At 50.0% G+C, this 126,719-nt stretch overlaps 6 protein-coding genes and 1 non-coding gene across 14 annotated transcripts; 3 read left to right on the top strand and 4 right to left on the bottom strand.

The window, feature by feature from the left end:
• The first annotated feature begins 5,911 nt into the window (after positions 1 to 5,911).
• On the top strand, positions 5,912 to 16,176 carry TBX21 (T-box transcription factor 21). Its single transcript, XM_011000733.3, has 6 exons — positions 5,912 to 6,492; positions 12,923 to 13,077; positions 13,469 to 13,590; positions 14,180 to 14,338; positions 14,483 to 14,544; positions 14,781 to 16,176. Exons 1-6 carry the CDS (start codon positions 6,002 to 6,004, stop codon positions 15,397 to 15,399), a joined length of 1,608 nt encoding a protein of 535 aa, XP_010999035.2. The 5' UTR covers positions 5,912 to 6,001; the 3' UTR covers positions 15,400 to 16,176.
• A 44,990-nt stretch (positions 16,177 to 61,166) lies between these two features.
• Positions 61,167 to 73,519, bottom strand: OSBPL7 (oxysterol binding protein like 7). Of its 6 annotated transcripts, none has more exons than XM_011000736.3 (24): positions 73,373 to 73,519; positions 73,092 to 73,220; positions 71,913 to 72,067; positions 71,687 to 71,812; positions 71,465 to 71,518; positions 70,740 to 70,853; positions 70,281 to 70,391; positions 70,069 to 70,186; positions 69,291 to 69,394; positions 68,846 to 68,938; positions 68,635 to 68,767; positions 68,450 to 68,544; positions 68,194 to 68,289; positions 67,382 to 67,519; positions 66,743 to 66,836; positions 65,827 to 66,059; positions 65,518 to 65,655; positions 64,400 to 64,463; positions 64,223 to 64,301; positions 63,162 to 63,306; positions 62,915 to 63,059; positions 62,702 to 62,828; positions 62,370 to 62,492; positions 61,167 to 62,196 (listed from the first exon to the last, which is right to left on the bottom strand). In XM_011000736.3, the coding sequence occupies exons 3-24, from the start codon at positions 71,985 to 71,987 to the stop codon at positions 62,088 to 62,090; spliced, it is 2,514 nt and encodes an 837-aa protein (XP_010999038.2). In that variant the 5' UTR covers positions 71,988 to 72,067; positions 73,092 to 73,220; positions 73,373 to 73,519; the 3' UTR covers positions 61,167 to 62,087. The 6 variants fall into 6 exon arrangements, 5 of the variants coding, with proteins under 5 accessions (XP_010999038.2, XP_064352065.1, XP_010999037.2 ...); XM_064495995.1 differs by lacking the exon at positions 73,092 to 73,220 and adding an exon at positions 72,591 to 72,754 and having other exon boundaries at positions 73,373 to 73,505; XM_011000735.3 differs by lacking the exon at positions 73,092 to 73,220 and having other exon boundaries at positions 73,373 to 73,506.
• Positions 73,520 to 74,365: 846 nt separating this feature from the next.
• MRPL10 (mitochondrial ribosomal protein L10) lies at positions 74,366 to 80,468 on the bottom strand. 2 transcript variants are annotated; one of them, XM_064495997.1, is made up of 6 exons: positions 80,370 to 80,440; positions 79,796 to 79,852; positions 77,916 to 78,085; positions 76,902 to 77,066; positions 76,506 to 76,650; positions 74,366 to 76,161 (listed from the first exon to the last, which is right to left on the bottom strand). In XM_064495997.1, the coding sequence occupies exons 3-6, from the start codon at positions 78,018 to 78,020 to the stop codon at positions 75,905 to 75,907; spliced, it is 672 nt and encodes a 223-aa protein (XP_064352067.1). In that variant the 5' UTR covers positions 78,021 to 78,085; positions 79,796 to 79,852; positions 80,370 to 80,440; the 3' UTR covers positions 74,366 to 75,904. The 2 variants fall into 2 exon arrangements, with proteins under 2 accessions (XP_064352067.1, XP_010999042.2); XM_011000740.3 differs by lacking the exon at positions 79,796 to 79,852 and having other exon boundaries at positions 80,370 to 80,468.
• A 153-nt stretch (positions 80,469 to 80,621) lies between these two features.
• On the top strand, positions 80,622 to 85,414 carry LRRC46 (leucine rich repeat containing 46). The gene is made up of 8 exons (XM_011000742.3): positions 80,622 to 80,912; positions 81,013 to 81,118; positions 82,597 to 82,705; positions 83,549 to 83,595; positions 83,879 to 83,988; positions 84,133 to 84,202; positions 84,504 to 84,652; positions 84,926 to 85,414. The coding sequence occupies exons 1-8, from the start codon at positions 80,903 to 80,905 to the stop codon at positions 85,294 to 85,296; spliced, it is 972 nt and encodes a 323-aa protein (XP_010999044.1). The 5' UTR covers positions 80,622 to 80,902; the 3' UTR covers positions 85,297 to 85,414.
• Positions 85,415 to 85,941: 527 nt separating this feature from the next.
• SCRN2 (secernin 2) lies at positions 85,942 to 89,616 on the bottom strand. Of its 2 annotated transcripts, none has more exons than XM_011000744.3 (8): positions 89,531 to 89,616; positions 88,965 to 89,138; positions 88,525 to 88,706; positions 87,733 to 87,932; positions 87,070 to 87,285; positions 86,784 to 86,949; positions 86,510 to 86,690; positions 85,942 to 86,249 (listed from the first exon to the last, which is right to left on the bottom strand). In XM_011000744.3, exons 2-8 carry the CDS (start codon positions 89,136 to 89,138, stop codon positions 86,091 to 86,093), a joined length of 1,278 nt encoding a protein of 425 aa, XP_010999046.1. In that variant the 5' UTR covers positions 89,531 to 89,616; the 3' UTR covers positions 85,942 to 86,090. The 2 variants fall into 2 exon arrangements, with proteins under 2 accessions (XP_010999046.1, XP_010999047.1); XM_011000745.3 differs by having other exon boundaries at positions 89,487 to 89,574.
• A 5,834-nt stretch (positions 89,617 to 95,450) lies between these two features.
• SP6 (Sp6 transcription factor) lies at positions 95,451 to 99,040 on the bottom strand. The gene is made up of 2 exons (XM_031468237.2): positions 98,906 to 99,040; positions 95,451 to 96,743 (listed from the first exon to the last, which is right to left on the bottom strand). The coding sequence occupies exon 2, from the start codon at positions 96,688 to 96,690 to the stop codon at positions 95,560 to 95,562; it is 1,131 nt and encodes a 376-aa protein (XP_031324097.1). The 5' UTR covers positions 96,691 to 96,743; positions 98,906 to 99,040; the 3' UTR covers positions 95,451 to 95,559.
• Positions 99,041 to 109,250: 10,210 nt separating this feature from the next.
• TRNAS-AGA (transfer RNA serine (anticodon AGA)) lies at positions 109,251 to 109,324 on the top strand. Its single transcript has one exon. It is a non-coding gene; the product is annotated as a tRNA-Ser (tRNA).
• The last annotated feature ends 17,395 nt before the right edge of the window (positions 109,325 to 126,719 follow it).

Below are 126,719 nucleotides of genomic sequence, written 5' to 3'. Positions count from 1 at the left end.
TATTTGGCATCTGTTTCAGTTTCTGTGCAACTTTACCTTCAACCCTGGCCAGACATGTTCCCTGCCATGTCCCTCTCTCCCTTGCCCACTGGCCTGGAAGGGCTTCATCCTGCTTTTTAGGGGCTGTCCAGCTTGCTTCAGGCAATAATTTAGGAATGAGATTCGTCCCTTTACCTCCTCCCTCTACTTCTGCCTATGTCCCCCATTTCCCCTCCCACTTTGGTCCATCCCTGGCCCAGCCTATAAGCCTGCCTGCCCCATCTCATCCCCCATTGTAACAACCCCACTGTGTTAACCAGATGGTTGAGCCCAAGGGCCTCAGGCCAGAGACAGGCCCAGAGCAGACTCAGATAGAGGCCCAGAGAGAGGAGGCTGAGCAGGGGCTGTTTGGCTGTCTTGCGGCCAGAGGCCCAGGGGAGTGGCCTTCCACGGGAGGCCTGACCTGGCATAGCCTGACTGTGCCAGGGAATTATGTGGGCTCCAAGAACACTGGATGGGGAGCAGAGCCTCCAGGAGCCTGGCTGTGGTGGGGTTAAACCCTCGGCCTCCTTCCAGCTCCTCTCCCCACCTCATCCCAGCTCCTTTTACCTAAAGCCCTGGGTATCCCCCCCACCCCCCCTCTTGGTAACCGGACCCTGCTTCCTGCCTGAGATTAAGGGCCTGTTTGCTGAGATTCCCCAGGAAGGGGAGGGACACAGTCTCTCCCTGGGGCCTCCCTGAAGCTCAGGCTTGCCCACCCATAACCCGGCATGCCCCCAAGACGACAGGTTGTTCAAGTACCCAACATCTTAAGGTCTTTTCAGGAGGGGGCAGGAACCCCAGTTCCCGGGGCACAGTGGAGGTAGGGTGCTGTGCGGGTGTGTGTGGGCATGGGGCTAGTGTGCAGAGCAGGGGCTGGGGTGAGAGAGGTTAGAGGCAGAGAGAAGAGCTGATCCAGGATGCCCATGGAGTGAGGACTGAAACGCAGAAGGACCCGAATGTGGCCTGGAGCCAAATGGTAAGGCTGCCCAGCCTTGAAGGGTGTATGGAGTGGGGAAGAGGAACCAGCCTAGGGGCCTTGAGCCCAGAGCCCTTGACCTTGAGATGAGCCCACACTGACCACCTGGTGGTGGGTGCTGGGGACTCTGAACTCCTGCAGCTGTCACGGGGGGAGGGGCTTCTACAGGTGCTTGTCACTCTGCTCCTGGCCTCCCTGGCTGTTAATCCGATGGTTCCGGCCATGCTGCTCTCTGAAGGACTGGCAGTCTGGGCCCAGAGCTGGAGGGGGTTCAGGGTGGGTGGGGGTGAGCAGAGCAGATGCCCAAGGACCTCAGGGAGGCCACATGTGGGACAAGAGAAGGGGGTGCGGCTGCAGGAACTGGATCACAGGGACTTGTGTGGCATCGCTCTGTGGGCCGTGTGTGTGTGTGCACACGTGGATGCTGTTGTCCGTGCACAGGCTGGTGTGTTTCAAGTCCGCATCTGAGGGGCTCAAAGCCTCTGACTCCAAGGTCACCTTGCTAGGAGTTCTTTGGGGGCAGAAGCTAAGCTTAGTTTATCTCTGTGACCCCAGAGTCCCCCAGGTATGGCCTATCCCAGTCGCCAAGGAATGGTGTATGGGTGTCGGGGGGAAGCCCAGCTTTCTGAGATGGGGTTCTACAAACAGAGAAGTTCTTTTTTGGCCTAAGGCCCTTGTGGAGGCGGGAATCTGGATTTCAAGGACCGTTTGTAGGGAACCAGTGGATGCCAGAGGAAGGAAAGGGAAGATGCAGGCAGCTTGGAGGAGAGGAAAGGGGAGGCAAATTAACCCAGCCTGAGCCTGTGCTGGTTCCTGCCTTTACACTACCTTACACCTCACTTGAGACCCATTTGTCCTGGCAGGATGTCTGTTCACTCCATTTACTGACAAGGAAACCAGAGAGGTGAAGATACTTGACCCAGGCCACAAGGCCAGCTGGAATTGGGCTTCCAAGCCAGTTACCCCATTTCCCTCTGCCGCAGCCTCCAGTACCCACAGGCGTCTCTGTCTCTGCAGACCTCCCTCTCCCTGGCCCATCTCCCTCCCTTCTTTCTTATATCCTCCTCTTGCCTGGCCTGAGACTGAGTCACTCTCTGGGTTTCTGACTTTGTGGTCCCTGTCCCTCTCCATCTCTGAATCTGTCAGAAACTCTGCTCAGGCCTTGCACTGTGCTGTCTCTTTCCTTTCCTGTCTCCTCCCCAGCACAGTGCGCCCCACTCCCACCCCACTCATCCACCCTCTCACAGCCTCTTGGGCTTTACCCAGCAGAGTGGAGGGCAGAAGCCCTGGGTCCTGGAGCCCCTGTGCACTGGGGCTCCACAAACAGCCACCCCCTCCCCAACACCCCCACGGGCCACTCAGCCCTCCCTGCACCTTGCAATATGAGACTTCCGGGTCCCAGGAGGGCTCAGCACCCACACATTTTAAGGAGAGGACCCAGATGGCTGTTAGATTCTGAGGTGAGGAATCGTCTGGTCCTGGAGCTTCGATAAGAAAATCTTCTCAATGCCCGTCGCAGCCCTCCTCAGGTATTACACAGGCTGCCAGGCACCAAGGGGCACACAGCAAGCAAGGTCAGAGCACAGACTTTCTCAGGCAGGGACATGACTTGGAGATGGAAGAGTGAAGTGGGAGGGGGCCTGAGAGTGGGATGGGTGGACTCTGTGGGGTCCAGCGTCACCTGGAGTTCTTTTAAACGCACAGATTCTGAGAACCTGCCACAGGCCTGGGAATCAGACTCTCTAAAGGCCAAGTCCCAAGAATCCACAATAACAGCCTCTTGGCACAATCTGCGACCCACAGGTTGGCAGGTGCTGTGTGACATCAAGGGAGCTAAGCTCATTTTGAGTCTTGATAAGAAATGGCTTGAAAAGAAGCCTTGGATACAGGCGGAGATGCACAGATAACAGGGTGGAGAAAGCCCCTGTCCAGACTGGTGGGTTAGGGGCAATTTCCTTTTCTGTTTTTCAAATCTTTTCTGATGCAATCGTATGACTTTACTATCGTTCCCCCTCAAAATGGGAGAGCAAACACTCTTGTAGGAAAAACACTGGATCAGGAGTCTAGAGACTGGGGTTCCAGCTCTGGCTCTGCCACGAAAGGGGAGTGAGAAATTGGTAAGTCATTCAGTTTCCCATATTTACCATCCAGCCTGTCTCACAACATCTGATGTTTGTTGGAGACTGTGTCCCTCTCATCCTGGACACACACCCTGTGTATCTTTGCTCCCACCCCACAGGGCTAGCCTTCTGGATGATGCTTAGTGGGCTGATCCATGAGAGAGGGGCTGGGACAGGCAGAGACAGGAAATGAGGGGATCCCAGGGGGCCTTGTCTCCCGCTCCACCTTCCCCACCTCTCCAGCCCCAGGGGCCTGGGAAGAGGGTGAGGTGGCAGCAGGAGGAGGTGACACTGCCAGGGTTCTTCTTCTCACCCAAGCTGGCAGAGGGGCGGGACTGGCAGTGGTGACACCAGGGCCACTCAGCCCCCGCTTCTCACAAACACTTTCTTTTTTGGGTGGAAGGAATCGGAGAGAGAGGGTGAGGAATCTGGGGTTGATGAACCAGGCTGTAAGACCCTCTAACAGCCCATCAGGTTACAGAAAGACTGATCCCAGCCACCCTCTTCCTCCAGGGACTTGTCCCCAAGTCCACCTGATTCCAAAATTCATAATCCTTCCCACCCCAGAAAGCTAGGTGGGAGCCCAGGTCTCTCTGCTCAGAAGTAGGATGGATCACTTGACCTGAGGATTAAGATGGAGAAGAGGAGTGGGAGAGAGAAGGAGGAACAAGGCTCCATTTGGCCCTCCAGAGCCAAGCACTCAGCAAAAGTGTCTCCCCAAAGAAATATCAGTCTTCAACTGTCTCATATCTCCTGGGGAAATCAGTCATTCAGGGAAGACACTAAAATCTTTCACATTTCTCAAAAAGTAGCCAAGGGTCCCAAGTTCACCCTGTTTTTCAGGCCATGGTGCCCACTTGGAACAACAGGCAGAAACTTCTCCATTCTTTAAGGATGGGGAGTAGTGATAAAGGACCAGGAGGAGGCCAGTCCCTGGTTCTGGTACTGTTGCGCATCTGGACTCCGTGCTCAGGGGATGCATAGATTCTCTCTCCCTCCACCCTCCCTGGGTCCTGCCCGCCTCCTGAGGTCCCCAGCTTCCCCTTCACCTGCCAGCCTGCCTCTCAGTTCAGCTCTAGTTGGGAGCAGAGAGTCCCCATGGGCCCCTAAGAGTGAAGCTCTGTTGGGCTGGGACAGAGATGTAGAGATGGGGTCAGTCCCCAGGGGAGAAGTGAGGAAGGCTGGGGTGGAAGAGGGGAAGAGTAGAGGTTAATCTTTAACGTGATGAAAATGTTAAAGTATTTTTCAAAACATTCTTACAAATGTAAACCTTTATCTAGATATTGGTATGCAAAAAATTCCATGACACCTTGTTGAGTGAAAAAAATATACTACAAAGAGGTCCATGTGGTGTTTATATAAAATTTTATATATATATATATATAGTGTGTGTGTGTGCATGTGCAAAAGACAGAGATGGGGTGCGTGGGGAGTGAAGGGTGTTCATGAAAATCTTAATCCTGTTTGCCTCTGAGGGATGGAATTGGGGGTGATTTATACAGTCCTATTTTTACTGTTTTGTACTGCTTACATTTTCTACATTTTCTATATAAGTATGCTTTATCTTCATACACAGGAAAACTCCCAATCATGATATTTTCAATTGGGGGAAAAAGGATTGTTTTCATCATAAAAGGAATATAACTACATTAGTCAACAGAAAAGGAAAAGAGAGAAAGAAAAGCCCCCGTAGTCCTATAACCGAGGCGGCCCTTCAGAACATGTGGTGGGTTTCCTTCCTGTCAGCCGGCTCTGAATCTGTTCAGAGCAGCCTTTCCATCCAGGTATAATAATAGACTGTAAAGTGCCACACAGATGTCCCCTCTCATGTAAGACTCACAGCCCCTCTGAAAAATACATAAGTACATTTGTTTTCCTTAGCCTAGGACTTGAAGCACTCGAGGCTGACTTTCAGGTAAGGAAAGTGACTTGCCCAGCTTACAGATACTGGGATTCTGAGCACTGGCAGCCCAGTGCTACTTCCAGTGCCGGTGGCTGCCAGGCCCAGGTAGGGGAGCTTTTGTGGGCCTGGACCAGCCCAGGGCCCTGCAAACCCACAGCTGCTGGGGTGCAAGCTCCTCCAAGGATCTCTTCCCTCTGCGCATAGGTCCCAGGTCTGCCCTGGGGCTGAAGGAACAAGACGCATCTGACACTGCCACTTGGGCCTTTGGCAATGAGAAAGAGCGCAAACACGTCACACAAAGCCAGTTAGCACTCAGCCTGGGCACACACTGGGCATCAGTGAATATCTGTTGCATGTTCCTGGGTGAAGCGGCTCCGAGCCTGCAAGTACTGATAGAAGGCTTTGTGAGTCCCATCTGGGCCATCACCAAAGGCTTCCCGTAGGAGGGGGCCTTTGAGCTGAGGCTTCAAGTGTGGGTTGAATTTCCACGAGGGTCCAGAGGAGAGAAACAGGCTGGCGTTTCAGGTGGAGGCGTTGACTCTCCCAGAAGGCAAAGTCTTTGAGCGAGAACTACGAGGCTCCCGGTGTCTCGCTGGTCTACATAGAAGGGGCCCTTCAGTCCTCACCGACCGAGTAGAGTTTGCCCAGTACTAGCCACGAGGGGCGGGGTGAGGCGGGGCGGGGCCGAGGTGGCGGGGGTGGGGTGGGGAGGAACCGGAGAGCTTCATAAGGTCACAGCAAAGGCGCCGCGACGCTAGTGACAGCGGCCCGCTGGAGAGGGAGCCCGGGAGCTGCCGCGCGCCCGCCAAACGCGGGCGCAGGACCCAGGCGTCCGAGCCCGGGCTCCGGTGGGGCCCCGCCCCCGCCCCAACCCCCTGGGCCCCGCCCCCGCCCACCTCGGCCCCGCCGACCCCCGCGCCCGCCCCCGCGCGGAGAGGTGCCGGTCATCGACGGCCGCGGGAAGGTGCCAGCCAGCCCCGGATGGGCATCGTGGAGCCGGGCTGCGGAGACATGCTGACGGGCACCGAGCCAATGCCAGCGAGCGACGAGGGCCGGGCGCCAGGCGCCGACCCGCAGAACCGCTACTTCTACCCGGAGCCGAGCGCTCAGGATGCGGCCGACCGTCGCGGGGGCGCCAGCCTGGGGGCGCCCTACGCCGGGGGCGCCCTAGTGCCCGCCCCGCCGGGCCGCTTCCTCGGAGCCTACACCTACCCGCCCCGGCCGCAGGCCTCCGGCTTCCCCGGGGCGGGCGAGCCTTTCCCGCCGACGCCGGGCGCCGAGGGCTACCAGCCGGGGGACGGCTACGCGGCCCCGGACCCGCGCGCCGCCCTCTACCCGGGGCCTCGCGAGGACTATGCGCTCCCGGCGGGTCTGGAGGTGTCCGGGAAGCTGAGAGTGGCGCTCAACAACCACCTGTTGTGGTCCAAGTTCAATCAGCACCAGACGGAGATGATCATCACCAAGCAGGGACGGTGAGTGAGGCGCGCGCCGGGAGCGCAGAGCCGTGGGAGTCTCTGTCTTTCCAGCCCAGACAGGGACGCGTTTTTCTTTCTTTTTTTTCTCCTGTCTTAATCTTTGCCAGTGTCTCCTTGTCCCTCACAGTTTTGGCTCAGGCTTTGTGGAGAAGGAGGGAGTTGTAGTGGGGTTAGGAAAGTTCTGGGGTTGTTTACTCTCAGGACGTTACACCAACAGGCAGAACTCAAAAAGGAGGTGGAGGAGAAGGGCACGATGAGCCGGCGTCCTGGTTTAGGAGGAAGGTGCCCATGATTTCACCCAGCATTGGGGTGCGCTCTCTGAGTAGGGGGCGCCGTGGGCACAGAAGGAGCGTGTGCTGTGGGTTTGACAGAACAGGGCACCTCTTAGCCCCTACGTGTGGGCAAACGGAGGGGAGGGCAGAGTCTTGCAGTGGGGCCGGCAACAATTCAACCTCATCTCTGGGGCCTCCTGTGCCCACCTCTCCCAGCCCCCTTGCTGCTGCTGGGTACAGGTCAGCTCTGGTCGGGGGGAGGACAGTAAGACTGGGATTTGGTGACATGGAGAAGCGGTCGCCAAGTTTCCTTTCCGGTAGTACTTTGAGATCATATGTCTGGTGTGTGTGTGTGTTGGGGTTGGTGTGTGGGGTGGGTGGTGGTAAAGTGGGAGGGGGCACAGATTCCTTCTAGGCATAGTCCCCTGCCCCAGGGCACAAATGACCATGAGCCTGAGCAGGTGAAGCTGATTTGTGGGTCCCAGCTGGCAGCTCGTCCCACACTCTACCCTTCAAAGCCTGTTCCCTGAAAGCCTGCCCCACCCTTAGCCAGATAGTCACCAGTCCATCCTGGGGAACCCATGGCTCCATGGCTCAGGGTTTCCTGAGCCCAGTGCATGCAGGGTAAGTTCTGGGGCCAAGGGTGCTGCTTCCGGAGAGAGCCTCCGTCATGGGGAAAGAAAGAGAAACTTTTGACTTAGTGTGTTATTTGTTTAGTAAGCAACACTCTGAGTGGGCCCTGCCTGTGTCTGGTGCGAGTGTGCACACACCTGGCCCAGTGGGGGCCGGCATGGGCAGGGGACCAGTGAGGACCTATGTGTGGAGGGGCTGTAACATCAGTGGACCTAGGAAGTGTTGAAGAGCAGATACCGAATGTGGGACTTGGGGAGGGAGAGGGGAGAGGCCATGCTGGGCCCCGGGATTGACATTTAGTCTGGACATTGCTGGAACATTCTTACTTCCCCAAGATTTCTATGGTGTGGCTTGGGATTGAGGGACCTGTCCACCAACCACAACTAGCTTCAGATTGCTGAGCTCTTCCTCTTTCTCTGGGATGAACCCAGGAACGTTAGCATTTTCTTTTTTGGCAAGGCCTTCATCTTCTAAGCCTTGTGATAATTCCTCTCTGCTCCCTCCAACCCTAGCCCCCTCTGGGTACACCCAGACACAGCCCCGACTTCAGTCCTATCGAGTCTGAATTGGAGGGGACCCAGAAGACCCTGTCCTGTCTCTACCCTGGACAGACAGGGACACTGGCCCAGAAACAGTAAGAGACTCTTCTGAAGTTACACAGCGCACCCATCTCTGGCAGAACTGGCCTCGGTTTCTTTCTCTGATCCCCCCATGGCTGGGAGTAAAAACAGTCGCCCACGCTGGCCGAAGGCCTTCATGCATTCAGAGTGTTTTCACTTCCATTATTTCGCTGTGCGCTAGGTAGGCCCAGCGGCCTCCCTAGTTACAGCTGAGGGCACTGAGGCGCAGGGGGGCTGGTGGCTTGCGCTTGTTCACACAGCAGACTCGGACTCAAGCCTCCACTCTGCTGGGGAGTCCTGAAGCTTCCCATCCTGGGGCCTGGCTAGGGTCTCCCCACAGCCTTGCTGCCAGGCCCTTGCCCCTCCAGTCTTGAGGGACAGGATGGACAGAGCTTCAGCCAGAACTTCAGGGCTCTGGGTGCTGGGCTAGCCGTGGCTCTGCCCTCAGGCTGTTTCAGGAGGTATCTCAGGGCGATGTGGCTCCCGGTCCGGGTCGCCATCTCTACACCTACAGTTTCCTTCTGTTCTTTATGTTCCTGCTGAGTAATTCTCTCTTGACAAATTTTGTTGTCTGTTTGGATCCACACACTTAATTTCCTTTATTATGAAAAATTCCAGTATATACAGCAGTGAAGAGAAAAATGTAACAGATCTCCATCTAACATTACTCAGCTTTGACAATTGCCCAGTACTGGTCCAGCCTTGTTTCTTTATCCTCGCTCACTTAACTTCCATCCTCTGGTCTGAAACCATGTTCAGTGACAGTATAAGTAATTAGTAAATCCTAGACACTTTATTACTTCATCCTTAAGTAGTTCTCTGTGCACCTTTAAAAATGGCTTTTTAAAAATAAATACAATACCATTAGCAAACCTGAGAAGAAGTTCCTAAATGTCATCAAATTTCCCTAAATGTTTTGTGTGTGTGTGCACGCGTGCATGTGTGTGTGTGTGTTTTACAATCCTCACACTTTCAATCCATCCTGAGGGACCGCTTCGGACACTGCAGCGTGTCGGACACTGTTGGAAGGGGACAGTGGCCCCTTCACCCCTTCCTTTGATGCCTCCTTGCGGATCAAGCCTCTGGGGTCAGCACCCCGTATCTGAGCTTGGGCTCCAGTGATCTGGGAAGTTGGCAGCCATTTCCTTCTGCTATCGACTTCTGAAAAGTAAGACTTGGACTCAGAGAACAGCTCCCTTTCCGTTCTTCTCTTTTGATGGGCTGGCCTGTCCTTCCGTGGGTGCCAGTGACCCACCAGTCACTACCACATCACCCACGGCCTTCTTCCTTTTTGAAAAATCCTGCCAGCCCAGGCCCACTCACAGCCCCGTAGCCTTTTGCCTTGGGCTGACTCACTCCCTCCCAGATCCTTCCCTCACACCCACCCTAGCCCCATCCTCAGGGTGGACAAGCGAAACACTCTCCTGCATGGGCAGAAATGGGGCGGGGAGCCGGGAGTGATTCCGGGGTCCAGAGACGGAGCCAGGCAGCTCAGATGGAGCTGGGAGGGGAAACAGGACAAAAAGATTGTCTGGCCAACTGGAGACTTTGGAGTTCAAGTTTATGTGTTTGTGGAGCTTTGGGGCCTTATAGTGCCTCCTGGGTTTGCTGGGCCTCATGTCATCTCTGCGAGGTAGTCTGTGTGCTGTGCCCGAGTTGGCTGGCATGGAATAGTCGAAGGCAGACCTTCTCAGTAGAGGAAGAGAGAGGCGGCTGTCTCCGGGTGTGTGGATGTGTGGGTGTGTGGATGTGCAGTAATTGCTGGCAATCCCCACTTTTCTGGGTGTGATTAGTTGATTATTATAATTAAGATAACTTTGGGTAGCTCTGTTGTTAAGCATCCCAATTTGCACTCGTGTGTGTATGTGTGAAGTTAGGGCTCGATAAAACAATTTCAGTCCTGCATCATCTTCGATCGCTGGCCTCAGGCATTTTGGTTTTCTCTTTTCTACATTCCTACTCCGAGAACGCTTTAGCTCTTTAAAAACAAAAAAAATTTTTTTTATCTTTCAGCCAGCTTTATTTCTCTGGGTGCAGGTGAAAACGGCTTTGCTTGCTGTTCGGCCATTTGCTGGTGGCCGTCGGATTTCTATTAAGTGGGTCCAAGGTTGGTGGGAGGAGGCGATCTCTTGATGCCAAGTGCTTTTCGCATTTGAATAGGCAGATGCCAGAAGACACTCCTAAAAAAAAAAAAAAAAAAAGTAAATAACAAAGAGGGAATAAAACCAGAATACACTCCTAAAAGGTGGTACCAGTTTACACCCCCACCAATAGTGAACGAGAGGACCCACTTTCCCACAGGCTCATCGACATTGGATATTACCAAATTTGAAACATTTTGCCGACATGACTGATAAAAACCATCTCCTTTTAATTTGTACTTAATGACAGTGAATTGGAGCATTGTCAGAGGTGTTCAGGATGGGGAAGGCATACAGACCCTGTGGATCATTTCAAGGCGGGATGGTCCTGAGGGGCAGCAGAGGAATTTGGGGGTCTTGGACCCTATCCTCTGAGGGCAGAACGGTAAGTGGTCTTTTGTAGGGGGCTCATTTTGGCACCAGACCTATCTTCACTCCCTGTTCCCTCCCAGCAAAGTGTCATGTAAATCAGGGGCTATTTTGGGAATCCCAGCTGGTGGTGATTCTAAACTTTTAGGATGAAGTTGAGATCTCCTTTCTCTTCTCCCTCTTCCTCACGGTCCTCCTGTGTCACCTGCCTTTCCTCCTGCTAGGGAGAAGCAGGATGGAGGTATGGAGGCTGCAGGAGACCCCAGCTCTGCTCTCCTATCAGGGAGCCATCGGCAAACCTCTTTGAGCCTTGTTTTCTTCAAGTAACATTTGAATGGAAATAACATTTGCTGTCTCAAAGGACTGGTTCAATGAACTGACTGCTGCATAGGGGCTCAATGAATTTGTTTTCTTCTCTCATTTTATTCCTACAAGTTTGGATAGGAACAGGTTACAATATAGGTTGCAGAATGAGTCATTGGTAGAAACGCGTTGAAAATATTCTCCCACCCTCAAATGCTCAGAGCCTCACACCTCACCTCTGATTTTTCAAGTCAACTGGTGGGCCGAGCGCCTGGGACCAAAGGTCTAGAACTGGAACTCTGGATTCTTGCTCAGGGTCTTTTTGCAAGGCCAGAGTGCTTTGACGGCTCTGGGCCTGGGAGGAGGTGGGATGGGGGTGGGACGGGAGAGACGGTGAGCTGAGTTTCACATCTTTCAAACTTCTTAACATCTCTCAGAGGAAAGGGGGACAGGAGTTATTATCTCCATTTATAGGTGAAGAAACTGAGGTTTGGTTTGGGAATTAACTTATCCAAGGTCATAGGGCCAGTGGTCTCTTTTGCTCAGCCCAGGAGAATCTGGGGAAGATGGGACTGTGACTGCCCTCCAGGGAGATCTTTCAAGGTTATTAGGGATGTTGCTCTGGGACCCTCTGGGAACTAGAATCTACCCCAAAGTGTTCCTAGACCCCTTGAACTCTCCCTCCCCCAGGTTTCCTGACTCACGGACCAGTACCTTTCATCCCATCCTGAGGGGCTTTTTGTCAGAGGAGGGGAGAAGTGTGTGAGAATGAAAAGTAATTCTGATGAGAGTTTGACTCTGCCATCTTAAAAACTCTGTCTTTCCTGCTTGGGTTAGAAGAGCAAGGGTTTAAGCCGTTAGAGCTGGTGGTGGTAGAGGTGGTGGTTGTAGTGATGGTGGGGATAATGGAGGGAGTAATTGTAGTGATGGTAATAGTGTAGGTAATAGTTGTGGTGATGGGTGTGGTGATGGCTGTAATGGTGGAGGTGCTGGTTACAGTGATGATGGTGGTGGGGGTGGTGACGGTGGAGATGATGGTTGTAGTGGTGGTGGTGTTAGGGGTAGTGATAGTGGAGGTGTTGGTTTAGTGATGGTGGTGGTGGTGGAGATGTTGGTTGTAGTGATGTGTTGGGAGTGGGACTGGTGGAGCTGGTGGAAGATGGTTGTGGTATAGGAGTGCTGCTTTCTCTGAATCGAATATTCTGGCACAATAACACAGCACACCAAATCCAAATTCCTTTTCCCGGGAACCAGGACTTTGAACATAAGGACTGTGCTCTAGAGTCCTCTTTCAGGTGGATGGGAAGTTCCAGCTAGGACTTTGAAGACTCAGGCCTGGAGCAGACCACACTGCAGACATCTGGCCCACGACGATGGGGTGGGGAGGGCCTGTGGATGGGCGCTGTGGGGCTAGGCATGTGCTAGCACCATGAGAACTACAGTGGAGAGGATGGATGACGGACTGAGGCCACACCAGGGTTCAGGGAAGTGAGGCATGAGGACCTACTAGGAACATCCTGTGTGGGGCTGGCTTGTGGCTTTGCTCCCCGCTAGGAAGCAAACGAAGAGTACGGACAGTGGTGTGCAGCTAATGTCTAGCAACTGACCCTCTGAAAGAAAAACATTTTAAAAAGCTGATTCGTAGTGTTTGCTGATTTCTGTGGTAAATACCCTTGCAATGCTGCTTTTAAGCTACCCACGTGATATCACGGAACGCAGAGTCGGGAAGAGACGAGTGGTAGCGCACATTATCTAGTATCTCCACCATACGGGCAGAGGAGACGTAAACAACCTCAAGAGCAGAGATGAAAGTAAAATGGACTGAAAGAACTGGGAAGTGATGATTTTGGAGTATTTCTTACCTTGGCTTCTAATGTAATATATTTAATTGTAAGTTTATATAATTTAATTTTTAACCGTGGCTGTTTTAACAACTGGCTGGCAGGCTTTCTGGACCTCTCCATCTGGCTTTGGTGTGGGGCGGGAGCCAGCTCCAGCACACCACTGACGGGATGGCCTTTGCACAAGGGACGGCTGTCCCGGGGCTGGGGGTCTGATGGATATTAGTGGGTCTCTCTGTTCTCCCCAGGCGGATGTTCCCATTCCTGTCATTTACTGTGGCTGGGCTGGAGCCCACCAGTCATTACCGGATGTTTGTGGACGTGGTCTTGGTGGACCAGCACCACTGGCGGTATCAGAGCGGCAAGTGGGTGCAGTGTGGAAAGGCTGAGGGCAGCATGCCAGGTATAAGCCTCCTTGGGAGCGGTGGGCACACTTTTTCTCTAAGACTGGGCGCCCCCTGGTGGATCCAGGAGGAACCTCCAAGCCCTTGCCCGTGACTCCTAGTATTTAATTCTCCGTTCCATCCTTCCCATCCCACCCCACCCCACCCCATCCCATTCCATTCCATCTCACCCCATCCTCTCCCACTTCTCACTTCCGTTCTGTTTATCATCTCCTACTTTGCTGTAGCCTATCTTCAGCTCAGTCCTCTGCCCACACCTCCCCCTGCCCTGCCCCGTCTGTCTCCTCCCTGCTTCTTTCTTGCCATCCCCCTCAGAACAGGCAAAGAAGTCCCACATCACCAGGGGCCTGGTCCCAGGGGCTGTATGCCAAAGAGATTAACTGTCCACAGGAAACCGCCTGTACATCCACCCCGATTCCCCCAACACTGGAGCCCACTGGATGCGCCAGGAAGTTTCATTTGGGAAACTAAAGCTCACCAACAACAAGGGGGCCTCCAACAATGTGACCCAGGTGGGACTCCTCCCCATGGGCGAGCCCCACCCCCGTCCCCATCCCTGAGGCCACAGTAGGTCCTGTAGGCTGATTCTGTTCTGTAGGAATGACTTTTCTTCCTCTCTGACTCTGGTTCTTTTCTACCCACCTTGGGAGGGAACTGAATCTCAGGGCAGGCAGGGATCACATTCAGGCCAACATGGGACTAACCAGCCTGGGGATTTCTTCACTGAATCCCGGCTGCCATGGCTCGTGTACTGTATTGGGTATAAAGCTGGTACCGGTGGTCCCAGGAAATGGACACAGAGTTTCTTTGAGTTGAGTAGTCCTATTAAAATGCCCTTATCCCTGAAAAGCCCTGTTTGTACTAATAGCTTGGTCACAGTGGACATCTGGGGATAGGGAAGGGGGCAGGAAGATAGAATTGGTGCCCTAAAGAGGCTGGGGACTAGGGTTGGAAGGCCTGGGAGAAGTTACATGGTGGCAGGGCAGGGGAATGGCCACCATGACCTCAGGGTCCTTTTGAGCCTGGCCACAGGGCCAGCCATGGAGGTGGGGTCCTTTGAACTCCTCCTCCCACCCTCACAGCCGTCTCACTGCCTCTCAGATGATCGTGCTGCAGTCCCTCCATAAGTACCAGCCCCGGCTGCACATCGTTGAAGTGAACGATGGAGAGCCAGAGGCAGCCTGCAACGCTTCCAATGCGCACATCTTTACTTTCCAAGAAACCCAGTTCATTGCCGTGACTGCCTACCAGAATGCGGAGGTGGGGGCTGCCTGGGCAAGGGTGGGCTGAGCCTGGGAGGGGGATTAGGGGGAGAGCAGGCCCCTAGTATCCCCTAGGAAGGATTTTGTAAGCTCCCCAGCCACAGACTCAGGATTCAGGTGACTCTGTTTCCCCTCTCTCTAGATTACTCAGCTGAAAATTGATAACAACCCTTTTGCCAAAGGATTCCGGGAGAACTTTGAGTCGTAAGTACCACTGGGTTCAGCTCACCTTTGCAGAGGCCTCCTCTTGTTCCTCTGAGACTGGGACTCCAGCACGTCCCCTCTCTGCCTCTGAGCATCGGGAAGCATGGGGTGGGTGCTCCTGGAGGGCCAGCAGGTCTAGGGAGGGACATGCAATGGGCAGGTTCATAAGTGATGGTTCTGCTCTTGACCCCTGTCTTCTTGCTTCCTGTTTTTTTCCTCTTTTTTTTTTTTTTTAGAATGTATGCATCTGTTGACACCAGCGTCCCCTCTCCACCTGGACCGAACTGTCAATTGCTTGGGGGAGATCACTACTCATCTCTCCTCCCCAACCAGTATCCCGTTCCCAGCCGTTTCTACCCCGACCTTACTGGCCAGGCCAAGGATGTGGTGCCTCAGCCTTACTGGCTGGGGCCCCCCCGGGACCACAGCTACGAGGCCGAGTTTCGAGCAGTCAGCATGAAGCCTGCGTTCCTGCCCTCCGCCCCTGGGCCCACCATGTCCTACTACCGAAGCCAGGAGGTCCTGGCGCCTGGAGCTGGCTGGGCTGTGGCCCCCCAATACCCTCCCAAGATGGGCCCAGCCAGCTGGTTCCGCTCCATGCGGACTCTGCCCATGGAACCTGGCCCTGGAGCCTCAGAGGGGCGGGGGCCAGAGGACCAAGGCTCCCCCTCCTTGTGGACTGACATCACCCCCATCCGGCCGGAGTCCAGTGACTCGGGACTGGGTGAAGGAGACTCTAAGAGGAGGCGTGTGTCCCCCTATCCTTCCAGTGGTGACAGTTCCTCCCCTGCGGGGGCTCCTTCTCCTTTTGATAAGGAAACCGAAGGCCAGTTTTATAACTATTTTCCCAATTGAGCAGGTGATGTGGTGAACGGAAGAGAAAGAGTGCTATTAGGTTGGGAGACACCAACTACTGTAGACCACAGACTCAGGACTGAGTGGTCTCTAACTCCCTCTGTCCCTTCCCCTTTTGTAATTGGTTGAGGAAGAGGGGGGCCAAGAAGGATTCTGGGGTTCACTTGCTTCCTGGCCCACAATGAAACCTGAAAAGAGTGTCCTCTGCCCCTTCCTCGGCCCTAACTACAGCCATTTACCTGGTGCTGCTTCTGGCTGTGGGTTCCCAGCCAGATAACAGAAGGTCTGGGATGCAAAAGAGCTTCCTCTTCTGTGGGGTGGGGGTGGGGTGAGGGTCTGGGTCAGGTGGATGGCTGGACTGGATAATCAAGATCTCTTTCTCTGTAGAGTAACTTTCAACGTTTTTGTTTGTGTGTGTGTTAATCCCTGATCTGGAAATAACGGCACATGAATTTTATAACAACCAGCCAGCCAGGGTCAGGGAGATGACCCAGGTGACTTTGAGCAGCCAGCCTGGGCCCTGCCAGCTCGGAGACAGTGGGGTCCTGAGGAAGGGGATGGGATGGGGGGATGGTGCACGCCTCAGGGGATGGGATGGGGAGATGGTGCACGCCTCAGGATGGGGTGGTGGTTGTGTATCAGGGAGCATTTTTCTTTTCTTTTTCTTTTTAATTTTTATTTTTGGAACAGGGGAGGCTATTTATTGTACAGAGAGTGGTGTTTGAATATATATCTTTTGTCTTCATCACTTTCTGAAAATAAACACGAAACTGTCAAGTGTGTCCTGCTTCTGTGCCCGGGTGGGGGACATGGATGGGGGCACCACTGGGAATTGCAAATGTACCAAAGCTGTTCTGTCTGCTCTCAAACAGAAATTGAAGTTCAGAAGACCCTGTAGCTCCTAGAAACCAGAGGTGGCTTCATTTAGGGAATAACTTGAGCTAGAGCAAGGCCACTTGTCCTGCCTTTGGAGCTCAGGTTGATGACTGATGCTGCCTCTTAAGGTGTTTTGGGACACACTAACCTGTGGAGCAGGGTGTGAGTGCAAGGCTAGAGGATGAGGGCTGGGGCAAGGGTGGGGGGCGTCTGGAGAAGGATGGCACTTGATTTCTCTTTGTGTTTCTGGCAGCTTTGGATCTCCATCTTCATCTTAGGGTTGTTTAAGGATTAAAGGAGTAAATATAAGTTTGGACCACATGAAATTGCTGTTTTTGTAGGTCATGAACAATCAAATACTGGCAATTTCTTATGATTCAACCTCATACATGTAAAGAGTTTAGAACAGTGCCAGATAGACAGAACCCAGGGTGTAAACTATTGTTGTTGTCATTATTACAATTCTCTAACTCTGTTTCTCTCTCTCCTTATACACACACTGAATTGTGTTTATAAAATGATGCATGATTCTTTTAAAGAATTGAAGCAATGCAGAAAAGTATAAAGACAACAATAAGTTATCTCAAATCTTATCACCCAGCAACAATTGTCACTAACGTTAGATGGATTAGAGAGACAGGAGTATTTTTATAATATTGGAATCATACTGAATATGCTTTTCCTTAATGAAAACTATTGAATTTTAGTTAACAGAAGGTAATAATAATAATAATAAACCACCAAACAAACAATCAACACCCCCAAAACTCTCAAGTGAATGAAGAGAATTGCTGAATTAAAAAATACATCTTCCTTCATAATAAAAAATATTTCCTGAAAGCGCATTCTAAGGTTAAAAAAGGAGCTTACAGGAAACGTTAAGAGGTTGGAGTTGCTAGGTTTGCCTCACCCGAGTCCAGGGTACACCCCGTTCATCATTATAGGCTTTGGGGTGTTCTTCCAGTTCTGTTTGTGGCCTGGAAATTTCACTTCTGCCACACAGTTCACAGCCCCTCCTTTACTGGTCTCTTCCCAGAGGTCATTTTCATCACCATCTAATCAAAAGAAGGAAAAGATAAGGAGACACACGTATTTGGTTCCATCCTTTTTGGATTTGGAAGCTCATTTTTAAAATGACATTAGGAGTTCAGCCATATTGCTCTGTGAATGCAGATTATTCCTCCCCGTACCCCACCCCTTGGCTGTCACTCTTTGGAGTGAATGATACTGAGTTTAGTCTATTTCCTTTCTTGGGGAACTGTTGTGGGTAATTACAATACTCTTCCCTTACACTGTTATTCAATGGTTTTTGTTCACTTCATTAAATATGAAGTGAAGGGAGTTGTGATTGGGTCATACGCCACTATTTTTTTCCAGAAGTCTGGCTGTGGATATTTTGATGCTTTGTTATTTGACTCACAAAGGCACATTTCTATTACTTCTTCACTATTAAATGTACCTTTTACTGAAAAAAAAAATCTGAATAAATAAATATTTTACTGAATATATATAAATACACATACACAGAGTCTTTAGTTAATGTAGTGCATTTTACCTTAAAATTACATAGTCTGGTATTAATATGCTAATTTGTCCTTTGTTTTTATTTGAATTCATCTGATAAATTTTCTCATTTTTAGTTGGTAATGTCTTAGTTTTAGTTTGTTGTAGTTATGTCTGTGTTCAAACACGTCGTTAAGACTCTTAAAATATTTTCTACTTATTTATAAATATAATGATCACTTATTAACCCACTGCACAACTTAAGAACTAAAACATTAATAACATCATAGCTATATATTCCCCCATCCCATCTCTTGCCTTTCCCTTGTGGATAACTAGTATATTGAATTTTGTGTTTAACATTTTCTTGCTTTTTAAAATTATGTGTTAACACTTTATATATTTAATTCTTATGTTATTTAGTCTTTGTTGTTTTGATCTTTATCTTTCTATGCATGAACATGGAATATTACTTCATTTATTTAGGTCATCCTTAAGGTGTCTCAGTAAAGTTTTATAATTTCTAAGTATAGATCTTGTACATCTTGTAATAGATTTAGTCTTAGGTATTAAGTTTTTTCTCTATAAAAGTTATCTTTTAAAAATATATATTTCCTAATTGCTGCTGGTATATAGAATTACAATTAATTTTTCTATGCTGATCATAAGATCCAGCCACCTTGCTAAACACTATTATTTTTTAGTGGTTTGCTGTAAATTCATTACTTTCTATATGACAGTCAGGTGATTTCAAATCATGAGAGTTCTGTTTCCTCTTTTCGAATCATTATGCTTCTAATTTCTTCTTCTTATCTTACTGTATTGGCCAGAACTTAAAATGCTAGTTTCTTGCCTTTGCGGTGATGATTTCCCCCCTATTTATTTCACTTTTCCTCTTACGCTGGTTTGGTATTTCTGTAACCTATTTATCTTATTTTAGTGGTATCTCTATATATTTTAATATGCGCATTTAATGAATTAATGTCAAACGATATTTTGCCCTTCATCCTGGTCAATAAAATAGCTTTTAGATCACTTTAACTCTGCTCTAACCCTCCTCCTAACTCACTATTGCTTTTCCCCCAATTTACTGATTTTGGACATTTCAGTTCTGTCTTTTCTTAATCCCCACAGATTGGATTCCTGTATTACTTTACTGAGACAGTAGTTGTTTGGGCTTATTTTTATTTAACCGTTCTTTTTGCTCACTTTCCTTTTTGCATTGCTACCTTCCTACTTCTTGAACTAAATCCTTTGTATATTCTTTTAGATAAGATCTCTTTGTAAACTCCTCATGTGATTGTTTCTTATACAGATTATTATTTTTTCCCCTCATAAATGAATGAGATTTGCTGAGAACACAATTTATAGTGCTTAATAATTTTTTCTTATCATTTAATGGAAGTTAGTCTGCTGTCTTCGGGCTTCTGCCATTGTTTGTGAAATCTGCTGCTACTCTAATTGCCATTCTTTTGGAGATCATCCGTCTTTTTCTTTCTGCTTTGCAGATCTTCTATTTATATTTGATGTCCAACAGATTCACTATGATGTGACAAGGTATGAATTTATTTTTCTTGCTCATATTTGAGATATTTTGTGCTTCCTGGATCTGTGTATTCATGGTTTTCATCAGTTCTGTTGGAAATAACTTTCTCTCAAAATTTTCAAGGCATTTTCCATTGTCTTTGTTTTCAGTTTTGCTCTTAAGAAGTCTGATGCCATTTTGATCCACGATCCTTTGTGTTACGTTTTTGGATCCTGTCTTTATTTCTAATGTTTTGAACATTCTAGATTTTATGCCTTGGTTTGAAGTCCTTTTTTTTTTTTTTTTCTGTTCATATTTCTGGGGCACTCAGTGAGACCTACCAATTCAGAGGCTCTATTCTTCATTCTTAGAAAGTTTCCCTTTTATCCATTCTTACTCTTTTTTGTTTGTGTGCTTCTCACTTTCTCTTAATCATATGATAGCTATCCGAGGCGATTCTTTAATTTTATTTCCTAACTTTAATCCTTTTTCTTTCTATTATTATTTTAAGAGAGTTTCTAGACTTTATATTCTGGTTCTGTTTACTTTAAAATTTCACCTATCTTATTTTTCATTCTACAAACTCTTTCTTGTCCTCCAAATGTTTTTATAGCACTCTATGCTTGTTTTATGGATGAAATATCTTCATATCATATCTCTATATTAATCAGAAGAGGGAGTTTTTATTTTACTTTTTGCAACATCTGTTTTTTAAGTTCCTTTTTTCTGCTTGTTTATTTTAGACTCTTTCATTTTGAAGGTTTTGCTCAAATATTTGGTGATCCTTGACTGTGTTTAAGAACAAAACACTATAAAATAATAATAATTGAAAAAAGAGCAAGGCACTAAAAGCTTACACAAAAGCTCTTGTGTGTTCATGGGGAAGGGGTTAAGCAATCAGTGGGCTTCATTTCAGGGTGATACGGAAGGATGATTAAGTTGGGGATCTGGCAATGGTGTGCCGGAGCTGGCTTACCCCAGCTTGCAAAAGCTGAATGGGTACACATACCTCAACTCTGCACTTAGCGACATCATATTGGCAGCTTGAAATTGTCCATGGGAATATTGACACCAGGGAAATCAACAAATGCTACGAACAATGGCACACTTCCTCCCAGATTGTTGGTTGCTAAACATTTACTGCCACATCCCTGTGAGCTGGTTCATTAGGTTGGGAACCTCATATTAAACCCTGAGAGAAGTATATAGAAGACTTTTCTCCTATTATTCAGTTGTCCTAAGGAGACTTCCAGAATTTTCCCTGGTTGACAGCATTCTAGGAGTGGAATATAAGAAGAGAAATTGGGGGTCCAGTTTCAAATTTTAAACTTTCATTTAAACTTTATGCTTTCAGCTTTGCCTTACCCTCTTAGCTACTAACTTTGGTATCCCCAAGTCCTATGTCTGTTCTTCTCACTCTCTTCAGAGAATAACGCTCTGTTCTTTTAGGTAGTGGTGGACATCTTGATACCCATGATTTCAAACTTTTAATCCATCCACCAATTTTCAGCACATGCCTCAAGTCTACCTGCCACTGTGCCTGATACTCCCTAGTCCTGAGCCCCTTAAGGGTTCTCTGATGGTAAATCAGTTCACTTATTGTTGATCCTGTCTGCAGGCATTTCAGGTGTGGCTGCATTTTAGTTTGTTGCTCCATCTTGGTTAATCAGGTACTACTCCTCCATCTGCTTTCTATATTCCAAAAATCTGTTGAAATTTATTGTCTGTTTCCTTTAGTTCTGTTATCCTCTTTGCTTCTGTAGTTCTATACATTAAGAAAATTCTTGTATTATCATTTTTGTAACCAATGTACAATTTTAATTGGAATAGAGTTGATGTATAATATTATGTTAATTTTGGGTGTACTACATGATGATTTGACTTTTGCATACATTATGAAATGATCACCATAATAAGTCTAGTAACCATCAGTCCCCAAAGTTATTACAATATAATGTATTACATCTCTGTGACCTGTTTACTATATATCTGGAGGTTTGTACCTCTTAATCCTCTTTACTCATTTTTCTCCACTCCTCACCCTTCTCCTTTCTGGCAACCATCTGTTTTATCTGAGCCTGCTTTTGCTTTGCTTAGTTTTGTGCGTTTGTTTGTTTTGTTTTTTAGTTTCCACATATAAGTAAGATATGCAGTATTTGTCTTTCTCTGTCTGACTTATTTCATTTCACATAATGCCCTCTAGATCTATGTAAGTTGTCAGAAATGGAAAGATTTCATTTTTAATGGCTGAGTAATATATATATATATATATATATATATATATATATATATATATATATATATATATATATATCTTGCATCTTCTTTATCCATTAATTTATCGATGGACACCTAGGTTGCTTTCATATCTTGGCTATTGTAAATAAAGCTGCAATGAACATTGGAATGCATATATCTTCTCAAATTTGTGTTTTTGTTTTCTTTGAGTAAATACACAGAAGTGAAATTGCTAAATCATATGGAAGTTCTATTTTTAATTTTTTGAGGAACCTCCATACTGATTTCCGTAGTGGCTGCACAAATGAACATCACCAACAGTGCACAGGGTTCTTTTTTCTCCATATCCTCACCAACATTTGTTGTTTGTTGTCTTTTTGATGAAAGCCATTCTGATAGGTGTGAGATAATATCTCACTGTGGTTTCGATTTGCATTTCTCTGATGATTAGTGATGTTGAGCATCTTTTTATGTCTGTTGGCTATTTGTATGTCTTCTTTGGAAAATTGTCTATTCAAATCCTCTGCCCACTTTAAAATTTGGTTGTTTTATTGATGTTGAGTTTTATGAGTTCTTGGTATATTTGGGGTATTAACCCCTTATCCAATATATCATTTGCAAATATCTTCTATTCAGTAGTTTTCCTTTTTTGTTGATAGTTTCCTTTGCTGTGCAAAAGCTTTTTAGTTTGATGTAGTACCATTTGTTTATTTTTTGCTTTTGTTTCTCTTGCCTGAGGAGACATATCCAAAAAAAAAAAAAAAATATTGCTAGGGCAGATGTCAAAGAGCATACTGCCTGTTTTCTTCTAGGAGTTTTATGGTTTCATGTGTTACATTTAAGTTTTTAATTCATTTTAAGTTTATTTTTGTATATGGTGTGAGAATGTAGTCCAGTTTGATTCTTTTGCATATAGCTGTCCAGTTTCCCCAATACGATTATTGAGGAGGCTGTCTTTTCCCCATTGTATATTCTTGCCTCCTTTGTTGTATATTAACTGACCATGTAAGTGTGAGTTTATTTCTGGGCTCTCAAGTCTGTTCCCTTCATCTATGTGTCTGTTTTCTGCCAGTACCATACTGTTTTGATTATTGGAGCTTTGCAATATAGTTAGCAATCAGGGAGCATGATACCTCCAGCTTTTTTCTTCTTTCTCAAGATTGTTTTGGCTATCCAGGATCTTTTGTATTTCCATACAAATTTTAGAATTACTTGTTCTACTTCTGTGAAAACTACCATTGGTATTTTGATAGGAATTGCCCTGAATCTGTAGATTGCCTTGGGGAATGTGTTCATTTTAACAATATTAATTCTTCCAATCCATGAGCATGGTATATCTTTCCATTTGTTTCATCAATTTCTTTCATTAATGTCTTATAGTTTTCTGAGTATGAGTCTTTTACATCCTTGATTATATTTATTCCTAGGTATTTTATTATTTTTATTACAATTGTAAATAAGATTTCCTTAGCCAGGAGGGTACAGCTCAGTGGTAGAGTGCATACTTAGCGTGCACAGGGTCCTGAATTCAATACCCAGTAACTTCATTAAAAAAAATAATTAGTTTTAAAAAAGATTTTCTTAATTTCTTTCTGATAATTCATTGTTAGTGTGTAGAAATGCAACAGATTTCTGTATGTTAATTTTGTATGCTACAACTTTACTAAAATTGTTTATCAGTTCTAAAAGTTTTTCAGTGGAGTCTTGAGGATTTTCTCTGTATGATATCATATTATCTGCAAACAGTGACAATTTCACTTCTTCCTTTCCAATTTGGATTCCTTTTATTACCTTATCTTGTCTAACTGCTGTGGCTAGGACTTCCAATACTATGTTGAATGAAAGTGGCAAGTATGAGCATTCTTGTCTTGTTCCTGATCTTAAAGGAAATGCTTTCAGTTTTTTACCATTGAGTATGATGTTGGTTGTCACGTATGGACTTTTTGTGTTAAGGTATGTTCCCTCTATACCCACTCTTTTGAGAGTTTTTATCATAAACTGATGCTGAATTTTGTGAAAAGCTTTTCCTGCATCTATTAAGATGATCTTAGGAGGTAGGGTATAGCTTAGTGGTAGAGTGCATGCCTAGCATGCATGAGGTCCTGGGCTCAATCCCCACTACCTCCATTTAAATAAATAAGTAAATAAATCCAATTACCACCCCTCCAAAAAAGCCAAAACAAAACAAAACAAAAAAATGATCTTATGATTTTTATTCTTTAAGTTTTAGTGTGGTATACCACATCGATTGATTTGCAGATACTGAACCATCCTTGTGTTCCTCGGATAATCCCACTTGACCAAAGTGCATGATCCTTTTAACATATTATTGAATTCAGGTTGCTAATACTTGGTTGAGGATTTTTGTATCTGTGTTCATCAGTGATATTGGCCTGTAACTTTTCTTTTTTGTGTGTGGTATCTTTGTCTGATTATAGTATCAGGGTGATGTTGGCCTTGTAGAATGAATTTAGAAGCATTCTTTTCTCTTCAAATTTTTGTCATGAAAATGACATGTTTGAAAAGAATAGGTGTTAATTTTTCTTTAAATGTTTGGTAGAGTTCACCTATGAAGTTTTCTGGTCATGGACTTTTGTTTGTTGAGTGTTTTCTGGTTTGGGGTTTTTTTTGTTTTTGTTTTCATTTTTGTTTTTATTTTTAATACTGATAGCATTTCATAACTGGTAATTGGTCTGTTCATATTTTCTATTTCTTCCTAATTCAGTCTTGGGAGATTGTTCATTTCTAGGAATTTATCCATTTCTTCTAGGTTGTCCATTTTGGGGGAGTATAATTGTTTGTAGTAATCTCTTTTGATTCTTTATATTTCTGTGGTGTTGGTTGTAACTTCTCCTCTTTCACTTCTGATTTTATTTATTCGGGGTCTCTCTATTCATTTCTTAATAAACCTAGGTAAAGGTTTGTCAGTTTTGTTTATCTTTTCAAAGAATCTGCTCTTAGTTTCATTAATCTTTTCTACCATTTTTTGTCTCTATTTCATTTATTTCTGCTCTGATCTTTATGATTTCTTTCCTTCTACTAACTTTGGGTTTTGTTTGTTCTTCTTTTTCCAGCTCCTTTAGGTGTAAGCTTAGATTGTTTGAGTCTTTTTCTTATTTCCTGAGGTAGGCTTGTATCACTATGACTCTCCCTCTTAGAACTGCTTTTGCTATGTCACATAGATTTTGTATTGTTGTGTTTCCATTTTCATTTGTCTACAGGTATTTTAAAATTTCTTCTTTGATTTCTCCAGTGCCCCATTGATTATTTAGTAGCATATTGTTTAGCCTCCATGTATTTGTGTTTTTTTAATAGATTTTTTCTTGTTGATTTCTAGTCTCAAGCCATTGTGGTCAGCAAAGATGCTTGATATGATATGATTTTAATCTTCTTAAATTATTGAGAATTGTTTTGTGGCCTATGATATATATATATTATTATATATATTATATATATATAATTATTTTAAGTTGATGATCTCTTAAGTTCAAATGCATTCTAACAACCCTGCATTTTTACCACACCCCACCATGTTTAATGTTTTTGAAATTTTTTTAATATGTTGTATCATTGGTCTCTTAAACTGTCCTCATTTTAAAAAATTATTTCTTTTTTCTGTTCAACTTGGGTGACTCCCATTACTCTCTTCCAGTTAGCTGATCTATTCCTCTGTATCATCTAATCTACTGTCAATTCCTTCTAGTTCAGTTTTTTATTTCAATTATTGTATTCTTCAGCTCTGTTTGGTTCTTCTTTATATTTTCCACATCTTTGTTAAAATTCTCACTGAGTTTATCCATTCTTCTCCTGAGTTTGTTGAGCGTCTTTATAATCATTACCTTGAACTCTTTATTGGGTAGATTGCTTATCTCCACTTCACTTAGTTCTTTTTCTCAGGTTTTGTCTTGTTTCTTTGTTTAAAACATATTCCTCTGTCTCATCATTTTGCCTAATTCTCTGTGTTTATTTCTATATATTAGGTAGATTGGTTACATTTCCAGGATTTGGAGAAGCGGCCTTACGTAGAAGACATCCTGTGGGGCCCAGCAGCACACTCCCCTCTAGTCACCTGAAGTATAGGTTTCAGGGGCACCCTCTATATGGGCTGTGTGGGCCTTCTTTTGCGGTGGGACTGACTACTGTGGGCATGCTGGTAGGCGGGGCTGTGTCCTGGTGCAACTGACTGTGCATCCTAGGGGTCTTGGAGCTGGTGCCAGCCCACTGGTGGATGGGCTTATGTCCTAGGGTGGCTGGCTGTGGGCTTGGGGGTCCCAGAGTTAATATAAAAAATTTAAACTAAATATTCTTCATTGATTTTGAATGGAAACTTGTAAATCTTTCAGTATTCATAAATGGGGGGCCTTTTATCCCCCCATTTTACTAAGTTTTATTTAATTTTGTCTCTGATTATCTCTCATTCAGTTAGTATTTATTTTTCAGTCACATCTGTAATTCTTTGACTTGATCTCTTTCCTCTGTTCCTTTCAGTATTACTTTGTTTCCATTTTTTTTCCTTTTTTTTTTTTTCCTGAGGGGGAGGTAATTGTTTTTTTATTTATTTATATTTGGAGGAAGTACTGGGGACTGAACCCCGGACCTCATGCATGCTAAGCATGTGCTCTACCTCTCGAGCTATACCCTCCCCCCATCTTTTAAAACTTGTATTCTGTACTCTGAGAAAGAGATTTCCAAATTTATCTCAGCAATGGAATATTAACTTGGGGATGATGGGAGGTTAAGCTCTAAGGGGAGAGTGACCCAAAATGTTAATACCTATACTTACACTTTGCATGAATGCTTTTGTAAATGTTTATGGTTATAGCGGTCTTAATATGTTGTTTTAGAAGAGTTAATAATGGCCATATTTCCAAATAGCTGGATATAAGAGTAACTATTGAGCTCAAGATGGGAAACTAGATTAAACACTAGTCTAATATTTTCTCAGACATAGTAAAATCTAGCCTGTTTGGGTTACTTATATGTAAATTATTAATGGTTCCTCCAAGTAGGGAAAAGGGACACAGGAATTACTTCAGGAAATGTCTGAGAAAACATAACTGCCTATTCTTATGTCTTTATATGGCAAGTATCCTTCTGTGATGAAGGCGAAATTGTGGCATAGATATATGGCTGAATCATGTCCAAACACGAAATCAGAACGGTCTTGCACTACGCAGTTTTCCCTCAGTTCAATTGTGCTCTTTAGAGCTTTCATTCAGAGTTTAAATTCCACTATTGGATTTTAGTTGCCTTTTTAATTTTGTCTTACCTATCTCCCCTTCATCCTGGCCTGTTTATCCTTGGATCACAATTCTCTCCTAACGGATTTCTTTTATTTAATTGAGGATGTTGAATAGTTCCCTGGAATTTTCTTTTCAGTCTTGAAATGGCAAGATAATGGAGTAAGACAACTTATTAATAGGGTTATTATCTACAAATCAGCTAAATGAATAGTTGAATAGTAGTGCTTTTGGTGCAATGTAATGGATATACTCCTCCTTTATGACAACTCTACCTATACCCTCTTCCCTCCTAGGGTAAGACATTGAAGGTCATGTTTATATAGTGTAACCCTGCCCTGCCTCATACTCTATCATAGCTGGTTGGAAGAGGATTGCATGAAAGAATTGGGGTTGAGAGTCATTAGTTAGTTTGATATAGTTGATGTAAACTGTGGTGCAACAGGACAGCCAAGTATATAAAAATGCAGAGAATACAGTTTGTGGATACAGGAGCAGAAAAGATGTGCAAAGAGATACAGGAATAAAGTGTGAGAGAGGGAGTGAGTGATAGCAAGACCAAGAGCAAGAGCAAGAGTGAGAAAGAACTTCCTGGTCACCAGTTCCTCTTAAGATCCTACTGAACTTCCTCTCTTTGTCCTGAGCCATATCCATGTGCTAACAACAAGTTCTCTTTAGTTTGGAGTGGGAGTCTGAGACTACTAAGAGAACATTGATTAAGACATCGCTTCCCAGTCATAATAAGCAAATCATATCACTGTGAGTAAGAGGATGAAAAAGATGTTGCACATTCTTTTCCTATAGTGGGAGGATGTATAACCAGCTCATCCCAAAGTAATATCAGATGATTAGGAAACAAGGTGAAAACTGTGGGGATGGACTAGGACTGGGGGGGACAGAACACACATCCTCATTTTACCCCTGTGGAAATTATTTTCTGATCCATCAAGAGGTGGAGCCCCCTTTTCCTAGGTCTTGGGGAAGTATTGACATACAGATTCCAAAGGAGTATCAAAAGCTTATGAAGCTGGGGGGATGGTATAGCTCGAGTGGTAGCGCTAATGCTTTGCATGCATGAGGTCCTGGGTTCAATTCCCAGTATGTCCTTTAAGAGTAAATAACTATTAAATAATCCTAGTTACCTCCCCTCACCCAAAAATTAATTAAATAAATAAAGTTTTTTTTTAAAAAGCTTATGAAACTTAGCCAATAACCAATTTCTTTTCTTTAAAAAAATTTTTTTTATTGAAGTATAGTTGATTTACAATGTTGTGTTAGCTTCTGGTGTACAGCCCCAGAGCCAATTCCTGATCGTGGAGTTAAGGGTGAGAAAGAGCAATGAAAGCTTTTAGCTTGGTGATGAGGACTCCAACCACAGGCTGAAATGGAGGGTCATATCCAAGGCTCTCCTACTCCTCATGTTCAACACCAACCAGAGAAACCCAAGGCTGCAGGTCAGTGAAAAAACAGTGGACATGCATTTTGGATAGATGCTGTGACTGGAGGAACAGCAGGTTGCCTTTTAAAAAGAAGAGAAGAGTAAGTGATATTCATCTAGATGGGAATCAAGCCTGTGGGGCTGACAGGGGTTGGCAGGGATTGAGGGCATTCTCCAAGGTGGCTCTTGAACATCACCAGGGCCAGGGAGTTTTCTTGGTTGCTGTCCTCAGTGACAACCTTTTTCTTTTGAAACCTTATATTATGAAAATTTTCAAGCATACAAAAAAATCCCTCAGATTTAACAATTGTTGACATTTTCCCGTATCGTTTCGTTTGTTTTTTCAGGTGTATTTAAAATTATGAACATTATGATATTTTACCGCCAAATATTTTGGTCTACATCTCTTAAAACATAAGGACACTTTCTTACATAATCACAATGCCATTATCATACTGGCAAAATCATCAACAATTCCTGATATGTTCCCATACTAAGTCCTTATTCACATGTATATAACTGTCCCCCAAATGTATTCCATGATTGATTTGTTTGCACGGCTCCCAAAGTCCACATCTTTCTTTTGATCGTTGTTCTCCTTGAAGATCTTTTAATATGGAACATCCCCCCACCTTTTCTTTCATGCTGTTGACTTTCTAGATCAGCTGCTCTGTAGAGGAGTATCCCACTCTCTGGATCTGACCAATTGCTTTTTTCATGTTAGCATTTAATCTGTTCTTCTTTCCCCTTCATTTCCTACAAATTACATATATGAATAAATATATATGCTATATATCATATCATATAAATGAATAATATACAAGAGTATATAGTATAGTGAATATTTGATATACATGCATATATATAGGTGCATATATGTTCTTAATTGTTAAACCTTTTATCAATATATAATCTCCTTTGTCTCTGGTAACCTTTAAAAAAATTAAAATCTGCTTTGTCTGAAAGTAATATAGGCACCCCAGCTTTCATCTAGTTACTATTTGTGTGGAATATCTTTTTTATCCTTTCACCTCAACCTCTTCATGCCCTTGTATCTAAAGTGAAACTCTTGTTCAGTGAGCATATAGACTCCCTCTGCCAGTCTCTGTCTTCTAATTGGTGTAATTAGGTCATTTAGACCATTTCTTCTTTTCTATAAACTTTTCTCTCAAGCACTGCTTAACCTGTACATTTTGATACAGTTCAATGCATTTTTTAAAACTTCCTTTGAGACTTTCTTTTTGCTGCATGGATATGTTGTTTAGTTTCCAAGTGTTTTGGAGATTTTCTTGTTATCTTTCTGTTATTGTTTTCTGGTTTGATTCCACTGTGGTTGGAGAACACAGTTTATATGACTTCAATTCTTCAAAAAATTTTAACTTTGTTCTATGACCCAGGATGTGGTCTATCTTGGTATATGTTTTGTGGGCACTTGAAAAGAATGTGTATCCTGCTGTTGTCAAGTACAGTGTTCTATAAATGTCAATTAGATTAGGTTGATGATATTGTTAAGTTCTTCTGTATATACTTGCCGATTTTCTGTCTAGTTATTCTATCAATTGTAGAAAGAGTCATTTTGAAGTCTCCAATTTAACTGTGGATTTGTCTATTCCTTCTTTCGATTACATCAAGTTTTTTTCCCAGTCTGTTTTTTTCTTCCAGTTTTATTGAGATATGAGTGATATACAGCACTGTATAAGTTTAAGGCGTACAGCATAATGATCTGACTTGCATATGTCATGAAATGATTACTACACTAAGTTTAGTGAACAACCATCATCTCATACAGATGCAAAATTTTAAAAGTAGCAAAAATTTTCTTTCCTTGTGATGAAAACTCTTAGGATTTTACTTTTTAAATAAGTTTCATATATAGCATACAGAAGTGTGTTAATTATATGTATCATGTTGTACATTATATCCCTAGTACTTATTTATCTTATAACTGAAAATTTGTACTTTTTGACTACCTTCATCCAGTTCCCCCATCCCCCAACAGCCCACCTCTGGTAACCACAAATCTGATCTTTTTCTATGACTTTGTTTTTTGAAGTGTAATTGACTTACATTATATAATTGACTTACAATTATATAATTGACCTGTAATTGACCCATATTAGTTCCTGGTATACAACATACTGATTTGCTATTTCTATACATTTCAAAATAATCACCAAGGTAAATCTAGTTATCATCTGTCACCATACAAAGACTTTACATAGCTATTGACTATATTCTCCACACTGTACATTTCATACCCTTGACTCATTTATTTTGTAACTGGAAGTTTGTACCTCTTAATATCCCTCACCTGTTTCTTTCCTCCCCCTACTCCCCTCCCCACTGGCAAACATCTGTTTTTTTCTCTGTATTGTGACCCATTATGTTTTGTTATGTTTGTTCATTTGTTTTGTTTTTTAGATTCCACATATAAGTGAAATCATACTGCATTTGTCTTTCCCTGTCTGCTTATTTTACTTAACATAATACCCTCTAGGTCCATCCAAGTTGTTGCAAATGGCAAGCTTTCATTCTTTTTTATGGCTAATATTACATTGTATATGTATACCATATCTTCTTTATACATACATCTACTGATGGGCACTTAGGTTACTTCCCCATATCTTGGCTATTGTAAATAATGCTGCAATGAACATAGAGGTGCATATATTTTTTCAAATTTGTGTTTTTATATTGGTTTTTGATTCACACATCTTGTAACTCTGTTCTTTGGTACATACACACTTAGAATTATGTCTTCTTGGTCAACTGACCCTTTAATCATTTCTGTGTCTGGTAATTTTCTTTGCTTTGGAGTCTACTTTATATGATATTAATATAGCCACCTCTACTTTCTTTTGATGTTTGCATGATGTACCTTTTCCATCCTTTTACTTTTCAGTCTGTCTATAGGGTTATATTTGAAGTGAATTTCTTGTAGAAAGTATATACAGTTGACCCTTGAATAATATGGGCTTGAACTGTGTAGGTATAATTATACATGGATTTTTTTCAATAAATACTATAATTGGTTGAATCAATGGGTGTGGAACTGCAGATCCATATCATGGAGGGCCTATTATGGGACTTCAGCATTCATGGATTTTGGTATCAGTGGCAAGTCCTAGGACCAATCTTCTATGTTGTTCAAGGGTCAATTGTAGTTAGGTCATATTTTTTTCATTCACTCTGCCAATCTCTGTCTTTTAATTGGTGTATTTATACCATTGACACTTAATGTAATTACTGATATGGTATGGATTAGGTCTGCCTTTTTGTTTGTTTGTTTTAAGATTGTTCTCTCTGTGTTTGATTGCTTTTTTTCCCCTGCCTTCCTCTAGGTTTCTTGAACATGTTTTAGAATTCTATTTTGATTTATCTATAGTGTCTTGAGTATAGTATATTTTAGTAGATGCTAGTTGTTGCATTATACACACACATACACACACATATATATCTCTTGTCACAGTCTATTAGTGTTGCCATTTTGCCAGTTAGAATGAAATATATAAATCTTACCTCCCTTTATGTCCCTTTATCCTCCCCATACTTAATATAATCATCTTAAATATTTCCTCTGTATACATTTAGTGCCACATCAGTGTTATAATTTTTGCCTCAGCCATCAAACATAATTTAGGTAACTCAAGAAGAGAAAGCAAGCCTGTTGAATTTACTTGTATATTTTTGTTTATCATATTTTTAATTCCTTCCTGATGTTCCAAGTTTCTTTTCTTTTCTTTTGTAGTTTTATTCATGTTGAGAATATCCTTTAGTCATTTTTAAAGGTTAGATCTGCTGGTAATGAATTCTCTTAGTTTTTCTTTATTAGAGAATGTCTTGATTTCTCCCTCATTCCTGAAGGACATTTATACTAGATATAGGATTCTGGGCTGACAGTGATTTTCTTTCAGCACTTGGAAAATATGCCACTTCTTTCTGGCCTCCGTGGTTCCTGACAAGAAATCTACTGCCATTCGGGTTGTTTTTCCCCTATTGAAAAGATGTCATTTCTCTTTCACTGCTCTTGAATACATCCGCTGAATTCTTAAATTTCTGTTATTATTTTTGTCAGTTCTAAAATTTCCATTTGGTTCTTTTTTATGTCTTCTATATCTTTACTGAAACTTTCTGTTTCTTTGATGAGGCTTCCTATTTTTCCATTTGTTTCAGGCGTGTTTGTTGAAGCATTTTTATCATGGCTGCTTTACAATCTTTGTCATATAGTGTTAACATGCCTGTCATCTGTGTTGGAATCTATTGATTTTCTTTTTTCATTCAGTTTGAGAACTTCCTGGTTCTTGATGTAAGTGACTTTCTACTGAAATATGTACATTTTGAGTATTATGTTATGATACTCTAGATCTTATTTAAACCTCCTGTTTTAGCTGTCTTCCTCTGACACTTCAGGCAAGGAAAAAGTTGGCATCCCTTCCTTTGCTAAGTAGGAAGTCCAGGTTCTCCATGTGATCTCCACTAACACTGGAGTAGGAGACTGCCCTGAGTGGGGATGTAAGTCTTGACTCCTTATTTAGCCTTTCCTCATTCAGTGAGTTGTTGAGGGGAAGGGTCAGTTGCCTCCTAACAGCCTGGGAAGCTTGGATCTTAACTCCCCACTTGGTCTCATATATGCAGATTAGGCCACAGTTTTTTGTTTCGTCTTGTTTAGGGGGATTTTTTGGTAGTGTTTGGCTGTAGTAAGTAAAGTGGCTACTGTTCAAAAGTTTTCTGTATTGCTAAGCTGCCCTTTTCCTGATCCTTTAGTTAGAGAGAGCAGGGTTTCACAGAGTTTGGGGTTTTTTATTCCCTTGTACCTATTGGTGTTTCTAGATTGGTGGCTCCTCTAGCACCTAGTCTGGGATATATGGGACAAAAAAAAAAAAACAAACCCTTAGATCTCACTAGATTAAACCTCTTGACTGAGGATGGGAGAGGGAAAAATGGTTCTCCAAAGAAAATTCAAGGTCTCAGTCACAGAAAGAATGCTGGGCTGTGAACCCTGGATGTCCATCTATCAAGGAAGAATCTTAACCTAAGGCCTAGAGGGATAGTCAGAGGCCCCAAGCCTGTTGCTAAGAGATAAACCACAAGAAGTGGGTTCAGAATCAAGTTTCATGACTGGGCAAGATTTCTGGCATTGGTTACTTGCATGTGGCATCCCTAGGAATGGAGATGACAGCCAGCCAGCTAGGATTTAAGGGAACTGTGTCACCAGAGAAATCCCAAACTCGGAAAACAGAGGCCTCTGATTGCTCAGCCCTGAGATAATTCCAACTCTAACTATGCCAGTAGGGAGTGGAGCACTTGAGCAGGACACCTCCCAAGAGGGGATTTCTCTCTAAACCCCTCTCAGGTCTGGCCACAGAGAACAATGGACGAGATAAAGCCAGGCAGCAGCCAAAATTGGGGCAATTGGACTTGATAAAAGAAACCAAATTTCACTGCCAAGGAAGTGAGTCCTTACAGATCTTGTCCTTCTGTCTATGGTATTTTCCAGACTGCGGACCTCTGTCTGTTATCTCCCCCACCTCCTGCCTTTCTTTAAAAAAAAAAAAACATAAAATTTTTTTTACAAAACCAATAAGTGCTCATTTTTATAACACCAAATAACATAGAAGGTTATAACGCAAAACTTTAGTCTGTCCCTAGACCCTCCTCCACTGGGACTGCCTACTCACTGAGATTTACATCGTTAAGAGTCAGGTACGTACCCTTCAGAGGTTTTCTACATATGTCTACACTGTGCAAGAGAGTAAAATTGAAAGATTAAAGTCTTTCTCCATCAATTCTGAGGCCCGTTCCCCAGAAGTAATCATCTTCAACCACGTCTCCTTTTAACTTTCCTGATAGTACTTCCTTGATGCCAGAAAATATGCTAACATCTCTGTACCCAATTCATCAAGTTTAAACAGTGTATCTCCTGACTCCTTGCCATGGAAGATGGTGAATTTTGCTTGCTTTCCCTGTTTCCCGTCTTTCCCTAATCCCTGCCAGTCACCCCTTTACTTACTTCTTCTATTATTTAATTTTATTTAATTTTAGGACTTCAAATAATATGAACATCTATTTCCTGACTTCTCTTTGGATTGTTGCCTATACAAAAATAACTTTATTTGATTCCTGTACTTGATTGATATTTTGGCTGGGTATAATCTTCCCTCAGTATCAGTTAGAATTAGGTTTAGTATAAATAAGAGACCCAAAATGGCAGTAGCTCAAACAAGTTGAAGTTTATTTTTTCTGTCATGTAAGAGACTGCAGAGGACTAGGCTCCTCCCAGTTTTCTGCCACGTATAAGATGTGGTCCTTGTCCTCATGGTCCAAGATGATGGCATCCTATGGGCTTTCCAGGCAGCAGGATGGATGGAGGAAGGTGCAAAGAAAGAAAGGACAGCTGGAACTTACTCACATGGCCACACAGCTTCAAGGGAGGCTGGAATGTAACCTTGACTGGATGGCTACATGCACAGCTGAACACTCAAGGGTCTATCACTAAGGAAGAATGAGGAACAGACGCTGGGACAAGTAGCAATCTTGCACACTCCCCCCCACCCCACACTTTGCAGGCTTTTGCTCCACCTTCTTGCATCAGAGGTTGCCAATGAGATGTCTGATGACAACCTGATTTTCATTCCTTCATAGGTAATCTGTTCTTTTCCCTGGAAGCTTTCAAGTGGGAGAGAATTACACCTGCAGAGGCCTGGGGACCTGAGAGCACAACTCATGTCCTCACCACGTGCTGCTGACCTGCTGCTCATCCTTTCCTCAGATGCCTTCTGCCCTGTGTCTGCTGTGTCCACCCACTCGACCGACGTGGGCGCACTCAGCTTTCCTCTCGCTCTCCCCGAGTGACAGCATCCTCCCATGGCTTTCACTGCCACCCACTGGGATGAATCCCAAATTTATTTCCACAGCTTAAGCCTTTTTCTCAAACTCTAGATCAAAAAAAAAAAAAAATCCAACTATTTACTGGTCTCTCCACCTGACTGATCCACGGGCCCCCAGACTCCTGATTGCAACACTGAACTCCCTAGGTCCTCTCACCCCGCACTGCAAACCCTCCGTGCCACTCTCTTGAGGAAGCGCACAACAATTTGCCCTTTTGCCCGCGCCAGGAACCTGCTGTTTTATAGTCTACCTTCCTATATGCTGCTCCCTCTCCCTGGACTTCCTTCTACCTTTCTTCCCTTGGCTAGTTCTTCTTCATCTTTAATTTTTAAAATTTAAAAATCTTATTTATTATTATTATTATTTCAAATGGAGGTACTGGGGATTGAACCCAGGACTTTGTATGTGCTAGGCATGCGCTCTACCGCTGAGCCATACCCACACCCCTTCTTCATCTTTTATAACTCAGTTGAGGGGCAACTTTTGGAGGAACGTTCTTCCTGGTTTCTTTCTGTCTCAGTCTGGGTTGGGTGCCCCTCTCTTGGGTTTCCAAAGTGTCTGGAGAATCCCCATATCTCATCATCATCATGACAATTTCTAATCATCCAAACCCTCCTCTAGACTATAGTATTTGACGGTAGAGAAGGGATCTTATCTCTGAATCCATAGCATCTTAGGAGAGCGTTTGGCACACAAGAGTGGAAGCATTCTTTTTTTTTTTTTTTCTGGCTGGCTCATTTTGTACACAGCTCCTGATCACTGAACCCCTGTTTCTTTGGGGGACTCCTACCTTCACTCCACACGGTCCTGAGGAGCTTGGAGTTGGGATGCTCCCTCCACTTTTGCCTTCTCTAGAGAGATGAATATGTGACCCAGAATGGATTAATCACAGTCTCAGCAACAGTGATTAGACCAACGAGTATCACTGACCCAGTCGGACCAATCAGATCCTTCCAGCCATGGGAAGGAGGTCCTCTTCATACTGGGACTGCTGGTTGAGATGATACAGGCAGAGGGCTGGGCGGTGGGTGGCCGCTTTCCCTCCATGTGAGGGAGTCTCTCTGCAGAACAGAGCCAAGCAGAGCTGGAGATGAGCCATCAGCAGGGGTGGAGCTCTGGTGGCTCCTGTGGTCCTTCCTTCACTCTTTTAGGCTCTCACAGTACCCTTCCCAGAAAAAATTCCCTTTTGTTGAAGGTGGTTTTGAGTGGGTTTCTACCACTGGCACAGAAAGAGTTCTGATTAATAGAGAACTCCACACAAGTTTAATGAAAAACATTAATAAACCAAGTGAATCATCCCTAGTGCCTCTGTCCTCCATTTGCTCCTTCTGAGCATGGAGAGATGCTTCCTTATCTGTGCTCTTTGGAGAGGATGATACCACCCCTCGCCTGCACTTACGGTGTCAAGTTTGAATTCCTCAGCCTGGCGAGTGAGACCTTTGCGATCTGACCCCACCTCCCCGGCCAGTCTCCTGTCCTCATCCCAGGCAGCCTCCGTGCCAGCCAGATAAACGCTCACAGTTCTGCACTTACACAGTTGTTTCTGAAGTTGCCTCTTTGCCTGAGCCTCAGCCTGGAATGCTCCCCCTGCTCACGAATCTGGATCCATCCTCTAATACCAATCTCAAGGGGCACCTCCTTCAAAACCTTCCTGTCCCACCCAAGCAGCCCCCTTTCCTGCAGCATTTGCCTCCGTTGTCCACTTGTCATACTGAATTGTAATTGTCCTTTCCTCATCTGTCCTTCCTCTCCTAGACAGAATTCCTTACGGGCAGAGAGCTGCTCTTTAGCCACATCTGTGTCCCCATCTCCCAACACCCACAGCAGATTGTCATCTAACATGTGGTGAGTGAGGGCGGGTCTTAGGAAGAGGCTTCATTTCCTTATCTGTTAAATGAGAGAAAGACAGTTCTGACCCCACACGCCCCCAGGTTTCAGGTTTCAGAAGAGGTGAGTCTTGTGATCCCTCCCCAGGTCCTCCTCCATGCCAAGAGGGTGGAGAGGGGGAAGGCAGTGTGGATGCCATCTGACTGGCCTGTCTACACCGGCTTATGGTTCAGTTAGTGACAGGATCATATTGCCTTAGAGAATCTCCTGAGACTCTCCCTGAGTTTCTCAGAACTTTGAGTAGCCCTGCCTCCCCACTCACTTTCCACTTCCCAGAACCAACAAGGTCAGAGAAGGGAGGTTCTTGGAAATCTTCTGACCTTCTATTCATGAGGCAAGACAGGTTCATCTCTGGGAGGTGTGCGGTGAGCTTCAGGGGAGTCAGAGAATAGGCCTGGGGAGACTCTCTGTTGAAGCACACACATCCTCTGGCTGCGCCTGTGTTGCTGTAGGAGGCTGTGTGACCTTAGGCAAGGCACTTAGTTTCTCTGTGCCACAATTTCCACATCTGTAAAACAGGAATAATAGTACTTACTCATCAGTAGCTGTGAGGGATACATGAGTTGATATTTGTAAAGCACGTAGTAAGTACTATGTAAATGCTTGTTTAGACTATATTAGGGTTTTATGTGTTGAAATCCAATCTTGGGATCCCAAAACCCTCTTCATCCTTAATGAAGGGACCCCTCAATGGCCTGTGAGTGGAGTAGAGGTAGGGGGTGAAAATGGTCATGGAAGTACTCTGAGAATGGAAAAGATACAGTGAATTTCCTCAAGGATCCAGAAGAGGGCACCCAATTTCCCAAAAGAGCCCACTTCATGATGGAGCGCCTTATCTGACTTCATTTACTTCCTCTTGGGTGTCTGTACCAAAGCAGGTCAATCAGAACCAGATCACAAATAATGGCTGAAGGTGCTGCCCAGTGATAACAAGTGACTCACTCATAAAGAAGTGTCTCCAAACTCAGGCTGTGTGCACTGCAGTACACACCACCTATTACTTCTCAGAGACCCGAATAGCCCCAACCTTTAACACTGCCCCTGAACCTGCTGCCTTGAGGGCTGCCTGGATGTTTAGGAAAGGGAGTGTCAGGTACTTCCAAGCCTGGATATGCTGGTTCCCTCACCCCCACTCCCACAGGGAGTCAGACCCCTCCCATTAGCCTCACCCATCCCACTCTCAAAATGTTTCTGACCCTTATTCCATCACAGACCCCTCACCCACCATCCTGCCCCCACAGCTACCCGAGCCTGACCAGAGTCTGAGCTGTGGGTCCAGCTCCGGTCCTCATCTCGTTTCCAGAGCTAGCTGGAGTGGAGGGGGAGTGAGGTAGTGAGACCACTTTCCTTATCCAGCCTCACAGAGATGGTGAGAGTTGGGGTGGGGAGACTGCCTAATTCAGCAGAGAACTCATGACCAACGTAGGACACCACTGCTCCTGAGTCTCTCTAGTAAGAGGTAAAGGAGGTGGAAGGTAGAGAAGGGAAGTCCCACAGATTCTTCCTCTCTGCCTCTCCCTTCCTCCCCACAGCCCAGGCCCAGGACCACCTTTCCACAGCCAGCTTTGTGGCAATGCAGCTCTTGGGGGCCCAGATAGGGTAGAATCAGGCTGGACCCCCTCTTTGCTTCACAACTCCCCCACAACAGAGTCTGGGCAGAGGAAAGTCACTGGATTCTATAGGAGACCTGTGTTCTATGCCTGTCATCAACTGTTGTCACCTCCCTTACGTTACCGAGTCCAAACTCCTTCTGCTTGCTGCACGACAAGCCAATTAAATTGGGGGACGAGGTATTGGGGCAAGGAATAGCGACTTTATTTGGAAAGCCCACAGACTGAGAGAACGGCACACTAATGTCCTGGAGAATCACCCTGCTCCAGTCAAAATACAGGCTCCTTTTATACAAAAAAAAAAACAGGGTAGGGGGTGTGTTTTATTGTTGCAAACTTCTTGGTGTAGGAAGTCTTTGTTTTTGCAGCCATCCATGTGGGTCAGGCCATGGTGTCCTGGTAAATCTCCAACAAAACAAAGGTTATTCTCTATTTTGCAACTTGCCATCTCTACATAAGTGCAGAAGTGCTAACATCCTTAAAGGTCAGAGCCCTGAGAATAGGCTCTCCTGTATATTTCAGGCTAAAGGCAACATTGTTTCACACAAGGTGCAGAGCTAGCAAAACTAAGCCTAAAAAGCAGGGCACAGTGGTTAAAACTAAAGGAATAGATCCATTATGGAGTCAGAATTGTTCTCCTCTATTACACTCATTTCCGAGGTAGGGATAAGGACGCCACCCAGCTCTGGCAATGGGGAGACAGATTGGCTCCTGCAGGAGATGGAATCCCAGCTAGGAAGTCTGGGAGGCATAGGGGTCCCATCAACTGAAGATGGGAACTAAAAACAGTTCCTAAAATTACCTGTTTAGTTGAGGCTGCAACAAAGCAGATAGTGACCTGGGATCTCTCTCAAAAGATGGGGTCCCTTATCTTTGTGGTTCCCCTTCACCATCAGTTCCTGAAACAGAACATGACATCCCTACGTCTGTTGACCGACTCCCTCCGCAGTTAAGGAGACTCGGTTTGTGGGGCAGCTTCTGTCCCACCCACATCAGACACAGAAGAGAAATTCCGTGCTAAAGGGGGTTCCAGGCTGACAAACATGAGGGTTGAGGAGGCAGGAATGGGGACCCGTCCCAGGCATCACTTCACCTTCACTTCTGGCACCAACACAGGGTGGCCGGGGTGGTAGGTGACCGGGCACATGTAGACACCCAGGGGTAGAGCCGCACCGCCCAGCAGGTCTGCTCGGGTGCAGCTGAGCCGGTGGCCGCGGGGCGGAGCCCAAGGACCGGAGACTGAGACGCTGGAGCGCGGGCTCCCTCTGGGCCCTCGCCTTTGCAGGAGTGGGGTTGGAGGTGGGGGGCCCTGGAGGGGCCCCTGGTTTCCCCCGGGCTGCCAGCTCGTGGTGCGGGGTAGGCGCGGCGTCCACGGGGCTGGCAGGAGTCTCCGCGCCCAAGCACGCGGGTCTGTCTCCCACCACGAGCACCGGGCACTGTGGTGCCGGACCCGGACCTGGACCTGGACCTCCCGCCTGCAGCCCTCCCCCTGCAGAGAGGGTAAGCCCAGGACCCCAGTCCTGGCGACCCTCTACCACTCTTAGTGACCAAGGGGGTGCGGAGGCTGCAGGGTATTGAGGGAAAGACACCTCACATCCTCCATGAATTAAAGTTGTACATTGTATACCATAGGGAAACAGCAGATCACACAACCCTTTCATCTTTAAAAATATATATAATAAATCATTTAAAGAAAAATGCACATTTATTGTAAAACAATTACAACTAATCAAATAACATTAGGAAAGAAAGTAGAGTTGGGAAAGATGGGGACCAAGTGCCTGTCCCTGGCTCTCAGGTCAGCTTTGGTGGTCCCATGATAAAGGCCTGGCCCCCTTCCCTGTGAGGGCCAAGAGGAGAGGCCATCAGACCCCTGAAGCTGGGGTGCTGGAGGGGAGACCCCAGAGTGGTCCAGTGCAGATTGGGTGGAAGCTGTTATCCCAGTGTCATTACTATCTGAGATTCTGGGAGGACAGTGGCCCTGAGTAAAGACATGGGGGCCTGGCCTTCAAGCCAAGCAAACTGAGAGCCCTTCCAGCCCAGACATGGCCACCCCTGACCCGACCAGTTCTGCTGGGCTAGACTGTTCTCCCACACCCTCCCCAGTAGTCTGAGAGCCCAAAGTCCTCCCCCACCCTCCTCAGGCAGAAGACACTCTTCTACCTACACCAGCCCTCAGAGCTGAGGAAATTCCTGCGACCTGAGAACCCCCAGGGCTTGGTGTGTGTGGGCAAAGAAAGGTTACAGATCATTCAAGATGACTCAGTAGCTTGAAAGAGAGATCATGTGGCAGGGTCGTTCCCCCTCCTCACCGAGGAAGATGGTCCACCAGTGAAGGGGTACCCCAGGCTATACCCCATTGAACCATCCTCTAGAAGCCTCCATTGAACTACGTTATCCATCATGTTCCAGGTCCCCTGGCCTGGGCCTAGCTCAGAGTAGAGGTCCTATAAGACTTCTGTCACTTGGAATCACAGCTAGGTCTGTGGCCTCCAGGATGGCAGGGCCCTGCCACCCAGGGTTTGTATTCTGGTGAAGAGGCAAGATAGGTAACAATACAGAAAGATGAAGTGGTCCTGGATGTGGGAAGAACTTCGACCTGGAAGTCAGGTGTCTTGATTTCTACTTTTCTGTAAAATGGGGCAATAGTGTTCACCATGTAGGCTGTTACAAAAATGAAAAACAAATTTTTATCTGGGCAGAGCTGACATCCCCCAATGAACCCCTAGGTCAGGGGCCCACTCAGTCAGGGCAGGAGAACAGGCCAGTGACTGCACGTCTCAGCTGAGTCGGCTGTTCTGTCCTATGTACCTGCAGTTAGAGTTTAATCAAGGACTTGAGGGGTAGGTTCATCACTGTAACAATTATTTTCATTTTTTTCTTAATTTATTTAATTGTTGTTGTTTTTATAATGAATGTATATTTTTCTTACAGTGATCTATTTTATTTTTTAAACCATTAAAAAATTAAAAGGTCATAAATTTGATGTTTGGTTTTGTGCCCCTACATACAGAGACATGTATCTTGGTGTATGTTTAGCTCTCAATGCATATGGAAAATCTTGAAACTTTACTACAAAAACGTGACCAGTGTCACCTCTGGGGAATTAGACAAAGACCGAGGGCAGATCTTTAATGTTCTCTTTTGCTTATACATTTTACAAGTACTGCTTTTAGAATTAAAATAAATTTGAGAAAAGTATTCATAGTATTTCACTCAATGATTCTACTCTTAGTTCTTATACTAAAAGAATGAGCATGTGTTGGCACAGATTCATGTGTCAGGATGTTGGCTGCAGCATGAGTTAGAGAATATTTAGAAACTGACAGCCTACTCTTCCATCAATAAGAACTGGCTAAATAAGTCGTCTTCTATTTTCCCATAGAATATGATACAACTTCAAAAGTCACACTTTTATTAATTATTTGATGATATGGGAAAACGCTCTCGATATTAAGTTTTAAAAGCAGGATACAAATTTAAATAGAGTTTGGTTATATAAATGATTGCCTCTGGGTCATTAGATTAGAAGCAAGTTATTCTCTTAATTTTGTTGTAAATTTTCAAATTTTCTAAAATAGATTTGCATCACTTTTATCTGCCAGAAAAAAATGCTTTAATAAAATGAATGCAAAAAACACTTAAGCCTGAAAAGTGTTAATCCCTCCATTAAATGATGTCTTTGGCGGCTTATGCCTCCACCACCCCTCCTCTACCCTCCTGCCACCCCCGCATTTTCCTCCAAACTTCCCTTCCCTTAATCCAACCACCTCTTGACCCTCAGTCCTTTAATTTCCGGCACCTGAGATGCGTTTTGTGTCGTCTCCCTGCAGCCTCCCCACCCCCTTGGTCACTAAGAGTAGCAGAAGGTGGCCAGGACTGGGGCCCTGGGCCGGCCCTTTCTGCCGGTGAAGGGCTGCAGGCGGGGGCGCAGTCAGGGTCCGGCAGCAACGGGTGCGAGTGTTGGGCGAGGGGACTCGGGTTCGCGTGCACGGAGAGAGGATGCGGAGACTCCAGCCGCCCCGCGGACCCCGTGCTTCCCCGGCGCCCGGAGCCCCGCCGCCCAGGGGGAGCCAGGCCTCCGCGCGGCTCCCGCAGAGGCAACCGAGGACGTGGTGAGCCGTTCCCTCCCGCCGGGCCGGGGCTCCGCGCTCGGGCGTTTCCAGTCCTCGGGCTCCGCCCCGCGGCCACCGGGTCAGCTGCACCCGAGCGGCCGGGCTGGGCGGCGCGGCTCTGCCCCGGGTGCTCCTGAGAAGCTGGGTGTCCACACGCTCCCAGTCACTTCCCACCTCGGCCACCCGGTGTCGGGGCCAGAGGTGAAGGTGATGCCTGGGGCAGGTGCCCATCTCTGCCCCCTCCACCCTCATCTTTGTCAGCCTGGGACTTGCTGCCCTTCCAGGACTTTCTGGCCCTTTTTAGCCCGGAGGGTCTCTCCTGTGTCTGACGTGGGGGAGAACAAGAACTCCCGGCAGCCTGAGGCTCCATATTGAGAAAGGGATCAGATATAGGGTGTTAGGTATACCGATGAGACTGGGTATGGTTCGAGGAGCACACTCGATGGAGCCAGGGTTTGGGGCTCCTGCCTGAGCACCAGAGGGAACAGGACAGGGAGCCCCAGGTGTGGCAGGCAGCACAGTCAAACGCAGTACAGTAGTTTAAAGAACTAAATTGCTCTGCAATCCTTGGTATAAAAAACTTTAGCTTCCCACCCCCTCCCTCATTATTTGTTCCTCGGCAGCAACTCCCTTCGACTCCCTTAGCTCAATATAACATGTTTATATAGCTACTTGTTTGTTCTGCAGTTTTAAGACATTATCTATTTACTTCTTAGGATGGAAAATTAGGATTTCCCTGCCTCACCTCCAATCTCCATCTTATACATGCTCACTTCCCCACACAGTCTCGATGTAATTATATCGTTAAGTATGGCTGAAAACCTGATATGGCTAGGTCAATACCCCATGTTCACGTTACTGGAACTCGTACAGAGTACTACGAGTACTTTTCCTTTTCTGAACAACTTTTTCCTCTCTCAAGTTAGTAATTGTTTTTGCTTGCCTGTTTTTCTATGGCTATATCACCACTCCAACCCCAAACTCTTCACCTACTGTCCAGATTGCTTCTCAGTATTTTCAGATACATCAGGTAATTTGATCCGTTTCACCTTATGGACGACTCTCTCCCTCACAGAATCTTGCCTTCCTGCTCCAGTCTGGGCTGATCACTCTCCATCGTCATCCTTTGGCTTCTCTCTTGGGCTGGATTCCTGATTCCTGTGCTCCATGACTTTTTCTTTCTTGACTTCTGCCCTCATGTTGGTAGAGCATATCACCCTAGTAGCTTCCTAGGAAGGGATACGTGGCATGTATGTATTTTCAGAATTTGCACATCTTGAATTTCTTGTTTCAGTTCACATTAAATTGTTAATTTTCATGGGTACAAAATTCTAAGAATTAACTTTCTCTCAGATAAGCAATGATTCATTGTCTTCTAACTTCTGATGTTATTCTTGGGGTATAAAGCCTTTCTGGTTTTTTTATTTTTCATATGTGTACTTTTCTTTTTTCTTTCTCAGGAAGCTTGTAGGATCTCTTCTGGGTCCTTGATATTTGGAAGTTTTGTGATGGTGTGCTTTGAAGTGAATCTATTTTAGATTTTTCTGTCAGTTTTATCTTGTTTGAAGAACTCTCTTCTGAAAGCTTCTGGTCACAACCTACACTTGGTGATGGGCTTTGTCATCAGGCTTTCAGAGAGGGAGTTACCCTTTTGTCTGCTTATATTTGAGAATGGGATGCTAAAAACTTACTGGAATAGCTGAATTAATGAGTGGCTTTATCTACAATGGACTCATGTAGTGATCTGGCTGGACTTTTTGACGGGGGGACCCTTTTTGCATCTTTACTTACGAACTGATAGGATTCTCTAAAAAGGCCTCCTTGATCCCTTGCCTATGGGGTTTAAGCCTCGCGGCTATCGTCTTGGCGCTGAATGGAAGGAGAGGTTTGGGAACGGGGTCTCAAAATTTAACACATAAACATTACTTTATCCTTCTGTTTCCTGAACAGTAGTCCCACCTTCAGCTACATCTTGCATCTCATGGTTCTTGTTCACAGTAGTGCAGAGACTAATTATTTACTTGTTTATTTAGGGTGGGGGTTTGGGGAAGTAATTAGGTTTATTCCTTTTTTAGAGGAGGTGCTGGGGATTGAACCCAGGACCTCATGCATGCTAAGCATTCGCTCTACCACTTGAGCTATACCCTCCTCCCAGAGAATACTTTAATCTCACCACCCAATAAACTTCCACTCTTCTTTTGGGAACTGGAAAGGGAAATTGTTCATCTGTGTTTAGTTGGAGAGAATCTGAGGTTCACTGTTTCTTAAACAGGCTTTTAAACAATCTTCCTTTTTTCTTTTTCCAACCTTACCTTCTCTCCCACTTCCGGAAACTTCTATCCCAGAACCTTTAGGGAATTATGTAAAAATCAGGGTCCTTTCAAGACTTTTCCCACTGCTAACTGCATGGTCATTTTCCCCCAGGTCTGTTATCATTCACCATTTGTTTCCAGTTTCCAAAATTTTGTTGATAGTCTCTCCTATCTAAATTGCTATTTTTTAAAAAAAATCTGCTTACTGTCCTGTTAAAATAACCCTGTGAATGTGATAAGCATACTGAGTTTGGCTCCACTAAAGAAATAAAGAGTGGTGGAAATGGTAAAAAGTAAAGTAACAACAATAAGATTATTTTTTATGATTTTTTGATCGCATTGAAAGAGAATTAAAACAAAAAACCCTCAAAATAGATCACAGACCTCAACGTAAAACTATAAAACTTCTAGAAGAAAACATGGAGGAGATATTTTTGACATTAGGTTAGGCAAAAATATACTAAATACCACCCCAAAAGCATGATCCATAAGAGAAAAAAATGATAAAACTGGACTTCACCAAAATTAAGAACTTATGCTCTTCAAATGACACTGTTAAGAGAGTAAAAAGACAAGCCATTGGCAGGGAGAAAATATTTGCAAAACATATATATGATAAAGGACTGGGAACTAGAATACAGAAAGAACTCTAAAAATGCAATAAGAAGAAAACAATCCAATGATAAATATGCAAAAGATTCAAACAGATGCTTCAGCAAAGGAGATACATTAATGACAAATAAGCACATGAAAAGATTCTAAGATGATTACTCTTTAGAGAAATGCAAATTAAAACCACAATGAGATACCACTACACATCTATTAGCATAGCTCAAAACGAAAAACAAATTTAAAAATCCCTGATAATACAAGTAGGGTTGAGGCTGTGGAGCTCATAGGGATCACATGCTTTCTCAGTGGGACTGCAAAATGGCACAGCGACTTTGGGAAGCAGTTTGCCGTCTCTAATAAAGTTAAAGATACACTTAACAATTTTTATAAAGTTAAACATACATCTAGCATAAGTCTCAGCAATTCCACACCTCTATATTTATCCAAGTGTAAAGAAAACAAGTTCACACAAAAATCTGTACATGGATGGTTATAGTTGCTTTATTCGTAATTGCCAAGAACTAGAAATAACCCAAATGTCCTTCAACTGGTGAACAGACACACTCATACAATGGAAAACTACTCAGCAATTAAAAGAAATGAACTATTGATACACACAACCACATGAATCTCAAATGCATTATGGTAAGTGAAAGAAGCCAGATTCAAAAGGCTACATATTCTATTATTCCATTTATATGACATCCTGGAATAGGCAAAATCATAAGGATGGAAAACAGGTCAGTGGTTGTCAGGGATAGGGGTGGGGGAAGGACTTGACAACACAAAGGCACAAAAGAATTTGGAAGGGTAGTGACTGCGGTGGTGTTTCACAACGATATGCCTTTGTCCAAAATGCACAGAAAAAACTAAGATGCATAGAAAAATAAAAATGGAACTGTACTCTAAAAAAGGTGACTTTTGCTGTATGGTAATTATTCTTCAATTAAATATTGCTAAAATAAATCCATTTAATTTCATTTAGTGGTGATTTGGCAGGGAGAAAAAGTATGTGCAAGTGTTCAATCTATAGTCTTCACCTGAAAATCATTACAAATACATTTTTAAAGTAGCTTTATAATTTCTGTGTTGTTATTTTTTAATTCATTTGTTCCCATGTGAGGCACTGTTTTTTGCTGTCAAAACCAATGCTGAAATAAGTATCTGTTCCTCATTTATGCTTTTATTATATGGGATACAACCTTGAAATTAAGATGCCAGAATCAAAAGGAGCTTCTCTCTAAGGGTCTGTGAAAGCAGAGAGTGAAGCTTCTAAGCTGAAGGGACCTGGGGGGAGTCCTGGGAGGGACCTGACAGCAGCAGAGCCATCCGTGTCACCACCCACCCCACTTGGAGGAAATCAAGCCTCATTCCCATTGCCTGCCAGCCCTCCCCTACTCAACCTCAGAAGTTTTAGTAACAGCTGACTAATGTGCATTGCTGCAACTAAACTGATGTTCATAAGTTTTAATAACACCTGAAAGTACCTAAGTGGTATAGTAAAAATGTACATTAATGTGACCACAGCAAGGAAAAAATGAATGCACTGCATGGAAACAAATGGTCTAAAAAGCAGCATTTATCATTGACTTTGTAGGCAAGAACATGAGTGATTATTTTCTCCTCTATTTCTGCATTTTTCTGTATATTAAGGGGATTGCTTTATTTTTTAAATCCTGGCATAATCTTGGTTGATGAGCAACTTTACAGTAGAGGCTTCAAGTTGTTACCTACTGAAGCCACAGATCAATATTGGTGTCATGAAAACTGAGACAACCTGACATTATGTGCCTTCTGGGGACATGCAATGTGAAGGACTTAGCACCACCTTCTTATCCAAGAGAAAAGTTAAACCTGAATAGAATCAAGCTTTTAGATCTGACTTCGAGTTAAAGAGAAATACAACAGATAAAGGAACAAGTCAAATGCCATCCCAAAGGGACAGACAAATCTTGAATATGGGATATTCTACAAGGTAACTGGCCTGGTTTCTTCAACAACATAATAGTAGAAAAAGGGTGAGGAGAGTGTGAACTACTCTAGATTAACAGAGATTTCAGAGACATCATCAAATGCAGTGTGTGGACCTTGACTGCATTCAGATTCAAACCAACCAACTGCAAAAAGGTTTTCTTGAAATACTTGGAAAATTCAAAAATGGACTAGAAAATAGATGACACCAAAGGATTATTATTTTTTAAGGCATGATAGTGGGACTGCGGTTTTGAAGAAAACATCTATATATTAAAGATGCATACTGAAATCTGTAGGGTTGAAAAGATGTGAGGTGGAGTTTATAATAATAATAACAGAAAGAATAGATTAGGCAAGTGTGTGAAAATTTGATAATTGCTAATTCTGGAGGATGAGAATATGGGGGTTCATTATATGTTCCTTCTACGTTGTCTGTTTTATAATATTTTAATAATAAAAATTAAAAATGTATGTAATAGGTGGTTACATAGTGAAGATCATGGATAGTGGATGGGTATCTTCGGATAATATTTCCAGGGACACCATCATATAATGAGAAAATCGCTTATCCTTAAGAAGCTCAGATGGAAGTGCTCAAGCAGTCCCAGTAGTGACAACAAGGATAATGATACCAAAGAAGCAATTTGGATCAAAAAGTTTTATAAAATAGGAGAGTGACAAAGCAATATTTCTAAACTTGTCCATAATACATTGCATTATTTTATATACTGACATTTTCAATATGAAAGTGTAAAATTGACAATTTTAATGTTTTAAATAGTTACAAACAATGTCAGAAATGAAAAAAAAAAAAGCTGTCATTTCTTTGGGTGGCCCAATTCTTTTGGCACCAGGTAAACACATCCCTAGGCTTAATTTTTTTTCGAGATTCTTTTAAGGAATATTCTTAATTTTCATTATCTTTTATATTGCATTTTTTAGATCATGTATAAAAGTACATGTGGCATATACCTAGAACTTAAAGTGTAATATTAAAATAAATGCCTATGAATCAAAGACTCAAATTAAGCACCAAAACAATACCAATAACTTTGTGTCTGTCTGTGTCCTCCTTTCTTGTCTGGCTGCCTTGGTCTCCCCTAGTTTACTATTATCCTGAGTTGTGAGTTTATTACTTTTTTGTTTAAAAAATTTTAATCCAATATTCATATATTCTTAAACAAGGTATTTTTTAGTTGTACTTCTTTTTGAGCTTTGTGGCTCTTTTCAAGTCTCCTTGGGATTCTAGTTTATTGGGTTCAAGACAGGATGTCTCTGACAATTTTTTCCAGGGAGTGTGAAGGGGGAGGAGCCTGGACTTTCAGTTAGTTTTCCTTGAGACTGGAAGCTGTAAAGCTGCTGGAGCTAACTTCGTAATTAGCATCAACTCTTTCCAAGCTGTTTGGCAGGATGGCTTGCTAGTTGTCAGCACCCTGGACAGATCAGGGACATCTCAAGTGTTCTGCTGTCTTCCCCTAAGACAAAAATGACTTCTTTCACCCATCAGGATTTTGCAACACTGTCCTAAATCCTCAGTGTTCTCAACTCTGAACCGGGGGCCTGTTGATTCTTCTGGTTCTGGGTTTTGCCCAAGGTGGGAGCCAAAGGATTTGTGCTGGATCCAGGCTTGGAGTTAAGATGCTTAAGGCTTCCATCTCCTCCATCTGATATTTTTCTCATAATTAAAAATATATAAAACATGTTTTTATTTTCTTTTAATGTTGACAATATGGCTTTCTAGAGTCTGAAAACATACTTTTTCTCCCATGTAACATTCACGTAATATTTCAGGCAACAACTTACTTCTTCAAAATCTTATCAAATCACAAAGAGTAAAATTAACCACTTCAAAAATACTGCTATTTGCTGACCTCACAGCTATTAAAATGGCTATTAGAAAAAAACAAAACTTAACAGAAAATAACAAGTGTTGGGGAGAACGTGGAGAAAGTGGAATCCTTGCGCTGTTGATCGGAATATAAAATTGTGCAGCCTCTATAGGAACAGTAATTCCTCAAAAATTAAAAATAGAATTGCCATATGATCCAGCAATTCCACTTCTGGGTATATACTCAAAAGAATTGAAAGCAAAATCTAAGAGAGAGATTTGTAGACTCTTTTTCATAGCAGCATTATTCACAATAGACAAAAAAAGTGGAAGCAACTTAGGCAACCATTGATGGATGAATGGATAAACAAAATATAGTATGTACATAAAACAGAATATTATTCAAGACTAAAAAGGAAAGGAATTCTGACACATGCTACAATATGGATAAACTTTGAGGACATTATGCTAAGTGAAACTGGCCAGTCAAAAAGGACAAATAGTGTATGATTCCACTTATACAAGTACTCACTCGAATTTATACACACAAAATAGAATGGTGGTTGCCAGAGAGGGAAGGGGAGAATGGGGAGTTATTGTTCAGTGGGTATAGAGTTTTAGTTTAGGAAGATGAAAAAAGTTCTGAGAATGGATGGTAGTGATGGTTACACAATAATGTGAAAGTATTTAATGCCACTGAACTGTACACTTAAAAATGGTTAACATGGTAAATTCTGTTATTTTACCACATTTTACCACAATTAAAATGTTATTTTACATTTTACCACAATTAAAAATAATATAATGGAACTACTATTTGTATTTTTAAAACTTAATTAGAGGAAAGGTTCATACAACTCTCAAGTAATGATTTAGAAAACCTTAGGAAAAGCTAGCCATGACAATTCTGGGCACATAGCATGTGTGTTATTTAATCATGCTCACTCTAGAAATAATAAACTTTAAAAAATAACCTAATGGTACCCATTAATAAAGTCTGAAATGAAAAGAAGGAAATGAACAGCTCCCAACAGAAGAAATTCACATTTGGGGAAAATACTACAAAATAGAAGTACTTTTTCCTTTTACTTTTTTACTTTGTATTACATGAAGTCAAGAGCACAGATCTTAAATGTATAGCTTGGTGAATTTAGAATATTTCTAGTACCCTAGAAGGCTCCACTGGAACCCTTCTCAGCCAATCCTCTCTTTCTAAAGGTCATCACTAATTGGTTTTGAACACCATAGTACTTCCCATAAATGATGTCATTCAGTACACAGTGTGGCCTCTTTTGCTCAATCTGTCTATGATAATTCATTCACGTTGTTGTAAGTAGCGGTACTTTCTTTTTTCATTGCTCTCTTGTTTTGTTTTCCACTGTATAACGTGTCACAGTTTATTTATCCATTCTCCTCTTGATGGACTTTTGGAATTTATCTAGTACTTTGGTAATAATGAATAATTCATGTTAGGAACATTCTTGTACATGTCTTTTGGGGAACACATGCATTCATTTCTGTAGGGAATATGGCTAGGAGTGGAATTGTTGGTCCTACAGTACAAATATGCCTTTTTTAGATTTAGTAGATATTAATAGTTTCCTTAATGGTCATACCAATTTACACTCCCACCATGTATGAGACATCTACTGTCCTATATCTTTTCCAACACTTTATATTATCAGTCTTTTAAACTTTAGCTTTCAGACAGAAATAAATTGGAGAATTAAGAAGGGGATATGGTAAGTTATTGGGTTAATGAAAATAATTATGAGTGAATAATACATACTGATATATTTGGAAATGTGGACCACATGAGCAATTTTCTCAGAATACAAATGACTGAAATCCACTAGAGAGAAAGAAAAACCATTATTATTTGGTTAATGTTGAAGAAATAAAAATTATTCCCAAGTATGTCAGAAGGTAGATATTTGATTGAGCATGTTTTGGTTAGGAGAGTCTGGAAGTAAGTGGCGAGGGCTGGTAATGACTGGAGAGGAGAAAAGATAAGGCCATTGTCCAGGTGCAAATGGACTCTGAACTATTGCCAAGAACTTTGATGTGATCTCATACTAAAGGCCGTGTATCTATGACAGTCCTTGTCCATCCATAGCTGGGGAATATGCCCTGGCAGGGCTATGCTGCGCATGTGTAGGAGCAGACTTTGGGAGGAACCAAGGTTGGAGGCCAGCAGGAAGGAGAGAGATAGTAGCAAGCAGGCGGTTCCATGGAGAGGCCGGTCCAGTCGGTGACCTTGAAGTCCAGTGGTGGTGAGGGAAGCAAGATGTGGTTGGGGCTGGTGGACCAGCGAGCTCTCTAACAGCAGTGCCAGCAGCCCAACCGAGTGCTTATAAACAGAAATTTATTTCTCACAGTTCTAGAGGCTGGGAAATCCAAGTTCAAGGCTCTGGCAGATTCAGTGTCTGGTGAGGGCCACTTCCTGGTTCATAGATGACTGCCTTCTGAGTCCCCACATGGTGGAAAGGGTGAGGGAAATTTCTGGGGTCTCTTTATAATGGTATGAATCTCATTTATGGAGGGCGACTCCCTCATGACCTAATCACCTCCCAAAGGCCCCACCTCCTAATGTCATCACATTGGTGATTAGGTTTCTACAGATGAATTCTGGGGGGGCACAAACATTCAGGCCACAGCACTAGTCAAGTGAGTGCTGTCTTTTGCCTGAACTAGTGCAGTTTGCTCTTTGCTGCTCTGCCCATAACATCTGTGGCTCCCTTCCATTCCATTCTCCTCACAAAACTCACAGTATTCAAAATGCAGTTCCGATCAGCCTCAATGATACGGGCTTAGGTTTCCAGCTGCCCGGGATATCCTCTTTTGGGGTATATACTCGTGTGTTGCTCAATTTGTTTTTATAACAAGTATGTATTTATTTTATCCGTCTATTTGCTGTTATTTGCTTGATATGCCTTTGCCCATCATATACACATCTCCATGTTTCAACATATATATGCAGTTTTACACATACACTCACACTGAAAAAGGCAGGGCCACTAACACCAAACAGCTAATGGAGGGGCTCCTGGGAGTGGGAGGGAATGTGGGGGCAGGATGTTTATTGTCTCATATCATTTATACCTTCCTTTCTGTTTGAATATTTTTCTAGGAGTATGTGTTACTTTCAGAATAAAAATAAATTGAGACAAAATGTCCCTACCCTTAAACCAGTGGTAAACCTAGGCTGCACGTGAAGCATTTTCAAAACAGCGAGGCTCAGGCCCCACCCGGACCACTCTGGCCGTGGTCTTTTGCAAAACTTCTCGGAGTAACAGAATATGCAACCAGGCTTGAAACCTGCTGCGTTAGATTTAAATAATTCCTTGTTTAGTAATTTAGCGTAAAAAAATCAGATGTGGATAAAGCTTCAAGGATTTTCTTTGCTATTATTCTGATTGATTTTATTTTATTTTTCAGAGGTTTCCAACACATTTTATTTTGCAATTTTTTTTTCTGATATATTTTAAAGGTTGTAAATCTAAAACTCCTATGCTTCAATGGAACATTATGTATACTTTAAAAATCATGTTTTTGAAGACAGTAACATGGGAATGTGGTCCTGGTGTAGGACACAAAACTACAGATGGTGTGATCATGTGACACTTATGGAAGAAAGTGCTAAGGATTGAAAGACAGTCCTTGGGATGTGGAAATGTGGGCTTTTTTTTAACTTATTTTTTTAGGACTTTTTAAAATTAAAGTATGGTTTATTTACAATATCATGTAATTTTCAGGTGTACAACATAGTGATTGACAATTTTTAAAGATTATACCCCATTTATAGTTATTATAAAATATTGGCTATATTTCCTGTGCTGTACAATGTATCCTTGCACCTTATTTATTTTACACATAGCAGTTTGTACCTCTTAATCCTTTATCCCTGTCTTGCCCTTCCTTGCTTCCCTCTCCCCGCTGGTAACCACTAGTTTGTTTATATATCTGTGAGTCTGTTTCTTTTTTGTTATATTCACTAGTTTGTTTAATTTTTAGATTCCATGTATGTGATAACATATAGTATGTGTCCTTCTCTGTCTAACTTATTTCACTAAACATAATACCCTACAAGTCCATCTGTGTCGTGGCAAATGGCAAAATTTCTTTTTTTTCCCATAAAAAATAGCTAATTTATTCTTTGATCCTAAAATTTGTTTTAGACCAACAGATAACCATAACAAGAACCTGGTGCTACCCATGAAGGCCCACTCACTCCAAACACTTGCTTTATCTCTTAATTTCATTCATTTTTTTATGGCTGAACAGTATTCAGTTGTGTGTGTGTGTGTGTGTGTGTGTATACGTTCTTTATCCATTCATCTGTTGATGGACACTTAGATTGTTTCCATATCTTTGCTATTGTAAATAATGGTGCTATAAACATTGAGGTGCATGTATCTTTTTGAACTATTGTTTTCATTTTCTTTGGCTATATACCCAGGAGTGAAATTGCTGGATCATATGGTAACTTTTAGTTTTTTGAGGAAACTCCCCACTGTTTTCCACAGTGGCTGAACCAATTTACATTCCCACCAACAGTGCACAAGTGTTCCCTTTTGTTCACATCCTTGCCAGCATTTGTTATTTGTGGTCTTTTTGATGATAGCCATTCTGACAGGTGTGAGTGATACCTTAGTGTGGTTTTGCACTGCATTTCTCTGTTGATGAGCAACTTTGAGCATCTTTTCATGTGCCTACTGGCCATTTGTATGTCTTCTTTGGAAAAATGTCTATTCAGGTCTTCTGCCCATTTTTCAATCGGGTTGCTTGTTTTTCAATATTGAGTTGTATGAGCTGTTTACATATTTTGAATATTAACCCCTTATCAGTCATATCATTTGCAAATATTTTCTCCTATTCCATAGGTTGTCTTTTGGTTTTATTTATGGTTTCCTTTGCTGTGCAAAAGCTTTTAAGTTTAATTAGGTTCCATCTGTTTATTTTTGCTTTTGTTTCCTTTGCCTTTGGAGACAGGTCTTTATTCTTTTCTGTGTTTTCTAATTGTCCAACAATGAACGTGCATTCTTTTTAACAGGGGTGGAGGGATGGTTAAAAAAAAACACTTGCACTATATTGTTGTCAGTTTAAAGAAATACAGGGAGAAACTGACAATCTAGACAGGAAACTTGGCCACTACCTCCTCTCCATAACACAGGGCTCTAAATTATTCTGCCTTCAGACGTCCCTGTCTCTTGTCCTCACCCTTGCGGCTCTCCGAGTCCATGCTGTCCCTTCTCGGTCTTTCCCTTGGTCAGGACTTCCTTTTCCAGATGGTCATCCCCAGGACACATTTTACATCCTTTGAGATGGAGAGGATGAGTAGTTGAGGTTGTTGCGGGAGGCTGTCCAGGTCTGGGGCCCTGGGCCGGCCCTCTCTGCAGGTGAAGGGCTGCAGGCGGGGGCGCGGTCCCGGTCCCGCAGTGCCTGAGGCGCGTGTTGGGCGAGGAGACCCGCGTTAGTGTGCGCGGAGGAGATAGGTGGCCAGAGACCCCAGGCGCCCCCGCGGACCCCGCGGCCCAAGTCCCGCAGCCCCGCGGGTGGGTGGGTGGGCGGGGACGGGGTCCCCGCGAGGCTCCCGCAGAAGCGACCGAGGACGCGGCGAGCCGCTGCCACCCGCCGGGCCAGGCCCCGCGCTCCAGCGTCGCCGGTCCTCGGGCTCCGCCCGGCGGCCACCGGGCCAGCTGCACCAGAGCGGCCGGGCTGGGCGGTGCGGCTCTGCCCCGGGTGCTCCTGCGAAGTTGAGTGTCCACACGCACCCGGCCACCTCCCACCTTGGCCACCCCGTATTGGTGCCAGAGGTGAAGGCCAAAGTGATGCCTGGGGCAGGTGCCCATTTCTGACCTCGCAACCCTCATCTTTGCCAACCTGGGACTTGCTGCCCTTCCACGACTTTCTGGCCAAGAGTGTCTCTCCTGTGACTGATGTGGGTGGGACAGGAGCTTTCCGCAGCCCGAGGCTCTTTAACTGGGGTGGGGGTAAGTTAGCTAACATATGTGTTCTGTTTCGGGGCCTGATGGTGAGGGGGACTATAGAGGAGAGGGGTGCTGCCCCCTCCCCCTTGACCGAGGCCTGAGCCTCCCCATCTTTTGGGAGAGATGCTTTGTATCCTTTCCTTGGCAAAAGTATTGGGAACTTTAGGGCACCAACTTGTGTCTGCACACCCACATTTGAACTCTGCTTCCTTCTGTCTCAGGGAGGACTTGTACTGCACTGGGAGCCCCGGGTGTTGGGGTAGCAGAGCTGGTGGTGACTCTGGTCCAAATCATCTGAAGTCACCCTTGTCTGGTGCTCCACAGCTTAGATAATGCCACGTCCCACAATCTCCTTTGACAAAAGAGAGAGACCTGAGGGAGTGGGGCCTTATCATTAAACCTACCCTACAGAGGGAGAAATGAAGGAAGGGATTAAATGGCAGGGCCAGGCAAGGAACTCAGATCTCCTGGCTTTTAGTCCCACCCTGCCTTGCAGGTGGTGGAAGGGGAGTGTGCTGGCCTCTGATGGCCTGGCTTGAGGAGAGAGGCTGCCCTGGGCCTGGAGTATCTTGCTAAGTGGTGGAGAAGGGAGGGAGGGCTAATGGGACCCACCCTTCCCACTTCTTTTCTGGTTCTTTCCACGGGTCCTAGGTGAGATGGCTTCTCTCAGCAGCCAAGACATCTCTACTAAACTGGCACTGACCTAGCTTCTTTCTCACCCCTAGTCTCACCCCTCCCAGGAGGGCACAGTGGGTGCCCCCACCACATGCATACATCCTTGAGAAGCACAACACAAGAAATCTTTCCAGGCCCACCCCTAGCATTCTATCCTGGGTGATAGAAGTACAAACACAGGCTCATATATCACATGGTAAATACTTAAAGGTTATAAACCAAGCTGACAAATATGTTCTATCTTCCAGACTTGACAAAATAAAACTTTATTATGACCTGAAAGGTCAGGTTTGAATTTAGAATTTTCAAACTCCTCTGAGTTCCTCATCAGTGTAGGGAGACCTGGCCCAAGGCCAGCTGCTAACCTCCACATGTCTGTCATGGCTTGGGAGGGGATGCCCGCACAGGCAGGCACAGTCAAACCTCAACAGGGTGTGCCTGGGAAAGGTACCTGCTCTGTGATCTAGAAGCCAATTGTTCAGGAATTCCAGGGCCCTAAGTACCTGGGATGTTGTCTGTGATGGGTCAGATACCACATTCCCTCCACTCCACAGATCCCAGCCCTGTGGGAGGGGTGCTGTCAGAGAAAAGCCAGAAACAGACCTTTTCAGATCTGAGGACCCTGGCAGGGGCATCGCTTGTCTGGACTTTAGGATGGCTCTCTAGCTACCATACGCTCTACCTGCCTTTCTCTTTGGAATTTCAAAGTTAGGGTACCAGACTAATTTTGAGTTTCCTTCCCATGTGTGATGGGTCTGGAGACTACAGAAGCGAGAGAGGTGATAGTGGAAACTTAGCGGAAAGTTCTCTCATGAAGTTGGGGTTGGGGGGGTGTCTTGAAACAGCCCCTGGAGGGTGCTGTTACCTGGGAGTGAGAAGGCACCAGCAAAGGAGGCCTGGCCACCCACCCCCCAGGCCACCTGGGCGGTTTCTGGGAGAGTGGAGACCCCTGGGTCGCTCAGAAAGGGGTGTTTCCTGCCCCAGTGAGTGTTCTCTGAAGATGAAGGTGGTCAGTGGTTGAGTGCACTGCTGACAAATGGTGTCTGTGCTATCATTTATCATTGCCGAGCTGGGCCCCAGCCACTGCAGATTCCTGGGGGCCTGATACTCTGAGCAGATATGGTGGGTGCAGCCACCAGCCACATGGGTTCAGGATGGGCCTGAGTTGATCCTTCCAAGAGACCCAGGCGCCCTCTTGAGGAAACTTAAAGAATCTCACCACCTCCATCCTGGATATACTGACTCTGAAGCCAACTCATCCCCATTCTCTCTCTCTCCAGCTCCTGTCCAGACCCTTCCAATTTCTTCTTCCACCCACAACCTCCCCATAGTCCAGCCCACCCATCATTTTTAGAGGCCTCTCATGTTAGGAACCAGCAAGGCCCAGCATCCCCAGGGTCCTGGCATCATGGCTCATAGTGCCAACAGTTTGGACTTACCTCCTCCAAATATATTAGGGCCTGGAAGCATCTTCCAGGAACCTGAGGATTTTGCACTATGTGATGACATGTTAATGAGACATAGGTGGTACTTTAGAACCCCTACTCCCAAGGTCAAGTTCCTGCAGCCCCTGGGGGCACCTTGACCTGGAGCTGACTCTGGTGTGTCGGGGATCTCAAGAGCTGTCAGCGACTCCTCTCTGCATGGGCTTTTAGGGGGCAGGTGAGGAGAGGATGAGGGTGGGATAAGAATCAGGGTGGATCAATCTATGAACTCTTTAGGCCAGGTGCCTGGTTAAGAGTCTATACCAGGAATAGGTCATTGGGTGAACAAGACTCAGCCCAGGCCAGCCTGTGAGGGTCCCCCTGAAATCTCTGCTACCCTCTCTGGCCACCTAAGGGGCACAGAGATGGGCCCCGGGGGAGAGCGCTAAGCCCCACATCCTTTTCTGCCCTTGCTGGAACCAGAGGGTCTTTAAAAGGGAAATCACTTGTTTAGTGGGTCCTTTCCAGGAAGGCGGCATCATTAAGCAAATGATCCAGACAGAAGGGGTCCCCTGAGAATTCTTTAAGGTGCCTGTGGAGAACTGGGACCACAACAGTACAACCTAGGAGAGGAAAGTTCTAGGGGACAGACCGAAACCAGTGGACTTGAAGTTGAACATCAGGACCTTTGCATCCTGAGCAGGCATTGGTCAGATACTTCGGGTACCCCCCCCCACTGCCCCCACTGCTCTCTTCCTGCAGCAGAGCTGGTGGGAAACCTCCACCCCCTGCCACCCCCACCACATCCACACACCCACCTGAGCTGCATGCCATCGGAGGAGCAGGGAGGTGGGTGCTAGCTCATCTGACTCCTTCTGCCCTGAACACCGACTCCAGCTTTGGGGACTCAGATCCACACCCTGACCTCCAGGAGGGGCTGGGAAGTGTCCCATGAGAACTTCAGGTGAGCACATAATGACTCTGCCCAAACCCCTGCACTAGGAGACCTTGAACTCTAGCACAGCTTCCTGCAGCATAAGGCCATGTCCCTAGGACGACCCCCACCCCTCTTGAGATGCCTGCCTGAGAAAGCTCAGTGCTGCCAGGAGAATTTGCTGCTTGTTCCAGCCCACACCTGACCCTAGGCCCCTAACTTCCCTTTCTTAGAGCATTTACTCAAAAGGGCTTACAATTGTGACTCTGTCCTCCGTCCTTCCTCCACCTCCAATAGGAGTGTTTTTCTCAAGGACATGAAAGTCGTTCCTGGAAATGTAGTCATCAGGAGGGGTAGCACCCTGTCTCCCAGTCTCTCCCAGAGGACAGAATCCTAAAATGACCGCCGCTGGCAGGCGCCCTGGCCCAACGACATTGACACTGCATGACCTCTTGTAATTTGTCATGTTTTCTTCTCTGACCCTGCCTGAGTTCCTGCAGTCCTTCCTACTCCTTCATTCTCCCCTTAGACATCCAGACTCCTCTGCATGGATTGGAACGGAGCTCAGCTCTTTCCTCTCCGGTCAGTAGTCACAGAACAAAATCTGTTTTCATCACTTCAACTAATGTCCGATGGTGTTTACTTCTGACACCAGCCTCCTCTGCTGGTTCGACCCTCTCCTCGCTCTGGGGTTTACTACAAACATATCCCCAAACCACTATTTATTCAGAAGATTCAGGGAATTGGGGGGGTCATTAAGTATTTCCAGCCTTTTTGCCCCTAGCTACCCGGGCATCCCCATCACCTATCCAATAGTGAACTTTAAAAATATAATTTGAATCTCTCTTTAAGTGGAGCTGCTTGGGGTTGGCGGGACCACAGTAGGTGAGATGAAGCTCCTGTCACCATCACCGGGCCCAGGTTTTCCCCTGCTGTTCAAGCTCTGACCTTCTTCCCACATCCAGGGGAGCAGGTCCCTGGCTTCACAAACTGGTGTGTCCCACCTCCCATCCTTCCCAAGCTGAGTCAAGATGTGGGCTGTTGAGCCCACATCCTCCCATCTGCCCAGGCCCACCATATCCTCCAGGCAAGGCCAGTGGTCTGCACCTAGGCAGGGCTGCTCCTAGGCCCTGTGGTCAGCAGTCCTCCTGTGCGTCCTCAGACTAGACTGAGATGGGCTTGACAAGGGGGCCCACTGTTCCTTCTCAGACCAGACTTGAGCACTTGAGGTGGCCGCCACCCTCTACACCTACAGCTGCTTCTTGTCCCTTCACTCTGTCCACAGAACCCAGCCTGGAGTCAGCCTGGCCTGAGCGCCCCACCAAACCCTGGCTGGGTGGGGAGGCTTTCTGAGATGACAGCAGTCCTCTAGCAGGGAGTGCCCCAGCGAGAGCAAACCAACCTGACCATCCTAACCATCTTCCTGCCATTGGGTTGGCACCCAGAGGGGAGAGGACGCTGATCCAGACGGCCAAAGCCACAGATGACTTGGTTCCTGTGGGTAGAGGAGCTGCCAGTCTCCTGTCTCCATTAGAAAAATAACTTTGGAATTTGGTCTACTTGAAACTCTAGTTCTTAAAATATGCAGAGGTTGAACATCGGCTGGTCAATCAGGCTCTGTGTGGCTCTGAGTGGAAAGGGTGGGGGAGGAAGACAGTGCACTTCGTTTTAAAAAGATCCTGAATGTGTGCAGGCTTTGGCTTTCTTTGGAATGGGTTGAGGTTATTTCTGGTGCATGGTGTCAGGACAAATGTGTTCCTTTTAGAGCTCCCTGTAAATAAATTGTGGAAATGTGGACCACACCCAGCCCTGGAGCGAGGGTGTGGGGGCACTGGAGGAGAGGGAAGAAGGAAAAACTAGAATTGGGAGAGCTGCCTTAGCTCAGCGGATCCCTCTGCTCTTGCCACCTTCCTGAGAAAGCATGACCTCCTCTTGGGACATCCATCAAACCAGACCAAGGCCTGTGGTCACAGTGGGGTGAGGTGAGGGGTTAGGAGACAACTAATAAGATCAGGAGCCTGGCTCACTACACTTACATCCCCCTCTGAGACACAGAAGAAGCCAAATGAGGGAATGGAGTCTCTGAAGGGAAAGGTAAGACATTTGGCCAAGATCACTCAGCTTTGGAATAACAGAGCTGGGATCTGAACTCAGCCCAGGTGGTTGGGGAGGGTAGAACCTGCAGCTTGCCCTGTTCTCCCATCTCTTCTAGTCCCTCCCCACCTCCACCTTTCCTTGAACAGTCACTGAGTGGGGTGAGGAAGTGAGCGCAGACCTAAACGAGGATGTTGAGCATGGAGTCAGCTTCTGTGCTGGAGGGGGACAGGAACTACACAATACTCTGCCTGGTTGAAGAGTTTGGGTTTTCCCTTTAGGCACTGAGAAGCAATGGATGTATTTGAAGCAGGTACGAGGTGCCATATTTGTCTTTTAAAATATCCCCCTGAAAGGCAGTGTTAAGAATGGAAGTGCCTGAGGCTCTGAGGACACTGCAGTTGTCCAGGCAAAAGTTGACAAGGGCCCATCCTAAGCCAGCTGCAACTGAGAGAAGGTGCCAGAGCTGAGAGACACCGAGGTAGAATCGACAGGATGTGAGGATTAAAGGAGAGGTGACACTGGGTTTTAGCCTGGGTGAGTAGGGGGCCATGAGCCTTCATTTCACTTGAACACATGTGTTTTGAAATGAATGGTTGCAGGCCAAAGTTTGGGACAGTCTTTATTGGAGTTTGGAATGTCATAGCCATTCACCTTAATCAGAGGCAGACTGAGAAAATGAGCAGCAACGGGGGCGGACACCCGGCAGCGGGGACGTCCGGGCTACAAGAGGAATCCTGCTCGCCTGCAAGCAGTACACAGACACGCGCACGCACACACGCTCTCCAACACAAACCGACACTCTCACGGGTCCTCACTCACTCCCGGTGGGTCTGAGGCCAGGCGCCCTTCCTGCCCAGTCTGCTCTGAGGGGATCCGCCGAGCTGAGACTGAAGGAAACCACTTGAGGTCCAAGGATAAAGGAGCTGGAAGCTGCAGGCATTTTGCAGTTTGGGAGAAGGGGATCCAGGAGGATGAGAGAAATTGCCAGGGCCAAGCAAAGGGAGCGCCCTGGCCCAGGGTGTGGGGAGAAGATGCTGGAGATGGGGAATGGGAGGCATGGGGCTGGAAGAAAAGGCCGTCCCCTCTCCTTCAGTCACTCTAACCTCAATGCTGGGGCCAGAGTCCTGGGCACAGGAAGCCTGGGGAGTATCAAGGGATCCCCTGTGTCCTAGGAAGGCACTGAAATGGGGAACAGATCCTGGAGGGTCTGGAGTCTCCCCTAAGTACCCCAAGGGGGAAAGACGGGGGATGACAAAGCAAGGAGGGTCTTACATGCCGGTTGTCTGGGGCAACGAGACTGGGGAAGCACAAATCCTGCTTCCCACCCTAGACCAGGGGTGGGCAGTGGGCTGAGATGCAGCCCCTCTGGCCAGCAGAGGGGAGAGGGCCAGAGCCAGGGCTGCCCCTTTGGTCTCCAGGGCAGTAAGTGGGAGAGCCTGGCCTCGCCCAAGTGTCCGTGGCGGGGTGGTGGGGGGTGGAGGCAGGAGGGAGGAACTGGGGCCTCCTGCCCCCTGGGCCAGGGCTACCAGAGCACAGCCCCATCCAGGTTCCCATAGCCTGGCTCAGCCCGCAGCCGCCAGTACGTGTTGTTGGTCACCCACCACTCCTTCCCGCTGCTGTCTGTCTGCCGCCTGGGGGGACGGGGAAAGGGAAGACAAGAGGTGAACATCCAGAAATAAGGCCGCTGTCCCCAGATGCTGCCTCCCACTGCTGGCCCCACTCAAAGCAGGTAGGGGCTACAGGGAGGAGGAGGGGAGCCTGGGTCGCAGAGAGACCCGGGGCAGAGGGCAGAGGGCAGAGGCACCTGAAGAAGCGAGCATGATGGACAATGTTGTTCTCTTCCATCACTTTGCGCCTGTCTCGCTGAAGCTGCTCGATCCTTCTCTTCTGGGCCTCGGCAGCCTGTATGTTCCCCTCCTCCAGGTACCTGAGCATCCAGGCTGCAGTCAGCAGAACTGCCTCTACCCTCAGGAGCCCCCACATTCAAGGCCTCTGTCCTGCCCAGTTCTGCCCCAAACAGGCCCCATCTCCCCCTGTGGTGGCTCAAGGAAGGAAGGACACAGTCCCAGGTCTGTATGGAACCCACAGGGGAGGGAGGAGCCCCGGGTTCTAGAGCAGCACCTGCCTGGCACTGACCTCTGGTCTGGCCGGAGCCGCGTGTCCGTGGAAGGCAGAGACCGTTTCAGCTCAGCCGTCAGCTCATTCAGCTCCAAGGCAAACTGAGTGAAGCCGAAGTTTCGCTCATGGTTTGGGGGCATTGAGTCTGGGGGGAAGGCAGGGGGCTGGGGCAGGTGGACTGTGCCACAGCAGCCCTTACCCCGCCCAGTCCACCCCGGCTGCCCCACTTACTGGGTTTCCAGATGCACTGCCCACCCGGCGGGGGCCCCCGGTACAGCCCCTCATGCCACTTCCCGAAGAGTCGGTGGAGGACGCGGCCGCTTCGGCTCAACACAGCACCCTGAACCTCGTGGACGTTGGAGCTCCAGTACTTGGCCTGGGGTGGGGGTGGGGGCGGGGGGCTTAGGGAGGTGTCCCCTCCCCTTGCCCGGGGCGAGCTGCTGGGGGCGGACAGGCAGGGGCAGGGTGGTGTGCCCACCTTGCAGAAGGTGATCTTGCAGTGGCAGGAGCTGTCCTGTGTGTTCCGGATGAGCACCTCCCCGTAGTGCTCAATCCAGCGCTGGCCACTCAGGATGTTGTGAATGCAGGACGTCACCTTGTTCCACTCAAAGTGGTCCCCAAACCTGAGAGAGACAGAGCGTGGGGGAGGGCAGCTGGCCAGCTCTGGGGAACTATGCGCCACCCTGAGCCAGGGAGCACCTGTCTCATTGGAGCAGTTCACACACATGGGTCTGCAGAAGGAAACCTGGGGCCCTGGTTCCAGCTCATCGTCCTTCCATGAAGAATGACACATTTATAAAGCAGAGCAGCCTTCACAGAAAGTATTCAGCCGACACATCTCCATTTGTTGAGAAAGCCCTTGAGTGCCTAAGTCATGGGGGTAAAACCATAGACTGGGTCCCTGGCCTTGGGTGCCAGGGACCATGGTCGGTCTGTTCACATATATCACTCTGTTTACTGCGCACTTCTGTCAGGCATTACTTATTACTCTTATTTTATAGACAAGCAGACTCAAGGCTCTGAGATGTCAAGTCTTCTTGCTGCTTGCATAACTATTCAGTGCTAGAACTGAGACTCCTACCGAGGACTTCTGACCCCGAAGTCCAGGGCCTCCCCAACCCCTGCACCGGCCTCTGGCTGCAGTGCCCCCAGTAAAATGAGTTAGATGAGCGTGTTTCAAATGTGGTTTGTGAGCAGTCCTGAAATCACTTTAGGTTTCTGTGTATATGTGTGTGTGTGCACGTGTGTGTCTATGGGTTACTGTGCACTGGCTTGAAGTCTCAAATGCATTCCTTACTGTGAGTCACGGTCAGAATGTGTGAAAACTACTCAGTCAGATGACCTTCACAAGCCCTTCCAGCTGGAAGATTTTTCACCTTTCTTTACTGGCAACTGCTGTGAACATAGGTGTAAAATGTACAGAACCTGCCCCACCCTAAGCAGCTTCAGGCCTCTCTCCAGTCCCTGCCACCTCCTGGTCCCAGCCTGGAGGATGGCCTGTGGCCTGGGCCTGGCTGCGGAGCATTCAGGAACACTCACCTGGGCAGGCTCACGTTGACTGTCCCCACAGGCACAATCTCCAGGGATTTGCCCCAGAACTTGTTCTTCCACTTCATGTCTGGAGTTGGGTTGAGGGAGGGAGAGGAACAGCAGAGATAAGACCAGAAAGTGTTCCAGCCCCTCCCCTGTCTGCCCTTCACACCCAGCCCCCCTCACCTTGCCAGAAGATGAAGTTCTCAGACTCCGCATGGCACGCCGAGATGGGGGGGTGGTGGGAGACCTTGATGAGCAAGGAAGTTCTCTTCAGGATGCACCTGACCCCAGACCCCCCGAGGCCCTCACCCCTCCCCCAGTTTCCCTGTGGACCAGAAGACCAGTTAGTTCCAGGTCTCTTGTCCCTTTCACCCTTGGCCACCACCCAAATTCCATCATCCTCTCCTTTCCCCTCAGGCCCCTACATTCTTCCTTCTCACTCACTCCCCTCTGGGCCCTCCTTGCCAACCCTGTGTATAGTGCCCTCCAGAGACCCTGCCCAAGCCTACAAAGTCCCCTAGCAGTGACAGGTGGGACCTCTACCTGTGCCCTGCCTGAAAGCCAGCCCTCCTGTGAGGATCCTCTTCCTTCATCATCTTCTCCCCCAAAGTTGATTATCAGCTCGCAACCTCCACAACACACCCTTAGAAAAACTCAGCCTTGTCCTCCTTGGAACAAGTCGCATATAGAACCTTGAACTTGGGGATCCCACAGCCTATCTTCCTTGCCTCCTCCCATTCCCTGGCACACCACTGCTTGAATGTTCTTTATCAAGTTCAATCCTAAGCATGTCACTCTACCACTTAAAACCCTCCCGTGGCTCCCCATTGCCTTCAGGACTTAAAAACCAACCAACCAACCAACCAACCAACCCTTTCTAACCTTCACCTACAGGGCTCCTCAGGGTTTGGCTCTGCCTTATCTTCCAGCCCTGTCTCTAACTCTTCCTAAATATGCTCCATTTGTTCCTTTACACTATCTGCAACATCCCATTCTCCCCACCCCCCTGGGCAACTAGCAAACTCCAATTCATCCTTCAAGACTTAGCTCAGGATCACCCACTAGAGCTGAATAACATCCTATGAGCTTCCATGATCCCAGCTCTAGAACATGGTGCAGTAACTCCTTGTTTCACGTCTGGCTTCCACACTAAGCGGGGAGCCCCTTCCCCCAACTACCCGACGGCCAGCTGCTCCATCCCAGGACCTGGCCTCCATGGAGGCCCTGTGTTTCCTGCTCCCGGCCACCTGGCTACCTCTTCCCTCCTCCACCCCCGCCCCCAGCCTCTTCCGGGCCCATACCTGCTCACTGATGAAGCGGAAGCCTCGGTCAGGCCGCTCACACTCATAGGTCTCCCCCAGGACAGGGTTGAAGGGCTTGCAGCCCGCCCGGTGGTAGGTGGAGGAGTAGGCGGAGACAGCAAAGGCCGCAATGTACACCTGGGGGCGAGGGGCGCCGGGGGATCAGAGGAGATGCCACCCCACTGCCAGCAAGGGCTGGGGGGCTGGGGTGAACCTTTAGCAGCAGGGAAGGGCCCACCAGGGTGTTCTGGGAGACGGGATCCTGGGAGGACGAGGCAGCCTGGGGCTGGGCTGGGGCGGCGGGCGTACCATGCGCTCGCAGGGGTCGGTGGTGCGGCTGGCCTGGTCCAGGAGGCTGCTGTACTCCAGCTCCTCGCAGAGCCGCTGCAGGGTGTTGAGTGGCTCATTGAGCTGCACAGGCATCGATACCTTCGAAAGGTCCTTGCCGATGTTGTTCCGCAGGATGTTCCACAGGCTCACGTCGGCCCCAGGCCCACTGGCTGCCGGCAGACATCGGCGGTGGGGAGGCCCCACAGCTCCCCCTGGAACACAGCCCCAGGGTGTTGCCCTGCCTGTCACTCTCCGCTGGGCACCGGCATCCAGGCCCCTCCAGAGCTCCTGAGGTGCTCCTGGGTATGGTCACTCCCAGGCCCCAGCATGGACTCACTGTGGGGCAGGAGGCTGCAGAGCTAATTCTTGGTGAGCTCCTGGGGATTTAGGTGGGCAGCAGGGCTAAGAACCAGACAGGGCAGTTCCCACTGCTGGAAACAGAAACCCTGCACCCCAGAAGCCCTTCCTGAGCCCCCACCCTTGGCTTCTGCTCCCTTTCATAAACACAGAAACCAATGTCAGGGTGTAGATTACTCGGCCCATTTGATAGACAAGGAAATAGGCTCCAAGAAGCAAAATGACACGTCTAAAGCCACGCTGCTACAAAGTGGCTGAGTGGGCCCTTCTGTGTCTCTGTCAGGCCCACATGGGAGCCTTCTCAGAAGACTGGAGGGGAGGCCAGCCCTCAGCTGAGCCTGTCCCACCCCAGAGCCACCCCTGCGACATAGCTCACGGCTTAGCCTTCCTCGCCGCCCGGAGTCACCCCTGGAGTCAGTATCCAAAGCCGTTAGCCCACCAGTACTACAAGGGACTGCTTCTCAAGGGGCCTGGACTGTGGACAAACTCTGTTTCTGAGCCCACCTCTAGCCCTCCCTCCTGCCCGCCTGGCTGGCACCTTTCTGACAGCGCTCGGCTCCCCTGAGGTCCAGCACCTCCTCAGACAGGCTGGTGGTGACTTCACTGGTGCACGACTCCTCCTCCTCCGAGCCCTGTGCCAGGACAGATGATAGGCCGGGCAGACTAGGCCTCCACCGGACAGCTGGGCAGTGCCCGGAGCCTGGCAAGAATCTGCCCAGCTAGCCCTTTGGTGGGAAGGGGAAGGGAATGTACTGGGAGTGGTCTGAGCCCTAAGGCACTGCCCTGGGAGGCCTGGCATCATGACGTGCCCTGCCACCTTGGGAGAGAGAGGGCCTGGCCTCACGACTGGCGCAAGACAGCTCAGGGACTTGACGGGACACAAAAGGAAGGGAAGGGAAGTTGGGGATTACTGAGAGAGTGCTGCGGCTAAAATGGGGTCACAGGGAGATGACTGGGGGGTGGAGCTGAGGAATAAGTTTCAGGAGGACCCAATGGAGACAGAGCATATCAAACTGGAAGAAGGGTCCCCAGCAGATTTCTGAGCAGGGCCGCACAAACCCAGCATGTTTGGACATGCAGAGACAGCGGCTGAGGTGCTTGGAAAGGACTTGGGAATCTATAGATTCTAGTCTCCCTGAACCCTACTCCTCTAATCCCAGGGTCCCTCTTCCCTCACCTCATTCTCAGAAGAGCTGGCAGACAGGAGAACCTCACAGGCGTCAAAGAACTCTGTGTGGGAATCAGCAAGGGACAGGACGCTGCTCTGGGACAGCTGAGGGGTCAGCTCTCGCCCCTTCATGTACAGAGCTTCTTGCTGTGGGAGCGAGATGGGGGTCAGGCCCGAGGCCCGGCCAGAGAGACAGGCTGGGCTCCCCTGACCTGGCAGTTCCCTTGAGAGGGAAGCCTGACTGGGGACTTTTATTGTCTAGTCTGAACCTGCAGAGCAGGAGAAGATGCAGAGGAGAACGAGTGTGGTGGGCTACTCAGGCCTGGGGGAATGATCACCAGCCTGGGAGTAAGGAGACATGGGTTCCATAATCACCACTCATGCTTCCTGGCCACTGACACTGAGCCCCTCCAAGCCCTGTGAGCATACCAGTTCAGTCAGTCCCCACACTCATCCTATGAAGTAGGTATGATTCCTGCCCCCATTTTGCAGATTTAGGACACTGAGGCTCAGGGTCACAGAGCAAGCCTGCAGTGGAGCCAAATTCAAACCCATGCTGTAGGGGAGCCTGGGCCCATCAATTAGATTCTTTGAATCTCAGTTTCCCTGTCTGTAAACTTGAGGGTTAGAATCGCTGCCTCACGGGACTCTGACTTAAAAGCAAAAGCACTCTACGTGCAGTTAAGGAATCACAGATGCGGCTGCTGCCCATGTTTTGGGAAAGGGGTTGGAGTTTTGGGTCTGAAAACCAACCATGCCTTCACTCCTGCTGAGAAAAAAGGCCCAGAGGAATGATGCCCACAGCCCACCCTGGCTCCCACCTCCTCGGGGTTGAGGGAGCTGAAGGAGTCCGCAGTGGTGTCGGAGGAGACGGACAGTGAGTGGAGGCGCTTCGGGCCACCTGGGGCCTCAGAGACCTGCAGGGAGACAGTGAGGGGACAGGTGCTGGGAGGTGAAGCCCTCCCTGGCCTGCCTCTGCCAACCCCCTTCCCGGCCCAGGTCTGCTCCCACCTCCAGGCCTGCAGTTCTTGGCCTTGGGCCCTCTCCTCCCACCGGCCATCCTGTCCCCAGCCTCACCCCCATCCTGGACAACTCCGAACCCTGGTGCAGGTCCTTCAGTCGGTCCCGTTCAGCAGTGAGAGCGGCCAGGACGCTGCTGAGGGAGCTGTGCACTGTTGGGGCAGGGGCCGGCTATCAGACTCCCTCCCTCTCCCTCTCCTTCTCCCCATCTGCTCCCGGCCACCCCTCCAGCACGCACTCACCCTTCTGGGCCAGGGCCCAGAAACTGCGCTGCAGGTGGGCATAGTCTGGGGTTGGCAGCCCGCGGGGGCCAGAGGGGTCCCGGGACTCCAAGTAGCGAGACAGGTTGGGAACAGAGCCATGGAGACGACCCACCTGTAGACGAAGGGGAGAGGTTGAAGGGGCTTCTTCAGAGCCTCCCCCCAGCATCTTAGGGCCCACACCCCACCTCACCCGTCCGATGGTGTCGTCCTTGGCAAAGCTCTGCGTGCACCACATGCGGCTGGTCCGCTTCCCCTTCTTGGGTCTCTCGGTTGTCACTGAGGCCTGGCAAGTCGAGGTGGGGGAGTTTCACTCTCAGAGTGAGGAAAACCACCAAAGCCAGGAGAGAGGCAGATGGCCATGGAGGAGGACACAGAGACACAGACATCCCGGAGGCAAAGGACCGACAGCCTGGCAGGTGCATGGGCACAAGAGGAAGGGGTCGCTCCAAAGGGGCAGAGAGACAACCCTGAGGCACTGTGGACAAGGTGGGGAGGGGCAACTAGGAGATGGTGGCTCCTCAGGAAACTGCAGCTTGTAAGGGGGACGGGGTACCTGTCCAGGGAAGTGATGGAGATGAAGGTGGCAAGAGGAGAGAGCGCCCTGGGAAGGACCCTGCCTCCTCCCTGGATCTCACCTGGTGTGTGGGGATAACGGGGGCTGAGGGGATCCTGTGCAGGGACTCCAGGCTCTGGAGGAGTCTGTGTAATTCCTGGAGCTTCCCCTGACACTCAGAGAGCTCTGCGGAAAGAATGAATGAGGAAGTCCCTCTCCCTGGGTGCCCCAGGGAGACTGGCCGGGTGCCCCAGTCTGCCCCTCAGCTTCCTTTCGTCTTCCAAACACTGCACCCCGCAGCCACGGAGGTGCCGACACTGCTTCCACACCCCCTACTCATGAGCCCAAAGCAGTTTGCAGCTCCTACCCTCTGGTCTGGCCTCAGAGGAGGGTAGGTGCCCCATCAGCTCTCTGTCTCAGGACCACACCTTACCTCTGCTGCCTCCACACAGGCTGGGGGCCCTCACTTTGCTCTTTCCACTTGGTTGGCACTTCCCTCTCCCAGGACAACATCACAGCTCAACTCCAGGAACCTGGTTCCAGAGCACACTCCCCACCCTGGAGTCACTGCTCAGGACCCCTCCCTGTGTTGGTATTCCGGATGTGGGCCCTGGCCCTGTGTCTGGGTCAGTCCATGTGCCTACGGCATGAATCCTGTCATCCTCTGTAAGCCTGAGGCTCCCCAGGGCAGGCCTGAGTAAACCTGATCAGTGTAAAGGCAGAAGCTGTCTCCCCATCAGACTGGGGCTCCCTGAGGCAGGGATGGAGGTAACATTTTCTCCTCCTTGTGACTGCTGGTGCCACCCAGACACAACAGCATTGGCCCCCCCCACAGAGTCACCGTGCCAGGGGCCCCTCACCATGAGAGCAACGGTCTAGCCCATCACTGTCCCTCAGCCAGGAAGACACCTTCTCCCGAGGTCCAACCCCTGGCAGAGCCGAGGCACCACCCGCTGTTGGAGGCTGGGCACCGGGAACCTGTGGGGTGAGTCAAGGGTCAGAAAGGATGGGACCCGCCTTCCCAAATTCTGAATCCCCACGTCACCTGTCCCTGCCTCAGGGCCCATCTTACCTTCCGGTGAGTGGCGCTGGGCAGCAGGCCTCGGGGCACGTCCAGGTGCTGGGCCAGGCGGTGGGCACGCAGCTGGGCCACCCAGCTCTGGAACAGGTCCTGGGATTTGATCTACAGAAGTGACGGAGAAGGAGAGGGATGCATGAAGGGAAGGACTGCTTTCTAGGGGCAAGAAGTCAAGGTTCTGGTCCCCAGGCAAGCAGGGTCTCTCCCTACAGCACCCAGCCTGTGCAAAAGCCCCTTGCTGTGAGGCAGGAACAGCTTCCCCAAGTGTCTGAGCCCTTGGCCCTGTGCCATACCAACCAACAGGGCCAGTTCATCATTGGCTGTTGTATATGATGGGAACTCCCTTTTGGTCAAACTCAGACAGACCCTCGGCCCCTGTGCCTCTCTCCTGTGTGTCCCAGTGTCTCTGCCAGGCTGGAGGCCAAACCACCACCTGGTTCCCAGGGATGTCACCTTCAGGTGGTAGATGTTGTCTTCAGTGTCAAGGTCAATGCGCTGGGCCTTTTTGTTGATGGACATGACCGACAGTCGGACATCAATGGAGCCATGGAGCTTCCCCTTGGTGATCTGGGGTGGAGGGGTTGGAGGGCTAAGGAAGACTGCTTTTAGGCCACCAGCGCCACCATCTTCCTGAGACCACTCTAGGCTCATGGGCCAGGCAGCAGGTTCACCCTCATGCCCAAGTCACAGTATCAGCAGGGACATGTCAGCCATTCTCCTGGGCACAGGATGGCCCACTATGTCAAGTCACAATCTGAGCTCTTAGGGAGTCATGGAATGAGGGAAACTTTTCCCATCCTCAGGAATCTGCAAGGCTGAGGAAGGAAACACTTTCTTGGAGAGAGCCTGGTTGTCTAGGCCTTTAGTTCTGTGTTCCTTCATGAGCACGGGACACGGATGAGAACGATAAAGCCCTCATCTCTTGGGCACTTATTTGTGCCAGGCACTGTCCCGACGGTGCTCACCAAGATGAAGACTACAAATGGGTGACCACCCTCTTTCCACCTTAGTGATGAAGAGCTGAGGCCCAGGGAAGTAACCTGCCCAAGACCCCATATCCAGCAAATGGTGTACTTGGGATTCAAACTTTGCTCTGGAGGATTCCAGAAGCCCCCTGCCTGCCCAGGGCACTCTGGTGCCAGATCCCTCCCACACCTTCAGCCGAGGCCCTGACTCACATCTTGCCGAGTCGTGGCATAGCGAAGGATCCCATCCTCGAGTACAAAGTATCTCTGTGATGTTGCCATGAAGGAACGGGACCCATGAGACCGAGAGGAAAGAGTGTGAGGAGAGAGCAACCACATGGACATTTTTTTCTTGACACACAGACACCCTGAACTGCCCGCAGGTCCCCGTCCTGCCCCTGCACCTTGCCCCTCCCTTTGCCCTGCCCGCCCTACCTTGTGCCAGCCCTTCAGAGGCCACTTCCTCTTCTTGAGCAGATGGCCTTCCTGCCTCTCCGGCATGGTACCCTCTGCCCCCAGCCGGCCCCGAGGCTCCTCCACCACCTCCCACAGCTCGGAGGCCTGCAGTCCAGGACAGAGTGGGGGAGCAACCAGTGAGGCGACCACATCTCTCCCTCCCCTGTGAGCCGAGCTGGCCCCTCCTGCTTCTCCATTCTCAGACCTGCTGGGCACTGCTGGGCTTTGCAGACTGAGTGCTCTCTGCCAAGGAGGGAGGGTCCCGCTCTTGGAAGTCCATGGAGAGGGGAGTGGCCACTCCCTGCTGAGGATGGAGAGCAGAGTGGAAGGGGAAGGACGTCACCTTGTCCTGAGAGGGCCCTTGAAGCACAGAGAGACCCCATTAGCACAGACCTAGCTATCACCTTGCCCACCTCCAAACCCTTCTGCACCCTCTGAGTTGAAAGCCCACCAGCACATCTTCCGCTTACCTGTCACGCCTCTCCGGAGCCTGTCCCTGCCCCACTCTGGGCAGGTCTCCCTGCCCACACCCTCCCACTGTGGCCACTGCCCCAAGAGGTGAACTAGCGCACAGCTGGCAGGCTGGTGCCAAGAGAAAACCTCAGAAAGTCCTCCTAGCCCCACCTTAAGCACACATTCTCCAGCTCCAGGAAACACTTGGTGTTTTCCCTGGAGGATTCCCTGGGGGTGATCAGAGGTGAGGCAGGGGAGTGAAGGAAGAGGATCCAAAAAAGGACAGAGGGATTCAGAGACTGGACAAGCAAGATCTCGATCCAGTTCCTCTTCCTTCAGGATCTCTACCACCACCACCATGGGTCGGGAACTCCTCTCATTATCCCGTTACAGAATCCCTCAACCACTTGACCCCAACTCCCCATCATACCCTTTAGTTCTTGGGCTCCCATTTTCTGCATGGGATAGCTGAGGCCCGAGACAGCCCCCATTTTCTCCTGTGCCTCCTCCCGTCAATCTTCCCCTTAGGATGACCACCTTGGATTCTCAGTCTCCTGCAAAGCCTCCTTTCTTCCTTCTCAGTCCTCGGGGATCCTGAGAAGTGCCACCCACCCAGAGAGAGCAGGGGACAGGCCAATGGAGACACATGACGAGGTCCGCACAGGTCCCGCAGCAGTGCCCACTGGCGCCCTTGGCACAAGCCCTGGCCATCCTGGCTCCGCAGGGAGATCAATAATGCATAAGGCTGAGTGTGTGAGACGGGGGGAGGGGCCTGGAGGGGCAAGGTTGGCCCGAGGCTGGGAAAACAGCCCAGATCTTCCAATGGAGCCAGCAAGAACCTGAGGAGCTGAAGCCAGCAGGGGACAGGGTTGCGGTGGGGCACGGGTGGCCAGGAGGTTGGGCAGAGGGGTCCATGCTGCCTGAGGCTGACCTGGGGGGAAACTCCTGCATTCAGCCACTGGAAGTTCCCAAACTCTTCCGGTGTTTGGGTATCTCTGTGCCCTTTTCCTGGCCCTGCGGGATCTTGGCCCCTCACTGCTCGCGGGTGGAAGGGGAAGCTCTGTCAGTAGAGGGTGCAGGTTGAGGTGAGCCAGGTGGGTGCCCCCTTTCCACCTCCATTCCCGCCCTCATCTCCGGAGGAGCAGACTCGCCAGCTTCAGGTGGGGAAGCCCTCTCCGGGAATGTCAGCTGATGCCAGCATGGCCCCCTTACCCCAGGGTCCATGGACGCCAGTGCTCCTTGGTCCGCGCGCCGCTCTGCCTCTGAGTCACCGTCTCTGAGCTGCCCGCTCCCTGCTCAGAGCTGAGTAGTGGCAGCAGCTGCTGCAGGAACCAGGAAGGAAGGAGACGTCGGAGCCTCCCCTCTAGCCGGATCTCCCCACCTCCACCTCTCCCGGCCCCTCCTCCCGCCTAGCTCCAGGCGGCCGCTCAGCTCTGCCCCCCTGCTCCCTGGAGGACTCAGGGCTGAGCCGACTCCCCAGCACCCCGGAGGCTTGTGGCTGGGGGCAGAGTTCCCACTTGGGCACAGTTCCAGATAGATCACAGAGAACTGGGGAGCTGTTGGCCTCAAGCCAGTGGTGGTAAAGGGTTTACCCAGACTAGCACGGCCTTGACCACAGTTAGTACTCAAGGCCATTTCCTTATTAACCCCCCCGCCTCTCTCATTTTACATCTGAAAATAGATTGCAAAATTTGGAGCCAGCAAAGCTATCAGGTTGACGGGAAGGGAGGGATGCCCCTGTGGGACCATGAAAGACAGTGCCAAGGGCACAGTCAGCAGGGCAGTCAAGGCTCGAGAGGGCCAGCCAGTGGCCCCCACATTGAGACTGTCATTGTGGGTGATGCCCCACCAGGTCAGGACCCAAGGGGGTGCTGGAAGCACCAATGTGGCAAGACAAACCCTACCCCAGAGCCTGGAGCCTGCAGAGTCTCTGGACCAGGACTGGGTTTGGAGCAACAACCAGTTGGCTCTTAAAGGGCAAGGTGGAGCCAACTTCGGCACCCATGGCCTCCCTTTCTGAGTACCTTTGCCCTTCCGCTGGAGTACTGTGTCTGGCTGCTCCGTTCTAGTTAGAAACTAGCTTTTGAGAAAGGTGTAGAATTCATTCAAATGAATATGAAATGGACTGACGGCTGTAACTGCAGTGCAGCTGCTTTCTGGAAAGGGTTTTTAATGGTGGAGCCTCAGGTACCACAAGGTGAAGGATGCAATGCAAGGTTCTTCTTTAATTCCCAAAATAACATAAGCCATTTCCCCCACCCAGCTGTCCCCACAGAAGCCTTGGTTTACCCTTCAGGGTCTTACACATCTCTCAGGCGATGCCCGCTCCCTGTTCCGTTCGGAACCTCAGCACTGTTCCTGTCACCCTAGGGAGGTGTTGTCAGCACCACCTGGCAGGGTTCTGGGACTCAGGGAGGGCACTGGACAGCACTGGGCAGGCCAGCTCTGGTAGCCAGGAACCTCAAGGGTTTTCTAATTCACATCGTATCGATTGAGCACTGTGGGAAATAGGTCCTGGACCAGGGAAGGAAAAGCTGCCGCAGAACATCACTGCCAGGGCAGTGTCCGCCCGGGACTAAGGGAGCTGTGGCACGGCTCCAGGTCCTGGAGAATGCTCAACAGCCACCCTCCCCACATCACCCCAGTGTTCACCCAGAACCGTGCCTATCAAGGAGAAGGGCAGGCTCCTAGTCAAATGTCCTCTCTCCTTCATTAGGCACTCGCGGTTCCCCGTGACGTGGACGAGGCCTCCTACTCCAGAGCCACCAGACCATTAATACAGAGTCCTGGCTTTCCTTCAGCTCTTTTGTTCAGAACCACCTGAGACATGCTAGCTACTGGGCAAAGTGGGCAGCTGCCTTCAAAAGGACAAGCATGTAAGAAAAGCCATTTGTGGGCATGGGCACAGGGAAGTAACTGGCTTGGACATGGGAAGAGGAAGGATTTTCTAGGAAGAGAAGTGAGTCAGAGATGACCCTGAGAACATGTCTATAGGGAAGATAGGCTTGTAAACAGCAAAACGCAGTAAAGTAAAATGCTTTTCATTCTATCATAAAGCAAGGCTCCCAAACTTTCCACAACACGGCACACCCTGAAGGCAGAGAATTAACATCCAAGCACGCCTGGGACTCTAATGAGAAAGTTCTAGTGTAGAAATCCAGGGCAGTGTCTTCAGAGCACAGAGAGCTAGTTCAATTCCCGTGCTGCCCCCTACAAACAGCATGACCTTGGGCAAGGTATTTAACTCCTCCTCCCCTTAGTCTTCCTCTCTGTGAAATGGGGATAACATGTAAGAAATAAAGGAACTAGTGCATGTAAAGTGGTCAGCACAGGGCCTGGCACAGAAGGCTCTGAGCAGATGCCACTCTCAGCACAATTTCTCAATTGAGCTATGCCGGCACTTTGGAGCCATGAAGGGACAGGCTGGGAGGCACGTGCCGCAAGGGACAATGGACAAAAGAGGCTGAGGGCAATATCCTCCTCTGTTCAGCTTCTCTGCTTTGGACCTGGAGAGCGGAAAGATTGCTCCTATTGGGTCCCAGGCTAGGGACAGAGATAGTGATTACGAGCCTCCATTCTGAAATGGACTCCCTCTGCATCTCTGGATGGCCAAGAAGTCATTGTCAATGAAAGCCAGGTAACAAATGCCACTCCCACCCCAAGTTCTCCCATATCTCTGACAGAAGATGGCACAGGCAATAGGGGCAGGGTATATTTATGGGTAGGCTGGGTATAAGAGGCTGGCTATGAGTCTGGAACTGGGTCAGGAGGATTCGGCTGCTCACTGGCTGGCCCGATGGAGTCCCCCTTGTGCTGCTGTCTGACGTACTGATCCAGCAGGGCAGTCAGCTGGAGGGGCTGGTGTTGAAGCAGGGAGTGGGTCTGGGCCGCGAGGAGGGTGAGTCCTCCTACCAGCTCCCCCTGTGCCACGGCCAGGCTGGGAAGCTTGGAGTAGTTGATGAAGCCCTGCCTGCTGAGGATGGTGTCATCAATGCAGCCACCTGGAAGAACATGGGATCAGCTAGGGTCCCACAAATGCTTTTCTTCTCCGAAAACAATGGTTCAACCCTAGGCATTTGCTCTCCACTGCCCTGCTCCACCTCCCGGCCTTCTGCCAAATCTGATTCCCACTTGTGCCCTGCCCCACTCCCACTATTTGGGATCAATCCCCTCCCCTCCTTCCCTTACATAATAAGTCTGGCCCAACTCCCACTAAGTCACTGTTTCCTAAACTTTCTTGAAGAATCCTGGAGTATACGTGTGTTAGTGGGGAAGATACTGTAAACACAGATTCCTGCCCACTTGTCTTCATGCTCACCCCTAGCCGGCAGGGGTGCCTGCTCACCTAGCAGTGGCAGGAGAGGCACACCCTTCAAGATTCGCACCATCTCCTTAACCTTGGGCTCCTCACTGACCAGCAGCAAGTTGTGCCCCACAAAAAGGGGCAGCAGGTTTTGGTACTTGGAATCTTCCAGGAAGGGCTTCAGGATCTGGAATGGCAGGAAAGAAGGGCTTATTGGAGATAAATGGGAGGAGGAGCCGCCCACCTTGGTCATGGGCCACAACAGGCTGACGGCGCAACCCAAGGGTCTCCTCAGCCCTTAACTGCAGTTTAGGCACCGGACTAGAGGGTTGCCGTGGAGGGGAGGAGTCGAGAGTGTGATATCTATGGAGATGCTGGGGTCTGAGTGGGCGGGGACAGGGAAATACGGGCAACCCACACCCAAGGGCTGCTCCCTACCTGGTTGGGGAAGATCTTCATCAAGATCCTGTGTTTCCGCAGCTGGTGCCGTATGAGAAGCTTGTCCTCTGCACTCAGAGCCACATTCTGGCAGACAGCTATCATTCGGTTGTCTTGGAAAACTGCTGCTATCTCCCGACGGAGGAGCCGGACAAGGCCCGTCTCCTGAAGTCAGGAAGGGATGATCAAGGGGATATAAGCTGCCTCTTCTCCTCGCACCCAGCTCCCTCAGGGGTGGGTGCTGGAGCTTCCAGTGATGCCCAAATGTGGGCTAGATCCGTGTACAGGCAGGATAGTTGGACCCCTGACTCTCAGAGACATGTTCCGTCTCCCACTCTGTGCTTTCATTTCCATTAGCTAATAGCAGTCTTTAGAGCAGTGGTTTTCAAACCTGAGAACACTCGGTGCCCCTGAACAGGACATAAGTCTGACCCAATGAACGTTATTTTGACAATAATGTTCACAAAATTACTTTAATTATTCCTCTGACACTGTACTCATGTTGAATTATTTTACCAATCATAAATACAAGATTATTCTTTCGCAGTGTTAATTCAAAACTGTGGCAATGTCACAAAATAAGACTTCAACACTGTTTCCTGAAGTTGAGAACTTGTGGACCTGAGAACCACCATAAAGTTACCATTTCTCCACTGGTCTTTCTGTTCTTTTTCAAGGACAAAAAACCTAGTATTGTTCCTCTAAGAAAACATGGAAACTTCAAGACAGGAGCAAAGGTCTTCCCTACCCCTACCTGAAGGGATAGTTTTCACACATACATTTTTGGAGACAAGAATGAAGAAAATCCAGGAGGCCCATCCAATCCAGAGTCCAAAAGGCTAATGCAAAATCAGGTGCAGATTTCACGTTAAAGTATCTGGACTATAGAGTCAAAGTGGGAAAGTAATCATGTGGATGACAATGTCCTAGAGAGCTACTTCATTATGGCCAAAGGACAAGCTTACTTTAATCCACCAGCCCACCACTAGGTGACATGCCCAGTCTCCTCCTTACCTCCTTTGGGGGGCTGGGAGGGGGTGGCAGGCATCTTGGGTTGACAGCAGGTTTTGGGGGGACATATTCAGTCACAGCCATCAGCTTCTGCCGTTCAAAGTGCATCACACGACGGTGGCGGGTAACGGCCTTGGAGCCATAGCAGACAGTCTGGAGGGTGGGCAGCCGGCCTGGGAGGAGAAACGACAATATGGTGAGATGCAGTCTCTTGGAGACCTTAGTCTGCCCTGGAAAGGGAAAAATCCCATCCTCTGGGAAGAGACAACCACAGCCCACAGAGCTAGCCTCAGCACTGAGTGGGACAAGGAATTTGTCTGCTAGAAATCCTGAATTCCCAAATATTCTCTTCTCTTTAATGGGTAACCTTAGCTCAGTTGCTTGATCCTTGAAGGCTCCCATTTCTCCAGCACTTTTTTATGCAGAGATGAGGGAAAAATGAGAACAACAAAGGAGAAAGTATTTTGAATACATTTTTAAAAGGAGGAGAGAGTTGAGCAAACTTTTTCTTAAATGACCAAACAGTAAAAATGTTAAGTTTAAGAGCCACATGGTCTGTCATTACTACTCAACTCTGCCATTGTATCATGGAAGCAGCCACAGACAATATGTAAATAAACAGACGTGGCTGTGTTCCAGTATAACTGTATGTATCAAAGATGGTGACCAGCCCTGCCATAATTTGCCAACCCCTGGTTTGAACCAGTAGTTTTCAAAGTGTGTACCACCATCACCCTCAAACCAATATGATCGGAGGCTGGCTAATAGTGTTTTTGTTTGTTTGTTTGTTTGTTTGTGTTTTTAAATTTTATTTTATTGAGTTATAGTCAGTTTACAATGTTGTGTCAATTTTTAATAGTGTGAAACAAGCCCTCCAGGTGATGCCGATGCCAGCTAAAGTCTGAGAACCACCACTCTAGGCATTGCTCCTTCTCCCATGATTTGAAGAGGGACAAGTTACACTGTCCTCACAGCTCCCTCTCTCCATGCTTCTTGTTTACAGGCATTGCTGGAGAGCACCTTTCAGAAGACAAGGGAGCCACTCGAAAGCCATAAGCCAAAGTGACCCCTTCATTCTCAACTAAAGGACCCAAACTAGAGCTTCCCCCTTTCAGCCCTTCCCAAGACTGGGATGGGATCTCAGGAAAAGGTTCAGCCAGAAGGTGGCTCTATCGGTCAGAGACCATGGAGATTTGCTGGGGTGAGAGGTTTTTTGCCAGTGGCCACAAAACCTAACTCTTAAAAACAAAGCTTTAGATCGGATGGAACCACATTTTTCAAAATGTTTTCTAGTTTTATTGAGATATAACTGACATGCATGAATCCAGATTTTAATCTCTCTTCTGCCACTCACAAGCTATAACCTTGACCAGTCACTCAACTGATCTAAACTTGAATTTCTCCACCTGTAAGGAGGGGAAGATAATGCCTTCTTCTTAGGATGCTTTCAAGGTTTAAACGAAATAATACATGTCTCTGTTACTGTGTCTGGCCTATATTACATACTCAAAATCATTCATTAAACACTTATCTACAGCATGCCTTATGTAGAACAGATAAACAATACTGTACAGCACAGGGAAATATATACAAGATACTGTGGTAGCTCACAGCGGAAAAAATGTGACTGAATATATGAATGTTCATGTATAACTGAAAAATTGTGCTCTACACTGGAACTTGACACAACATTGTAAAATGACTATAACTCAATAAAAAAAGTTTAAATAAATAAAGATATGAACAAAAAATGTAATTGGGGAACTGTGACATATATATGAAACATGAAATTTCCAGAGTTCATTAAATAAATTTAATGTGGCTTTTCACTCCAAAAAAAAAAAACCCACCAAAAACAAAAAAACCACATATCTACAGCATACCTACTCATGTCAGGCACCATGCCGCTTGCTGGCTATGCTGAATGAACATGGTTGTGCCTTAATGGAGTTTAATTGAGGAAACAAGTAAACAAATGCAAAATTACAAGATTGTGATGAGGCAAAGGGGTCAATAAACAGAGTGCGAGACACAGACTTAACAGGGGAAACCTGCTTTGCAGAAGGTGGCCAAGTAAGGCCTGAGATGACATTTAGGCTGAGACCTTAAGAAGGGAACATAGCACCTAGGTCAAGGCGGGGCGTGGTCCAACCAAAGGAATCTCTGGAGGCAGAAAGAGCTGGGTGATGGGTTAGAGAAACCCCAAACAAGGCAGAGGGACTGCGGCCTAGAGAATAAATACTGTGGTTGTCTCTGACGTTTCTGCTGTGTTGCTATTACTAGATTCTGGAGTCCCAGGGAATTAGATGGGGGGAAGGAGGCCGGTGATCTAGCTGGGGTCGGGGTTATCGGGAGCTTTCTGGGGTCAGAGATCTCGGGAGGGGAGATTAATAGAGGTGGGAGACGAGTAGAGAGCACCGGCCGGAACGCGCCGTGAAGATCTGGGCCACTCCTTACCCGCCTGGGGCAGGAGACCACCTCGCAGCATCCCAGCCACGGTCGCAGCCATCGCCACCGGAAGAACCGCCGGGAGCGTAGCGAGACGGAAGGAGCCAAGGATTGTGGGGAAGCCCTGGACCGGAAGCAGAGGGCGGGGCCGCTGGCTGGAGCAGTAATCCGCATGCGCCGAGTCCTGCATCAGTGAGCCCGCCCCCCATCCCCCGTGCCCTACTTGGCGTCCGGTCTCTTAGCAACGACGTTAGACTCTAACCGTTCTTCCCAACCGCAGGCACTACTGTCAACCTACAGTCTCCCTGGAGGCGGCCAGCAAATCCCCTCTACGCCCCTCAAACTCCAGACCCTCCATTTCAATTTACTTTCGTCTTCTACCCTACCCCCAACAATTGGCTCTGAACCAACCCATTTCCTTTGTCTTCCAATTTTCTGAGCTTCTCCTCATACCGGCCTGGGTTCCGCCATTCCCAGGAGCTGCCCAAGCTGCTCTGCTCCTGTTTGTTCCAATCCTGCCCCAGGCCAGCAGCTTTTAGATCATGCCTGGAGGTGAGCAGGAAAGTAGGATGGTGGGTGAAACAGCTGGATGACAGTAGAGTCTGTCCTTCAAGAATGAGGAAATGTAACAATTTGACTCATTTTTTCACAGCTGAGCTTGCCCAGAGTCCGGAGGAAGGCAGCAGGTGCATTACGGAAGCCCTTATCACTAAGAGGAACTTGGCCTTCCCTGAGGATGAGGGTCTGTCAGAGAAGATGTGAGTGCACAGGGGAGGAAAGGATGCTGGAAGAATGAAACACACAGGATGTCAGCAGTCCACTGAGCTGTACTCATTTGTCAAGTTATCTTTGTCCCTCTCTTTACTTACTCCACACATTCAGTCAGTAACAATATCCAATTGATTCTCCCTCCTTAAAAATCATTCTATTTCTTTTTCACCATGCCCACTCAGTTGTTTTATTTATTTTTTCTTTTTTTGGTGGGGGGAGGTAATTAGATTGACTTATTTATTCTTAGAGGGGGCACTGGGGATTGAACCCAGAATCTCATGCATACTAAGCATGCGCTCTACCACTTGAGCTATACCCTCCCCCAACCACTCAGTTGCTTTAAATAAGGGTCTTAAATGTCATCACCTCTCAACAGACTCCTTAGTCTCCCTGCCCTTGAAAGTGATCCTTTTAAATGACAAATCTGGCAGAACCTTCCTTGGCTCCCTAGTACCCCCAGCATAAAATCCAAACACCTTAGCATGAGTTGACCTCTGTTGCCTTTTTAGCTTTATTTCTTGCCACTCTCCGCAAGTGTGCAATTCCCCTAAGACCCCATGTTCTCACACCTTGGCACCTTACTACCCAGAGTGGTGCTGGCGGGAGTGGCAGGGGAGAAGGGGGCAGCAGCAGCATCAAGTAGAAGCTTGTTAGAAACGAAGAATCTCAGACCCACCTACTGAATCAATCTGCATTTTAACAAGAACCTCCCCCCCAATGTATTCATGGGCACATTAAAGTTCAAGAAGGGCTGGATTCATACATACTATGCCTTCTACTTGAAATGCCTTCTCCTCATCCTACCTCACCTTCCTGGCTAGTGCCTACACATGTCACCTCCTCCAGGAAGTACTCCCTGATTCCCCCTAGTCTGAACTCAGTGTACAGTCCATGTCTGCCCTTAGTCCCTTGCACTTGCCTCTGACACCCATTTGTCATAGATGGTTGGGCTTCTTCCCTAATAGTGATAGGCAAGGACTGTCGTTTTTCTCTAGTGAGCACTCAGTAAATGTTGTGAAATTAATGAATGGGTGAAGGAACAAGTGATTTCCCTTCCATGGACCACTGAGAAGGGAGGTGAGGAAGGATCTTCCTGCAGAGATTGTCTCCTCTCTGTCTCACTTGTTGCCTCCCTCACCCAAGCTGGCTTGAGGAAGTCTTCTCCTCCCTCTCTCTGATTCTCTCCAGGAACCATAAGCTGCCATCACCCAGTTTCCCAGTCCAAGGGCCCTTACTCCCTTCTCACTCTGATCCCTCCTGGGGCTACTGACAGAGACCCAGGTCTCCAAGTCAACCCAGTTTCACAACCTGGACCCAACCTCATGAGTTAAGCAGGTGTCCCTGACATCTGATCAGAGTCACTGAGCCATCCACCCCTCTTTAAGACACCATCCCCTCCATCTCCCTGCTAAGACACCACAGAAAGTGGCCCTCTGTCACACCACTCTGCTGACTGTTTGCCCAGGTTTCACACGCTTGCTGAACTGCAGACTGTCCGCCTGGATCGGGAGGGAATTACCACTATCAAGAACCTAGAGGGCCTCCAGAATCTTCACAGCCTCTATCTGCAAGCGGTAAATTCTTGCCTCCTGCCCTTCCTCCTCCCTGTGGAGGTGACTCTATCCCTTGTGGGCCAGGTCTGTCTATAATCTGAAAAGAGCCAACCAGGTCATCTTGCCCACTTCCTAGTGTTCAGGCAGGCAGACCTTCACTGTTTTCAGATGAATCAGGAATCCTTCTGAATTGAAAGACCAATCCTCCCAAAAGAGATCCTGACCATGTTCTTGAATCACTATTTTTTGTTGAACATGTCTCTTGTTCAAGAAGTCCTTCTTGTAGTCTACTCTAAATCTCTCATGCTACGTAGTTCAAAATCCATTTCCTGTTTTGAAGAAAAGGAAGAGGGAACCAAGAAGCTTCCTCTGCATCCATCAAAACCTTGAAGGCTGTTTGTCAGTGGGGGTGGGGGTGGGGGTGGGGGTGGGCAGGTGATCTCCAGCCTCCCCCAGGTTGAATATACCCAGATCCCTGAACCTTTCCCGACAGAAACTACAGATCAAAGTAGTGTATGTTCGCTGTTCCCTTCTTGTGTGCAATCCACCACCAAGGCCTTTTTGATTTCCCTGTGGCCCTTGGTTTCCTCTTCTGATTTCCGGGTCACTCTTTGGTTTTGGGGTGAGCAGGGCACACCTGAACCAAGTTTAGCCAGCCCCAGGTTTACACCCTTATCCACCCACCTGGAGAAAGCAAATCATCCCAAAGTAGTAACTACCAGTTCAAGGAGTGGGGTGATCATTCCCAAAGGGCCAGATCTCCAGCCTCAAGAGTAGACAGGGTCTTGGGGCTTTGTTCCTTTGAAGGGCCCCCCAACACAGCTGACCTCAGCTTGGTTTCCCCACCTCGGCTTCTTCCTGCAGAACAAGATCCAGCGAATTGAGAACCTGGCCTGCATCCCCTCCTTGCGGTAAGAGGTGCCAGGGCTCAGGCAGGGTGAGGGATGAGGAGAAGAGGGAGAATGAAGGGGAGGAAACCTGGTAATACCTGCAAAGAACTGGCTCAAGACCTCCCCACGCCCACTACCTATCAGCAGAGGACCCCCACAAACCTAGCCCATCACCCCAAAAAGCCTTGTGTCCCCACTCGTCATCCAGCTGCCTAGCCAGGGGACCTGGGCGCCTGGTGCTCTCCTCCCTTCCTCCAGCTATTCTGTGATTTGGCTGTCTCTGCACTCCTCCCTTCCCCTACAGCTTCCTGTCTCTGGCAGGAAACCAAATCAGGCAGGTGGAAAACCTCCGCGACCTCCCACACCTCCAGTCTCTGGACCTTTCGGAGAACCTGATAGAAGTACTGAAGCTGGGTAGGAAGCCTTTGCCCTGGTTCATGGAATAAGTCCCAGGCGGGGCCCTCCCGCCTCTCTGCCCCCCTCTCCCTGTGCTTGCACATGCTCCAGGGGGTCTGGGGGCTGTGCAGAGGGGCAGTGGTCTCCCTTTGCTATGGGCAGATGAATTCCCCGAGAGCCTTCTCATCCTCAACCTGACTGGAAACAGCTGCACCGCCCAGGATGGCTACAGGTGAGGAGGAATTGAAGGTGGGAAGAAAGGGCTGATTGGCTGAGCTCCCTCTCGGCCCACAAACCTCGGGGCTCCGTCCCTGGCATCTTCCCCTCCCTCACCCCAGCTCAAGTCGGACCCTTGTTTCCCTCCCACACCCATAATGCCACCTGGAGCCAGATCCGTGGCCTGACCACAGGCCCAGCTTCCAGCTCAAGAACGGCACCCCTCCTGGTGTGGTTGCTGTGGCTTGTGTCTGCGCTCCCAGGCTCCACACCCAGGGGTGCCCACCCAGGTAGCCTCTGCTCTTTCTGCCCTACAGGGAGCGGGTGGTAGAAGCCCTGCCCCTGCTCCTGTACCTGGATGGGCAGCCGGTGTTAGAGCGCTGGACCTCGGACGAGGAGGATAAAGCCTCAAGCGATGAGGACGAGGAGTTCCCGGAGCTGAGTGGCCCGTTCTGCTCAGAGCGAGGTGACCCTGCTTTCAAGGCTTGCAGCCTCCCCAGAGTTCACCCCTGCCCTGCGGGGTCTGGGAGGAGCTAAGATGGCAGTGGTGTCTGGGGAGGTGGTCCCAGGGCCAGGAGCAGTCTGGGCAGGCAGGCAACTCATCCTGGTCCCGCCTCACACTCCTCCCCCTTAGGGAGAGTTTGCTCAGGAGCTCAGCCAGGGACCTCCTCCTCAGCCCAGGGGTGTTCCCGATAAGCCTTGGGTTCCATCCACCACCCACCATCCCTGCCCCTCATAGGCTTCCTCCAGGAGCTGGAGCAGGATATGAGAAGGCACCGGGAGCGCAGGCAGCAGACAGCCCTGCTCGAGCATCTTCTGAGGGTGGAGACACAGCCCGCCCTCACCGACCTCCCCCCACTGCCAAGGGCACCCATGGCTGGGGACAGCAGTCCTTCAGTCACTCCCAAGCTAGGGAAGGACACATCCCCGGAGCCTGCCTCCTTGCCACAAGCCTCTTCTGCCACCAAGAAATCATGCCCTCTGGTTTCCAGGGGCCAGCAAAGCACTGTGCAGGCAGGGAAGGGGGCCAGAGCAGCCTCAGCCCCTAAAGCCCCTCTTGGGGGGGCCCCCAGCATGACTAAAACTGTAACCAAAAGAATCAAGAAATGAAGTGCAGCCCATTGCTATCAGCAAAGCCCAAGGAACACAGAGGAACAAGGGGTAGAATAGCCCCCCATCTTCAGAGCCCTCGCTTGTGGCAGGAGCCTGTCCCCAATAAAGTGTCTCCAGGCCCTGCAGAGGTCTTCCATGTCACTTGGGGGCATCTCAGGGGAAGCAGTCAGTAGAGGCACCAGGAAACAGTGGCAGGAATACAGAGACCGGTTCTAAAGAAAGACCAGGATCTTTCAAGAACTACCCAAGGGACTGGCACCCCGTCTCGGGCCCTACCGGGCTTCCCAGCTCCTGAGTGGGCAGGAGGCGGGCATCCCCTCATGGAGGACGCCACCTTGCGGTGGGCGCATCTCACCGCCACCCCTAGGGAGTGCCCTTCCTGGGTTCAAGCCAAGAACCAAAAACTCTTGGTTCTAATTCTCCCCATGTAGCAGCCACCTGCTGTGTGCCAGGCATGCTCTTGCACACACAACCTACGCCTGGGGGCCACCTCCCCTCACAGGCCCCTTCGCGACCTTCACCGACCACCTCCAAGTCAGAAGAACGTGTTGCCCAGCAAAGCACGCAGTGGCCCACAGCCAGCTCAGGGCTGCCCTTCGCCCTCTCTTGGCTCCCCCAACCCACTGGACCTGGACAATGAAGGAGGGAAAACATGTTTATTAGGGCAAAGGCCGACCTGGCCACTCAGAACAAGGCCGAGGGGATGAAGGGATTGCTCTGGCCCACTACCCCAGGGCCCTTGGGCCCACTCCAGCCCCCTGCACCCCACTCCAGGCCGGGAGGAGCCAGGCTCAGGCATAGGCCTGGTTCTCCTTCTCCACAAAGGCCCGGAAGAGGCCGCCCAGCTCCTGGTGGGGTGGGGCCCGCTCCCCGGCCAGCAGCCCCCGCACAGCCTCCAGGCCTTCCTGCTCCAGATCCCGCTGCTTCTGCCGGAGCTGCTGCCCCCGATCCTGCCCAGGAAAGATAGAGATGAGTGCCTGGGATGGGATTCCCTCCAGATTAAAGGGGGCACGGTTGCTGTCTCATAAGCAAGAGAAAGGACAGAGCGCCCGACATACTCCTGAACAGTTGGCTTTGAAGGGACAGACTTCTCTCCCCAGCTCTGGAGTCTCTTCTCTGCTTCTAGGTGCCCTCATATTTCCAGAGTCCCAGTTGTGGGTGGAGGGAGTGAGTCTACCCCCCAGGGTTGCCCCTATTCCCTGGGCGTTACCTGCTCACTCTCCATCAGACCCAGGGCCACCTGGTGTCCGCGGTAGAGGGGGTGCCGGCGATCCACCTGAGTCTGGAATCGGGGCAGGGTCCGAACAGGGTCCTGTGCTCCAAAAGTGGGGGACATAACCTGGGGGACCTGGGCCGCCCCTACGCCGAAGATGAAAGGTTTGAACACTGACCTAATGGGATCAGGGATGGAAGGATGAAGAGCTGTCACGCCCTTCCATCTCCCCCACCTGGTGCGCTCTCCCTAGCCTTCCCTGCTCTCTCACCGGGATGGGTCTGGGGTGGCAGTGAGGAAGTGGACACAAGGCTGGGTGGGATCCCGGGGCAGGATGGACACCATGCTGGCTGTGGTCCGGAAGCCTCCAGAGTCCATACAGATGCCACTTTCCTTGTTCCTGAGGACGCCCATCATCACCTCCGCCGTGATGCCCCCTGCCAAGAAGGACACCATGAGGGGCCCCCAGGGCAGAAGGGACCCCTGGCCTCAGGCTAGGCCCCCCTGAAGCTGTGGGAGCGGAGAGAGGCCGGCCCCCACCCCCTCCACTCACTGACCTTGCTGTCGCTGCAGCAGCTCCCACCCAGCCTGGAAGCGGGCCTTGGCAGCCTCCATGCGCACAGGCTGCTGGGTCAGGGAGAAGACCCGTGCAAAGTCAAAGTTGTCCTGTCCATCCCACCAGCCCTGGGCCCGGGCGTGGGGCCGGAGCTCAGGGTGCTCTGTCGAGATGTCTGTGCCAATGCTCAGCTGGTTGGAGATGTTGCGGGCCCCCTCTGTGGAGGAGATTGGGAGGTTGCGCATTTATCATTAGGCTCCTGCCCTGCGCTGGGCACTCAGCTAGGTGCTGAGAGCACTACGGTGAAGAGAACAGACAACCCTCGTGGAGGGGGAGACAGACAAACCAATCACAGAAATAACTGTGAGCTTGCAGCTGTGGTGGGTGCCACCCAGAAGAGGCACCTGCTTGCTTATAAGGGACGAACCTGACCACCAGGAAGTCCAGGAGGGCTTCCCAGAAGAAGCGGCAACCTGAAGCACAAGAGGACTCAACCAAGCGACAGGGGAGGATAAGTTCCCGCTCGGGCTTATTTCCCATCTCCCTGGATGCCCTCGACACCCAAGAGGTCTGCACCTGGATTGGGCCTTCCCTGCCCCCACCACCATTCCCCCCCAAAAGGGGAACACCTCTGGGAGGCAGGCCCCAGCGCCAGGGCCCTCACCCTGGATCCTCTGCGCAGCCCACAGCCTCCCCGCCGTCTCCAGCACCCACGCCTCAGTCCGGTCAGCCAGCAGGAAGGTGTTGTGGTAGCAGAATGGCGTGGGGTCCTCCCGGCAGCTGCCCCCCTGCCCGTAGCGCTCCAACAAGCCTGTGATCACGTGCAAGGCCTCCTGGGCTGAGCTGCCCCTTTCTAAAGCCAGCCTGGCACAAAAAGAGTCCAGGGGACAGAAGGGCAATGGGGTATCAGTGGCTGGTGGCAGAACCTCAGTGGACAGAAAAGGCCCATAGAGGTTTGGTGACAGGCTCAAGTCACAGAGAAAATCTGCCAACACTGGTTATATTAAGCACATGTAGGCCAGTGGTTTTCAAGCTATGCTCTGAGGGTTTCATGAAAAGGTTTGAAACGTGTTCTTGGAGACAGAAGTGCCCTGAGCCCTCCAACCTCTTCCGTCAGAGCCCTTCCCCTTTCCTTGGTTTTAGAAATCAAAATTCTACATGAGATTTCATTTGAAAAGAATTTTACTTATATTGAAAAAAAATTTTTTAAACCACTGCCTTATTTCTGGGCCAGCAGAGGCCCAGAGGTGGCCACATTCGGGAGCTCCTTCACAGACTGTGGAGAGCGGTAGAGGGAGGGGAGGGGCAGGAGCAGCCTCCCTGGAGATGATAACAAAGTGGGTGGGAAGAGGGAGGCCCTTATGAACCAGGCATGGAGGCAGGGAGGATGCCTGGGTCAGTACTCAGCCCCAGATTTCTGGTGCACTGAGGGGATGAGGGAGGACTGGGTCCGCACCTGAGTAGATCCATGCCCAGCAGGGCTTCCCCCTCCCCAACTGGCTCCTTGGTCCACACGGCCTCGTTGCCGATGCAGACACCATGTTCATTGGCACCCATCTCAGCCCCCCACAGCCAAGAAGGGCGGCTCAGGATCACAGCATGGGTCTTTGACACCTGTTCCACCTCAATGTAGGTGCACTGAAGATAAGGAAGGAGAAACAGAGAGTTCACTCAGAAAGGGGGAGTTACTTACAAAATGGTGGTGTGGTGCCAATCACCTTACACAGCCCTTTGAGGAAGGTCTTTATTGTTCCCATTTTACAGATGAGGAAACTGAGGTCGAGTGAGGCTAAATAATAGATGGCAGCTTCCCAGGTGTGGGGAGCACAGGAAGAAGGTCTTAGAAGAATGCCCACTTCAGCCATACCTCCCAGCACCCTATAAGGCCTAACCCACCTGGAGCCAGCTCCCAGGGGCATGAGTTCCTGCTGGTACAAACAACACCTCCTGCACCTCATCCCGGGGCCGGTCGGAGTTCTTGGCAAAGATCACGGCTGGAATGGCCGAGGCTGGGGGCACTGAGACAAAACAGTCGCAGGAACATGGGGTTCCAGGGCTCCACGATGCCATCTGGGGAGAAATGGGGACGAGTATGTCCATCTCATGCCACTTCTCCACCATCCTGGCCAGGGCACAGCCCTAGGGAGCCCCTTTCCCAACACGTGCAGATACTCAGGGAAAACACTGCCGTTGAGTTTTGGACTCTAAGCACCGCAAGCATGCCGGATGCGCGGCGAGCGCAACGGAGACACCCCCTCTCCCTCCAAACTCTAGGCTAGGAAGTCAGCAGGCAGGCGCCGACCGCATGCTCCGAGGACCCTATCCTTCGTCTCCCTCGCTACCTCACCCCTCTCCAAGAGTCCCACGCCCCTCTTCCATCCATGCTTTCTCGCTTCCGCAGTACTGTATGCCCCTCACCCTCTCTCCCTCCAAGGGCCCCTCTTAATCCCGAGCGCCACTACCTCGGCTTCGGGTCAGGTCCGTCCCAAGGGGCGGAGGCTCCTAGGTGACCTGGAAGGCTTTGGCCCCGGGGGGCGGAGCCGGAACTGAGCTTCTGAAGTTCCTCCACTTTCCACCAGGGCGCGCGCCAGCACCACTTCTTGGAGCGGAGCGACCTTCCAAGTCCTGCTGGCTGCCTGCCTTGCCCGGGCGCCGCTTTCAGGCCGGATAAAGTCTGTGGCGAATCCGCGGGGCTTCTCCAATGGAGTCACTGTCAGGAGCCCACGTGAAAAGGGAGGAAAGAAAAACCTGGGTTGATTTTTTATGACCTGGGACTGCTGGAGCATCTGGAGGTTAAGGAAGAACCTCAGCTACTTGTGTCCTGGTTTGAATAACAAATGCTCAATTCCAGGCTGGTGCCCCTCCCCCACGACCCCTCCCCTACTCCATCTCCCACCTCCCACTCCCCAACCCCTCAGAAATAAGATCTATAAGAATGTTCACAGGCCAGGAGGTATAGGGATAATTAAAGTTAATGCATTTTTTTAAGGCACGTAAGCACAAAATCCACCTGAACCCCAAAAACCCAATTCCGCCCCACAGTGCTCAAGCTCATTGGAATTTAGCTTTGAAAGGAAATTTGGAAATTTCTAGTTCAAAGATTTGCCACCTGTATGTATAGTGAAACTGAAACAGCAAAGGAGAAGTCTTGGCCAAGGGGGCACAGATCGGTGTGGAGGTGGGCTCCGATCCCAAATGTTCTGCTTTCCGGGTCATTTTCCTCTATGAAGAAGATCCCCATAACCAGCATTTAAGCAAATGCATATCACACTCTTGCTCTAGGGAGCCCTCCACGAATGGGGGGAGGGGAGACCCAGCAGAATATTTCTCCCACATCCACCATGCCAACCAGTCAAGGCTGTTGCTCAGAGCCCTGGACACAGCATCCCAGCATGTGGTCATCCCTGGAAAGGGAATGAAAGCAGAGGCCGAGGCTTCCCCAGGGGGCAGGCTGCAGGCAAGAGAGCTGGGTGATGGCCAGGGGTAACCTGCCAGATAAGGCTGTTGGAGCATCTGAAATCTGAGATATTTTCTGATTGCCTCTACATAAACAAGGCTGATTCCCAAGACTATGCTGTCTGCAGGGAGATGGGCTTCACTTTCAGAAAGGGGACAGCCACTTGCAGAGAAGATTGACCTGGAAGCTGGGCTGGAGGCAGAGAAGACCACTACCTGGAACTCTGCAGACTAACATTTCCTGCTGCCCCTACTGTGGCTCTGCTGGTCTCTTCCAGGTCACTGTACCTGCGAGGGCCTCAGTTTTCCCAATAGCAAAAGAAGGCATTGGACTAGATCAGTGGTTCTCAAGTTGAGTGAGAAGGGATTATTTTCAGCCACACAACTCACAACTCCCACTGCACAACATGTACTTGAATACTTTTCTTCTCAAAGTGTTCGAAGGTTACCAGCATCAGCATTATCTGGAAGGTTGTTCAAAATGCAGAATCTTGGGCCCCACCTCAAACCTTCTGAATTGGAATCTGCATGTTAACAAGACTGCCAGGTGCAGTCTGAGAAGTGCTGCTCTACTGCAGCACCCCCAAGGGATATAATTTGGTGGGATTTGGGGGAGTGAATCTGGGCATCTGGAAAAACTCCATTGGTGATTCTAATGTGCCCTCTACCAGGGTGGGAACAGCTGGACTATTTGATTCCTGAGATTCTTTTCAAACCTACACTGCTAAGATACTGAGCAGTCAGATTCACTATGATTAATGGGAAGTGAAGGCTGCTTCTGGTGTGATGTCAAGGGTGGGAGGTGAGGTTGCCATTGGACGTCATTCCAGAAACAAACATCAAGGCTGTGTGCTGACAAACGTGAGGACCTGAAGCGGCGGGCAGGAAAGCTGGCTCACCCGCTGCACTCCCCCGGCTGCCTGCTGCGGGCCAGGGACAGGCAGGAGAGACGTGGGTCGGCGCAGCACAGCCCGAGGCTGCAGTTCCCAGGCTGCCTGCTCCTCTGTCACTTTCCCATTCCTGACTTCACTCATCTACCCTAGAGGGATTCTACTCCCGCTTCCCAGGAGAGGAGATGGTGCCTCAGAGAAGTCGCCCAGAGGGTCAGCCCAGATGCTCTGATTTCCCGAACTCCTTCTCAGCCCCTCCAGGTTCGTCCTCCCAGGGGCGCCAGAACTGAGGGGTCAGAGGTGGCCTTGGGCTCCATGGGGGTGGGGGGGATGGGGCAGGGCCAGCCAGGCAGCATTTGCTGTCAGGGCCAGCAACTGAGCGTCAGAGCCCCACCAAAGGCCCCCGCTAAGAATGCAGGTCAGCGGGAGGAGCTGCAAGGGGAGGAGGGGTGGCCCCAGCCCTGCCCAGACAGGCCCAGCCGGCCCCACAGCTGCCCTCCTGCCCCTGGGGGCAGCAGTGGGGGAAGAGGAGGAGAGGGCTCACCAGACTCCTGGGGTCTAAGTCTCCCAGAACCAGGAAGATAAAAGAGGAGCCAAAGAGTGGGGTGGGCACGAGGTCATGGGAACATGCCTGTCCCTCCTCCACCCAGGTGTCTAAGTCCAACAGCAGATGGAAACAACTATTTGGCCCCCCTAAACAGTCTACTCTCCTCTGGAACCCCTAAATGATTCTGATGCCCCCATCCCAAAGTGGCCTTAAACTTTGTGACCCCAGTCTCTCCCAAACAAGTGATGGGATGGGCCAACCTGGGTATCAGATTTTACTCTGAACAATTGGGTTAGGGTTAGAGCCGGGGGAATACGAATTCCATTAGGGGAGATGATCATTTTGGCCAAGATGCAGGATGGGAAAGTGGAAAAACATAACTTACTCTGCACCCTAGGAGCCAAAAACTGATCCTTTGTCAATCTTCCTAATTTGAGGGTCAGGAGCCATGAGGTTTTTACTCATTTGACATGCATTAGGCACCAACTGCGTGTGCACCAGGCATGGAACAGCCTGGGCACGTGTGTACAGACAGGTATTTGTGCATATCGGAGGGCGCCCAGTGAGGTACTTCTGTGCACACCGCGGTTGTGTAACTGTGGCCAATCTCTAGCTGGGAGTTGCAGTAGGAACCTTTCCCTCATACTTTCCAGCTGGACCAGAGCCCATCAGATAGCCTGGCTGCCTTTCATCACCTCGTCCCTGATAGGGATCATCCTGGGTGAAGAAATCACTGTCAGTCACCCCCACCTCACTCACAGCCAGAAGGACTGATTGACACACACACCCCCATGGGCGCAGGGTGAAGGGGCCAAGAGGCTAGCCATCTCTAGGAAGACAGGGAACCAGCATTTGGCAGGGGAGGTGAAAGAGGGGGCTTGCGATGTAGAAGAGGAAGGAAATATCTAGAACCTTCTTGTCTTCAAGAAGAAAGACCCGGGAGGGACAGCAGCCCAGCTATCAACCCCGAGGGAGCTCCACCCTCCTTCTGCACCAGCCACCTCCAGGCAGGATCAGACCCTTCCATCAGCTCAGCTCTGCCCCAAACAAAGGGAGGAGGCTGCCCAGGGCTGTAGGATCAAAGAGAAGTGTCCACCCCACCCTGCAGCCAGCCTGGTCCTCGCTGCTGAGGGACCCTGAGTCAAAGAGGAAATCCGAGCTAAAAGACAAATGAAGCAGTGATGTGGTTGATGACTTTATTATAGCATAAAAAACACAGGCTGTTTCTTCCTTCTCCTTCCCCGCCCCCACCCCGGCCCCCTCCCCAAAGTGGGTTCACAGCAGTTAAAGAAAAAAAAAAATCCTACATTTCTCCTCTAGGGGGCTGCCTAGAAGGGGCAGACAGCCAAGCAACTTAGGTCTATAAAAGAGGGGAGCAGAAGAAAACCTAACCAAAGCCCTCACCTACACACCTTAGAGCTCAGGGCCTCCAAGCGGGGAACATCTATGTCCCCCCCTCCACCAACACCCATTCGGGAGTTCCCTGAGAATGGTCACTGGGAAAGGCTGTCCTGGTGGCACAGGGAGGGGGTGGCTGGTTTCGATGGGTGGAGGGAAAAGGCATCCCACACCCACAGCGCCCTCCCTCTCTCCCCCTCCGCCACCTGGCCAGGCAACCTGCAGGCACTACAGCTCTCTTCTGCCCCCAACCCTTTCATCAATGAAAGGGACCTCAGGTCGGTGTAGCAGGAGGTAGGGAAAAGAGGGAGCATAAAGAAAGCACATCACTTCTTAAACTACCCCCGGCCCATGAGTCCCTCAGGAAGAGCCACCCTATCCCTCTTAAGAAGGGCTCCCTTCTACACAAACATGTTCCCACCCAGATCCCAGCCCCACTTCCCAATAACATCTGGTCCTTGGACTAGGCTCCAGCATCCCCAAGTTAGGAAGAGATGCTAGGCTCCAGGACTTTGGCCGGGGCGAACAAGATCGGGTCTCCCTGGCTGGAGACCTCAGGCTCAGTAGAGAGAAACACACATACACACACACACACAGAAACACACATAGGTACACACAACATGCAAACACATGTCCTAATATTAAATAAAATACCCTTTGCTTATAACTTAAAAATCAATACACAACTAATCCTCAATAGGGCTCCGGGTGGAGAAAGGGGCAGGGGAAGGGAAGGTCGAGGGGAATCTTAAGGCTTCTACTTGGAGCCTGGGAAAGCCTACCAGCTCCAGGGTCCTGTGGCCCGCCAGACCCTTTCCCCATCAACTTTTTTCCTTTAGCCTGTATCAGCCTCTGCTGGGCTTCCCTCTTCCCCACTCCATGATCACCATCAGGATGTATTTCTAGCATCTAAAGAAAGGAACAGGGGCAGCTTCCTGGACATCCCTTCAGAAGACAGACCCCTTCCAGTGGGAGAACAACTTCTTCATATGGAAGGGGAGCTTCCCCCAAGAGATGAGATCGGGAGGAGCCTCCTAACACACTCTACAGGAGGGGCAAGGCTGTAGCCAGCGGGAAAGGGGAGGGTGGGGCTAAAGAGTGGGGCTTAGCAGATGGCCAGGTAGGGACAGAGTCCTCAACTCTAAGCGAGAACCTGGAGGTCCCTCTGCTGTGACACCTCCGCCTACTCCCACCTACCTCCACCCAACCGAGGTAACCCTCTTCCTTCCATCCCTAAGAGGAAGGCAAATGCTAGGAGACCTACAGCAAGAAACTACATCAATTCTGGAGCAGGGGCTCCTGGCTGCCTTGAAGGCCTACATTGGGTGACAGATGGCGAGTGGATTTCTGAACTTTGTTTTCATAAAGACCAAGAGTTAAGGACTGAATCAAAGGTAGAGATGGAAGGGCTTAGTTCCAGTCCCTAACCAAATCCTCTTCTCTCATTCTAGAAGAGACTTCCTTGCTCAACCCCCACATCTGGCTCTTTCTTCCACCCAACAGTTCTGACTGGAAGTTGTCGCCAGTTCTGGCCCTCTTCCCCCTCTTCCTTCATGGCTCCATCAGACTGGGTCTGCAAGGCTTAATAAGGAGACACATCAAAGGCATTATTTCTGCATCAACCCTCCCAGCCAGATACAAACTCTTCCCTTAGGGGGACCCCCAGCCTCTGCTACCCCATCTCAGCTCTCCCTCCAAAAACCCTGGGGTGTAGAAGCACTCTAAGGGGGATGAAAGGGACCCGGGCCGCAGGGCGGAGGCCCTTTTATGTCCCGGTTCTCAGGCACTAAGGACTTGTCCAGACAGCTGCCCCCAGCGCCTAGGGCGGCCCCACTCCTCTCTGCTCCGGGGACGTCCTGTCTCCTCCAGCCGGTCCTCTCCGCCCTCCAGCCGCAGTAGGGGGACTCCACCCCACCCCACCCCCCAGCCCAGGGGCGAGAGTGAAATAGCGAGGAAAGGGAGAACTGATGGGCATGCGCAGCTCCTCCCGGCCCAGCCAAACAGTCAAAGGCGTCCGTCCTGTCCAGCCCCAGAGACTAAGAAACCCCTAGCACCCGGGTCCCTGACCCCGCACCACTTTTCCTCCCTCTCAATAAATAACCACCTTCCTCTTACTCAAACCGCCCCCCAAGGGCATCAGGCCAGAGGGCTGTCTTCTGATGGCCCCAGGAAGACCAGCGGGGAGGCGGGACTGAGGAGCTCAGTTGGAGGGAGCCCCGCTGCCCTCTGTCTCGCGCTTGCTTTTGCCCCCGGGGGGCTCCGCTCCGCCGGCCTTGCCCTCGCCCACCGCTGCTGCCCCGGCAGCCTCCTCTTTGGCGCCTTCGTGGGTTTTCATGTGTTTGGCCAGGTGGTCGCTGCGCATGAAGACCCGGCTGCAGACGGCGCAGGGGAACTTCTTGGTGCCGGTGTGGGTCTGGAGGTGGCGCTGCAGCTCGTCGGAGCGCGTGAAGCGCTTGCCGCAGAAGAGCCAGTTGCACACGAAGGGACGGTCGCCGCTGTGCCAGCGCAGGTGAGCCTTCAGGTGCGACGTCTTGGCGTAGGCTTTCCCGCAGCCCGGGATATGGCAATTGTGCAAATGCTTCTTCTTGCCCCCATCTGGCCCGCACGGAGCCCCCAGTCGCTCCGCCTCCAAGCAATTGGGGCAGCGGCACACGGTCTGGCCTGAGCTGCGGGGCACTGACCTCCGGGAGCCTTTGGGCCGGGCCGCCCCATCCAGACTGGAATCTAGCCCCTGGGATTCCGTAGCGGCCGCTTCCAAAGCCTTCGCCCCGTCGGGAGGCGCCAGCAGGTGCTGCCCTCCGGCGGCTGGGAGGAGGTGGTGAGGGTGCGGGTGGGGCGGCGGGGCACAAAGCTGGTGGTCTCCGACGTAGCCCCCCAAGCCAGCCTGAAGCGCCCCGGGGTGGCCAGGTGATGTGAGCGCGCCCTGAGTGTGGGGGAGGTCCATCCAGCTGGTACCCGGATGAAGGTCCCACCACGAGCCATCCTCGGTGCCTGAGTGTGTCGGCCGGAACCAAGATTCGTAGTGGTGTGACATGTCCGGCTGCAGGAGCTTGGAAAATGGTCCCGGAGCCAAGGGACTGTCGTTTTCCAGGTCCTCGCAGGTTACCCGAGAGGAGGCCCCCGACAGCTCATAGCCCTGTGAGAAGTCCACCTCGGGGCCCAGCGGGAGGCTCTGCAGCTCTCCAGGCTGCAGCGGGGAGGGGTAGTCCCCGGCCTCCGGGCTCGTGTGGCCCTGGTATGTTTGGAGAGGCTGCAGGTCGAGGCGCGGTGGGGAGGCAGCAGGAGCTTCCGTGTGCTGGCTGCCCAGAGAGCCGCAGACAGCGGTTAGCATTGCCGGGATCCGAGGTGGGAGACAGGGAAGGTCAAGGACACCTCAGGTGGGACCTAAACGGGGCAAAGAAGAGGTGAAGTGTGGAAAGTAACCGGCTTAATTTCTGGCTTAGCCCAGGTCACCCTCCCCACAGAGTGCTCCTTTCCCACCCCCAGGTAAAAAGAGGAAGGCACCTCTAGGTGGGGACTAAAGATCAGTTAAGAGAATTTGGAAGTGCTAGGAAGGGTTGAAGGTGTGAGGCTCTCCACCATGCAGAGGATAATGGGAGTCTACCTTCCCCTAGGTGATCCCTCCTATAAGACCCACCTCATCCTAGGTATTGGGTTAGTCCCAGGCTGGTAGATCGGATACACCTACAGTACAGTGTTAGAACCATCCCCACCCTAGCTGCCCAGGCCGGCACAGGGGTGGTGGCATTTCCCCCACCCCCATAGACTAGCTGCCAGCCCAAATGGGATTCCTAGACCCATCTCAGCTTCCCCAGTTTAACTTAGAACACAGTTGGGGAGAGGGAGATTGTCTGTTTCTGAAATCTGAAGCTTGAAGTGACCCAACTTCCTGAAGCCCAAAGGAGGTTCAGAGATTTTGGAGAAAGCCTTCCTTTCATCCCTGAGACATGTTCAGTGAAGAGCATTTCACTGCTTTACACCACTCCCCCCAGCGACCTGCCTGGCCGGATTGCCTCGGCCCCAGCAAACCCACTCCCATGCCTGGCCCCCACCCCTTTTCCTCTAGTGGGGACTTCACCTCCCTGGGGTGCAGCTGCAGTGCCAGTTTCCAGAGGAATTCTCCCCACCAGAGAAAGCTAAGCTCCCTTCCCTATCCTGACCCACACTCAGCCAGCTCCCTGGCTGCTAGCCCTGCCCTCTTCCAATCTAGAGATGCTGATGTGAAGCTAGGTGGGCTCTGTTCCTCCAGAGAAAGAGGTCAGCCAGAGAAGAGCTTACCAGCAGCTGAGGAAAATAAAATTGCCACCCCCTGAAAGGATGCAGGGACTGAGTGGGGGAAGTGGAGGGCAATAGGAAAAGCCAGAATCACACAGAACTTAAGAAGAACTACTCAAAGAGAGCATATAGTAGCGATCCATGCATTCTCAGCATGGATCATTTTTAGGAGCTCCCCAGATGATTCTAACATGCAGCCGTGTCCTCTTATTTTAAAAGAAGAGGAAACTGAGGCTGAATTTGAAGAAGTCACTTGAAAAAAATACGTTAATTTATTCATTCTATCAACAAATGTGTACTGTATGTACCTCTGTGAACCAGGTCTCTCCACTCCTAGTCTGTTACTCTTTCCCTAAACCAATGGGAACCTAAAGGCACCCTCCACCCCTCCATGCACCCCTTTCTGGACCACATATCAGTCACTTGAAGCTCCCCCTCATCTCACTGCCTATCCCTAAGCCCTGGGAGTCCTGCCTTGGTGCCTGGGCCTTCTCTGATGGTGGGGGTGGGGTGGGGTGGTACAGTGGTTTAGGGCAGGGACTTTTCCTTCCCAAAGCTGGATTCAGATGACCCTACCACGTTCTGCTTCTGGGACCAGAGAGGTAGCCCCTGTGGTCTGGGAGAGAGAGGGAGAAGGCGACTGGGGCGCCTACTCAGGCTCCTGCTTCCTCACCACAAGAAAGGAACAGGGTGAAGTAGCAGGAATGGAGCCTCAGGCCCAGGCGGGGCAGCCCAGAAGGGGCTGGGCAGGAGCAGTGAGGCCTGGGACACTACTAGATTTCGGCGCCTGGGAACAACCCCAGGGGTTAGAGGGTGGGAGGCTAACAACCCAGGTTCCAGAGTGGTCTCACCTGACACAGGGCCAGGGGGCGCAGTCCTGGGATGCACTAGCCTGCTACTGAGATCTTGGGACGGGAAACAGTAGGGCGCGTACCCCGACTTGCCGCTCCCCAACGCGGTAAGGCGAGTAGAGACACCTTTCTTCCCCCTTCCGCCGGCTGCCTCTCCTATCACCAGCGCTCAGGTGGTCAGGACTTCCGTACTCCCGGTCCTCAAGGTTCTAGTCCTCCAGTTGTCCCAGTCGCTCCAGTTTCCCCAGTTTCCAACCTCGCCCATCCGCCCCATTTTCACTCCGCCGGGGCTCTAAGCCCCTCGGATTCTTTAGGACCACCTCCCCCAAGGCCAGAGGAGGCCATGGCGCGTTCCGGGCGCATCTTTCGGAGCCGATCGCTGATGCGCGCGCCCCTCGCCCCTACGACCCGGGCTCCTACCTCGAGGCTGCGCTCGGGCTTCGGGCACCGCGGACTGGCGCGCTACCGACCCACACTCTTGGGCCCCGCGCGGTGGCCGGCTCTCCAGCGGTGAGCGGCTGAAGCCGAGGACCAGCGGGGGCCGCGACCAGACCCGGCGGCGGGCGGCGGAGGAGGGGCGGAGAGAGGCCGCAGGAGGGTGGAGGGTGGAGAGTGGAGGGCGGGCGGGAGCCGGTGAGCAAGCGAGCGAGGCCAGCTCCGCCCGTGACTCACCGCGCTCTCTGCCTTCATCCTCGGCGCTGCGCTCCTTTTTCCCCGAATTCGCTGCCCCGCCCACCTCACCTGCGGCCGCCTTTAACCCTTGCGGGCTCGGCCGGACCGGAGGCCCAGCGGGGCCGGGCCTGCGGGGATTGGGGAGGGATAGCTAACTAGGTCGCACCCCGCCCCCTCCCTCGCTCCTCCCTGGCCCCTCCACTGCCGGGGCGAGGGGCCTGGGCGGAGTGTTTCCCAGGGCCTGCGGCCCCCCCCTGGGGTGGAAAACTGCCCACGAGCTGGCTGGCTCTGGCGGGGACGCTGGACTCAGGCCCTGAGGGAATGGAGGAGGGGGCGGGTTCTGGGGGGTGATAACGAGTCACCCTAGGGCGCAATTTGCCTCGAAGGCTCTCCACCCACCCTCCCTGGCCGGGCAGCAATGCCCCGGAACTGACAGAAAAGATGGATTGAGCCCCAAGTGTGGGTCCGGTCCACCCCAAGGCTTGGGCAGAAGTGTTCCTCAAACGCTGCTCCCCCTCCGCATTCCCCCCCCCCCGCCGATTCTTACCACCACCACCAGCTTCCCGAGTCCTTTGCTCTCTCTTGCCTTCCTGCTCTCCTTCTCCGGCCACTCATCTTTTTTGGGGGTAAACTTCTCCCTTCTCCCCACTCCACTGGCCCATCTCTGCCTCCCCCCTCAGTTCTCATTCTCCATCTACCCTTGCGGAGCAACCCCGGCGCCTCCCAGGTCCGCCTCTCAAAAATGCCTGCGCCCTCTGGGACGCAGAGGTGCTCAGCCAGCTCCCCGGCTCACCCGACCCTGAATGTTAGGGCAGGTACCCGGATAGCACTGGGAAAGGTCACTTCTGCAAAGATTTGAGGACCCCATTGCCACCAGTCCTTCCTGATTCTCACCTGAATGAGTAAACCCAAGGTTAATAAATTTGGGGAAGGGTCTTGGATTCCTTTGAGAAAAATAAATGCACACGCACAGTGCAACCCTCTGCAGAATTTCAGGGCGTTCGCGGCGCCCACCTAAAAACATCTCTCAAGATCCGAGTTGGCTGAGATACCCAGCGCGGGTCTCTCCTCCTCCCCGCCGGGCTGGCCTGTGCTCCCGGATACGAAGCTCCTTTCCCTGTTGGGTGCCTCTTGTACCCGCCGCTTTGACCTCTAGACGTGACCCTTTTCTTGAGTGGTGAATTCTGATCAACTTCCCAATTTTTTTCGTTGCGCCTGTTGACTTTCCCTATGCGCTCTGCCGTCTGCTTTTTATATTTCGTTTTTGTCTTTACAGCTGTATTTCGTACAACCAGAGCGGAATTTAGGCTGATTCAATTTGGGCTGTACAGCCGCGATTCCACCACCCTTGGTTTACCTCTCCCGAATTCGAAGTGCTGCTAAATTAAGTCCACAAGCCAGTTGAAGATCGATCATTTTGCCCCTAAACATACACATTCTCATATCCAGAAACAATGTGTGAGTCATCTGTGCAAATCCCTCTTTTGTAAGACTCAGTTTCCTCGTATGGGCAACCTGGGTACAAATTGGGAGGGTTTCCTGGGGCTTAAAGGAATTGATGTTTCTAAAACATCTAGCTCAGTGGGGCCCCTAGTAAGCTCATAGCAAATCAAAGTTATAGTTGGTAGTGTTATAATTATTAAATAAGTTGGTTCCCAGAAAATGTTTGTTGGAATAAGGTATATGCACAAAGATCTTTGGACTAGAAGTTGACAGACCTAAATTCTAGCTCCAGCCCTGCACTTGCTAAGCTCATCTGGCAGGTCAGGTTGCTGTGAGCCTCAGTTTCCTCCTGGGTGAAATACGGTAAGAACAGCCGCCCTGCAGGGTAAAGGGCGGGCACTTAGGAAGCCGCGAGTCTCCTCCCAGATGTCAGAGATCGTACTTTCTGATCAGTCGGATTTCCTTCCCAACTCTTGGGCCCCTGAGATGTAGATTCTTAGGAACGGTTCTGGGTTTTTGTGGCCATGGCTAAACTGACAATCCTCTTTTCCACATGGTTTTATCTCCATGCACTCAGCCTACAAATCTTGACTTAGCTGGGTTTGCACCTCAGTTCACAGCGACCTCCAGGACAGAGTTAGAGGCTCACGGTTATCACAGAACCTGCAACTTGGATTCCTGGGTTAAGTCTGATTTGACCCCTAGGCATTCTCTGCCTCCTCCTCCTCCCTGCAGCCTGCTGGCCTCTGGCTGTTTCCGAAGTGGCTGCTCTTAAGGTGCTAACACCTGCACAGGGATCTGACTCTGGGTGGGAAACGGAATTCCCCCCTTCCATTTATTTATAGGCACCCAATTGTCTTGTCTCCCTAGCTCCTTCCATCTTTCCCTGGAAAGCAACAGGGAAAGGGATCCAGCCCCTGAACGGTAGACATCCCACCCTACTTTCATCCCAGGCCCCCTTTAACCCCACTTCGTCCTAACGCACAGCCACCTGGGTTTCCCAGAAGCAGAGACCCTCCATCTGCCTGGGACTCACCAGCATGAAATTCAGCAGTAATGCAGTTGTCTCAGAAAATTCAGCAGTTCTGATTTTCTGCCCTGCCTAGGTTTGCTGATTCAGGGCACTTTCTTTCTTCCAGATCCCTCTCTTTTTTTGTTCCTTTGACTCCAGCTCTTTCAATTTCCCACTTACTGGATATTTCCTTACTGAATGGTGCCCATGGTCTTATGCTGACATAACTGCCAAGATCACCACTGCCCACTGCCATGTTCTTATCTCACCTCAAAGTTGAACCATGCAGTCCACTGAGATCTGCCCAGGACTTGGGTCATTTCCTTTCCCTCATTCCCCTCAATAGACAGATTTTGCTACAAGTGTCCATCTCCCATTTTGCCACCCCTCTCCTTCTTGTGCCTCATTTATAGTCAACAATTCACTGTGTACCTGGAGCAGAATTGTGCATCTCCATCATAAACAGGACTTATTTATTGGACACATACTATGTTCCAGGTGCTTCACACAGATATCTCTAACTCTCAGGAGCATACAGCCATGTAGTTATTATTATCTGCCCATCACCACCATTGTACAGATGAGGAAGCCAGGGATGAAAGAAGTTAAATGACCTGCCCAAGATTGCAGAACTATTAAGAGACAGAGAAGTAAACTGAGTCCGAAGCACATGATCTGCCTGCTGTTCCATCCAGCCTCGCTATGGCAGCATTGATAGCCCTGGCGGTCTGGCTCCCCAGATCCTGAAGGAGGAGAGGATGAGAGGATGACATTCTTAAACTTTCCCCCAGATCAAAGCCATCATGATCCTGAGTGTAATAGGACAAACTGGTCCCATCTTGGATTGGATTGCTGTGGTCCCTTTCAAACCTCAACTGTCCCTCTGTGGAGATGGCACTATGAATATAGCAAAGCTAGTATGCCCATAAATACTGTCTAGTGCAAGCCCTTGTTTTGCTAGTAGGGAAGTTAACCCCAGAACAGGGAGGCGAGTAGCTCAGTCACATCACGAGTTAGAAGCAGAGCAGGGACCAGAAGCCCAGTCTCCTGTGTTCCTCATTGCTCACACTTCTCTACCCCCAACTCTACCTCCAGGTTGCGCTCAGCCAGCTGCAAGTTGGTGATCACAGAAACCAATGCATTCCTCATGTCCCCTCCTCTCCCCTACACTCCCCCAGGCTCCTGGGAGACTGGAGAAGGTCCAGAGCTTGAGCCAAATGGTTTTCTTTCATTCATCCTTTATTCACTGAACAGTCACTAACTGAGAGTCTAACCAGAGCCAAGCACTATTTGGGGCACTAATTCTATTATAAACACAAATGTCCTGAGAATCCACATCCACTTTCAGTCTGAAAGATGAGCCCAGCTGAGGATAGCATATCTGTATGTTGGTGTGTGTGTCTGTGTGTGTGTACCTACAAATGTGTGCATGTGCATCATGCCTGTGTGTACCTTTGGGGCTTGAATGTGAGGTATCTGTCCTCTCTTCCCCATCATAAAGGGTGTTCCTCACAAGACATTCAGTGGTTTCTCCCTTACAACTTCTGCAGGTGTTCCATCATGTGTAAACTTCCATGTAGTGAGTGTGTGCCCTGTATGTCTGTTATATTAGCCCATCTTTTTTCTCAGAACAGAATGAAGTCCCCAGTTATCTATTAACTGGTGAATCCCCACTCCACTTCCCTCTCAGATCTCAGCCCCAGTTCAAAGATCTCCAAGGAATTCTCTTTTGTCCTCCATGCAGACTCCTTCAAGATCTCCCTCCTATATTCTCCTCCCCAAGTCAGAGAGAATCAAGACTTCCAACCCCTTCTCAATGTCCCCCAATTTAGAGTGGAGACCTGATCACCTTGTCCCCTGAACTGGACGGGGAACAGCCCCTCTTACCAGTCCATGGAGCCCAGAGCTGGCAGCGGCAGTGAGGGGCAAGTGGGGGTGATGGACGAACCAGGCTTTATAAAGGAGGCAACAGTCAGAGCCAGAGGGGGAGGTGAGAGACTCGGGCAGGGATGCTGCCAAGTCCTCACGGCCTCGGAAGCTTTTAGGATAATCCAGGAAACAGTGGCCCCCGGCTCTCTTGGGGGAGTGGTAGGGGTGAGATCTGAGTCTCTGAGGTCTGCCAGGAAAGGAGGATTTCAGCTGGAAGAAGCAGCTGAGGGTGCGGTAAGCAGGACATCCTTCCCTCCCCAGAGGTTGGACAGGCAGAGGAAGAGGGACAAAGTAGTTCTTGCAGGATGGAGGAAATGAGAATATCGCCAGGGAAGAGAGCTGGGATGGCTGGAACTCTCCAAATTCTACCCCTCTCCATGGACTTGGTGGGAAAGAAGGAGACACCACTTTTAAGACCACACACACACACACACACACACCCCTTCATGTGGTCCGTCCCTGCAGAGCTCCCCAGCAGTGCTGCTGGTTATTCTGGCAGCTGCTAGTCTCTCCTGCCTCTACTGGAGCCTCGTTCCTCCTCCCTTTTCTTTGTCCCTTTTTCAGTTACTTCCCAATGCGGAACCACCAGGTGGATCCAGTATAATCCACCTTTTGGATCTGGGATCAAGGAAGATCCTCTCCCTGACTTAGGACAGAGTGAGGCAGATTGGGATGGACAAGAGGTCACCTAGGACCAGAGGCAGAGCCCAGCCAAGAACTTTTATAGACAGTTCAGGAATCCCAGAACTTCAGGAGAGTGAAGGGGAAAGGAGTAGCTCAACAGGTAGAGCGCAAGCTCAATACCCCAGAGGCCCAGCGTTCAATCCCCGGTACCTCCTCCAAGCCGAAATCAATGAAGAAATCTAGTTACGCCCCACTCAAGAAACAAATAATACCAAATAATACCAGCAGGGTGAAGAGGCTAGGAACATGGCCTGGAAAGGGAGAAAGGGCCTGGAGGTGAATTTAGTTGGGTCCCCACGGCCCCCAACTATATACATGAACTTAATTTTAGGGTGGTTGTGAGTTTAGGTGTGTTGGCTAACAGGAGCATGTCCTGGGGCAGAGAGGGACAGAAGACCAGGAAGAAGAAAGGAGATGAAACAGAATAAGACCCATTTCCCAGATCTCTCTGAAGTGAGGCATTCTGACCCACATGGGAGAGTGGCTTGGAGACCTCACGTGATTGCATCCCATTCTCAGCCACAGCCCAATGCCCTTGGTATTGGGAACAGGAACTGCTGTGTGTCCCTCTCCACACACACAGAACCCAGTAGCCCAGGGCCTGCATGCCGCCTCCCCCACCAAGTCTCCCACAGGGTGAGTCAGGGAGTCTAAACCCTGAACTCTTGTCTGGCTCCTCACCCTAAACCCCCAGAAATCTCTAGACTGGGGATTCCCAGTCCCTTCATTAGCTTTTCAGTAATTATCCTGTAAAAGCCCCAACAGGTCCTTCCTCTACCCATTTCAGAGATGAGAACGTTGAGGCCCTTAAGAGAGTGGAAAAAAATCTCAGCAGAAAGCCACCCATCAGGCAGGAGAGAGTAGAGAAATGGGGGGCTTAGGAGGCAGAGCTGCACCCTTCCCTTTAATCCCAGGTGAAATTAAGAGGACAGGGCTCAGGCACAGCTCCCTGGGGGAGCCCAGGCGTCAGGACTGAGGCAGGCTCCAGGGAGGGGCTTCCCAGTCCCTCCCCACCTTCCAGCCCAGAAAATCAGAATGGTGGGGGGAAACAAGCCCAGGAGACCACACAGGTGGAGTAAATAATGTTAATACGGGAGCATTATCACTAGGGCATTTCCTCATGGATAAATGTCTCAAATACCAAAGGATGCCTCCAAATTATAGTTAATTACAGAGTTGATTTGCATAAATTATAAGGTGAGCATACAAATTCTTTCAATCGGTTCCATATGCTTAGGTAGCAGGTCCAGTCCAAAATGGGAGAATCTTGGGGTGGGGGGATTTAGGGGGAGGAAAAAGATGAAGCCCTTGGCCCTGACTGCTGGCCTGCACCCCTCCCCAGCTCTCTGATGAGTAAAGGGTATATGGAGACCCTGACTCATTTGCGGGAAAAGGTTTTACCGGGACTTTGGTTCACCTGGACCCTATCTGGCAGGAGACCCCCTTTCCTCTTCTATTCCTACCTCGGAACAGCGTGCTTTCCCACCACCAATGACGAGGTAGGAAAGCTGGGGGTGGGCATAATGGGGCCTCAACCTACATGTGGGGGGGTGGGACTCTGGAGCCCAGGCTCTGGCATTCGGAAGAAAAGGGGGGTGTTGGATGAATTGGAAGATCCAGCCGGGTTCATTGTAGATTCAAACCCCTCTTACTTGCTCTTGGCTCCCCCCCCCACCCCGCAGTCACCACCACCCCCCCCCCCCGCCCCGCCCCAGTTCCAGCTCTCTCCCAGAGCCAACCCTCGGATCCCAAGTTTGATGTTGCCGCAGCCTGCACCTTCCAGGTGGCTCCTCAGAGGCTCAGACTCCCAGACTTTTGTCTCCAGTGCCTGGGCCCATTTCCTCTGCCCTCGCCTCCCAGTCCCCACCTCCTCCCTCACCCACCTCTAGCTGCTAAGACTCTACTTCCTTCCCCAGCTCTCTAATTTGTCCTTCCCTCCCTCCTGGCCCCCATCCTCACCCAGAGGCCTGTCTCCCACTTTTCTCTCCACCTCTTTCCTCCCTCCCTCCCCAGCCTCCCTCCCCCAGAGATCCTGGGTCTCCCCTACACTTAGCTGTCAGCTTTGCTCCCCCATCAAGAGCTTTCTGCTGCACAAGCTGCTGACCCTCATGACCTTAGATTTTCCTATCTCCTACCATCCCCCAAATCTTTTACTGTGTGCCCTGCCAGTCTCTAATTTTTTCCCATATACCTGCTCCAAAGGCAGGAGCTACTAGATTACCTTGTGTGTGGGAGGAGGAGGATGCTGGGCTGAGGTCCCCAGATGTGTGTGGGTGAGAGTTTACCTTTGTTTTCAAGTCCAAAAATGAGAGAGAGTGAGAGAAAGAGAGAGTGGAGAAAGGAATGGAGAAATAGCCTGAAATGGTTTCTAGTATTTAGTAAGTGCTGCTTAAATATTTGTTGAATGAATGAATGAATGAGTTGGAAATGGGCACTCATCTGTGAAAGTTCTAGAGAAGTGCTAACTTGGTGATGGGAATTACTTCTCATCTGGACTATTTTGTAGGTCTCCTATGAGTTTTCTGCCACTTCTGGGCCCACCCACCTAAGCTGTTTTGCAGACCAGTAACAGATTAATCATCCGAAAAAGCCATTCCATCCTGGCATTCTTCACCTCAAATACACCCAGTGGCTCCCCTGGGCTAACTGTGACATTTAAGACCTTCCTACTTGGCCTCCATCATCTTCGCAGCCTTCACTTCCATTGGTCCTTGTACAAACCTTCCAGCCCAGCCCACTGGATTTAATGTTCACTGAAGATGTCTAGACTTCCTACTTCTGCTCCAACTATTTCCATCCTGTCAGCTCATCTCTGCCTTCAAGAAAGCTGATTATTCTCCAAGCTCCAGGCTCAAACGCTGTTTTCTCTATGAAGTCATTTTTTTTTTATCAGCGTGGCACTGGCTTGCTCCTTTGAATGTGCCTAGCATTGATTGCTGCCTGCTCTGTTGCCATGGAGTTGTCCTCTTATCCAACTCCCTGCTGGTCGGCAGGCTCCTAGAGGACAGGAAGCATGTCCTTTTCATGCCACACAGTCCTCAGCCCAGCACCTTTCTTTGAGAAGGGAAGTGGACAAGCCACAGCTGAGTAAACTGGAAAAATGCTTCCCTGGACTCAGAGCTTCCAGAAGCTCCTCAGCTGGGGAGGGTAGCAGTGAAGGCAGAAGACTGGATCAGGAGGGAAGACACAACAGAAGGCTTGACACCCAAAAATGCATGAAGAAAGTGAGCCCAGCTTCCCCACCAGCTGTCCTATGGCTCCTCCACCCCAGTTGTGTGATGGAGGCGGAAGGACCCAGCAAGACATCTGGGACACGAAGCGGTGGGGAGAGAGCTAGGGAGAGGGAAGCGCTCTGCCCTGTCAGCCTGCTGGGAACAGAGTTGGAGGTTTGGGACAAAAGGAGCAAGGGCACTGAGTGGGAGCTGGAGGAGAGGGCTGGCTGGACAGCAGCCATGGAGAAAAGCAGAGGCAGAAAAAGCAGCATCCCCCTTGTTCCTCTGTGGGCAGTTTGAATTCTTCTTACCCGGTTGACAGAATCTTGATCATGTCATGCCTCAGCTCAGAAACGTTCAATAGTTCTCCATTACCTACAGGAGAAAGTCCATACCATTTGGCCTGGATTTTAAGCCCCATTTCCCCATCTGGTCTCAGGCTACCTTCCCAATCTCACTGCTGTCCCTTCCCAGGCTCCAGTCACAAAGGGCTTCTCCTCCATCCTTATTGTCTCTACATTTTTATGCCCCATACTCTTCCTTGTCTAAAATGCTCTCCCCCATTTCTCTGCCTGTGAGCTCCTATTGATCCTTTGAAGCCCAACTCATATGTCCCCCTTATCTATGAAGCCTTCTTCAGTTCTCTAAGTTACCCTTTTCTGTGCTCCCAGAGTCCCAAAAGACAGAGGGCTTAAAACTGCCCGACGGGTGATATGATTAGTTGTTTGTGTGTCAGATCATGAGCTCCTGGAGAGACTGGAGTTTTCTCTGTTCATCTTTTTATTCCCCCTCCAAGCATCTCGTGCAATGACTAGTGCTGAGTGTGTAATAAATATGGGTTGCACTGAATTGAATTGCGCCCTTTGCAGAGGAGAAGAGGCTGTCAGGCCAGGGGTGGGTGGGTTCTCTATAAAATCCCTTTGTCACAGCCACCCAGAGTTTGCCTCCTGGGCATCAAGAGGCTGCACCAAAAGCACACTCTGACCCTTCCTCTTACACCCCCTGCTGTGCCCAGGGCCCTGTCAGGAATCCAAGATCAGGTTGGCAGATGAGGCTCACTGAGAGGCCCAAGATCCTATGTCCTGGCCAGCTGGGCACTGCCACCAACCTGAAGCCAGGGTCTCCCGGACACCCTCCAGCTGGATCCCAGGAGAGGGGAACTAGAGGGGAGGGCTGGGTATCAGGACCTGGCAGGCGAAATCTGGTGGAGAGTGGGGAGGGCAAGCAGTGCCCTGGAAAGGGGGCCGGTCTCATTGTTGTGGTCTGTCTGGGAGATTCCTCCTCTTTTTAATTTGCTTCCTGATTGAGGGGTTGGCTCTGCCTGCCCAGCTCCCCAGTCATTATCTGCTGCCGGTGGCTCAGGTGCTGGCGAGCCTGGCGTGGCCCCTAGGTTATTACCTGGAGCTCTGGGGGTGGCAGAGGCTGCCCCTCTGGCCAGGGTGGGGGCCTGTCTGGAATTTGCCCTGATCTTACCACCCACAGGGCAGCCATCTTGATGCCTAGCACGGTGGACACACTCACACAGTGAGGGGCTGCATTTATGGGAGACAGCTGGTCCCAGGAACTTTAAAATCTAGAAGCTTCATCTGTAAGGTGCCTACAATATTGATTCGGGAACCTGAGACACATAAGACTTGGGTGCTTAAAACACCCAAAGTCGGAGCCGTTCCCCAGAGGCTACTGAAAGGTACTGAAGTTAGACTTCAAGAAGAACTTCCCAGCCATGAGAATGAGAAAGAGAGGGCAGTGAAGCTTGGTGATTCCCACCCTGAATACCCGTGTTCTGCAGTGTTCAGAAAACCAACAGTCGGGGGGTGGGTATAGCTCAAGTGGTAGAGCACATGCTTAGAATGCATGAGGTCCTGGGTTCAATCCCCACTATCTCCTCTAAGAATAAATAAATAAATAAACAAACAAACAAACAAACAAACAAACCTAATTACCTCCCCCCAACTAAAAAATTAAAAAATAAAGAAAACCAAGAGTCATAGCAGGAAAGGAGTGTCATTGACCCAAGAACCTGTGAGGACCAGAACTCAGAATCTAGGAACCTCCTGTAGTGTGGGTGCCCAGGGCTCCTCACTGAGTGCCCTGGAGCATTAGAGCTCCACCCTCTGCCCAGTGCCCCTGGGCACAGCCTAGAAACCTGGGGGAGGGCATCCTGGCCTCTCCCTCTCTCTGAGTCTCCGAAGCTCCGGCCCTTTGCCCCATCCCTGACTGGGCCTGTGGGCTTCAAGGACGGGAGATAATATCGAGACAAACAGGAAGTGCCGAATTAGAGACATGAAGTTTGTTGTTTTAGAGGGCGCCCAGCGCCAAGCAGCAGTGCGGCCCGGAGCCTGGCGTCTGCCTGCTCTCCATGCATCAGCTGTCCCTTCACACCCTGGCTTAGGACCACGGTAGAGGGCCGCAGGGCATGGCAGGGAAGGGGTTAAATAACTGATTCTTTTTTTCCTTCACTAGCTGAACTTTCATAGTGTCACCTCTGATTCAGACCGGGCATTTAGTCACTCATTCAGTAAATGTTTAAGTGCCTGCTCTGTTCTAGGCACATACTGGGCACAGCCCCATCCCCTTGCAACTAACATACTACACACTCGAACACCAGCTCCGTGGAGGCAGGGATTCTTGTTCATCACTCCACTCCCAGTGCTTGGAATGGTGCCTGGCACTCTCTGAGGGCTTTATAAGTTTGTTGAGTGGGTGAATGGAAGGATAGAGAGGTGGAAGGAAAGAAGGAAGGAGGGGGTCCTTAGGATGAGTATAATAGGGTCCTGTGATGTTTCAGTACACTGGACTTCTTAGTGGGAGCATTGATGAGCTACAGGCTCTCTCCTCCCCATCCTGTCTTCCCCTAAATGAATCTTGACCCCGGTAGGCGGCCATGGTCCATTCTCTTGCCCAGGTGCCACTAGAGAGTTCAACTTCTAGGCTGGAATCAGAGAGGATAAGGCAGGAGGGCTGATTGGGAAACATGAGCAGTCCACGGGGGAAAGCCCACCAGGCCGTGACAGTCCCCTCCCCGGGCATCAAGGCGCCCAAGCCCAGAGCTGATGGCCCTCCCAGGCCCTGGCGAGCCGCCCTCTGCCCCGGCCCTCTTCCTGCCTCCGTGGTGGTGCCAGGTAAGGCTTCAGGCCTGGCAGGAGCTGAACTGGGAGCCACTCGACCTTGTTCCCGTGGCTCCATCCCCCCCATCCACACCAGAGAGGTGAGATCCTGGGGCAGTTGGCAAATGACAGCCTGGCATCAACTCATGCCAACAGCTTGGAAGCTGCAGTAATTAGAAGGGAAGAGGGAGAGAGGGGGAGAGAAGGAGAGCGAAGGCACGCTCAAGAGAAACCTTCTTCTGCCTGCCGCAGGGCAAACTACTTCAAACGAATTCGTTTCGCTCTTGTGAAACTGAAGACAATTTCCTTTTCTGTCATAAAACAAATTATTGCTCATCAGGAGTGCTGGGCTAGTCTCTCTCCCGAGGGTTTTCTCCTGCTCCTGTGCAGGGCCCCAGGTGGGCAGGAAGATGAGGAGTGTCAGGGGAGGAGGCCCAGGGCACAGGAGGCAGCCTGAGAAGGGTAGAGAAGGAGGTGTGGAGAGATTAATGTTCCCATCAGGAGTGAAGCAAGACTACGTCCCCCTGGTCAACCTCCTCCACTGACCGGGGAGAGGCTCTGACCACTGGCGCCAAAAGGGACTCCCAGGAGGTCATCTCACCCATCCTCCTGCCTCAGAGCCAGGCTGGAGAAACTCCACCTCCTCTCTCAGGCACCTGTTCATGGGGTGGAGGGGCGGGACAGGAAAGGAGGCCCAGAGAAGTTGAGGAACTTGCCAGAGATCACTCAGCGAATTAATTAATGGCAGATCCAGGATTAGAGCCCAATGGGTTCCCTTCCAGGCCAAGATTGGAGGATGCCTGAGGACTTTTGTTAGCACTTTTTATGACTCAGGATGTCTCCAGTGAGCCCATGGCACCCAAATATTACTGCCAGGCACGCAGGCCTGGGGAAAGAGGGACCAATGGAGCCAGTTCCCTCCGTCTCAACAACTGGTCCCGAAGCTGGCCTCCACCATAGGAAGGAAGCTCACTTCTCCCAAACTTCTCTTTGGTAAACCCTTCCAGGGGCACTCTCGTCAGACCCACCAGAGAAGCCACGAAGACTTTCTCTCTTCCTGCCCTGCCAATCCCCACTAAACTTCCATAACTCCTCCTTCTCTTCTCTGCCCGGCTCCCTGAGCCAGAGCTCAAGGAGAGACCTTCCTGACCCATCCTTGCACTTTGTCAGTTCTTTCTCATCACCTTCTCTGATGATTGCTCTCCCTTACTTCTTCAAGCCCAGCTGTCATAGACTTTTCTGGAAATTGGGAAAAGATCAAGATTCCTATCTCTAGGGTATTTCTAATTGGAGTAAGGGAAGCTCCAGGCCCCATCCTCAGGGAACTCCTGGCTTACTTATGGAAGACCCAACACACATGCCAGGAGAGACACTGGCATAGACTCTGGCTGAAAGAACAGGGGCCACCAGGGGCAGGAAGTGAGATCTCCCTGGAGAAGGAAGGGAAGGAAGATGTGAGGAGGCTTTTGGAGTAGAAGATTCAAGCCACAGAATTCTTGGAGATGAGGAGGAAGATGGGCCCAGGTTGGGGAGGCATCGTGATGCCTGGAAAAGGGCTGGGAGCCAGGACACCGGGTCAGGCAGGCCGCTGGGAGGGTCCAATGTGAGCAGCCAATTCCAGGATGTGGAAACCCAGTTTTACGCCAAGGGGAATGGAGAAATCTTCGGGGATTGGCTGCCAGACTGGAGCAGCCAGACATCTGTTGGGAACAAAGGGTTGAGGATGGCATCGAGGGCAGAAGGAAAACCAGAGAAGTTCCCTCCCCACCCCCCACCTTTCTGCTCAGGCACATATGTTCCTTTCCCTCTCAACCCATTGGCCAGCACTCCTTTGCTCCCAGGGAAAGTGGGGCCTGCCACCTGCCCAAGTTCTCCACTTCATGATACCTGTAAAAGTTCTTTCTTGTGTCTGACCACAATTGCCCTGGTGGCCAGTGGGGGCTTGGGAAGGAGAGGGGCAAGCAGGAGGGAGATGGCAATCAACTGCCCCCACCCCGCACCCTGAAAGTGGTTTCCCTGTGACTGGGAGGGAGACAGGGAGGAGGAGGTGAGCAGAGGGCAGGGCCGGGAAAGGATCGTGTCCGGGCGAAGACTCTGGCTCATCGGACATGCCACGCTGGGAATCCAAGAATCCGCGGTGGGAATGGGCCGGGCTGGCAGAACAAAGGATGAAAGGGAGGTTGTGTGGCCGGCTGGGACATACACACCCTCCGCTGACGTACTTCAGTGGCTGATGACCTCAGCCAGGCCGTCAGACCCCGTCTCATCACCTGGCTTCCGTGGGGTCCCCCTGCACCCAGCCCGCATACAGGACTTGAGAACAGGAGGGAAGTCAGTTAGACTCCCAGAAGGATCTGCTGTCAGGATGAACTGGGATGGACAGAGTCAGAGGAGGGGATGTGGGAAGGTGAAGAGAAACAATAGGGCTTAGAAGGAAAGTGGGGAAACAGTGATGTCAGCGCCCCCTGACTTCAGGATCCAGGGTACCCACGATCAATGGTTCATGTCTATGTAAGGATTCTGACAGTGCGAGGGGAGGGCCCAGGGTTGGCCTGGAATATAGAGGATTTGAGTTAGACACCAAGAAGAACTTCCTTGCTTTTGGTTAGTAGGACCATTAAAGGGCTGAGTATAGAATCCCACCTCCAACACAGGAACTATGGAATCGGGCCTCCTGTGCAAGGGCTGTTTGCCTCCACAGCCAGTCCTGGACCTTCCTAGCTCCCTGGGCCTCCCAAGGCAACCCACCACCAGCACCTCATCTGTTCCACTGGACCAGGATGGGGGAGGAGGACTGTGGTGTTAGGGTGGTGGCGGCCACCCACTTAGCCCTCTCTGGGGAAGGAGTGGGCTCTTGCCTTTTTTCTCTCCCAGCCTTGAGGTGAAGAACCAGGGAAGGAAGAAGCTCCCCCTGGTTGGGGACCTTATTTGCTCCACTAAAGACCTCACCACCACTGGAAGCTCAGACTTGCATATGTCCCTCACTGCTCCTCACACCCCTGACACAGATGGATACATCTCCTCCTGCATAGAGTTTCACAATCACACATAGAGATCCTCTGCCATCTTACACACACACACACACACACACACACACACACACACACACACACACACTCATAGCTCCTCACTCATCCACACACCCTCATAGGTCATCACTCACTGAGAGGCTCATTCAGACCCAAAGACAGACAGACACAGTGGAGTTGCTCCACTCCCCATCTGCCCACATCGATCACTCACATACCCCCCTCACTGTGACACGGTGACACACGGTGGTCACACGCACTCTCATGCTGATGCAGAGACCCTCGCACACTTCAGAGGAGCCCTGCACTCATGTGCCTCCACCACACACTCCACTCCCACACCGCAGTCTGTAATAGTGAGCACCTGCTATGTTCTGGGCACTGGGCTGGCGGCAGATCAATATGACGCCTCAAGGAATTTGTTCGCAAGGCTATAGGAAATGCGGACCAATAAACAGATTGCTGCACAGCAGTGTGTTAAGGGCTGGAGAGGAGTAAGCACTGAGGTCTATGGGGACTAACTCAGTCCTGGGGGTTCAAGAGCCTTTCTACATAAAGTGGCATCTTCCCCGTGCTCAGATCCACCCCTGCTAAAGGGCACCCACATCTAGTCTTCATAACCACTGTGAGGTAGGTACTAATATCCCCGTTTTACAGGGCAGAAAACTGAGGCTCAAATAAATGAGAGCCAAGTCATGCAGCTAATAAAGTAGTGGAACACAGACCCCAACCCAGAGCTGCTTGAATTAGAGCCCAGGGGCTCATGGCCACCAGTAAACTGCTCCCATCGGAGACTTGCACTTTCATACTCTCAGGCCCTCACCTACTCTTTGGTGCCTCTCAGCAACCCTCTTATTGCCACCCAGACCCTCCAAGCCCTGACCTTCGTGTACACACACAGGCCCACCCTCCAGCCCTCTACTCTCACGGGTCTTCCCTCCTGAGAGAGAAACAGGGCCACTTGTCACCAGAGGAGCCATAATTGGCAGGTGCTGAGGCTGCCGCCAGGGCTTTAGAACAGGCAGAAGGGGGGAGGAGAAAGGTTCCTGAGGCAGGGGGCTTGGGAGCTGGGACGGGGGAAGAGGGAGGGGGCTGGCTCCAGTGCCCTCTCCTCCGCTCTGCAGGTGTAATTAGCCCTGGCAGATGAAAGGGCGTCTTTGAAAGCAGGCGAGATCCTTGTCTGTCAGCAGGGCGCTCTGGGTGGCATCGGCAGCTTATCCTGAAACCACACACGGCACCAGAGCCGGGCTGTCTGGGTGCTGCCCGGGAGGCAGGGAGGCAGACCCCAGGGGCGTGGGCCCTTGAATCCCCACTCCCCAACCTCTCGCCCCCACCACCGGACTCCCTGCCTCTTTAGGCAGGAGTGTCTCAGAACAGAGAATCCTCCAGAGCTTGGCAATGCCAATCCCAATAAGCTGATGCCGCATCCCTGGGGCCAGAGGGGATGGGGTATTTCCTCCCCTCCCTGCCAAGCTGGACGGGAGGCCAAGGACAATGGCTCTAGGCAGTCCTTTCATCCTGAGATCTCAAAGCGCCATCTAATTAACCCTGCCCAGGTTGGGGACTTCCTCTGGAGTCCCTTTGGAGGGGTGTGGTCTGGGACCAGCAGTTCCCAGATCCCAGCTTGGATAGGAGTCCTGAGAAGACAAGGTCTCCCAAAGTGTTCACCCTGTTTGGGACCTGGGGGTGCTGGAAGGGATCTTGGGGGAGTCTGAGTTTGAGACCCAAAGGGGATACTCTCTGATATATCCCAGCCCATCCTTCACAGATGGGTTCAGACTCAAACAAAGGATGAATCTCACGAAGATGTGGGGTAAAAGAGGCCAGATACCAAAGAGCACACAGTAGACGACTGCATTTATATGAAGGTCAAAAATAGGCAAAAAAACCACAAAAAACAAAAAACCCAGTATACCCTTCGAACTCAGAGTAGAAATTCTGTTACCCTTGAGGCGGTTAGTAACTGGAAGGGACACAGAGAGGGTTTTGGGGTGATGATCATGTTCTGTTTCTGGAGCTGGTTACCCAGGTGTGTTCACTTTGTGAAATTTCACTGCATTTTTTAAACGTGTGATTTACGTATATCATTATACTTAATGGCACTTTTCTATATGCATGTCACAGTTCAATAAATGTTTACATTAAAAGATTTTTACATGTCAAGCCAAAACTTTGTTTTGTAATTCCTTGAAGGGGCTCTCATATCTGTCTCTTTCCTCAGCTGGAAGATCACAGGGGTCACTGCAGAATGAAGACCTGGTGAGGCCAGACTCCTGGAGAATTTCTTGGCTGTATGTGTGTGTGGACAAGAAGGGAGATATGAAGCCTTACAGAGTTAACACATTAGTAGAGGATCCTGCACCCCCTTTTCTACCACCCCCCAATACACAAACACCCTAATCGGTTCTACTTTGCTGAAAGCCAATGGATGCTTTGATGCCAAAGGAACCAATGAGATTGTTAGAATCTCTACTCTCCTCCGCCCCACCCCCTCTATCTGCTCCTGAAATCCGTTCCCAGTCAGCTCCCACCATCTCTTCCCCACCCCCTCCAAGGTCAGTTCTGTCCCTTTCATCTTCCTCCCTCTGCTTCAGGGCCTAAAAGAGGTAGATGAAGAGAGGTGGAGGGGTGTTTGCGAAGGAGCCTTTGGTCTCCACCTCATCAAATGACATCCTTGCTCCTTCGTCCTTACTCCACCCTGGAAAAGGGTAGGAGGCATTGCTTTCTTCTGCTGCCACTGAGGGAGAGGGTTTTGTGCTGGAACCTTCAGGACAACATCCTTATAACTGGGGTGGTGAGAATTCCTTGGAGGGACCGAGAAAAGAATCAAGGGGGAGATGCATGAACACGATGACAGCGCTTTCTCCTGACATTGCCTATCTGGCTGGGAAGGGATCCTAAATATCTGGGTTTCCCAGCTGGTACCCCAGAACCTAGCCATCCCAGATACTGAAACTCTGTGCTTCGTGACCTCAGGAGGGATCCACTCTTTCCTGCTCTGAACTCAGTGGGGAGACCTGGTCTCCACTGGTCTGATGATCTCCATAACCTGGAACCTCGAGCTCACCTTCTCTAATTTTCTGGCAAATCCCAGCACTCCCTGAATTCATCCTCTCTAAATAACTCCCCTGGAACACACTAAGAGGGCTTTGTACTTTTCTGACCTTCCTTCCAGCAGGCAAATTCCATGACCTTCTCAACTATTCCTAAAGATCTTTGCTTGTTTTTTTCACTAATTGTATCAGAAGCACCCAGAACAGTGTCTGGCACATAGTAGGAGCTCTAAAAATATTTGTTGGATGATGAAGGTCTTATGCTTGGAAAATCCCTCCTCCAGAAGTCCATCTTACTGCTGCCATTTAAATTCTCAGTTGTTTTGACCTCAGAAGAGAGGGGTCATCTGCCATCAATTATGATTGATTGTACACCTACTGTGCGCAAACTTATGTGATATGTGACTGTCTCATCATAATTTAAAACTCTTTGTACAGCATGGGGAAATATAGCCATCATTTTGTGGTGACTTTAATTGGAATATAACCTATAAAAATTTTGTCTCTATGTTGTATACCTGAAACATATATGATGTAAATCAATGATACTTCAATTAAAAAAAAAGAAGCTTGGTTTATCCCAATTCCTCTTACTGTCCTTCTCCATCCTCCATGTCCAGACTTCATTCAACTTCAATGGTCTATTCTTCAAGAGTTACCCAAGATTTAATAAAATATGGCAAGAAACAAGAGGCTTGCTCTCTCTGATTCTATTTGTCCATTCTATTTCTTTTTTGGTCACCATTTGAGAGAAGTGAATGCTTCTCCATTTCTCTGCCCTTTCGTCTCCGTGTGCCTCTGGTTCTCTATGTAGCCTTCCCTGTGGCCCCTCTGTGACTATTTCTTTGCTGGAATCTCTCTGTTTCTTCCTTTGTGTGTGGGTGTGTCTCAGGCTCACTCTCTCTCGCTCTGGCTCTCTCCGTTTCCTTTACAGCAAATAGGTAAACAGGTAGTTGAGAAATGGAAAAGGGGAAAAAGAAACTAGAGTGGAGTGTTTTCTCCCAGGTATCAGGGTCGCAGGTAGCTCCAACCCTACAGGGAACGAGTCCGGACAGGTGCAACTCCTGTCCAGATGTTGCGAAATGCGAGGCGCGTGCCCAGAGCCCAGTCCCGGGTCAGGTTCCCGGGCACGGACAGGGGTGGGGGATTTGTTCAGACAGAAATATCCTTTCAAGGTCCCTGTCCCAGAGACAGACCCCAGCCAGGACTGCTCCATCCCACTCGGGCTTGCGGAGGTGGGGGGCAGGGAGGGGGGAGGCAGAGAGGTTGTCTGCCGGGAAAGGACAGTTGGGGACCGGGGAGGGGAGTTCCCTGCGTCTGGGCCGCGGGGGGAGCTGCAGGCCGGCGGGGGTGAGTAAGGCCCAGCGGACGCAGGAGGCTCAGTGGCGGCGGCGGCGTTGATGGGGAGGAGGGTAATTACGCTGGGAGGCTCTCGCCACAGCACGTCCCCACAAATGAGAGGCCCCGGGCCCCAGACACCACACAACAAAGCAGGAGGCAATTATTTGGCTCCAGTGGGAGGGGACAGCCCTTCGCCGGCCCACTGCCGCTGAGCGCCCGGCCTTGCCGAGGGCGAGGAGGCTGAGGGTGCAGGGACCACTCTCACCGGCCCCCGCGGGCAGGGGGGCCCAAGGGACTCCCGCTGGGTTACCCTCAGAGGGGGTCCTGGTTGGGGAAGGCAGAGCTGTAGGAGGCCCTCAGCCTGATTAGAGCCATCCCTCAGCCAGCCCGGAGCCTCCCACAAGGCCTCGGGGAGGCCTCCTGGGCACCCCAGGGGAGTGAAGCCAGGAGGGCCTGGAGCATGGCTGGCGCGCAGGAGGCTCTTTGTTGGTCCTGGGGAAGCCGACGACCAACATCTGAACCCCCCTCTTCCCCAGCTGTGGCCACACAACTGGCAACCAGGAGGTTCTCAGGCAGGTGGGGAAACCACAGAGGAGGGAGCAGGAGCCAGGGAGATTCCAGAGCACGAGGCCAGGCCTGGAATTCACACAATTGATATGCAAATCAAATGCAAATCTGTCTTCTTTTTTTCCCCTCAGAAACCTTCAGATCTGGCCTGTTTGGAAGCAAGGTGTGCCCGATCAGCTAGGGGTGCCCCAGCCTCCGCTGGCCTCCCTCCCTCTCTCCATTTCCCCGTGTTGGCTACAGGAAAACTGTTAGAAAGTCCTATTAATACTTTGGATTCAGTTGGGACCTTCCTGCAAAGGACTTTCCCTTCCTTAGATGAAAGACCCCAAAGTACAGATGGGGAAAAAGAGGCCTTAAGAGATTCAGGTACTTTCCCCTGTACCAGCAGCCCACCTGGAGGATGGCAGGGCTCTTGGAACCTTCTGACAATAGCCCTAGGTTATCAGCATGCCAGCTGGGGGAGGGGAAAGAGTACAGGACTAGGAGCCCTAAAATCTGGTCTCTGGTCTCAACTCTGCCCCTAACCTCCTGGGTCATCTTGTTCAAGTCACTTCTCTCTAAGGCTCCATTTTCCTAAATGTCAAATGACCATCTATGGAAAAAAGCTCTTCTAGACATGGAGTCCCCTCCTTGGACCAGGGCCATCCAGTGTTGCTGCCAAGAGGCCTTTGAGATCACTGTCCCCCTTTTCATCCTCGCCAGCTCTCACCCTTCCCTACTCCAGGTCAACAGAGGGTGAGCCCCTAACCCCTGTCTTTCTCTATCTTCAAAATCTCACTCAAAATCCACTTTAGGAAGCCTCCCCTGGTTTACCCTGCTGAGCTGATTGCTCCTTTATGTTGGGGTCCCCTCCATCTGTGAAAGGCTCTATTTGTCTCCTAGGTCTGGCTTTGTTGATAGATTGTTGAAAGAACTCCTAAGTAATTTTGAGAGTGTGCGTAGTATCCCATTGTGCCCCCACCTCCACCTTGGGCTGCAGGCAAGGACTAGGTCTCTTCCACTGGACTAGGTAGGGGCTTCCCAAGGACCTGGGCTGTGTCCTTACGACAGAGGCCACCATCAAGGTGGGACCCTGTCTCCACCATCAGATTAGGACTTTTTTCTAGGGTTAAGGACTCTGCCTCCTCTACTTGCCCCAAGCCTGGCTCAGCAGGAGCCATTCTATGGGGAGGAGGGACCCAGACAGCTTGCCTCTCGCAGGTCTTCACTGGCTGATTTCTCAACTTCTCCTTCAACTTTCGGCCACAGCCAGCATGGCAGATTTTGCTGTCTCCCTCTCAGGCCCAGGAGCAATTCTGCCTCTTCCTTCCTCAGGAAACTCTGGCCTGGCATCTGCCTCCTCCTTCTCTCCCAGCCTCCTGCCTCCCTCATCCCTCTCTATGGCCTCAGGGCAAGTATTTGCCACCTGCCATGTTAGTGCATTCCTGGAGTTGGCTCCCAGGCTCCCTGCTGCCCTGGGGAGCCTGAGAACCCTGATCACCAGAGCGGCCCTCACCACCCCCAGACGCCTGGGTCCTTGCCCACTCCCCTCCTAGGCTTCCTGGGCCTGCAGTGCACTGGACTGCCCTCTCCCCTCCAGAGCTGGAAAGGCTGTCAGAGTAAGCCTGGTTGGGGGGGGGGGGGACCACTGGAGCTGTGAGCATCTTCCAAAGTGTCCTTCATCCACATCTTCCATCTTCAGTTCAGAGACTCCTTACCTTGGAACCGCACCACTTGTTACTAATTTGTATGCTACATGTATTGGTCCAGCCTAGGAAAATCAATGAAATGCAAGGCAAACCAGATACAAAGAGGCAGCAACACAGGCTGGCCAAGGAGAGGGCTCCACGTCTGAAAGAGTCCAGAGATGGTCATTTGACATGCAGAGAAACAGAGGCTCAGAGAGAACTGACGTGCTCATACATTCCTGACTGGGATGCCTCGGCCTTTGGAAAATTCCAGGGGCCACTGACCTGAGTTGTGCAACAGGTGTGCTCTCCTCCTCCTTAGACCTCATCCAGCTATGGCTCTTCTTTCACATACTTTCTCTACTTTTCCTTCTCTATGACTTGCCGCTTCTCTGGCTCCTGCCACTCCTTGACCTCAGCACAGCTCCCATGGGTGGGTGATGGAGGTGGTTCCCCATGGTGACTCTGAGGGGCCTCACCTGCACCAGTGAGTGCTCCCCACCTACCTGCCCATGAGCCTAAAATCCCTGCCATTAGGGTGTTTCTGTGAATGCCAGTGACGAATGCAGGTGTGTTCTGTTTAAAGACCTGTGACACTGGGTGGGGGAGGGGTCTGGCTGATGTATTACCACCTCAACAGAAAGCAGGAACTTGGAACACCCCCTCCCTAGAGAGTTGGGGTTGTTGGCGAGGCCAGGGAAGAAGGCCTGGAGTAAAAGAAGGAGAAGTCACTGTCTGGAGATACATTTACCCAACAGACGTTTATTGAGCACTTACTACATCCCAGGCACTGAGCCAGGCCTTGGGGATGTGGTGGAGAGGAGTGCCTCTCCTCATATTAGCACAAGGGGGTGTTCTCAAGCTTCAGTTACTCCAGCATCACCTGGGATGCTCATTAAAACAAGAGGTCTCAAGCCCCTCTTGATTCAGTAATTCTGTGAGAGCCCAGGAACACACATTTAAACAAGTATTCCTCCTTCCCTTTCCCAGTGATATCAATGCAAGTGGTCTGGGGACTACACTTTAAAAAGCTCTGGTGGCATGTTTTGGGTTCCAAGAACAGCCTGGGGCTTCAAAGCCCCAGGGAGGAAGAAAGAAGAGAGGAGGATGCTGAGAGGAAGAGTTAGCTGGAGCAGGAGGGGAGATGCAGTCTTCTCCCAGGGCCGGCTCTCTGCTTGCCAGTCCCCTCCTGGTCCCTCACCATCCTAAGGAGCAGGCCTGCCTCCTTCTCCTGGTGCTGCTTGTAGCTGCGGAGGGTCTCATACACTCAGGTCCCCAGCAGCCTGTTGATTGCTGCCCTTTACCTCTGTCAGGGCCTCGGGCCCCCTTTCTGGAGTCCACCAAGGGTCAGCACCAATGGGGAGGGATGGTGGAGCTGTTTGGTGAAGACTTCAGGCCACACTCCTCACCCTACCTGCTCCTTCCCCCTGGTCTCCGAGGGCCTCCTGGAGTCAGTGACCAGGCTAAAGAGAGGGGGACTGAGAGGAAGGGATTTGAGGAAGCAGAAACAGAGGTAGAGAGCAGAGGCAAGAGGCTGCCCCCCTCCCCTCTGAGCCTGGCGTTTGATGCTGGGGGTGCCGAGACATCGCCTCTCCCGGAAACTCAAGGCCAGACAGATAAACACAGATGGAGGGAGAGACTCAGCTGCTTTATTTATGGGCCTGGTGACAGGCCCTCTCCTGTCTCAGAGTCACTAATCTACCAGGCGGAAGAGACATCCCACCCCTTCGCCACCGTCTCCCCCCCTTCTAAGACTGGGGATCAGCCAGGCTCTGAGCCTCCCCCGCCAGTCAGGCGCAGGCCTGTGGTGCCAGCTCCTGTGGGCTGGCGGAGAGTGTCCAGGGGCTCAAGGGATACCCTTTCCCTTCCTGTCCCCCAAAAAAGCAGGGAGCACAGATCCCACTTCTTGTCTGTCTTGAATTGGGACATATGGAGTCTTTGGCTCTGCCAAGGAGACGTGCTTCTGTGCACGTGCCTGGGGACAGGCGGATAGCCTAGGTGCCGCCTCAGGGGTCCTTCCCACTGGACAGTTCAAGGGTCTTGATTTGGAAGTGCCTGAGGAGACATTCTGGGCTGGCCTGGCTTGGGGCTGATGGGGGATTCCCTGGTGTCCCTAAAGGGTTGAAAGCTCCTGTTCCCTGCAGTGTTTCCCTCTAATGGCAATTAGCATCCATATAAAGGGGCTCTGGGGACCCATGTGGATCTTCCATCTCTCCCACACTACATACTCCTGCTCCTGGCACCCTCTTACACACGGTTAAATTCCATTGCTGCTGCTGGGGTGGGATCCAGCACTGGCCAGGCCTCCCATCAGCCAGACAGCCTGGATTCCTCTGGCCCCGCCTGCCCTGTGCTCACCTGCATGGCACTTTCATCCTGCCATTTTTATCCAGGTCTACCCCAAATCTGGGTAGGGGGAGAAGTACCTCAGCCTTCCAGGGAGAATGAGTCCTTTGGGGCCCCAAGGTTGGAGGTCAGAGAGCAGCAAAAGGGCAGGAAGAGGAGGAGGTCAGGAAGGGGGCAGATCCCTACCTGGCGGTCAAAGCCGGACACAGGGAGCCTTTAAAGCCCCAGAGATTTGAGGATTTGGCTCATAGGATCAGACGACCAGCCAGCTCCCTGACTCACCAGACGGGGACCTGTTCAACTCGCCTCTCTCTCTTTTTAATTTAAGTGATTTTGGGTCATCCATGGGCCAGGGAGCAACTTCACCAAATGACACATTCCCCCTCCCACTCCTACGCCATCCCTGCCCGTCTTCCAGTCTTCCAGCCCGCCCCCTAGCCTGGGAAAAAGGGGAGATTTGGACTCCTAGCTTAGATTTACTGTGAAGTCTCAGGCAGTTTTTTCTTCAGATAAATGGCCACAGCTTACAGATAAATGGCATTCACTGACGTCTCCCTTTAAATCTACCTCACCTACTTTCCTCTAGGAAGCCCCCACCCCAGATTTTCTTCCCATTCTTCTATCACCAAGTCAAGAATTCCATGTATTTGCTGTCTGTCCTTGTTTCTGGACTCATGATGAATCAGGAATGTGTTCTGTCTTCCCTCTCAGACTGGGAAATCTTTGTGGTCTAGAACCATGTCTCCCCTATCTAACCAACAGCTCCCTAAAACAGTCTCCTTCTGGACCTACTCCCAGCGCTGGGTACAGGACCTGCCCACTGGCAAGCATAGCCAACAGCAGTGGGGAGGGAGGAGGGCGGCGTAAGGCAGGCACATTCATTTCTCCACTCCTGTAAACAGATCACCCCAAAGGTAAGCCCAGGGAGTGATGGCAGCAGATAGGAAAGGCTTCCTTTCCGGTGGAGGCTACTTTTAAGTTGAAATTGAAAAGAGGGAAGAAGAGAGAACATTTTCCCCTAAGATTTCCCCAAGAGCTTCTGAGCGCCTCCTCCTAAGGAACCCTCCCCTTCCCACTTGCTTCTTCCTTGGAGGCCCAATACAGAGCGCAGCGGGTCTGTCCCACCTCTTTCGTAACGTCGTCCCCTCCTCCCACTTGCTTGCCCCGCCCGCCTGAGAGCCCTGGCTCCATGCCAAGTGTCAACCTGCTCAGCTCCACCCAAGGTCCTTACCCAGGGCAGAACCAGCTGGGGAGGCAGCGCCTCGTTTTCCTCACGGCATCCATCAACCTCAAGGCCCCCTTCCTAGTGAGGAGAGGCAATATCAATATGTGAAGCAGCTTGTGGACCACTCTGAACGCAGGGGCATAGCTCCATCCATGACCGAGAAAGCGGATGTGTGCTCAGCTTGGATGCATTTCCACCTCTTTCTGTCTCCTCCTTCTTTCAGATGATTTTGGGATCCATGGTCTGGGAGAGGTCATTGTATACTTCCCCGCCCACACCCCCCACCCTCCACCCCCATGCTGGATGAGCATCTCTGTTGGGTTTGAGACCATCACACCACACACACCTGGCAGAGAAACCACCATACCCCTTCCTGGTTTCTGATGGGCAGAAAGCTGCTGCCCAGGAAGGAGTCTCTTCCCTTTTGCCAGCTGCCCAAATTGCTAATAAGAGCTCTCACTTACTGAGCTCTTACCATGGGTCAGACACACATTTTATCACTGAATCTTCATGACAACCATCGAGGTTGGTCTTACTACTACCCCATCTTACAGATGAGGAAGTGAAGGCTCTGACAGGCAATGGTTGCCCTTCCCAACCAGATTGCAGCCCACTTTGGGCCAAGGCCAGAATCCTTGTTCTATGGACAAGAGGGGGAAGCCACGGTGGATGAAGCTCCACCCTGGGCACCCGAGGGAAGGGGTAGAGGATGAGGCCTGGCCCTCTCTTGGGAAGATTTTCCTGAGGAGTGTTCAGTCTGGTGGAGGGGACGGATGGTCTGAGAGATGAGTCAGACTGCACTTGAAAAATCAGTGACTTCCTCACCCCTGATGCCAATGACCAGGTGGCCCCAACCAGAGGCCTCCATGATTGCGTCTACATCCTAGCAGGAGCCTAGCTCCCTGGCGACCTCATCCATCCAGGGAATAAACAGACCTGGGATTCCTCTTCCCTGAGGACAAGAGAAGATCCTTTCTGAGGCCGAAGGACTCTCATGAGACACAGAGACCTTCTGACTTCATGGATGCAGGCCTCGCTTGAAGGAAAGTTCTCCCACCCAGAAGCAAGGGGATGGCTGGGATGAACTCTGAAGGCCTCTCGGACTTCCATCCAATCCCATTTCCTCTTCTTCGTCCTGGCCAAGCTCTGAGGATTATGACAATCGTCAGTGTGGATAATAAAAAGTGCCTAATTGGTTGTTGTCCAGCCAAGGCTGCTCCCCATTTCCCTCAGTGGGGGCGGGAAGCCGGCTGAGTCAGTTTCACTTTTTGCTAGTGTAGCTTCGCGATGGTTGCTGGGCGCTAGCGGAAGCAGGACACCCAGTGGGAGTCAGCAGCCCGTGCCTGACGCTGCTTCCGAGGTGGGCATCCCCAGGGAGGCAGAGGGCCCCCAGACAGGACTAGAACATTAGGCCACACTGCTCCTAACCTGAAGAAAGAGGACACCGCCCCTGCTGGCCTCTGTGGGAGTCCGGAGGAGGTGCAGAGGATGCCCTCTGCTCTGGTCTCCATGATCGCACCCCTGACTTCTGCAGTCGGGAGCAGGGGTGGGGAACACAGGCTCTGGAGCCAGGCTGCTCCTGACTGTGCCATTATCCAGCTGGGTGATCCTGGGCAAGTTACTTAAGCTCTCTGTGCCTCAGCTTTCTCATCTGTAAAGTGGGTCTAAGTTCAGGTAAAGTGTTTAGAGCAGTGCCTAGCAGGTAGTTAAGTGTTGAATAATCATAGCCACTTGCACTCTCTTAGCCTGGCAGTGGAGTGAAGAGACTGGATGTAAGTCAGGCTGAATTTGGACATGGCGGGATGGGGGAGGGGTGGGTAAGATGGCTTCTGGGGCAGAGAACCTGGGTTTCCGAAAGGTCTTCTCTGAGGTTGCCCCTGCTGAACACAGCTCTGCTTGCTCCCTCCTGGAGATTGTGTCCACCTGGGGTCTCAGCCAGAGACCAGCACAGAGCCACCAGGCTGGCCGTCTTCCATCCCTCCCATTTCGAAGGCAATCCTTCTAAGCCTGGGCTGCTGGAGGCCCCCGAAAGCCAGGAGGGTCAGTGAGACCCGGAATTGCATGTTCTCTGCCCTAGAGGCTGTGTGCAACCCATCACTCACCTTTCCTCTCCCAATCTTTAGTGGGAAGGTTGCTCTTCTCTTCCCCACTCTGATTCTAGGAAGGACAGAGCCAAGCACAGGCTCCTCACATTCCTGGCAAACCTGCTCCTGCACCCATTCCTTGCCCCAGGCTGGCTGTATCCTCTCCCCCACAAGGGAGCCTCCGAACAGACTTTTCCCTCCAAGGGAGAACCCCAAGGCCTGCAACCTGACCCTCCTTCTCTTTCAGTCCTGGCTGAGGGTCCAGCCTCCCTGATCAGACTAGGTAGTTAGGAGCTTTGTTTTACTACTGAACCCACTGGACCGTGAAAGTCATTCCTGACCCTCCAGGTCTCAGCCACTGTTACCCCATTCCCCGTTCCTCAGGCTCCCCATTTGATCCAGGAAAGCGGCAGTCACTGGGCTGCCTGCCACCTCTGACTACACCTGGGGGCTTGGCAGACAGACAGCCACCTGTCTCAGGAGGCTCAGGTGGATGCTGGCAGGCAGTGGAGGCCAAGAGCCTCCCCACCAGAGACCGCCCCCCAACACACAACAGAAGCCCCTCCAGCACTGGAAGCTGCCACAACAGATCATTCATTTACAGGGTCCAAGCCCAGCAAGGCAGCAGCTAATACAGAGGAACAAGGGAGAGGGCGGCCCCAAAAAACCCCCCACCCAAGTGTTGCCCTTCTCAAAACTGTTTTGCCCTCCCCACTCCTCCCCCTCCCCCCACCCCACAGTTCCCTGCCACCGCTCTGGGTCTGCTGTCTGTCTCTTTGGGGGAGATGCTTATGGGTAGGGGGTGGAGTGGGAGGAACGCTGTTTGGCCCCTAGAGGGGCAGCTGAGATTTATGGGACTGGAG

Source organism: Camelus dromedarius, chromosome 16 (genome assembly GCF_036321535.1).
Source record: "Camelus dromedarius isolate mCamDro1 chromosome 16, mCamDro1.pat, whole genome shotgun sequence".
In the NCBI taxonomy this organism is placed as follows: Eukaryota; Metazoa; Chordata; class Mammalia; order Artiodactyla; family Camelidae; genus Camelus; species Camelus dromedarius.
This window is presented reverse-complemented; position numbering and strand designations above follow the sequence as displayed.

What these genes read in the sequence shown, in the direction of transcription:
- TBX21 (XM_011000733.3), top strand. Translation starts at nt 6,002, where the DNA reads ATGGGCATCGTGGAGCCGGGCTGCGGAGACATGCTGACGGGCACCGAG. An exon ending in GGCTGAGGGCAGCATGCCAG is followed by an intron (nt 13,078 to 13,468) that starts GTATAAGCCTCC and finishes AACTGTCCACAG; the next exon opens with GAAACCGCCTGTACATCCAC. An exon ending in CTGCCTACCAGAATGCGGAG is followed by an intron (nt 14,339 to 14,482) that starts GTGGGGGCTGCC and finishes CCCTCTCTCTAG; the next exon opens with ATTACTCAGCTGAAAATTGA.
- OSBPL7 (XM_064495995.1), bottom strand. Translation starts at nt 72,651, where the DNA reads ATGGGGGCTGTCTCGGGCCTCAGCTATCCCATGCAGAAAATGGGAGCC. An exon ending in CCAGCTCTTCTGAGAATGAG is followed by an intron (nt 66,837 to 67,381) that starts GTGAGGGAAGAG and finishes GTCCTGGCACAG; the next exon opens with GGCTCGGAGGAGGAGGAGTC. An exon ending in CGGCTCCGGCCAGACCAGAG is followed by an intron (nt 62,493 to 62,701) that starts GTCAGTGCCAGG and finishes CTGGATGCTCAG; the next exon opens with GTACCTGGAGGAGGGGAACA.
- MRPL10 (XM_011000740.3), bottom strand. Translation starts at nt 80,421, where the DNA reads ATGGCTGCGACCGTGGCTGGGATGCTGCGAGGTGGTCTCCTGCCCCAG. An exon ending in CTCCCAGCCCCCCAAAGGAG is followed by an intron (nt 77,067 to 77,915) that starts GTAAGGAGGAGA and finishes TCCTGACTTCAG; the next exon opens with GAGACGGGCCTTGTCCGGCT. An exon ending in TGAAGATCTTCCCCAACCAG is followed by an intron (nt 76,651 to 76,901) that starts GTAGGGAGCAGC and finishes CTGCCATTCCAG; the next exon opens with ATCCTGAAGCCCTTCCTGGA.
- LRRC46 (XM_011000742.3), top strand. An exon ending in ACCGCCCAGGATGGCTACAG is followed by an intron (nt 84,203 to 84,503) that starts GTGAGGAGGAAT and finishes TCTGCCCTACAG; the next exon opens with GGAGCGGGTGGTAGAAGCCC. An exon ending in CCCGTTCTGCTCAGAGCGAG is followed by an intron (nt 84,653 to 84,925) that starts GTGACCCTGCTT and finishes TGCCCCTCATAG; the next exon opens with GCTTCCTCCAGGAGCTGGAG.
- SCRN2 (XM_011000744.3), bottom strand. Translation starts at nt 89,138, where the DNA reads ATGGCATCGTGGAGCCCTGGAACCCCATGTTCCTGCGACTGTTTTGTC. An exon ending in CTGGGCATGGATCTACTCAG is followed by an intron (nt 87,933 to 88,524) that starts GTGCGGACCCAG and finishes TTTTTGTGCCAG; the next exon opens with GCTGGCTTTAGAAAGGGGCA. An exon ending in GGCTGCGCAGAGGATCCAGG is followed by an intron (nt 87,286 to 87,732) that starts GTGAGGGCCCTG and finishes TCTCCTCCACAG; the next exon opens with AGGGGGCCCGCAACATCTCC.
- SP6 (XM_031468237.2), bottom strand. Translation starts at nt 96,690, where the DNA reads ATGCTAACCGCTGTCTGCGGCTCTCTGGGCAGCCAGCACACGGAAGCT.